A 144,179-nucleotide genomic window follows, 5' to 3' on the forward strand; every position below is an offset into this window, starting at 1 on the left:
ACCCGTACCGTGAAAGCTCACACACACATATATATATATACATGTCGTATTTAAAATAGATATACTACATATGTATATATCCACAAAGTACAGTCTTTTGTTGACGTTAAATTAATTTATATGTGCAATATAAACACCCAGATATAAACAAATTATAACACAAAAACAAAATTAAATCAATAACAATTATCACTTCTGAAATAAACCACAGAAATTATTATTTCTAGAATCAACATACATTTATGTATGGATATCATATAAGCTTTGACAATTGAAATGGTGCCGAAATGTGTAAGGAAGGAGGATCCTGATGAGACTGACCAGGATTGAACTGTATTCAGATAATTCCCAATTAGTTCATCTATTTTTCCTCTAAGCTGAACATGAAACCATGGTATATACTCATGTATCCAGCTGTGAAATATGTTAACCATAAAAGGAATTCGAGAAAAAGAAAAAATTGAAAATGTTGATGACGGTCTTTTTCCCCCGCTGACTGTGCCATTATTGCTACATAAACTTAAGAGTTATCTCTCTTTGACCACTACTTGACTAATGACGAACACTCGAGATGAACTTACGTAAGTATTGAGAAAACTGCCATACCGATAATTGTGACGTAAAAAATCGGCCTAGTCGTATTTGAAGTTCCAAATGGGTCACCAAATTCTTGGGACATTAAACCTGTCCCGGATATTGTTTTCTTTTTCTGCAGGCTTCGTATTGGTTCCAACTCGGATGTGTGGAAGGAAATCCAGACGTGTGTCGCCGTCCAGATATATCGAACGATACTCTGAGCTCTGAGGTGTGTCGCCGTCCAGATGTATGGAACGATACTCTGACGTGTATGGCCGTCCAGATATATGGAACGGTACTCAGACTTCTGTCGCTGACCAGATATATGGAACGATACTCTGACGTGTGTCCCCGGCCAGATATATGGAACGATACTCTGCGGTGTGTCGCCGTCCAGATATATGGAACGGTACTCAGACGTCTGTCGCTGACCAGATATATGGAACGATACTCCGACGTGTGTCCCCGGCCAGATATATGGAACGATACTCTGCGGTGTGTCGCCGTCCAGATATATGGAACGGTACTCAGACGTCTGTCGCTGACCAGATATTTGGAACGATACTCCGACGTGTGTCCCCGGCCAGATATATGGAACGATACTCTGCGGTGTGTCGCCGTCCAGATATATGGAACGGTACTCAGACGTCTGTCGCTGACCAGATATTTGGAACGATACTCCGACGTGTGTCCCCGGCCAGATATATGGAACGATACTCTGCGGTGTGTCGCCGTCCAGATATATGGAACGGTACTCAGACGTCTGTCGCTGACCAGATATTTGGAACGATACTCCGACGTGTGTCCCCGGCCAGATATATGGAACGATACTCTGCGGTGTGTCGCCGTCCAGATATATGGAACGGTACTCAGACGTCTGTCGCTGACCAGATATATGGAACGATACTCCGACGTGTGTCCCCGGCCAGATATATGGAACGATACTCTGACGTGTGTCGCCTTCCAGAAATATGGAACGATACTCAGACGTCTGTCGCCTTCCAGATATACGGAACGGTACTCTGACGTCTATCGCCGTCCAGACGTGTATGTAATTTACTACGAATAGGAAATCAGTCGCGGCCATGTGACTGGAACAACACTACGAGTATGGAACAGTAGTACCACTCTGGAGGCCGTTGATGTCTAGATGTGCGAAACAGTACTACGAGTCTGAAGGCTGTCGCCGACTAGATGCTTGGAACGAAATCTAACATGACTCCGGACCTTGTCGCCGGCCAGATGTATGGAACAGTAATACGTGTCTCAAGTTTGTCACCGACCAGCTGTTTGGATCGAAAGATGATATGACTATGAAATATGTCGCCGACCAGATGTACGGAGCATTACTTCGAGTCGGCTGTCGCCAACCAGATGTATGGAGCAACGATATGATTCTGAAGTCTGTAGCCGACCAGATGTATGAACCATTTCTACGAGTCTGAAGTCGGAAGTGAAAAGTCCCATACTTTCCGCTTTTTCACATGTACTGAACAGTTTCTCTTGTATTCTCCTTTCATTTGTAGACAGAATGAGTACATATCCGGAATCTTCATGTTTTTTTTCTCCAAATGAAAAATATTTGTATCTTTTTTTTATTGTCGAACGTAAAAGAAAATATTTTTGTTTACGTCCAAATCCATAGAACTATGGTTAATATCACTAAATGTCTTTGTAATGATATTGTAGGGCCTCCATTTCGACTGTTTGACGGCTCCGGCTTTGCTGCAGGCTGTAGAATGGATTGGGTGGGGTTGTCTGTAAACAAGAAATAAACGCCATAATTTCGAAAATATTAGCGTCAACAAAGGCTATATTATTTGAGCAGTTCCCACACTTCCTATACCTGAGTGCTTTACGACTAGTATGTCTCCCTTGTCTGAGTGTTGCCTCCGTTTTCTGAGTGCTGACCTACAGTATTCCCCCATTTGTAATGTTGAATTTCTGCATCACCTCCCCTAAGATTGTCTAAGTGCTGAATTACAGTATTAAGTTCTCTTTGTCTGAGTACTCAACTGCAGTGTTGCCTCCTCTCGTCTAAGTATTAAATTTTAGTATTACTACAATTTACTCTACATGTTGAACTACAAGTACAGATGTATTACCTCCCTTGACTGAATGTTGAATTACAGTATTACCTCCCTTGACTGAGCGTTGAATTACAGTATTACCTCCCTTGAATGAGCGTTGAATTACAGTATTACCTTCTTGTCTGAGTATTAAAATAACAATGTACAATGTTACTTTTCTTGTCTGAGAGTGATTAACTTTGATATTAGATAGTCTTTCCTTGTCCTAGTGTGATAACTATAATATGCCTTCTCCTTCGTTTGAGCATTCCATAACACAAAGCATATTCACACGTGTTACATGTATATCTCGGAAAGATATTCGGCTTTTTTGTGATTCGACTCTTCTGGTATCTAATTCAAATGAAAGCAAGTACTTACCTCGCTTGTCCTTTGGTATTTCAGCTGAAAAAAAAGAATAGTAGCTTCATAAACACATAAAACATATCACAGACATACGCAAATAAGATTTATCTGCACGTAGTATAAAAATGTACTTTAACAGTGGATTGTATTGGTGATGCGCGTTTGATAGCGCCAAATGAAGACGTATGCTTCTATTCTTTTCAATTGTGACTGTACAGCTTCACAGAGTCACAATCTTCCAATACTATGGTGACAACAAAAAAAAAGAACACGAAAAAACTTGCTGCCGTGATAAACATATCTCTCAATGTTCGCTCCATGTAGGGTTTTATTCAACTATGAAGATTTTTTTTCATATTATGTGATCTAAGCTTAGCAAAACATTATTTCAATAGAAAATTCTGAGAGTAATGTTTGATAAACAGAAATATATATAGATATAGATGTTTAGAAGTGTATGTTTTTCGTGAATTGACATATTAATCTGCTTGTCATTAGGAGGAGTGCGAGCATTTCAATCATGTATACGATACATATCGGAAGTAACATAGTATACACCCTTAACACATACATTTAAAAGTAGATCTTAATCGTCAAGACATAGACTGAAATGCTTGTCTATTGTTTTGGTCTCTTGGCTGATTTTTAATATGTTACATTTATCAAAACAAGCCATTGATGATTTCAACTTCCCAATAGCGAATTTTCCTTTTCTTGATAGCAACATTATGCCTGCTCAACCTATGATGCTTTCATGTCGCAGCTCATTTGACACTGAGGAGTTTTGTTCCGAAAAGCACTCTTTTTGTGCAACAGATACAGTTTGAAGTTGTGTGATTTACGTAGTGTTTACATTAGAAGGCGTTCTATTTCTTTGTGCAGTAAAAAGTTGGACGTGTTTAATGCTCGTTACTTTGTCTGGTTGTTAACATTGTTTTTACTTTGGAAACTCGACATTACTTACTTGGATCGACCAAGTTTTATATGTCGGGTATCGTCGATGAAGCAAAAATCGCCTGTACCTTTCTTGTACCTTATAGGAGCTTCAGCATAAATCTCATATCCACTAGTTTCGCCTTAATTTGAGTTTGAGTTAATATCCTAGCTTGTTGAGATGTCTTTTATTAAGATATAGATTCTATGACTATTATGTATGAGTTAGGGAAGTGGGAGGGCTTTCTTTCAGTGAATTTTATACTCAACAAAACCTAATATACATTTACGTAAACAAAGCAATAGCATGTTTATCGTCCAAAACGCCTGGCACATATGGACGTACCTTTTAAATCCCCTTTCTTGCGCCTTTTCCCTCCATTGATTGCCGCCAAAATTAATGTAAGACGATTTACTATCAGTCCGAAATTATCATTGACTTTACATGGTATAAAATACAAATACTTAGTAATAACAATTAACAAATCCCGGTGCAGAAATCAATGTGATATGTATACATTTTTATTAAGCTGTTGAGACGATAAAAAGGTAACTTCACCGATGCCAAGAAATAGTTTGTGTAAAATGTTGTATTTGAAATATTCAAAAGAAATTAATTCTTGTTTTTCATGAATTGATATAGATCAGATAACCCTGGACTCCCGTTATTCCTGTCTGTAATGGTACAATTGTACATCTTGATTAAAAGTTTAAGTAATAATAATAAAAAAACAGCTAAGGAATGCAGAAATGAAAACATAAATGTTACGTGTATATTGACAATAAGTCGGTAAATACCATCAACTTAAACATTGTTAAATTACTCATTTTATTGGTGAACGATTTTCCACAGGTGCTTCTTTCATCAAAATTACTTTCCAAATGTATATTCAGAGTCGAAATTTGAGTAGCGTCTTTATCCAGCAGTTAGTCACTTTCTGGTGATAAGCGCAGTTGTATGTATGACTGATCAGGATCACAATGCTATTGCAGTGCCTAGTAATCAGCCCGCCCCCTGGCACCTCCCCCGACTTATCGAAAGATAAATAGGGTGTATTGAAAGCAACCTTATAAATCTGAATGAAATAGAATCAGAGAAAAACCTATTCTCATTGCACAAGGATTATAACCTTTGACCCCAACGCTATAGTATTCAATAAATACATGTATCACAGTCAAAAATAATTTTTGAAAAGAAACGCGCAATGATCATAACGGAAACAGTTGTATGTAGATTATAAAATTATAGTAGAGCTAAATTAAATTTCTTACCAAGATTTACATTAAAGATGAAAGTGTATATTAGCATTCGGAAGAAATCAGTATAGATATTTAACTATGTATCATAGTATGGTACAAGAAAAAAAATCCTTAAATAGAAATCCGTTTGCAGATTTTTTTGGTTGTCATAGAGACGTAAATGTTTGTTAGGAAAGACGGGGCAGTTGGTGATGTAATGTATAGAGAATGAGAATGGCTGCAATTATTACATATACCAAAATTAAACATGGTCAGTTTTCTATAATAAACAAATTGAAAAAACTTACACAGGTCATTGAGAACAGTGACCTTTGTACTTTTAATCTGCGCGGCAGATGTCCTGCACGTGTAGGTGCCCATGTCGTCCATGCTGGCCTGGGCAATATGGAGCGTACTGGATATGGTGTTACTACCAAGAGAGACTGTCTTGTCGATGTACACACCCTTCTGGAAATTAGTGCTCACCCTGTGACCGTTGATGAACCAGTCAAGTTCGTCCAGCTGTGTATCCGCACCAGTCGCGTTACAGTGTAGCTGTATCGGGTGACCCTTGTTCACGTGCTCAGGAGAAAATATTCGAATATCTGAAGATGTACGAACAAAAAGTCATTCAATTAAAATATATATAGATATGCATACACAAACATTTATCTATTTAATCCACTCATATAATTCGATGTAAGAAAACTAAATTGAACTTGAACATTTCGATGTTCTGTTTTCGATATCACGAATCCTTTTAAAAGTCTTCATCCTTAAATAATGAAAAATCCACATCATGGTGATAAAATTACAAATGAATGAAAATGACCAAAGAATTACTTCGAGATCAAAGCCAGTGGCCTTTGCCTGTACATTTTTTTACCTTTCTTTTAGCAATGCCCTGCGATCAAGTGTACAAGAGATTCTATAGAATCTTGAGAGTACCCAGACAGCATGTTTTTGCTATGTGCAATAGTCTATGGCCGTTCTGAATTTCTTACCAAAATATGACCAAACATCAGTCAATGTGGTATCGGTAGTATACTAAGTCAATTTGATCATATCTCTGATTTCATATCGTTTGATTGCAACATTTAACGAAATTTGACATAACGAATCTTCGTTGGTTGTTTCAATTACCGATATTTTACCGGTTAAATGAAATACATTGTCTTATTCTTGACATTTTTCAAGAGTTTCATAAATGAAGTCGTGCAAATGGAATGCTTGGTTGAAGTTTTGTGTCTGAGAGTTTTTGTTTTCATCCCGAATGAATATAGGTGTGTCTATGTGTGTCAAAGACACCACTAGTTTTGTTTTGTGGACGGTACAAAGAGACAGTACATGTGTAGTTTTGATAGAAGTAAGGCGATTTATCCATACTAACGAAGACAGTTGTCGTTAACATAAGATAAAATGCTTTCAGAGCTTTACCGTTAATTATGTTACTGATGTTAGTAGGTAGTGATTTACTTAGACCCGGACACGCGCGTGACTACAGGTGTGCCACTTATGCGGACAGCGGTCGTTCATTTTCTCAAGAGCACCCTTAAATACTGTTTCTAGTTGTCTAAGGAAAACAGACACAAATTACCAGCGTGGAATGCAGAATACTCCTTGTTTTTACGCTTGTTGATGAGGTGGATATGAGGAATTATCAACAAACACAAAAATTCAGAGTGTATTTATATCCGTGTCTGTTTGTAGTCATGTGACAATCAGACACTATTCATAATTACGTACTGTGATGCGATGATAAAGTCCATATGACCACGTGGAACAGTCGACCAACAATCGGCTCTCTTACATGTATAAAATGTTTGATGATGATGACAAAAGGATTTATCAACCGGTCGACCCCGAAGATGCATGCATTGTGAAGGAGAAGAAATTGTAACACAGACTTGCAGACATTTTTAGTTCTTAGTAACTGTAGCAGGCACGTGACCATCATAGAGAGCAATGCTATTGCTGTTGGTGTACGTACAAGGTTTACTACATTTGTACATTTACTATCGTTATCAATCTTCAATATTTAGTTTGTCAAAACTTATATCACCATTTTTCATGAAAGTTCATTAATTAAAACTTTCATGAAAACATTAATGAATGGAAACAAATATTCCTGAACTGACTGTGTTTCCGTAAGTTCTTGAATCATAGCCTACATTTCAAACCTATATCTGTAACCATTATATCTATTAAACTCTTCAAAACTATTATGTATATTTCTCATCTTTGCTTAAGAAATTTACCTCGTCCACATTTCTCAGAATCTGACATTGTAGAATTTTATCATTTATACAGTGGAATCTGTTCCATTTATTGAATTTCAACATAGAATAGCAAGCGATAATTAAAACATGTCTCTCGGCTTACTGGATACAGCGTTCATAGGCGTAAGTAGTGGATCTTGGTTCGAACCTACGTCTTTCACGTGCCATATTCCACGTTTAATTTAATAAAGATCTATTATTAAATCACAGGTTTAAACTTATCTTGTTATATATTGGACGCTATGCATAATCTGTACCTATAAGCATCTTAAAAATCGATAAAATATCTATAAGTTCAATTAGTACACTTAGGCAGTGTGGTCATGGATCAGTAACTTATTCAATAAACATCGATTTTTGTTTCATTTTACTCGAAAATTCATATACAAGCAATGTTGTGGCCTTTCAAACACAAGGAAGGTAAGTTGAGGCGTAGAGACCTCCTTATTGAATTATGCGCCGTCTCGTGGCTCGTCTGGCTATTTAGCAGTTGAAGGAGAGAAAACGAAGAGAGGAATCCTGGTAGACTGGTAATAACGGGTTTATAGAGCTAAGTACAATTCCACGACAGTATTTGCGGGGAAATGAAGATTCTATAACAGGGTGTGAAATAACATTTTATAAACTTCTCGTTTGTCTCATAAGCTTTTTATCCTTGTATTCATGTGTGGCTCGGAATCGATGTCACAATCCCGTCCGAACTCCCTCATGAGGGACAGACAGACCAAGCTTATACCGACAAACATATAGGCATTATGTAATTGTCATTCCGTTAATGCAAAAACGAGGCGACTTTTGATGTCAGAAGTCGGTCCCAACAGTAGGTTATCTTGGTAACTTGAAACTCTATCTAACATTAATGTTATTCTCAGCAAAAATTGTGTCAGGTAATCTTAACAAGAATGATATACGCCAACGCAAAGGTATCAGATTCGATAGGAGAAAAAACACTCAAAGATATTCAACAATGTTGTGCACAAGGATAAGTATTTTATCAATATGCGTGCGTCATAACACTAAACGGTTGTGGACTTCAATGAGTATTACGTGTTTTGTACTCCAATGTCTCCTCTCGTACATTCGCAAATGTCCGTGGTCATTTCGGACTAAAAAGGCTCGTTCCGGACTAAAGAGAAGCACACATACAAATGTACCTCGTACGCGTATATTTTCGTTCAGATATAATTGTTTCGGACTAAAAAGATGTACATTTGATTCGTACCCTGTACTCAGAGATCTTCGTTCATATGACTTTAATCCGAACCATTGAGAAGTAACTGTTTGAACTGAGACTTATTGTTATATGTATCTAGGCATGTCCCTTTTGTATGAATGGATTCATGTTGGCAAACATATGTACGAAGCCTGTTTCAAATCACAAGCAGGATGAAACTGAATTGAAAGGAATTTAATAGACATATTGTTGCATACTGTCAACAGAACAATGCCATCTTTCGTGGAGGGCGAAGACTGCTGAAACTTAACCAGCAATCCGTCAGTTTTTCTGACAGCGATGTGCCAGGACCTTCGTGGCACTGACCCTATTTTGACCTCATGTTGACGCGGAGTTGATTGGCTACTCCTGATGAATGTTAACAATTAGCCACCGTCCCACTTGGACTCAATCAAGAAACCGACAAGACGTCCATGTACATAAACCGCTGGTATCGTTCATTGCCAAGTTCAATGTACACAATATTTGCTGTTTATACAAACTGCGTGTTGGACAACCCATTACACATTTCCCAATCAGAATAGATTCTTCATTGAAAAATAAGATAAAGATAACAAGACGTTGGTATTAACCTATTTTAATGGTAACTTATGGTAAATGGAGAGAATGGTACATAAGCAAGTACACCTACTGCACTCGTTTGACCTTAAAGCACTGACATTTTTAGTTAACAAACCAAGAATGTTTGTTCTCAGCTACCAATTACACTGATTGAGGACAAAATAATTAAATGCATAATTGAACTCAAATCCCTCACTATTGTCTGGGCTGCAAACCACTTGATGGTTCCAAAAGTATGGTTTTGTCAACTTTTTTTTCTCGTCGATATATTTGATTGAATCTGTATACATACGACAACATATTGATCCTTATCTGTAGTGCATGTAATCATTAAACAGCTTTAAAATGGCATATTAACATAAACACTGCAGCCACCACAGAAATTGCAAAAATCCGTACGGCTATGCTATTTTGGACGGAACTATGATGATCTAAACTAAAGTGATATAAGCAAAATAAAGCAGTTGGTTTGTTTCAATTGCAATATGCTACATTTCAACTTAAGTAAAATGTTGTCCAAATGAATTGTGTATGAGTAATGTTTGCCGTACAAATGCATGTGAATTTACATGAATTTAAAACTAGTTTTTTAAATAAAAAATATGATACATATACATTTATGTAAAGTCAACATCTATGCGCAACATAGCATGTTTTGGTGTACACATTATATATTCCTCCTCATTCTATCTGCATAAACAGCATAAACATGAGTAGGATTCCTTTTGTTGCTGGATGGAAAGGCGGAACTCGTTTACCAGACATTCAGACTTTCCTGACCTTTGTTAAAAATAATCTTTTATTAATCTCTTATAGTTTTATCATTGAATTCTTAACATTCAGCTTTTAAGAAATTACTTCCAAATTGATATTACCATATAAACGTGAGCAGTATATCATTAGAGAGTCCATTCGGCTCTTTGACGTCGAACCTGAAGCTTGGACATCGCAATAAATCCGTGTATAAATCAAGGGGGAAAATTTTACACCTGTCACCAGGCCTCACACCTCCGACTTCGGCTCCGTCCGCCGCCGTCAGCAGTGTGAAATTACTTACAGACCCTACAGCCATTGATTAATATTCTAACACCACGTGACAGTCGCCATCTTTTATGTATGAGAGCAAGTCATTGTTCCTTTCCGCGCGAGATGAGGAGTGAGGATCACCCCGCTTTCGCCCCAATTACTTAAATACGCTGTCAATTCCGATGTTAGCGCTCGTGACGAGAATCCGACTTCTTAAACTTCCATATATACGTTTCTCTCATGACAAGATAACATCGGCTTTTCCTTTTCTTCAATAAAGAGATTCATTCTTTTCAAAATCAAAATTGTTTTTACTTTATAAAACATAGAAATCACAAATCTACGAATCGGATATGCAATGCCATATTCCATATCCCTGCGACATTAATTGAGTTTTAAACACTTCCTGTCAATTGTGTCTATTTTCAAGAAGAGTATTTTGCCCTTATGAAGCGCAGAAGAACACTCCTTGTCTGTAATATTGATAATTTCCAAAAAGCAGTCTTCATTCATTTCCATGAAATTGCTAAAATATGAGAATAACATGCATAGTGTTTATTTGAATTTTTTCAGCTTTATACCAAAATTGATCTCGTTGTAACTGTATTCAACATAACTTTGATTTGCTAGCGCGAGCTAGGCATGTATAACTGTATTCAACATAACTTTGATTTGCTAGCGCGAGCTAGGCATGTATAACTGTATTGTCAGTAAATGGTCTTATTCTGTTTCAATATTTACATAAATTTCTCTACTGCTTACTCAGCTACATACATTAAATATTGATATAGCACCAACCTATCTTGAAGACAAAAACACCCAGTCTCAAACATGTCGATTGTGAAGAACCTAAACAATGTGACGTACTGTACCTGTCTGTTTGCGGTTGAATCAAACATCACCGACAATTCTATGATCAACCAGCTACAATGCATAAACAGGTTAACCTTATCAATAACCAAAGATCAACTAATTGGTTTGTGTCATCGCCTTCACTGTGTAACGATTCGACTGTATGTGGCATTTCACCGACAATATCAGAAAAAATAGACGGATATTGACATACTAACAAACAAAAGAGTAAATACGGTTTATGAATATAAGAAAAATACGAGGTCATCATGGCATGATCACATTGGGTAAACATTTTTCCTTGTGCAAAGTTTTTCTGTTCATCCTAAAGCAACACTTTTTAGACAACTGTCTTCTCTTTCAACATCTTTTTACATTTTCCTGCAGGCGCAAAAAGAAACCCCCACTCAGATTACATTATAATGTGCTTTCACGTAAATACAGAAAGTTTATCATTTCCGCAAAATTGCAGGAGGTGTTTACAGGGAAAGTAAATCAAGTAAACACGACGAATGTAATTCAGTTATCGGACTCACATACATATATATGCGTTCTTTAGTATTGTCAATTACTTTTTATAGTTTTTCGATTCAAATTTCGAACGGAAATGTAACTGTAAATAAGTTTGACTGCTTGAACAACGATGCCGAAATGATAAGTCGGATTATTTCGCGGTCGTAAGCGCATTTAGGTGATAAAAGGACGGAATGAATGGTATTCTTCTGCAGTGAGCGCCATTACTAATTGCTATGTTGTATCATGTTCCCGTACTTTTGATTCGAAGTGTTCTTGTTAAATATAAACTGTAACGCAAAAATGTTATTATTGTTTCCAGTAAAACTACTTCACATGATGTTATTTCATTAGTTAGAATTCATTATACTCAACTAAATTAGGTAAACAGTTTGAATTCAATTTACAGAGTACTGAACTGTGAATGAGTCCAAAATGCACGCGAGCGTGTCGTAAGTCTGTATCAAATAGTTCTAATTTAGCATGATACCTTACAGGATAACGTGGAGACTGGGAATAAAACAGGATGTCAAATGTACTTGCGCTCTTGAATTAAATTGGCTCCGTTTAAATGTATCACCAGTAATCAGGAACATTTTTATTGGTGAAGCGTACGAGATACTTCTCGTCACACTTGAAGAAAATGCAGCATTTTCTTTGTTTTAAATCCATTCCAATGCAATACTGAAATTGATACCTTTCTATGGACTAATTTGTCACATGATTAGAACGTAATTCAAGATGAGAATGGAACAGCTTACACAGTGAGGGCCTCAGCATCTTTCTGTTTAAAACCATGTAAATAATATTACCTCATGCGTTCGTTTGTGTAGATATTGTATTGGGAACAACATGAGAGCCAAGAGAAGATGGCAAACAGCTCACAACTCCACCAACCCCATATCGTAAATCTTCGGTCTTATTGTCATATATTCAGAATGTGGGTCAGTGGATATCCATAAATAAACTATTTCTTAGTTTTACCCACATCTCAAATGGCCTTTAACTAAATACAAAATCAATAATTTCAACTTACCCGGCGTACTCCTGCCTTTGTCTTTTTTATCTACAAAACAAAACAACGTCATAAAAATACACAATGTTGGTAGCAAAAAGGCTCTTTGTTCATATCATTTTATTTCATTTAAAGGTGATTTGTGTACTCAAAACATGCTCATAGCTACATACAGCTGTAAATGTAATATATATTTCACATTTCATTCTTAAATGAAGTAGAGTATAACAACAACAATACAGACAAAAATCAATGCAATGCTGTTTCTAATAGACATGTTGTCTTCATACACTTAGAACAGTACAGCAGCTGGCCTTACTGCGCTCTACCTAAATCTGATAAAAATGCCACTTTAAAATCTATGAGTTTTGATAAAATGAGAAACACGGGTAAATAAATCAGAGAGAGAGAGAAACATGACGATCACTAATGGAGAGGCACGCAAGATGGAATGGCACCTGCGCTAGTAACATCATATATAAATGGTCAAATTGATTTATAAAAAATACAGCTAATTAGCACCTTTTCAATAAAAAGATGGAACTAGATGTGGTTTGACCAAATTATTTATAGATGTATCACACAGCTGTATTGTTATTCTATGACTCGTAAGTGATGCTATGGGCCCGAATCATGAAATCTAGGAGACATGAGAACATAAGATTTGGTTCGAAAGAAATGTAAAAAACGAGGTAAACTTACACCATAACACAATAAATTTCAGTATTAAATAATTTCAAAAGAGCGTCAAGTACATGTGTATTTTCACGATTCCAATTTACTAAAATCTGGCAGGTTACGGCAAAAGGGACTAAGTTAAGTCCATAAGCAGTGACTACCACCTGCAAACCCGAAGATTGTAAAAAGGCAAACAAGCATACACATCTAGAACTTGATACAGTGTAGACAAACTATAGGTTAAACTGAACATATAGGGTAATTTGAAGGTTATTTTGATGCTTAAAATTTGCTATGTATTTTAACGGAAATCCTAAATCGATAATTTTTTCCAAGAGTACTTATTGAGGTGATTTTATTCCATCCCTGAATGTACATATAAGGAAAATAAAAACCTTCAGAAATATTAATCGTAAGAGGATTTCAAACAACCCACATATCCTGAATCCTTAACATTTTATAGGTAACTTAATTTACATTCTAATTGATAATAATGTATGAATCTTAGCCATCTAACTGGCAAGGGAACGATTGGTACGATACTACTGGCCTCCTTAACAGAAACAAATCACATTTAAAAAACACAGCTCAGCCCGTTATTATCAACGTGACTTATATATTTAACAGTTGCCACACTTCTACAAAATGCCATACATAATACCCGAAGGACAAACATCGTCTTTTGACTTCCTCAAAAATTGATAGAAGGGAATGACCCAAATCACAAATTAACATGTTTTGAAAAAAAAAGAACAAACATAGGTGATAAACAGACACATATAGCGATCAATGGATTCATTGAAAATAATGAATTGTGCCTGATTCCCGGAGAAATGTTATGGAGTGTTTTTATGACATTGGATTGCCAAAGGATGTTTATTTGAAACTGTTGTAGATTTCCATGTTTAATTCCATCCCTGAATGTACATATAAGGAAAATAAAAACCTTCAGAAATATTAATCGTAAGAGGATTTCAAACAACCCACATATCCTGAATCATTAACATTTCATAGGTAACTTAATTTACATTCTAATTGATAATAATGTATGAATCTTAGCCATCTAATTGGCAAGGGAACGATTAGTACGATACTACTGGCCTCCTTAACAGAAACAAATCACATTTAAAAAACACAGCTCAGCCCGTTATTATCAACGTGACTTATATATTTAACAGTTGCCACACTTCTACAAAATGCCATACATAATACCCGAAGGACAAACATCGTCTTTTGACTTCCTCAAATATTGATAGAAGGGAATGACCCAAATCACAAATTAACATGTTTTGAAAAAAAAGAACAAACATAGGTGATAAACAGACACATATAGCGATCAATGGATTCATTGAAAATAATGAATTGTGCCTGATTCCCGGAGAAATGTTATGGAGTGTTTTTATGACATTGGATTGCCAAAAGATGTTTATTTGAAACTGTTGTAGATTTCCATGTTTAAAATACTAAATTCAATTAAGTTTGTATAGCCAATCATCACTGTATGTCTCCATTATCATTGATATGATATCACAGACAGGAAATGAGTTGAAATTTTACACAGAAATTCTAAATAGACTACACCTATGGGAACGTTAGTTGCATTTGATCACTGAACTTGCATACTACTATTGTAGAGCATCGAGATTAATCATTCGTTTTAACACTATACACTAGAGCGGGTTTGTTGTCAACTAAAAGCGCGACAATAGAGATAACATCTGATATCCACAAAAAGAGGCGTATTTCTCTGTAGATAAACATTTTTATAATGCACAAGTGGGATCCCATTGTTCAACAAAATGTATGAGCTCATCAGATGCACAATTTAACAATAGAAATCTAGAAGAGAGCTTCTCTTTTGGAAGCTTGTTTTACTGGTTCTAGTTGTACGAATTTTTTCTTACCATACCAACATGGTAACGAGGCACCAGTTGTTTGACAGGACAAAGGGAAAATATGTAATCATTACAAGGTGTTATTAACAACATGCGAGGTATCAGGACTATTGAGTTTTATTATCTCTTGTTGCTTATGGCATAGTTAAGTTTGTAACATGAAATACCACTAATAAATCAGATAACATCATTCTGTTTTGTGGAAGAGAACTTTAACATATCATTCTGCTTATGGCAAAGTTAAGTTTGAAACATGACATACCACTAATAAATCAGATAACAGCATGTTGTTTTGTGAAAGAGAACTTTAACTGCATTTTTTTTTTCAAAATTAAAGAAAATAAAAAGCTAACAGAGCTCTTATATATTATGTGGTGCCGAACATAATGGGACAATATCACTGCATTGAATGGATCGTAAAACTATCCAATATCGAGGAACAAAAGGGACGAATTACAGACGTTCTGTAAAATCGCTTTGAACTACACTGTTCTAGAGACACATTTATTTCATTGAACACGGGCTTTGCGAGGACTTGATGTTAGGGTTACTACTACAAAGAACTGAGGCCTTGTGATGGCAGTGATTCACACCTTAAATAACAACATCCGTCCATTCTGAGAATGGCTTTAACAGATATTTCACAAACGTGTGTGATGGAACTGTTGATTCAAGGCTGGAAACAACTATCAGAACATTCCCGATAAATTTTATGACTTGATTCACACTCCGAAAATGAGAACTGACAACGTCATGTAAAAATCTATTAGTATGTTTACATTCCAGTCTTGTATAATCTTTCGCCTAGATAACAGCAGGAAATCTACATACTCTCTTTATCCAAGATAGATTCTATATCAATCATTTTAGAAAAGAAAAAGTTTAAGTAATTACATGATAATAATAAAACAACTGACATGTAACCCTTGCTCATTATTGATGACACAAGTAGCAAAACCACATGAATTCACGAGGGACAAATGCATTACACTTTTTATAATGAACTATAGTGTCTCCAGTCAGGTCTCGATCATATAACTAACATGCAGTCGGTAAAACTAATATGGAGCTGATTCGAAATAGACAACCCAGGTCAGATGTGACCGGTTAGTATATCGGGTTAACGTTGGAGTACCGGAAACAAACAGTTCCGTTTATAGAACATAAAGAAGGGTCATTAAAGAAAGACCGGAAGTTCAAATCATCATTAGAAATTGTAGCACTGTAAACAAGAAGACATCGAAGAAGTTGTCAGGATTCATGACGTCCATTAACATGCTGATGTGTAAGGCAGTTATATTCATTGATCAAAATAAAAATGGACATGCCGGGTTCGGACAAGTGCTTTGCTGTATCTACTGGTAACTTACAGGTTCACTGAAAATCGTTGCATGAAGGAAAGTCTTAGAAAATCGAACTTTGAACGGTTTTGCATCAAATTTTCAGGTGCCACAGTGCTACAGTGTAGGTCTGAATAAAGCATGCATAGAATAGTGATGTGACATGATAATTGTACGAATATTTCCTAAAAATCATAATTCGGAAAAAAACAAACAAAACAAAATTCTTTATCAGAATTTTATTAAAAAGAATTATTTGATGTGCAAAAAAACGAGGGTATGAGGTAGAGACGTAGAATACTACACTCGGAGAATGGAGCTAGTAATACAACCTGTCACTTCCTTAATTAGATATTAGTATCTCACTATATCCTCTCTGGTTTTATAAGAAATACATTTCCTATTTACGATGTTACCATGGCAACCATGTCTGTAATATGATAACGGCTAAATATGGTAAATCAGTTCCGTCTTCTATTGGCCTTGGCTGAAGATTCCCGCCATATTAATGTGTCTGTGGTGTACACAGAATGATCAATGGGAATTGAATCTATTTAACAGTTATGGTCAACTGAGCGCTTGTCATTGAAGTAAAGTGAGTTTTGATCATGGTAAGTCGAGCGTTTGTCGGTGTGCATGTGGCAGACGTTAGAGACACGCTCACATTGACATCTTTCACTTTTAACAGAACCTTTTTTTATGAGGAACTGTCATTTCATATACGATATAACGAAACAGAACAGTTTAACACCGGGGAAATTACCATATAGTAAACGTTCTTTTCTACTTAAAAAATGAAAAAAAATCACTAATAACAAAATTTGAAAAAAGTGTTTAATCGTTTTCATGTCCAACTACGTGTTTTTGGATCACGTTACCTAAACTCACAGACTGATTTTAATCAATTTGCTGTTTAATCTGTTGGTACACCCACAGCATGTTTTTCATTACCTCGAGTAAACAGGAAAACATTGCTTGGGTGAAAAATAATCACATATATGTTGAGTGATTGAGCAACGGTAAATTGAACGGAGGTAACAATGTTTGAAAATTAGAGAATCTTTATGAGTTTCCGTTTCATATGTGACCTATGAAATGAATCTAAATAATTGTATCAATCCTCTAATGAGCTAACTTCAAAATCTTTTGACAACTTTCAAAAGTCACATATAAATGAAATAGAAACGAACTCAAGGTTCTTTTTATGGCATGAACAATTGCTTCCGCAAATCTTTCAGAACAATACTAAGACCACATTATGACGTCACAATGTAATCTACGGATGTGTGGCTGCATTTCATTATTTAAATCTGACGTTACCATGAAATATTTCACCCAATAAAGTCCTGTGAAAACAACAATTCATGATTAATGCACGCTTTACATGCCTATATAGTTCTCAGAACGAGAAACATATTTTGTGTGAGAGTTAAACATGACATATCAAACAGGTTTGCTTTTGCATTTATGTTAGTTACAGATAACAGAGATTTGCATGCAAACATCATAGGCACGCTTATTTTATTGTTATCTCATGCAGATTATGATTAGATTTAAACTAAAATACATCAACAGTCAGCAGTGTAATCCGTTAAATGAAACAGCCATTTTCACGGAGTCCATCGTCATTTCTCTGTCACGAATATTTGTAATGCACGTCATCGTAATTTTGCGTAGAATGTCATTGGTGGTAGTTTAAATTCCACTTCTTTCTGGTTAATTTAAATAGTGGCTTAATAATTCTGAGGATAGAGATAAGTGTGTCAGGAAAGAGCGACTCCTTCTGACAATATGTAATTTTTATTTTCAATCGAAATCCTGAGACGTATTGGTAACTGATGACAAAGATGATGAATGAAGTTAAAGCATAAAGAAATGATAACTGTCTATGTTGCCTTCAGTCGTGCATTTCATAAACATTGTACTCTTTGAATCAAGCCAAGCTGGAAAATGCTTTGTTTAGGATACAACAAGGATAATTCATCAATATCTCGATGGTTTGCTAGTGTCGTTTTAAATCTATGTATGTAATACCTGAGTCTATCTGACTTGCTCAACGCTTTCTTTCACTCTGTGAGTCCTTTGGTTTTTTAAACAAATTATTTTACCGAGAAGTGAAACTATTCTTGTCATTTTTACACTCAGTAGTTGTAAACAAAGTCGGCATAATCGTGTGATTTGTCACTTATTACACTGTCATGAGTGAGTAATTCTGTCATGTGGAGATTTGATGTAATGTATCGACAAAACATTGATATAAATATAAAAACAGAAATATAAGATAAGAGGACAACATGGATGTTTTTATTCCTTTACAGGAGATTAGAACTTCAATTTCGTCTCATTTTAGAGTGTTAAAACGGCAAAATTCAAGATCTGAACTCCAGTATAAGCATAAAAACATTCATACGCTTCCCTTTCTCAAATAATTTTAAGTTTAAATATGATTTAAAACACAAATCAATATCTTGCTCATGAAAGAGGCTAGAAGCAGCCAGCAGGTGAGTGTACCATGGAGTGTCACTAATGTGCTTCCTAATCAGTGTGTACACTTACATGGAATAGACCCCCATGGTGCTGCAAAATAAGTTTGAACTTAAGTTATTTCTGCACCTGCTCTGAATATGACGTTATCGATACGGTAAAAAGAAAACGTAAACATGCATTATTATTAGTAAAGATAAATTAATAAACAGTTAATATCTTACTAGGGTAAGGCTGAACGACCGGTGTTGCATTACCATGAATGCTATGTTACCTACCAATGGCCTTACTCTGTGGCGGATAATGCATACCTAAAACAGTGAGGTTGACTCGTTGGCGGATGGTTTTATCTGAGGAGGAGACTTGGCACTCGTATTCGCCCTCGTCTTCAGCTGTCACGGGATGAATGTGAAGATTCCAGTGGTAAGAATCAGGTTGGTGCCCCACTGTGATGGCATCGTTACTTATGTAGAGGAAGCGACCAATCGTTAGAGGCGTCGTCGAGGGCAGCTTTCGCCATACAACCTGTTAACGTAATGTAGAATCATTACTAAATTTATCACGAATTTTGAAGTCATAGGTCCTTCCGACGATCAGTAAAGGAATATCAACAGGTTACATCGGCAGCACCTCTATTGGACAAGGTGTAACAGACATTACAATGGTGCAGCGAATAGACAAAACGCAGAAGCATTTAGATACAACATTAGCAAATGCATCTGGAATGTTTTACATGACCAGATAGGAATCGCGCAAGTAAAGCTTTGGTGAATGGCATTCACTCCTAAGTATACAGATCTATATTAAGGAAAAGTAACTTGCAGAGTTATGCAGGAAACATAACACCTATGTCACCTTTTTGTTATCGGCTGAGTCGGTAAGTCTTAAGAGGATAAAATTAAATGAAAGGGAAACCCTGCCCAGTAGATCAGTTTTATAAAGTTGCGATGAAAGCATTTGTCTTGAATGATGGTTGTCACAATTTCCGCCTTCCGACGTGTGGATAGCATGCTTGACTTTCAGAAGGAATCTGACACCACATACTATCCAAGTATTCGGAATTTAATATTTTTTTGCCGAATAAATACCATTCGGTGACATTCAAACAACAAGTCAAACGTTTGCATTGATGCAAAATTCTTCCAGAAAATATAAATATAACTCCGGAATTAATGAAAAGGGGCAAGGCATTTTTTGCTACTTTGAACACCGAATACGTATGAATAAGCAAAGATTGTTAAATAAATGCCACAACAGAAAACCAGACATTTTATTTATGACACAATTACAACATTTATTAGATGACCCTTGAAGATGGAAATTTCTAGATTTTAACATTGATCATTTGACGGCAATTATCACTTTGTGTGCGGGGGGACGATGGAGTCATGATGAGCACATGCTTGCCTTCTTTCCTTTTTGTTAACATTTACAAGTGACGACTGATATAATCATTTCAATATAATGTAATAAGCCCTGATGATAGTTTTTTGGAACTGGAGTTTTTCGTCGTTGTAACCTTTGTAACAAAGTGCATGGTGTTTCTGTTTACACGTTGGAGTAACAAAAATATATTTCATAAACATCTGTGTTAGTTTACTCCGTACGATAAGTGGTTTAATCCTTATAGCAGCGAGTTTTTACATTACGTACTTGCTTCAGCAATGTGTTATTATATCCAAGAGTTTCGTTTCTCATTAAATCCAACCCTATTCAAGTTTATGTAAAAATTATTTCTCAGCAAATATATCTTCTTAAACCCACATCTACGGTTAGGAAATACCTTTCGGTGAAAAAGTAATTACTTCTAAGTAAATTCACATTATCTTTGATATAGGGTCTAAGTAGGTTACTTCACATTGTTGTTAGACGTACCATTCGCTGGAAAGCAATCTTACTGAGGCGATAGCATGATTTAGATTTAACTTAAGTATGTATAGGGGTCAGAGCTATATCCCTATTCTAACAATAACTCCTATATATTTACACAGAGAGATAAAGAGTCGAGATTAAACCAACATTTGATTCCATACTATGAATCACAATATGTGCTCAGGATAAAAAGCTGTGAAATTTCTCACTCATAAAGAAACTAAATATGCGATAAGAACTATTTAGAATATATACTTAAGTACATGTATATATCTCCTTATCGCCGGTAAATCTAAAAGGAAGTTCACGAACGTGCATCTCGCGCCACATGTGACCAATGCCTTCTTTCCTATGTTAAAACTTCAACAAGTTTACAATTTGATCTAAAGAACCGTACACTGTGATAATTTTAGAAACGTTTTTTTCTCAGCTGGAATTTTATACCCCCACACACCGTGTTGTTCGGTATCATGTAGATTTATATATCTATCCGAACATATCTTAGAGAACAGTTGCATGTACATATGGCCAGTGTGAAAATTAGTATGAAATTATCATACAAGTAAGGTTCATTACAATTTGCAGAGAAATATCATAATACTTTCTACAGAATTAAAAAAAAAAACTTCATAACTTCTATGTCAACATTTTCGAGAATTTCAGGAATCAATCCTACGCTTTTGTTAGCAGCTAAACATGTTCACTGACAGTGAAGAAAATTTTACTGAGAGAAGTGTAAAATGTAATGTGAGAAAGAGATGGCTTAATCTCGTTCTGTTTTGAACGAACGATAGAAAATATAGAAAATATCTATTTAAAGATTAATAAAACAAAGTTACACGTGCACTACATTAATCAAATGTATTGAAGTATTAGCTTTTCTATATCTAGAACTATTAAAGTATAAAAAAATACTTTTCGCTTTAACTGCTGACGGTAGTCCTGTTTTCATTTCATACACACAAACATGATTACCATTCTACTAAATAGCTTTCGCTCATTTTTTATTCTGTACATTCTTCTCCCTCAAGACACAGTTATCGTTCCTTGATTTGAATATTACGAAATTTATTAAATTATTGATCTACAATTTTGACATTTGTGACAATGAGGGCCTTTATCATCACTGACGAGTCCTAGACGGGAGAAACAGCTCTATCCAATCCTAAATGTGTACAGTCCTTAAAAGATGCTATCTACTTGAGTATATATTGTGCTCATTAAGATTTCAGGTGGTAGTCACTGCTGGTGGATTTACTGTTTGTTATAACCTACATGCCACGTTTTACTTCACTCGAATAGTGGTACGGTTTTTTTTTTTTTTTTTTTTACTTTTGAACTTTGGTTCAAATGCTGGCCCTTAGCAACACTGAGCCGTAAAAGGACGAAACAGCTGTATGGTGCAGTATAATTAGTTGTGTGGCTCTGCTTTATCTAACTCTAACTTTGAATTAAAAAGTTCTATTCACTTATGTGTCATTTTAACAATCTTGTGATTGCAGGATTTAGACACTGCTGGTGGATGTTAAGTCCCAAAGGTTTTTTCCGCCACGTATAAGGCATAGTTCAGAACATGCATGTTCTTTAGTTTCCTTAACTCGCCTCCTTGATTTCAAACATTAGGCCCTTGGCATCACTGACAAGTCCTAGGAGGACGAAACAGCTCTGTGATGCAGTTAAATTCTTTGTTCATCTACACCATATCTATCTCTACATTTGTATTTTATTCACTAGTGTGTCTTTCGTACAATTTTCCATAAGACACCGAATCATGCCCATTGATAACCGATTTCTTCAATGAGTTTACATTGATGAACAAAAGTATTATTCTGACACAAAATTCAGTAACGATGGCATTGCATCAGTATAGGAAAATGGAATAGAGACGAGAGAACAGATGAGAAAAGAGACGTATTATGATAAATCGACGGCACCTTAAACATGCTTCACAATATGGGCATTGTAGATTAAATTCAGAGTAATGACAAGAAAGTAACAATATGTAACATGTTGTAAGACACCAGCAGTGAGGAACACAATTTGTTCGTAATGGTACTCCAAAAGTCTTTCAATTTCTTGCGACAAAAACATGTATTACAACCATCTATACAGTTATTCCATACTTCAGTACATTCAAAATATTTACATTTCAAGATAAAGTTCTCGTAGCAAGAGAACTGAGGCAATGACCTCATGAAAATTATGCACAGTTTCTTTAATTGCGATCATATGCACTAGCGTTTTTGCAGATCACGCGTATTGTTGGGTATGGTTTTCATTAAGAATTGTCTTTTCGCGTTATGCTTTATTCCTTCTGTCTTATTTTCTTTATATATCCTATAATGGCGAATGAAATTAAGTAGATAATGCCCATGATGATTGGTTTGTTGCTTATCAGTCATAATACTGTATTAACACGTGACGTGTCAAAAAATTGTTAAAAGACAGTAATTAAGTGGTTCAATGTATTGTGGCGCCCATAGCATCACCATTCGACACGCAAACCCCGCGATGTTGACAAAAAACAGCGAATGTTGATTGAGATGGAACATGTTTAATTTCATTAATTAAAATTAAAACTGTTGCAATTGGAGAATTAAAGACATTACACGCTTCCATGTTCTTATGATTACCAATTGTTAGCGACGGGAAGTTTACAAATCATGTCTTTAAGCTTAAATTCCTTAAGAATGCAAATGTCATCAGCTTCTGAAATTTCAATCAGATTGCCGTATTCACGGGACGCCGATAGACGAATTCACACCGGCACAAACGTGCTCTTAACGCTATTAAAACCGGTCATCATAAAAAGAGAAACAGCATTGAAAACTCCCGAGTGTCGTACTTCCGGCGAAGCCTTAATTGTAAGATCCTCGCTGATTGGCTTATTGGTAACCAACATGCAGGTAGTGATTGGTGCAAGAATCCTGCAATGACTTGTGGAGTCGTACAAGTTCCCGACGGTCACATAACCGGTCTTCATGTTCTGACATATGGCTCGTGAATAATTAATTACGACCGTGTTGTCAATGTCTCTAACGTATGGATTGCAATATATTGCAGTCTGTAAAATGGCATCGAAATCACGACCTGGCGTAACGATGTGTGGAATACATATACAGCGACATTGGCATACCAGTTGCTTTTTTCAAATCAATATACATTTTGTAAGCAAATATACGCTGTGGAGTGATACTCTAATCTTGCCCAAAGTGAAAATACATATAAGGTGAGAAATCTGACCTAACGTGTGTTTCTCTGTCCAGTAGGCAATGTGTCACCCGGTTTATTCTTTCAGAGTGCCTTTGCATTTTGTTGCAATATAAAATACAAAACATCATAAAACGCATTGGCATGTGTAAACCTGACACACGACTAGCACTTTGTAGATGATATACGAGCTGACTAGAGCAGTTATTAGGATATTGCCTCGGTATGATATAAGGATGTGGGAGACAGGTCGTTGTAAATTATTAATATCTTACCGTCCGTGTTCCAAGGTTTTCCACCGCACACTCCAGTATAGCTTTATCTCCCGCCATATACGTTACGTTGGTCTCTGACGTCAGGAAGTTGGGAACGGGATACCGAGAATTGTAATTATAACGTTCCCGGGCTGAAACTGAAAAAGTGGAGGAATATTTACTAACATGTAAATAAAGAGATGAAACCACAGAGAACATACGGAAATATGTTAACGAAACATTAATTTAAGAATGACTTACACAGTGATCTTTGGAAAAAGACCAGCATATGTAAGTATTGGTTAGTCCTAGTAAATAATGATGTCACTTCCTAGATCAGAATAATATTGGTAACAACGAGAGCACAAGGAATATGTGTAATGAGCGTCAAACACGTTCAACTTTAAGTCTCACGAATAAATAATATATTTCCGAATGAAATTGATATGAAACCTCTGGTGTGGGTTTTTCTTTCAGTTCTTAGCATCTTGCAAGAAATTTAAGATTTAAGAAACAAAACCTTGAATATAAAATGAACTACGATTTGTAAATATCATAGATCGGGGAAGTATGAAGCAGCAAAGATATTTCTGGAATAAAAGTTTCTTTCTTTTTGACGTTTTAAGTGAGAGTATATTTCTTTCATGCATTCATTTCGCGACACACCCCCCTCACACATTCCTCCTTCCCCCTCCAAAATGTTGCTCTTTACAGTGAGAGCATCAATTCTTCTTACATCCATTCCGCGACACACACCCCTCACACACCCCTCCTTCCCCTCCCAAATGTTGCTCTTTACAGTGAGAGCATCATTTCTTCTTACATCCATTCCGAGCGTCCCTTCCGAGATATTGCTTCTAATGCGAGAACATTTCTTCCTTCGAAACCTCTCTTTCGTGATATGGTTCTTAAATCTACAGCCAATCCTCGCACGTCCAATGTCGAACCTTCCTTGAGTTATAATAGCCCTAAGTCGACATCCTTTCCCGGACTGGTGTTGATCCCGCTGTAACCATTCTTCCACAACCTCACGAGAATCCGCCTCTATCCTGCATTCCTTCCCCTAACCCATCCCTTCCACCACCCCAATACACGCACAAGCATTACCACTCTTTCGTGTAGCGTTACCATAGTTAGATAATGTTATGTCCTCGTATCCTGGGGACATTCTAAAGTACAATACAGAGGAGTTATACATATCTTAATTTACTGCACTGAAGTTCATTTTGACACCACTTATTGCATTAAACTGCGTGAAATATCCGTTATCGTCAATCCATTTGATACACTAGTGTATATATTACAGTCTTAATTTGAGGAAAGACAGCCTCCACATACTAAAATCACCAACAGTTCAAAATCAAATTAAAACAACATATAATCCACATGTTCATTTATAATTTGATGACTTTTCTTTTCAACTAATTTTCAAAATTAATTGGTATTTATGCCGTGCATGTGTCCTTTAACAAATTCGCACCAATTTATAGCCAATAGCCTACCGTTTGCATCATTTCACTAATTGAAATATCGTTGCTCAAGTTTAATTTTAACCGGATTATATTGCAGCTCCAAGAATTAATGGCATTTTTGGGATGATAATTTATTGGGATTTCTTTGTCTTGAAAGGGTGCGGATCACAAACGAGGACAAACACATTGGCTGCTAGTCAAGGTCATATGCCGAAGAAGGACAAATTTTGATAATATTATAACATTAGAATATTACTATACATGTACACAAGTCCCCATGTTTTCTTAGATTTGCCTCAGTCTCACCAATGACTATCAGTTTTCATTGCAAACTGTTAACTAAATGCATATAGCCATTTTTTAAAATCTAACTGTATTGCACAATTGTTACATTCTTCTAGGAATCTGAGGACTGAGGGCCTAAATTGTTGAAATCTAGGAAGTTACTGAAAGAAATAAAAATTTGTCGGAATGATGACGTATCCATGTGCATTAATTTTCTAGAAAATCTGACCTCATTGGTATATACTTCTCCTGTCATTACGGAAGAGAATTTCATATGTTTTGATGGACAGATTCAGCTGATGGATTTTTTGTTCTCGACAACAAAACACAGCTAAACTATAGTCTGATGTTGGTGACTACTCGCCATGTTACGGATGCTGTGGTGACATAACAATCTTATGAATCCAGAAATACGCTTAATTAATAATCCATACAGCGGACGTCGTTGAATTTTGTGTTATTATCAAAATACATTTGTCAAACAAATGAAGACATCTCTATATTATTTGTCATTACACATTCTAGTGCAGTAAAGTAATAGCCAAAACTTTTGACGGAGAGTGAATTTATGAAATCAAATTATACCATATTGATATTTAGATGTCTTTGGCAATTAAATCATCACAAAGTTATGTACACACTCCAAAGAGACGCGTACAAGAAAAATGTCACACATCAACCAATTTTATTTTGTTCGTGTTTTCTTCTCGTTTCCTTGAATTCGAGTTTATCATCCTCTAATAGCCACGAGTAACTCCCATCATGTATATCAATACTTAGACCATTTATCGACATCTTTATTCCATTAAATGGGCTTAATATTACTTTCCTTTTAGTAATATGAAATATTTATTTACATGTACAATGTTCTACAGTGTATGTTGGGTATAAGAATAAGGCAACAGTTTTCATATATATCATGTGCAAAGGAACAGATTTCCGCGTTTTTATGAGCGAAAAAAAAATTTCAATTATTTAATGTGATATAATAGCATTATGATATATTTAGAAAAAAAAAAACTCTTTTTACGACTGTCAAGACGTTTTAGAATACTTTAATCCACCAATATTTAAAGTAAACCATAAACAGTAATTTCCTTATCACCAATATCGATGTCCTGTATTGTTCACTTGGACTTTTACCACCGTAACAACTGCCAGTGTTGATCAACACATACACAATTCGTAAAAGGGAAAAAGTGTAAAATATAGTCACACTCAAATGATTAAAACGTTATATTGTTTTAGTAATTTGATAGTTAGGTTTCTGTTAATATGAAACGCTGAGGCTCTGTTACTGATGCTTCGTAACACCATTATATTCATGACTGACAATATATAGGGGCTTCAAAACGGAATTGCAAAATTTAACAAGTTGATGCAATGCGGTTACTGACACACGCAATTAATTGAAACCCTATAGTAAATTTGTGGATAACGGTAAACACCTGTGTAGCTTTTTCACTTTTAGATGTGAACAAACTGTTAAAATCAGAACAAATTTCGCTGCAGTTTGATTGGTTGTTATACAACGGCGTCGGTTACACGACACTGTCGTAAACTTGTAAAATAAATCGAAAGTGCATGTCATATATAGCTTTCGGTACTGACGACTGAAGTTGTGTCACTTCACCACCAACATAAAATAGAATTCAATAACTCAAATAATGGTAATTTGTTGGATGAAATAAAATATTGACAGTGGAAATTTGTTATCGAGGCTGTTCGGGTCTAAATGTATTAATCACATAATTCACTCATGCGTCGAACATACGGATACAGATGATTTTTGACTTCCAAAAAAACCGTATTTCCAAACCATTTCTCATATAAAAAGTCAGTCTACCATAATGCCACAAAAAATGGACATACCGATCTTATTCTATCGGTACAGAAAACCGTTAATATGTATCCCTGTGCCTTGTTGACCTCAGTCATCTCGTCACCATATCTTTACTTGGTATGGCTAAGTCTGGCTTTCGTTAATATACAGATCTTTTGTAGCGAGGAAGAAGTAAAGCTCTATGGAGGGCGATATGTGCCAATCATTAATTCGTTTTTTCACGTCATGGTGTTTACTTCCCTGAAATGTCATTTTTTAAAATTTTGATAGAGAAATACTACAATAGAAAAAAAGGCTACAGACAAATTAAGACATTAAGTTAACGAAATCTAGATGATAACATAAAAAAAAGTAGCTGTTAACTGCGCTATCTTGATCTGCTTCACTGAATATATTCATAATATTTTGAAATAAGTAAATGGCAATCGTCCATATGGCCAGTGCAGCGTCTACCAATGTAAAGCTTCACGATTTCATTCGCACGGTGTTTCTTTCACAAAAACCAAGAGTTACAGTTATGTATTAATTACTGTAAAAATAACCTACATTCGTTCTTCCTTTTTATTTTTAGTTTGTTTTTGCCCTTTTCCTTTACCCTTATCTTCAGATTTGATAAACGGTTTGTGAAACACATAGGTAAAACAACTTGTAAACAACCTTGAGCGAGTACAGTAGAACACCGACAAAAAGTCTCCGAATAGTTATCGCGAACAGTTCATAAAGAGAACTCCTGTCCTGTTGGGACGAAACACGAACGACTTTAATGTTAAGGTCAAAAGGTGCTATAGCTTAATTTTAATTCCAAATAGTGAATTAAGAGATAAAGGAACCATTTAGTGTCTAAGGATCTTCTTAGCTCTGAAGCTATTTGTCAGATGTAGGCTTCTCACTCCTGACAGTTAGACAAGACTTACATAACACAGGAGAGTAGGCGAGGAATGTTGTAAGCATAGCATTTCGAACACTAAATGTTCTGAAGTTTATTAGAAACATGTTTCTCTTTTAATACAACAGTTATATATATATATATACCTAGGTTAAATGAAGCGAAATAAAGAAATTCTGAAAGCTCCGCATACTTCAGCAATGAAAGTCTGCAAGTGATTTAAGAATAACTAGCCAAGCAGATTTTTTTCTGTTTTTTTTTTTCTTTTTTTTTCCAAAAATTGCTGTAAGTTACAGGTAATTAGTGAAATTAAGCACCTGGTTTCCGAGATGCATATCACCGGATTAAAAGTATCCTTTTGTCTGTCGTATTAGGAGTGTGTTTAATCTTCCGGTGGAAATATTACTTCAGAAATGAGACTTTTTCTCCATGTCTTTAAATGTAGAGGCATGATAGTGTTTGATAGAAATCGAAGAAGTTCCCAAAAATGGAGATGCCAACTTTTTTTTTTCCATTTCGGACAAATAGCGAAGAACAACATAGTATTGTCATTTGCATAAGTGAAAATTAAAACGTTGGAACTACATGTATGTTTTCACACCGTGCAATTTTTAATGAAGTCAAACATAGCTACGAAACGATGTGTAGCTTCCGAACAGGAATTCATCTACACATCGGACAACAAATTCGGAATTGAAACCGTACGAGGACTCGCTAGTACAGTAGGTCATGACTAGAAGAGGTGTACTATAGAGTACATCCATCATTAAAAAAGAAATTCCTACTTCTCTTCAATGACCGATATTTCAACATTTCTTAACATCGTGCTCTGAATCTAGCAGTGAAACTGTTTCAAATGGTTTTATTTGTTCCACTCTTTCGACGTATTTGACTGAAATCTATGCTTGACTTTATGGAAACTTTTAACTAGAGCAGCAATCGGAACGTTATACAACTTGATTCAACATTTAGTAAATGATAATAACAATTAGAAAAGATTCCAAGTGGCTTTGCCAAAATTCGCAACTGTGATTATTTGGAAGATCTACTGGCATTTAACACAAATGACATCTATTTACAAAAAGTGGTATAAACGATGAATAGCCTGATACAAGTTCACACATTAGAACGAAATCCAAAGAAATTTCACGCGAGCATTCTCGCCAGTGATAGTGAGAATATTACCCCGCGTGGTGTGCACGCGACGCTTCTGTAGTGCAACATGGAGGCGGGCAACCGTCTATGATCCTATTTGATAGTTCATTTACTGATGATAAACCGTTCGTTACTTACAAGCAAATTGGGCGTTGATGTGTTTACACTTACCTTTCTCTGGCAATTATTTACACTAATAACTTGATATAAATAACAACTATCTCGTAACAGACACTCATTAGGGTTTGTTAAACAGGGTATCTCGGGGAATATACATGGTAGAAATCGTTATCGATGCTCGGAAAAGGCTAATTAGGTACTGGGAAAACACGTGTCTTGGATTTCACAAACTAACTTTAATGACTAAGACTTTACAGCGAAGATGAGCTATTTATTAGTTTTGAAGGTGAAAGGAATAAAGTCTCCGATATACGTTAGAAACCCTGAGATATTATCAGAAAAAATAATTTGCAGCAGTTAAAACGACATGAACTTGGGAAAAAATCATAATTCAAAGTTTCTTACCACTGGGTTCAAAATAAAATTCCTTCTACATTAAAGAAGCATTCCGTGATTTTGACAGCTGTGTTACATACTTATTGTAAACACTGTTCTACGAAAGTCAACAGAACAGTCTATACTGCTATATAGAGGCAACGGAACGCAAAATATCCCAACTTAAACAGTTGATTTTGCTATCGCTTCCAAAAAAAAAAGACACAAACAAACAATCAAAAACAAAAAACATTATTTTTCAGATGATGCGTTGTTCACAAAAATAGAAAATGAGCCGTTCAGTTAAAAAATGGTGTTTGAATAAATGTGTGCTCGCTTTTTGGCAGTACCTATTTTATATCATGTCATATTCACTTCTGCATCACTAAGATTTCTTTCTTTTAGACTTCTGTTTGTTGAGGGAAGATGGTTCCAAGCTTATCAAACATTCCATAAATTATGCAGATTTAGAAGAAACTAAGACAGGGGTAAGTTTGCTGATTGCTAACTAACAATCATCCATTATTTATACAGCTTAGAATACAATACACTTTCTATCGATGTTAATGTACAATTTATTGGGAAATATCAGTGCGTTGATTCTGTACATTTTCTTGCACTTTTGTATCGCATACTTAAAAGTACTGTACTTTTTTGGTCAATGACGCTTCTGTCTGCTTTGCTTCTTGCAAGTACATACCGTCCAAAATTGAACAGACTTATACATCTAATCTACAACGTAACCGCAAATTGAAATCGATTGAAACGTCATCATACTCAACACATATATGGATACACGAAGATAATGTCGATTGGCGAGGGTCTTAAATCACGTGATCGTCAATTGCTTCACCTCTCGGCCCTTTCTTGATAATTCGTTATCAACTGATTGGATGTTACATATGATCAAAAGTTAATCTTAATGATTGTTTCGACTAAAAAACTTGATAAAGTCATTTAAATTTTGGTTTCGACATAAGAAATAGCCCACATGGCTCTCTCGTTTGGAGCCACCATGCTGTTAACTCCCAGCCCTGACAATGGTGGATGGTTGAAATCCCCAAGGATGCCCTCTCTTCAATCTAAACCCTTCAAATAGAGAATTGCTTCCGCGCCTGCGCATGAAAACAGACTTTCCCTTGGGAAAGGAAAACAAATTCATCTGTACTTTTAAAAAAATATCATTGGCTAAAATGTAAGCTATTTACACGATTGCGAACTTATAAAATACACGCAACCATTTTTTTGCAAAATATGATTGCACCGGTTGAGGTTTTTAGTACGATTGTGATGTGCTTATTTTGGAAAAGACGGTTGGCGTTACACTGTTACACAGAGATGACGTATCGGAATGTATGTACTGGTGACGTATTTGTTATGTTTCGTGCTATGTATGAAACTGACAAACGTTACATACATTCCAAACCTACCTCGCATGTCTTTTCTTTGATCGTTACATTCTCCTTATCAACGGTTTATACGTAATGTAATTGTACATTATATGCAAGTAACCATAACATAGAATATACACGTCTATGCCACTAGATAGCATATGTATACATATTTTTTTCAAAACATGTATCTATACACCATCTATCGGATTACGAAATTCAAAATATATTCTATGGCTGGCGGTAATGCTCTCAGGTATATTCACATTTTTTCCACTTTGTTTATGCCAAGGATTTTCATTAGTGGTGTGCATCCTTTTCATCTGGAGTGACGAATTTGCTAATGACGTGCTTTACAACGCTTACGGGACTTTATGACAGCCATTAGTGTCGTTCCCTCTCCTCCCCTTTATATTCCCCAACACTTTCCTCGAGCTAATTAATTTGAGCACGTGAACGATAAATGAAACATATCTTTCATACATCACACAGAAATAACGACAACCTTTCCATCCTTGTCTCTATGGAGTAAATACCCGTCGCCTACACTGCATTTAATAAACATGTATGCATGTCTATGTACCTCTTAACGTGAAATTGGAACTCACTGACCCGTAAATGCATATAGAACAGGGAAAAACGGTAAGGATAATACTTGTGATAAAGTTTTATATTCCTTATCATACAAATGTGCCATCGGGTTTGGACAAATTTCAAGTATGTCAAAATGAACCGGAAGTGACAATATCAAAGATCGCTCTACAGATATTTAAAATCATTTAATAGAAAACATATCTGATGGCAGCCTCTCGGTGTCGTCCATTCTGAACTCCCATAGTTACTAAATGATGTCCCTCAAGAATTGTGATATTCCAATGCTGTTATTTTGTACACAGAAATATTACAAATTCTCATCTAGCAGGTGAGGTCAAAAGATGAAAGGGGTAGAGGTTGTTATGATCTTGCCCTCGTGAAACGCTCTTGTCAAATGACGGTTTCACGTTTGAAATTATCAGTTGAGCGGAGATAACTCTGCTAGAATTTGGATCCATAATGAACGATCAACTGGTTGATAACGGACGACAGATCGATGCATAGCTCAAAGAGAGACCGTCAAACCTCCGGGTTTGATTACAGTGATTTACGATGTAGCTGTCTTTTTACAATATACAATATGACTTCTTTTGATAAATTTAAAAACCTTATCAAAAATGATGAACACAGTCCATAAATCATTTAAGAACGTTGGTAAAATTTGACTGCATCAAACAACAGGAAACCATTGTACAAAGCCATCTGTACTTTTCATACGTAAGAATTTAAATCTATTTGACATTCAGCCGCCGTATCTATAGGATACTTATTTAGATTTTTTGTGATTCTGTTTCCTTCAATAAAAGAAGTACATTATCGCAAACACTCAAGTTCCACTCGTTTATCATGCTGTTTTGTTCAAAGCCATTGGCGCCAAACAACAGCGTGTATCTAGTAACAATACATCTTCCTCTCTGACTACAGCAGTTGCTTACATAATGGCAAGTCCATGAGCATTTTTGAAAATATTTCTTCCTCAACACATATCAGAATCCATGTTCACCTTAAATATCAGAATTCAAGTGTTTACTTAAAATCGGACAACATGCAGAATAGATTTTGATGTATTTCAGTATATATGATATTGCTGAAGGAAGCTGTGGTCGTGGACCTTTTTGTACTGATGCGGGTGTGTCTTGGTGTAAATCTCTTCGCCCAAACGAGAACCTGCCTGAAATGAAACTTGTTGCTAAAGAACAAACAAACAAATACACTACAAAGGATTGTACAAAAAAGCAAACAAGTTGATTGTATTTTTCAACACAAATTCAGAATTAGATACAATGTAACTAAACAATGAACGAAATTGCACCATACATTTGTTTTATCATGCTAGAATGCCTCTGTGATGCTGGTTTGCTTGAAACCTTGAATTTGTTGCAATTAATGTCAAAGCCCAGACGGTGTGGTAATTAAGCCTTCGATTACGTACTGCTACTTATATCTATGTATTTCTGAGATGAGTCATCTGTCCGTATTTGCCGTGTTCTGACAAATTCATGCATCACAAAAAACCGGTAAACGATCGCAACAATAAGCTATTAACCAAATTTGACCATGTAGGAAATTAGTTACGCAACGTTAGAAAGTAATGCAGAGGGAAAAATATATCAAAGCAATATTTTGTTTTCAAATACACGACTTCAAAGCTGCGTTACCAGGTTGTTGGTTACGTGTGGTGGTATGGAATTCTGTAATCGCCTCCCCGTAAACACTATCAGGACTGCACACGTAATTCATTACATTTTTACACGTTATAATTAAACAAGATGATCAATGACATGATCGATCGCTTAAGAACAAAGGAAGATAGCAATTTTAACAGAATCCGAAATCAGTAAAAGTTGGTTTAAAAAAACTGATAATTTGTTTAATACTAAGGAAGGAAATGACGGTAGAATAGACAAGCCGAAAGAAATGACGTATAGTGGTATTTCAAGCATCCATCAATGTAGAAATGACACCCGTTATCCAACACTATCCTATTGTTTTATTCTCAAGGTGCAAATTAAACAAAATACAAGAAGCACTTGGTAACACTCATATGAATTCAAAATGGCATGCTTAATCGTCTGATTTATAGACAGCCAGGAGACACAGAACAATTGCATTTACGTTCACGTCAAACTAAAAATCATCCATCAAATTCAAGTTTAACCCTCATGTTACAGACACTTCAGAACCTGTGTCAGCATTATTCTCTGTACAGCAAATATTGTGTTTCAGGATTACTTTGACAAAAACTTGTTTAAAACAGATGTGTTTGGACAAGCAATTGTATTGACTACGAAAACATAGTTAGAAAATAAAAGTATATGGGTACCGGAGTATATATGTAACATTTGGCTTTAAGTTTATAGGTGTACATATAGTGTATATAGTAACCCCCTTATCGATGAAGTTGATGATATGTTAACATCTGAAGATAGAATACACATGGTGCGTACATACCAATGACATGTAAAACTATAATCAAGAATGTCATTTTAGAAATGAACAGTCTAAACGTAGTACTCAATTTTAAAACTGTTTTGTTCGAAACCCACAGCTTACCATAGAATATAAAAGAGAAATCTTAAATGATAATAAATACTTTTGTAGAATCCAGCAAAGTATTTTGATCAGGTTCACAATGTGTGAAGCGTTTCGATATCATTGTTATTAATTGTACATTAACAGCGAATTTATTCACGTTGTCATTTATTGCTGTAATACATAAAAAAAATGTTTATCTGTTGGAAGAAAGTGATGATAACCTGATACAATTACGGCTTGTTTCTTATCATATGCCTTAACGATGAAATACGTCTGAATCAACATCTTATTGTTTACAAATAGGAGTGACTGGTCCGTTAACGATTTGGTCGGACCAGTTACTGATTGGGTCGGAACAGTTAATGATTGGGTCAGACCAGTTAATGATTGGGTCGGACCAGTTAATGATTGGGACGGACCAGTTAATGATTTAGTCGGACCATTTAATGATTGGGTCGGACCAGTTAATGATTGGGTCGGACCAGTTAATGATTGGGACAGACCAGTAAACTATTGGGTCGGACCTGTTAAGGATTGGGACAGACCAATTAATGATTGGGTCCGACTAATTAATGTTTGGGTCGGACCAGTAAACTATTTGGTCGGATCAGTAAATGATTTGTTCGGACAAGTCAATGATTGGGTCGAACCTGTTCAGGATTTGGTCGGACCAGGAAACGATTTGGTCGGATCAATAATAATTTGTTCGGACCAGGAAACGATTGGGTCGGACACAGTTAAGGATTAGATCGGACCAGGAGACAATTTGGTCGGACCAGTTAACGATCGTTTGTAGTGATTGGGTCGGACCATTAAACGCTTAGAGATCGGACCAGTTCTTACATGAACAACTGGGTTGGTTCTATACATTTATGTATTGGACCAGTGAAAGTGAGGGTTTGAAATACATAAATCTGTGCAGTGTATCAAAGATTATGACTCCAAAAACGTATTTGAAACAACAATTACGAAATAACATGTAACCATCACCCAAAAATTAATTTGAATAATTTCAATTTCATTATCAGGTTGTATGCTGTCGATTTAAGTCTAAGCTTTCCTCTTAATTCACAATTTATCAAATGATTAAACCAATATAGGGAAACGTAGAATATATAGCATCAATTTCCTGGTGATTTTGTAGGTCTATTGTAAAATACGAGGTTGGCAGAACATGATTGGACAATGAATTGATTCTCCAAGTAATGTACAATGCTCCCCGCTATTAAGGTTCGTGCACCAGTACAGAAAGCAGATGGCGTCCTCTTCTATCTTCTGTAATTTCTCAAATTGATGTTTATTTTGTCAGTGCAAACCTCATCAGTGGTGGACGAAACATAGGCGGGAGGACTGTGTTAATGTGTATCGGAACACATTGGGATTATAACCAATTACTAAAGCTACAGTTTTGCAGGATTAATCAAATTCTTTGATAACGTTTAACAGATCTTTAAAAAAGTTGAAATAAAAAAGAGAGTTCCACGTGGTCATTTATTGATCCGGTATTCTGAAGAAAAGGTATCCGTTTGTTTCTGAATCTCTCTTTCTTCTGAAAAAAATTAAAATTACATCACGCGTGGATTTACACGATAATTGTATTATTTTAATTTGGAACTTATTCCGTGGGGATTCATAAGCCTTTCGCTATTTTTACAAGTTGTCACACTTAGCAAAAGCTACTAAACACGCTCGCAATTCAGAATTTAGCTGTTCTTGTACCAGTTGTGGATTACATTGATAAAAACCCGTGTTAAAAAACTAAATTTTCCCCAACAAAATATAATAACATTAGCGTCTGTTTCGCGAGTTTTTCGCATACTCTTTTTCTTTTTTCCCTTTTTTATTTAATTGGTTTGACATATAAAATGCCATTATAGTAATTAAATAAATGTTCCCATTACGAAATTAAACAACACACCAAACACACTTGATGTCGCACACTATTTGTTGATAATTGCAATCGCTTTGATCAATAATAAAAGTCAATCGCTGTGGCTGGAATAAATCCTTATTGTCTCCATTACATCCCGACACCCAATTTGGCCCTTAAAAAGCTGAATGCACTCATTACTCAATGTCACTTATGTAAAATATGAGTCATATAACAGTATTAACGCCAGGATTCCCAAGTGATGTTATATTTCTGAATAATTCAAATATCCTAACTACTGTTTCCATTGAAAAAAAATCAGAATGACTTCTTAGAATCATAAATTATTTTGATTTCGTAGTCTATCAGAATGGTTCTAACAATCAGTATTTGGTTAGAGAAATCCCTGAATTGCCAACTAAATACTATCAAATATTGAGGTTATCAGAATATGTTTAGAATTCTGCTGAGACTCCACTTATTCTCGACAAGGTCTTTAGAGATATATAAAGTAGACAGCACCTGTAACTTAGTAAATACATATATATCAATATCTTATCCATTGCTATGTACAAGTATAGAGGGGTATCGAACGTACACAAAGTGCTCGTTGCTGACATTTATTTATAGTGTGTATCGAACGGACGGAGCTCGAGGCTGATGTGGTTATGCTTATGGACAATAAAGATGTATAGAACAGAGACGTGATAAAATAACACTTATGTCACGATAGACTGTAGCAGTTGTACTTTCACCAAAACTTGATCAGTCACGTGTCGTTATGTGGTTTGTATACATAAAACATGTGACGTCACCGTATTGATGGTCTGTGATACGATCAGGCAGACACATTGTGTTGATACTTCAGACAAGACAAACACTGGGCGATTATTTCAAAAAGGTCTCGCAGAAATGCTAAACAAACAAACGAATAAAAGACTCAAAGGCTACAGATGGCTGTGATATGTCACATTAATTTATAATTAAAACTCAACTTCCCTTTCACAATAACGCATACATACCTAAAATAGTACAATGTTCCGTCACAAGTTGTAAACATATCATGAGAAGAGACTATATGACCCGTGTGTTCCTCTAACCTTTGTTGCTGTTTGAACGTTAAAAACCCGACAAAGTAAACAAAGCATTTATATTACTCTTTTCATGGGTTTCGTCTGCAATAGACAAGGATATACTTTTTTTGCCTCTTGCATGGTGCCACGTGAGCAGCTTAATCTGAAAGGGATCCCAATGAGCCACGCGCTTCTTTAAGATAAAAGGGGAATAGAAATGTAGGTCTACTCATGTCCTACATTAGGGCAGAGAAGCTTGTAACACAGGTATGTGATTCGGATCGGTCAGTAAGTCTGTACTCTTTGTCTATGTCCGATGCCAAAGTAAGGTCTGTCCATATATATGATACCAACTGTCCCGAACACGGGGTAAAGACATAGCAAGTGAGTTCTAAACAGCTGGGGCTATAATATCGCATACTTACAACAAACACTTGCTGCAAATTGAATCACATCTTGAAAACACTTCCATTCACGAGAAGTGAAAAAAGAATTACAAATAAGATTGTTCGGTAGATTAATTATATTTAGATTTTTTGTCGGCCATTGGTTTATCCAGGAGAAATATCAAAAACAGATACCACACATCAAAGAGAAATGGTTATGCATTTCTGTTTTCTTATGTTTCGCCACAACTGTTTCTGATAAAAGTATTAGGTGTACAGTTATCATAACCACCTTGGAGAAATTGTTCCGTATTCTTTATAGCCAATGCATTAATTCTTATCCACACCGCCTGGAGAGGAATCCTGGGATGCCCAATTAGACCCGGTTTTACGCCATCATTTGAAGATAGGAGAGATTAAATCACTTTATAGAAGAAAGAAGAGGCGCGTGAATCCAACAACATTGTTTTTTTTATGGCAGTGGGATCTGTATTCACTATCTACCTATCGTACCCAGTACGACTAAGACAGATGTTGGGTCTATCGGCGAGATGTCACTACAATCAGGGAAGGTAGCACTAAAGTCATACCGAAGTCATCCATTACAAGAAAAGTGGTTCACAGATTCTGATCTTAAGCCCTAAAGTTTGGGCGGTTAGCACGTGTTTTATATTTGTGATAATAGCAAACAATAAATATCGAAGTCCGAACACGTACTCGAGAAAATTAGATCTGGTTAGCTGTCATTACATGTTTATCCCAATTAGAAACTGACAGTTAATTATCAAATTATACATGTATTCCGCTTCTGGCCAACCTCGCCTCTTCTCGTCTGTCTTGTTTCATTTAGCACCCGTACACATGTGTTGATGTCTGGAGCTACATCAGTAGTCATATTATCTCAAGGAACTGAAATATTTTCTCATCTGCAGGAGGACGAGGGGAAGGTCGCTTACGCAATTAGCTAGTTTATGTTAGTGTTTATTAGCCACTATACGAGTTAATTGATAAACGAGATATACCACCTCACACACCGAGACATGAACAGCACGTAAGTAACTGTCCGACAGACAGTGCCAGAGATATAAAGTTATCTCGCCCGTCGACAAACATATTACATATACCCCTATACCTATCTAAATTTCATTAACACGAAGCACGTGGTTTATCGTATTAACGGTAACCATACGGTGGTTTATTCATGTTCCCATCATTAGTATGATGTATTTAGCTTTTGGAATTGGCTGATGATTGTTTTTTTATGAATCTATGTGTATTACTGCAAACTTGATAATTTTCGCGGAGGTTTTATTCTCGTGGTATTGTTAATTCAGGTATTTACATGTTCACGAAAAGATAAACACTTGAAAATGAAATTGATTTTTGATAGGACTGGATCTCCCGAGCACCATTCATCCACGAAATCACATGCAAACCAAAAAGTAATTTATAAAAAAAAGAGCAACCAAAAAAATATTATATTTTACAGAATATTCTAGTGATATGACTTATGAGATTCAAAAAGATATCTAGACCTTGACTTGTTAACGTTTGAATAGAAAATATATTGAAATGTCTGTATTCATATTGAATGAATGTTTTCTCCTCAAGAGAAAAAAACAATTTATTTTCAAAACACTTTAAACACTGAACATCCTTTGATTTGATGTAGATTTGTTGGCGGTATTTGTCGGTGTGATCGTTTGGAGAAAACCACATGTACGGACATTAATACCCCAAACTCTCACTACCAAACTCTTTGACGATGTATAACGATTTAGCTAACCTATTTAACAGTAGTAACACTACATTGTCCTCCACTGTCTTTACAGTTTTCTTCTCACAATTTTATCACCACACCATGGAATTCACGATTCAGTATTAACTGGGTGGGCGTATCCTCTATTTACGTGGATGTCGTTCGATAGTCTCCTAGGCCAATTATTAGCCACGAGACAGGACTCCTTGGATCATCGGTTCCTACTTTCCTGAAATTGAGGAGACCCGGCATACTGTCTGTGTTGACCACATATATATCATATTGTCCCTTTCTATATAAGGATTCGACAGCCTCCTTTAAGGCAAGTGATGTTTTGTTCCTTATTCTGAAGGTGGTACGGAATTTTAACACATTATAATGTAACCACATTCGCAATGTCAATAGGGATTTTTATGTTAATAAAAGGTAACGAGTCATAGAAAGAAGACTAGATTTTTTGGTGATTAATATTAGTTCATACAAAAAGGAGATAACTGTTGGGAAAGCAGGTTTCTATCTTTCATGTCCTAACCTTATACAGACCAAGTATTAAGCTCGTCTCATAAACTTAACAGTGATGCCCATCTTTATTTACATGTAACAGGCACGACCTGACTCAAAGAAAGACACCTTGGTTAGCAATCCGTTAACAAAATGTTTGTCCGTCTATCTTACCAACAACTGTTTATTTGAAATCCTGATAGTAACAGTGGTTCTGAACGAGCTAGCTGTATATTTCATTTAAATTGTAACACTTGAACCATTGGTTGATTTATAGGCGGGTTAGAGAAAACTATCGGCATGTCTCGGACTTAAGTTCTACTTTGGATCGACGACACCATAGATTTTTTTTGGATTTGGTGCTGTATTTTGTAGACACCTCCCACCAAACCATTTATAACTATTATCTACCTATCGTCAATGACTGACGCGAGAACATTAGCTTAGGGTAAGATATCGTGCGCATTGTACTCCATTCATAATCCTGCATGCACGGTTTGTCATTCTGGACCGCCCTGTTGTGTTGATGGAAACAATTGGAAAGTCTTAACCTCCGGCACGTGCTGTGTATTGCAAAGTAAGGTTCATACCTTATCCGGGAATAAGTTTCTTTAATGGCTGTCTGTCCGTCATCCAATCTGGCCTATCCGGTTTGACACATGGGTTGATGTGGCAAACATTCTCGCACTGGCTGGAAACATTGGTTTATGTAATTGTCTCCTGTTTATGCTACACCGTACATTCTGTCTAAAGTAGGATACCGCAGGGAGGATTACTTCCTATCGAGTTCGGGTTCTACTCGGTCAATATTACACAGTCGACAGAGGAGATCACTTCATGTGCCTTTCACTTATTAATTTACGAATACGAAGCAAAAGTGCGCTGTTTTAACAGAAAGTAGAAAAAAAATGACTCCCACACGAAAACACTAAAGCAGTGAGACCCATTAACTTGTTATCGAGTCGATCATGTTTGATGAGATTTTTGTTAATTCTGTCAATTTTTATGAAATACGTTTCAAGAAACCTGACACGTCAGCGGGAGTTGTTTTACTGCGGTCCAGAACCATGTGGGGTATTACACCATGTTATTCAATCACATTTCCGGTTTATTAAGTTTTGTTCCATCTGCTTGTGTGTTATAATGCTCAAAATTCCAAGTTCATGTCTGCACTAACAGGCAGTTAACGTTTAGCTAGTCAATACTGTTTTTAAAGCTGCATATTCCTGATTTTTTACAGTAGCACGCCGAAGTTAAAAAGTGTAATATACAAATATTGCAGTAGACATACAGAATTTAACAGGACTTGTGTATTTTTTGCTTTTTGTGCGTCTACCAGTTTCTTTGCTGTGAACTTTCAGAAATTACTCATTACAATATGTATAAACATACATGATATATAGACAACAAGAGCTGCAAGCTATCTTTCTATTGTGACATATTCAACTCTATAACATTTGTGATTTACACACAGAAGTGGTTACATTATAGTTTCCTCATTTATCAATATTTTAAGGTTTAGCTTTGCACAAATATGCAATACAGTAAAGTTACATATGAAGACGTATTGTATTGAAATCTTTGTTGTCATTGACAACCTTTGTCTGAAAGACTTTCTATGAAGTCCTAATAAATTGATTTGGTTTTCTATACATAAACATTGATATTGTAGCATATCATTTTTTTTCTAATAAAGACAATATACATCTTTCTTTGAAAACTGGATAGCTTATGAAATATAAAAGAATGCATTGTATTTAGAAAAGAAAATTACCTTTCAATATTTTATATCTTTAGTAAAAAACACAATAAGTCACTCATTTTCAAGCGTTCAGTTCTGTTAACCATAAGCAACTAAGGGGAGAAAAGCATTATTCATAATTAGATCTAACTTTATAACTGACAGGACAGCTGTCATATAAAATACATTGATAATATATATATATATATATATATATATATATAGTTTATACCAAATTATGTATTGTGTACTATGATGTACACAATTTTTGTCTATGTAGTTTATTTTAAGAAGTTTCACAACTTTTGCCTAATTTCATTACTATTTGACAAACAAAGACAAATTACCCAACATTACAATGACGGAGTGGCGACAATTTAATTCAAATTGGCTTACATAGAGAATTCCTATCTCTTATGCTCTTCATTACCAAGTCCCAGTCGATCTATTAAACAGCAGCATCCGGGTGATGAATACATTGTTTGACTTTAATTGTTTCAAAACCCTGAAACACGATACGAGGTATTTGAAGATTGGCGCCGTACGACTTCGCGCAGCTTCGTTATTAAGTGATGGACTTTGATAATGTGCTTTTAGCTTTAACAACGGTTAAATTGACAAACATTCGGAAACGAGTATATAAATCAAATGATAAAAAAAAACCTTATGTGAAATGATATCTTGTACAACTATAATGATTACATTTAAATAAATTTGTATAAAATTAACCAAACGCTCCGGATATTTTTCATTTTAATAATGCCTTGTAATGTTAAATATGAAACTTTGCATCACATTCGGGACGATTGTTTTGTTGTTTGATTAGTGAAGAGTGTAGAATGCTTATGACCGACTACACTGTCACTGGTGGCAAAACGAACATTTCTGGTGTTTTTCATTATTACAAATTATTTTGTACCCTCTCGCTGTTTCAGATTTGGACTCTCTTTTTTTATAAATTAGACCTGCCGGTAGATAAATTTTTACAAAATTTCTATCAGAAAAGAAACATTTATCCCGAATAGTGGATAAAACACCCAACAGTGATACCAACTGTTGAAACCACGGCTGTAATACAGTCCTGGTAACTAGCAAATAGGACTAACGTGTTCCTCAACAGACGCTGTGTACTTGTCTCTGTGATATCAGAATTTAACACTTTAATGGTACCGACGATATAGGCTGCGAGCTGTGGAACCTCTCTTTAACAGCGTCTGGAATAAACCTTCGGGGCAGCGTGGATCTCGGGTTTCATTGTAACACTAAGGCCTTGGTTAGAATGACTGCTGACATTAGGCACCTAACATTGAGAAGAAATGATAACATCTGGTTTTAGAAAATACATCATGCGCATTCTTGTTTTGGAATAATCGATTTTAACAGTCTTGAAAATCTGTATTGAAAATATGCAGCCTGGTGTCATCTATCTTACGGTTCTTGAACTTAGTTTTTTAACGTGAAGATAAGTTTTTGCCAAAATGTTTTTAATGATATTGATAACTTTATAAAATCATCATCATCATCATTATCATCATCATCATCATCATCATCATCAGCAGCAGCAGCAGCAACATCAACATCTTATTCACTGTTCAAGTTTTTATTGTTGCCATATTGTGGATGTAGTCAAACTTAGGATGTGAGTTTCTACAACGATTCATGATTACATTTCTAACAACATTGAAACACATACGAACACTTATACACCTGAAGCAACATAATTTGATACAAAATAAACATAGGCATTACACATTCTCTCGTACAATATTATATCGTATAACAGATGTAACACTTCAAAATCATTTAAAAGAATTTGAGAAAAAGTTGACCACTCCTTCATCTTAGTTTGCATAAACAACAATAACACACCGGAAACGTGTTCATTGCAATAACAACACAATCAAATTGATATAAATATTTGTTGCATTTTATTTCATTCATTCTTACAACAATAATAAAGAATTATTCATCGCTTTGCCCACACGGAGTGATGACAAATGAAAAGTTAATGAGTTTTGCGTGATATTCAAATACCGGTCGGGTTAACAGGTCCCTTGTGATTAGTATCCGCCATTGATGAGTGGGAAGGCGACACAGGAAGCAACCGGCGCTCCGGCAACAACTTGACACACTGTGCGATTGACATGAATTATGTGCAATATTCAGCAGAAGAACATTTTGTTGCTCATTTCTTGTCCTAATACAAATAACTAACAGTTTAGTGTGCAAGGATTACATATATTTGAATTTAAACCTACTGTTATTTTACTTCATACGTAAGTTTACGTTTAAAAATATCTTTAATAGTAAAAAAGTAATATAAAAAAAAACAATGTTCATAATTTTACCGTGGACAATGTATGGAATAAAAAATGTACTTTTCAAAACGAGGCAATGATTTTATTCCCCCCAAATAAGGCCGTTTCTACATAAGAGTTTGTTTCTTTTCACTTTTGTCACCGATACTCCAACTGAATGTGGCAACAAAGCGTTCTAGACAAATAACATCGTATAATGAATATATATGGTAAAGTAAACAACATACAGTTCACTACATAGATGTATTTTAGTACATTGTAACATGTTCGTCATCGCATAAAATAACACGGATACATACAGCTTTGATAAATATTTGATAGTATATTGTGTTACTAAAATCACAATATCTGTACATTTTAACAATGAACACTGCCATGCGTCTATAAGCTCATTTGTTACTTAATGAAGAGGCAGTGTCACATTTTAATAAAACATTGTGATGTTATGAACCTACCGTTAGCATTATTTAACATACGGCTTTCAACAGTAAAACCTGAATACAACCTACAGCACCATAGCACAGCATAGCTTGACAATGTCTAAAAGTCATTTATTATTGATGGCTTTTTTGACATTTTGTTATTTTCTAATATCCATACATCTTTTAAGGATGACTGTTAACTGTACATGTTAGAGAGATATATGGTATACGTTGACAGCGTAAGGAAGCGATAGATTTGTGATCCACGACAAAAGAGTAGGAAAAAGTCAAGATAGATCATCTTGCACGCGATTACGTAAAAATAATGTTATATTTTGTAATTGTTTTATAGCAACTGATCTTCGCATCGCTAATTAAATATTAGTAAACATACCTGTGTATATGAAATTATTTTTTTGAATAACTATATGGAAGTCGAAGCGATACAACATCGTGTCATATACTGACTACGTAGGATTGTACAAAAACACACATATTAATTTCAATATAGTTGCAGACCCTAATATGATACTCAATAATTATCCAAATGCATCATGCGCCTGTCGGTAATGCTAAAGGTCTAAATTTTGAAACCTTGAGAGCGACTGACGAATGTTTAAATTGATCGAAGGAAGTTTCAAAATTTAGATGAGGAGTGCCCTGTTATTCAATATATTTCGTAATATATATATAAACCTGATAATTTAGAAGAACGTCAAGTACATGTGTATATTCTGAACCATGCCACTATTTGAATGAAGTAAAAGCTTAGAATGCAAACCTCGGGGGACATAAATTCCATCACCAGTGTCTTCTATTAGCAATCTCGAAGAAGGCACAAACATCATACATATGATTAACACCTTTCAATATAAATTTAGATATAGCAGAGTCAAATGATAAAGAGAACTGCATCATACAACTGTTCCGTCCTTCTAGGTCTCGTCAGTGATACCAAGGGTATAAATTTTGAAACCTAAGAGGCGAATGAGGAAAGCGGAAATTGATGGAAAGAAAGAATTGTAAGGTGTAGATAGGGAGATTCACATAATCGTCAAAATGTAGCATTTAATGTAAGTGTCATACATTGTAGTATCAACGTTTGTTGATAATCATATAAATTCATGTTTACGAGAAAATTCAAAGCAAACCAAAAAATTAACAACTCAGTTTGTTTACATTTCTTTTTAAACAGATATTTATAAGAGAGAGGGAAAAAAACCCGGGTGAAACTTATGTATAAAGAAGCTGCCTATTTCAAGTTACACATCCTAACGTTACCGTAGTTACACCATGAAACAACCATTTATCAGGTTTTAAATATTTACGTGGTTGTCAATACAAATAAATTCTAACAACAAGATAGTATCCAATTAAGAGCGTTTACATCTTGGCCATGCTGGTCAGAAACGATAACTCCATTGATACATAACACTGATGACTACCTAAAATCGCCTTTCTGGATCATAGAACATGACATTAACTTCATGCTACGTCACAAACGCTCGTGTAAATCTCACAGGATGACCTTTCCATCACGCGCGATAGATATTCATTATGGCATGGTTGATCCACCACTGGTAAGAAACGATCGGGAAACTACGTTGGACAATTGACTTGATGGTTATTACAAATGTATTTACACTGCAGGGTGTCCTGCTGGGGATATTGGAGTGGTGATAATGTCAGCATCGTGTCGACGTTTTCATGAAGTCTGATTTGGATGTCAGGGGAGGACTATATTACAAATATAGCGTAAAGACTCAATATTGCTGTTATTGTAAACGGACGAGAAGAGGCGTGTTGATTTACAGCGCTCTGGAGAATCATATTTCATATACTGTATCTCTGATTACCTCAGGAAGTCATTGTTTATGAAACGATCATTTACCACTTCATGGGCACCCAACATTTGGTTGGAAAGTTTCAGAACTCTTTGGGCTTGTATTTTGACCTTGAAACTGGCAAAGTTTTCCACACAGATATAATACTTCCAAACGAGCGATTAAAATCAACACAAGATGTTTTATCGTTTGTTACACATCAAAATTTGTTGTGAAATCATTTTTATGGTTGCCATCTTTAACTAATTCAATAGAACGTTTTTATGTACTCTTTATTTCTAAAGGCATTTAAAGCGTTTTCAAGCCGCCCTTCGGTGCATGCTGTGCCACATATAATACCGCCGAGCTGTCCTGCGACTATGCACTAATGTGTTATCCTAGTTGTAATCCAATAAAATTATTTTTTCTTGTTTTATTCGATTTTTCAAATCAGACGACGCATGCCCAGATAATTAGGTTTAATGCGTGCGGTACTTGGAAATGAGAATATTATGTGACAGCAGCAGCTCCTGCTACAGTCTTTTCTAGTAATAGTACTGCATTAAAATGAAATAAAAATCTTAAAAACGACACATGCTCTGTATGTATACTAAATGACTCGTGTTGCTTGTTACATCACACTTGCCTGGAACATGCATAAACTCGATATTAATATCAACGCTTAACGTTAGAGACATACTCTTCAAGTGCGGCATATATATATATTATATATATAACAATATTATATACTTCAAACGTATTGTATTGGAAACCAAATGCATAGAATGAACGAATACTGATATGAGGATATCCAACCAAAATGAAAAGCGTGACGGTGAGGGAAAATTGTACCATATAATATCAAGATGTTTACTTGATGATCTGTATCTTCCTATAAAGCATTGACTGGATGGATGGTCTGAATACCATTGTTTGCGAGATCATTTATAAATCTCTTAGGAATTAAAAATACAAAAGATAAGCATGTTAATACATTCCGAAATAACCACGGTAGGAGTGAGATGACAGACAATACGTTTTATGCACTTTTTAAGAACCTCTATTATCTATCTCCAACATTCAAATCTTGAGGTAAATCGTAGTAATGGTGGTATTTGGTTGATATTTGTATACTCGGTCTTTTGACGTCTTGTCCATTCCATTTGTACATCTGTGATTGAATCGTATGCTTGTAGCTTTCACGTTAACAATTGGTTGTTATAAGGCTTAGGAATGTCATGTCTAGAATCACTCTTTGCAAGAAATAAACAAAGCCATTTGGAAATAGTCTATCGACAATACTACAGAAAGTATAGTCTGGATGTTAAAGACACTGTGAGAGTTTTCAGCGTATAATGCCGCACAAGAGACTACATTTGAAAACCTGGAATTAGGTTGATGTCTTCTAACTGAACCCATTCCAAGGTATCAGAATAACTAGCAGTGACATAAGAGGAGTGTGTTCGTTGGCTAAATTTAAACGTATATCTCGATTTTTGTCTTGTTTATTGTTGAATAATCAAAGACCGTTAAAGAATTACGTATACATGTTTACGGATCATTTCTTATAAAGTAATGATAATGAAAGACTGGATGGGTCAGGGAATGTTGGATATTGATTGGATGATAATCATAGTTCTAAAGACAACGAAAAAATTCAGGGATGGAGTAAAAAGTACGGTAATTAATAAAATCACCGTCACGCATGTTACAACACAATCCGTTTTTGGCAGGATAACCTACCCATCCTTTCGAGAGAAAGTGTTTCTGGACCTTTTTGGTCAATTATGAATAATCTCAGACTTTTGCCAGTTCTATTCTATATATATACAACATGCAAACAATTCTAAAGTCGTCCATTGTATCACAAAACACATAGGTGCCAATTATCGAGCGGACACGGTCGGTAACGCGGGCGATCCTAGAGAAGAGGTCGATAGAGACATGATGAGAGTTCATGATGGGTCGACTGAGTGTAGAATACAAAACAAGACTATCCTAAATGTGGAAAAGTATGAAGTTGGAAGCGTTAACTGACCTTATACCGTCAAAAAAACGCAATCGACGTTACTTTTAAAAGATATCAGAATTCTGCCATCGACGCCGTTTCTTATGGTGTGTTTTGGTAAGGAGCATTGAAAAATGCATATAAGAGAAATCAGTGTAGAGCGAAGCAACTAAATACCCTTTCGGAAACGATAAAAACTAAGACATTGTGCTATGTGGCTTATTTCTTATAAAATGTTCACAACATATGAGGCCTACAATGGCATATAATCGTAATATCAGCTAAATATTAGATACCAATAATGTAAAAAATACTACTGAAGTAAATTAATTTTACTTTCTTTCTCCATGCCTGCAATGATAAGCGATATATTCATCAATTAAAACTAACACACATTCGCTACACTTCTTTGGTTACCCCGCTGAATGAAAATGATCATTTTTATAGGAGCGGCTTTATCGAAAGTACAATGAGATATTTTAAGTCGACGTCATTCAAAAAAGAAAGACCGTTTCTGACGCCTTCTGTTGCATGTATTGAAAAAGTCGAATGATTAACTTGCATATCTAAAAAGTCTATGGTTGTAAACAGGCCAGTTTTAGCCCTGCAGATCACTATATTATTTACAACTTGTACTAAGGTCAGTGTTTGTACTGCCGTCCCACTCTGTGATACAATATCTGTATCTATCAATGACAAATGGGTTCCGATGCTATCACTATACACAGGTTTACCTGTCGGTATCTGATAGATGTTTTATTTACTTCTTATCTCATAAATTAGTAAACGTGATAACCCATACTGAAAGCGAATTGCTATCTCTATATCTGACCGTTAGACACGCACGTTACGACCAATTTCAGGTTGCAGGTAACATTAGGGAGAACACACCTGAAAACATTGATTAGAATCCGTACTGAAATGTTATCTTCCTCTCACAGGTAGCTTGTTAATTTTTAAAAACATCAACAATGGCCGACACACCATGAAATGGCATTCCATGAAATGTTTATCATTACTATCTCGTAGGTAAAGGAAATGCCGTGACTAGCTAAATGTGTCGTTGATATCAAAGTTACTTTATGGAGAAAGAAGCCACATATGTTCAAAAAGAGCATGTTAAATATGATTGTCATATTTAATCTTTTATTACTTGCCCACGTTTTCAATTGATAAGAATATTAAGTCAGTTTGTAGGTTGTGATGTTTTGTTTGTGGACTGTTTTGTGTATTTTGTTGTGTGCTGTGTAGTTTGTAGGCTTGGAAGTGCTGGTGGTAGGCTGTGAGGTGTTGTTTGTAGACTGTTTAGTGTCTGTTGTTGTGTGCTGTGTAGTCTGTAGGCTTGGAAGTGTTGGTTGTAGGTTGTGTTGTGTTGTTTGTAGACTGTTATGTGTCTTTTGTTGTATGCTGTGTAGGTTGTAGGCTTGGAAGTGCTTGTTGTTGACAGTGTTGTGTAGGCTGTAGGCTTGGAAGTGCAGGTTGTTGACTGTGATGTGTTGTTTGTAGACTGTTATCTGTCTTTTGTTGTGTGCTGTGTAGTTTGTAGGCTTTGAAGTGCTGGTTTTTGAATGTGATGTGTTGTTTGTAGACTAAGTGTATTTTGTTGTCTGATGTGTAGTTTATGGACGTAATGTGTTCTTTGTATACATTGATGTGTTGTTAGCATATGGGGATGTGTTGTTTATCGCTGTAATGTGTTGTTTGTATAAATTTATGTGTTAGTGTAAAGGGATATGTTGTTTATGGTTGTCATGTGTTGTTTGTATAAATTAATGTGTTAGTATACATGGATGTCTTGTTTATGGCTGTCATGTGTGGTTTGTATAAATTAATGTGATAGTATACATGGATGTATTGTTTATGGCTGTCATGTGTTGTTTGTATAAATTTATGTGTTATTATACATGGATGTGTTGTTTATGGCTGTCATGTGTTGTTTGTATAAATTTATGTGTTAGTATACATGGATGAGTTGTTTATGGCTGTCATGTGTTGTTTGTATAAATTTATGTGTTAGTATACATGGATGTGTTGTTTATGGCTGTCATGTGTTGTTTGTATAAATTAATGTATTAGTATACATGGATGTGTTGTTTATGGCTGTCATGTGTTGTTTGTACAAATTAATGTGTTAGTATACATAGATGTGTTGTTTATGGCTGTCATGTGTTGTTTGTACAAATTAATGTATTAGTATACATGGATGTGTTGTTTATGGCTGTCATGTGTTGTTTGTATAAATCAATGTGTTAGTATACATGGATGTGTTGTTTATGGCTGTCATGTGTTGTTTGTATAAATTTATGTGTTAGTATACATGGATGAGTTGTTTATGGCTGTCATGTGTTGTTTGTATAAATTTATGTGTTAGTATACATGGATGTGTTGTTTATGGCTGTCATGTGTTGTTTGTATAAATTAATGTATTAGTATACATGGATGTGTTGTTTATGGCTGTCATGTGTTGTTTGTACAAATTAATGTGTTAGTATACATGGATGTGTTGTTTATGGCTGTCATGTGTTGTTTGTACAAATTAATGTGTTAGTATACATGGATGTGTTGTTTATGGCTGTCATGTGTTGTTTGTATAAATCAATGTGTTAGTATACATGGATGTGTTGTTTATGTCTGTCATGTGTTGTTTTTATAAATTAATGTGATAGTATACATGGATATATTTACATTTTGCTCTGTGGTCACCCATTATGTCTACATTAATCTGGACTGCATTCACAGTATTGCAGATGCAGTTCAGAGAGTGCGCATTAATATTTTTTCTGTGGTAGGCTAATACCTGAATGATCAAGGATTTCAGGCTAGACACATCATGTTCATGAGCTCCCATAAATCTGAAAGTTCGCTTCGGTCCTATAACCGCACAGTTTCGACAACACAGAAAAAGTCAATCAGTACATCGTTGTCTACCCTGACACTTCCAGTCACCGATCACACAGCGAGAGTTTCGCGATCCCCAGTTACCGATCACGCAGCGACAGTTTCGAGATCCCCACAAGCAGTTTCCTCACAAACCGTAGCATGTGATTAATCGGAATCCCTTTCTGCAAGCGATAATCCTCTTCCTTTAAACTCACTCAGACAAAACATGAATGTAAATGTCCAAACCAATATGGCTACACCAAGTTTCTTCGCCGGCTCATCATTTTCAGGCTGTTCGTTCACTTTTAACTCGAAGTGAAGTGACGCCGCCAGATAAATAATCATGACGTCCTAACGGACGTCGTTCTGTTTATCTGTCACCCAGATTGCATTCATATTGACAATAAATGCAATCTGACAAACATTCAATGGTTAAGTATTGTTTATGACTGTCATGTGCTGTTTTTATTAATTAATGTGTTAGTATACATGGATGTGTTGTTTTTGGCTGTCATGTGTTGTTTTTATAAATTAATGTGTCAGTATACATGGATGTGTTGTTTTTGGCTGTCATGTGTTGTTTGTATAAATTAATGTGTTAGTATACATGGATGTATTGTTTATGGCTGTCATGTGTTGTTTGTAAAAATTAATGTGTTAGTACACATGGATGTGTTGTTTTTGGCTGTCATGTGTTGTTTTTATAAATTAATGTGTCAGTATACATGGATGTGTTGTTTTTGGCTGTCATGTGTTGTTTTTATAAATTAATGTGTTAGTATACTTGGATGTATTGTTTATGGCTGTCATGTGTTGTTTGTAAAAATTAATGTGTTAGTACACATGGATGTGTTGTTTTTGACTGTCATGTGTTGTTTGTAAAAATCAATGTGTTAGTACACATGGATGTGTTGTTTTTGGCTGTCATGTGTTGTTTGTATACATTATACATTATGTTTGTTCGTTGCGATGTGTTATTTGTAGACAGTAAAGTGTTGTTTATATACAATGACGCATTACTTGTGGTTGATGATGTGTTGTTTGTATTCTGTAATGTGTTGTTTGTCTTCTTTGATGTGTTGTTTGTATTCTGTGATGTATATAGCTTGTATTAAATTGACTGGCCAGTTTGCCTATGACAAGTTGTTATCTCTGCTTTCTTAGAATGTACTTGATGGATCCTGCTTGGATTTCGTAAATCGGTTCCCCTTTGTCCATAGTTGTTTTTTTTATTCTGGGATTGATCAGTAAAAAATCTTTGATCTTTTTTTCGCTAGAAATACTGAAAGGATCTTTCTCATATATTATAAGTAGGTATTGCCCTTTGTCCCTTGTTGTTCTCCTTTCATTCTGGAACTGATCAGAGAAATTAAAAAGCCTCGAGGCGACCATTTTGGATTTGACATTTATAGATTATCATCGCTGTTTTATATACGAGGAGTTTTTAAATTTATTATAATTAAGAGCAAGAACAGAAGCATGAATAGAAAAGAAGAGAAAATATCAAACTACATGAGAACATAATAAAGACCAAACAATGGCGGGCGATAAGATCTCTCTCGATAGAATAGTGTGTACCATTTAGAAACAGCAGTGCTTTGTTGTACCTAATAACTGGGAGTGATGTAACTCACGTCTTCTTTCTCTTGTCGAGTCGGAAATCGAACATCAGCAGACACGATAAACAATCTGAGTGCATCTCACCTTTTCATACCTTGGACTATTTCTACATAGAAACATAAAATTCCCATGAATTCCGGCTTAGCTGGGTTCATGATGTCTAGGTACCATATTTGAATTCGAAAATCTGCGAAATGCTGTATGCATTGCCTCCTGAACATTTTGTACTAAATGATACAAAAATTCGTACTCATATCTTGTTTGAGAAGACGGATCGACATGATATAATGGGACTCCATAACTGCACTTTTACATGAGGTAATATTTGCGGTAGTTGTTTGCATGCCTTCGCTTAGCCAATTAACCTATTTTGCATTAATTGCGACCCTCGTCTACATCCATTCAAAGTTATCTAGATGTATGATCAGAGCACCAGTACTTATCACATGTTGAACGGATGTTTGAGATTTTAGGAATACAAAAAATGCGTCTGAGAAGCCGTGATCGTGTAAAATAGATGATTAGATGGTAACGTAGAGTGTGAGTTGTGCCTATTAATTCTAGATTGCTTTCGGGTTTTTCTTTTTTGCTTTCAGCGCTAGAGCTAATACTAAGAGCATTTGAACGTAAATCCCTTTTCAAATGAATTTCCTCACAGATATAATTAATTCCTTCATGTGTGTTCTACTATTAGTGGGAAAATGAACATGCTATAGCTTATTCATTGCAGTTTCTATTCTTAATGTACTATATTTGAGATCTAGTGCGTTCTATCAAATGAAAAAAATCTTTTGGATGAAAGAGTACAATCATATCCTCTATCACCTGCTTGTCGTCCTGTTGGACAGGTTTTCTTGTGAGCAACTGAATGGAAAGCTTTCCGTACATATTCCCAATTTAAAGCAAGAAACTTTCTTCGATAAATTGAATCCGAATAAATTCACTAAAAAGTTTGCCTGTGGAAAAGGTCAACATTGACGCTAATTCGGGAATGAGAACGTGGATTTTTTATTTACACAAGCTTAGAATTAAAGACTGTGGAAAATCAAAATATCTTAACGTCTTTAATGATACGTAATTGAAAAACCTTCCTGTGTCACTTTCATTATGCCGTTTTATCTACAGGCTTGCAAAAATATAAGAGAGATAACTTCATACGTTAAAAACGGTAAAAATGAAAAAAAAAAAAAAAAAAAATGAAATTACGTCACGTAATGAAATCGGAAATTGACACATAACGCTCTGTACGAGGGAGAATGACATATATTTATTTGTATGATGCCATGTACAATGGATAATAAGATTTGTTTTGTATGATACCCTGTATAAGGGAGAGTGACATATGTTTGTATGATACCCTGTATAACGGAGAATGACATATGTTTGTATGATACCCTGTATAACGGAGAATGACGTGTGTTTTGTATGATACCCTGTATAACGGAGAATGACGTGTGTTTTGTATGATACCCTGTATAACGGAGAATGACATATGTTTTGTATGATACCCTGTATAACGGAGAATGACGTGTGTTTTGTATGATACCCTGTATAACGGAGAGTGACATATGTTTTGTATGATACCCTGTATAACGGAGAATGACGTGTGTTTTGTATGATACCCTGTATAACGGAGAGTGACATATGTTTTGTATGATACCCTGTATAACGGAGAATGACATATGTTTTGTATGATACCCTGTATAACGGAGAGTGACATATGTTTGTATGATACCCTGTATAACGGAGAGTGACATATGTTTTGTATGATACCCTGTATAACGGAGAGTGACATATGTTTGTATGATACCCTGTATAACGGAGAGTGACATATGTTTTGTATGATACCCTGTATAACGGAGAGTGACATATGTTTTGTATGATACCCTGTATAACGGAGAATGACGTGTGTTTTGTATGATACCCTGTATAACGGAGAGTGACATATGTTTTGTATGATACCCTGTATAACGGAGAGTGACTTATGTTTGTATGATACCCTGTATAACGGAGAGTGACATATGTTTTGTATGATACCCTGTATAACGGAGAGTGACATATGTTTGTATGATACCCTGTATAACGGAGATTGACATATGTTTTGTATGATACCCTGTATAAGGGAGAGTGACATATGTTTTGTATGATACCCTGTATAACGGAGAGTGACATATGTTTTGTATGATACCCTGTATAACGGAGAGTGACATATGTTTTGTATGATACCCTGTATAACGGAGAGTGACATATGTTTTGTATGATACCCTGTATAACGGAGAATGACGTGTGTTTTGTATGATACCCTGACGTGACATATGTTTTGTATGATACCCTGTATAACGGAGAATGACGTGTGTTTTGTATGATACCCTGTATAAGGGAGAGTGACATATGTTTGTATGATACCCTGTATAAGGGAGAGTGACATATGTTTTGTATGATACCCTGTATAACGGAGAATGACGTGTGTTTTGTATGATACCCTGTATAAGGGAGAGTGACATATGTTTGTATGATACCCTGTATAACGGAGAATGACATATGTTTTGTATGATACCCTGTATAACGGAGAATGACGTGTGTTTTGTATGATACCCTGTATAACGGAGAGTGACATATGTTTGTATGATACCCTGTATAACGGAGAATGACATATGTTTGTATGATACCCTGTATAACGGAGAGTGACATATGTTTGTATGATACCCTGTATAACGGAGAATGACGTGTGTTTTGTATGATACCCTGTATAACGGAGAATGACATATGTTTTGTATGATACCCTGTATAACGGAGAATGACGTGTGTTTTGTATGATACCCTGTATAACGGAGAGTGACATATGTTTTGTATGATACCCTGTATAACGGAGAATGACGTGTGTTTTGTATAACGGAGAATGACATATGTTTTGTACCCTGATACCCTGTATAACGGAGAGTGACATATGTTTTGTATGATACCCTGTATAACGGAGAGTGACATATGTTTTGTATGATACCCTGTATAACGGAGAATGACGTGTGTTTTGTATGATACCCTTTATAACGGAGAGTGATACAAAGCGTTCAATGCGTTGTTAACTCCATATAAGTGCGGATAAATGAACCCCAGAGGAAGACATACCTGAATCACGATCTGGGATACTAGACACATAATACCAAGACAATTTAAAGCACATCATTCACATGTCAATTGACACAAAGACAACATGTTTTCCCAGGTCTCAGACCGTTATTTATCTTGCCATTTCTGGATTCGGTTTGATTTGACTGAACACGTCACTGGACATTTGATAAAGTGTACTAATTTCTAATTTAAATACACTGTTACGCCAAAATACAACCTCGCTGCTGATATTCTTGATTCACAAATTCTTTTGTCTATGAATTCAAAAAGCACACACACACACACACACACACACACACACACACACACACACACGCGCGCGCGCGCGCACGCACACACACAATTAGGGGACACATGAAAATGTTTTATTTTATAGCTATCAAGATGCTGTTCATGTGTTGCAGCTCTCAACTAGTATAATTTATGATTTATTACGGTGGACAGACATGTTGACCTACTTAAACTAGTTCTGGGTCAGTCTGGCTGTCTGATTAGAACAGCGACTGCTCTTGATAGTTAAGCAGGTGGTCTCTGATAACGACTTTAATTGAATGATCTACATGAACTGCAACTCATCCATCTTAAATAAACAATGGTATACAAATAGCATTGGGTTTTTTACAAGATAATTAAAAGAAACGTTAAAAATAATAAGAAAAATAAATTACGGCAAACACTCATTTTACGATGGCGAATTTAGAGGGTTTTTTTTTCATTGCAGGGTTGATTTTTAACGGATTAGTTGCGAGCATCCCTAAATTCTTTGAATACACATTCCTGACTGGGCGTATTACCTCAGCAGCTCTTTATTTATTGCGCACACTCATTGCTATGTAAGAAAACTTGACTCATAGAAAATGGCTGTTAATTATCAAATACAAACTTTAAACTAGTATTCTCAGTTATATTACTGCTATTGTTTGACGTGTATAGTATATAAAACAGAAATGAATTAGGAAAATTTAATTTAAAAAAATGGAAAATATCCAACGAGGATATGATTACAGACAAATTAAGGTACAAAGTCAAGGCTTACCATTAGATATTTCAAAAGCCTTTTACGTCATAGATTTTGACATGCCAACTTATAGACAGAGCATGTTATTTTAATGTGTCATAAACACATTGTTTAATGTGTCTAAAAACTCGTTATACCTTATCTCCCGGTTCCGTCACCCAGATTTGATTAATTATGTAGTAATTTAGTCTCCTGAGCATGTCACATGACACCTTAATGTAGTGTACAATTCATATGCATGTATGCACAAGCTGTATTGATGTGTAAACACAGCCTACTGGAGCTTTATCAGGCGTCCGACATTGACCGGAAGATTGGACATTCGAGGAGACAGCTTGTTGAGAAGTCCTATCGAACCGAAGTTAACGTACCACAGGAACAAACAACATCCGACAGGAATGCATCGCCAGCATATCAGACAATAAAATGTTCATCTAAAAGTTGCACGATTTGCTCATCAAGTAATTATCTTATAGCTTCACATTGTATTTAAAACAAACTGACATGATTTCCTATCAAACATCTGCTGATTGAGAATTATCTCTCCTGTGTTCACCGTTAGTGCATATTTTGATATATTTGGTTCACTTTAGCGTTTTAAATGTTTTGTGGTTGGTGTTATTGCTAATTACGATATGACAAATGAAGTTTTATAGGAACATAAATCATTCACAAAAAGTTATCAAACTAGGTCAAATCACTAATGAAGGGAAATTGTTCGATTGCTGATTCACTAGCTAATAAAGATTTCACGCAATGCTTTTGGTACATTAAATTTCTCTCAGAGTTCTGATTTATATAAATGTATCTGACGGTAAAAATATGCTTACTGAAGCGTTTAATATGTCATCTTTTTTATTTTGTGATTAACAAATTGTGTTTCAAGAACGGATTTTCAAAGACGAAGATAAATAACTCTGAGAGCTCTGTGAAAACGAAAGTGCTTGCATCCACTAGTGAGGCTTATAATTTTAGAATGTATTAACATAGGACGCCAGTTCACAACCGTTTTGTAAATAAGGATATGGAATGTCATACAGAAGATTGATAGATAAATGATTTATTTTTACAGACAAACATGTACCGCAAACAGAGATCACAGCATGTTCATACATATACATGCCTATTCGTTGAAGGCGCTGTTACCACTGGAGTTATCTAATATTGAATTTTTCTGCATGACATATCAGACTGGACGTGGAAGAGACTCCATGCAGCAGCAGACCTTAAAATGGTTAACAGTGTAAGAAACGTATTCACTCTAACAATACTGTTACCAACGAGTCAAAAAGTCCTCATAATCAATACTTTGTCAACGTTATCACAACTAAATTAATGGCAAATATTTTCTTAGTGAATTAAACGACGTCAATGCCAAGGAAACTTGCATCGGATGCCTTCTCTTATTGAAAGTTTAAACATAATAATTATTCAAACCGCATGTAAAAACCAGTTTTCCAACCAATCCACTTCATACAACGGTTTAAAGGCATGCATCAACACTTTCATTCAACCAATTACAACGGTAAATTCTGAACAACTTCCATATTCTGTCTGACCGTAATATGCACTAGAAACTATATTGTAATATGCAGTTGTGTACATATAATACAACTTCATATTAGCATATGGAACTTCAGCCTTTGATTAGCAGTTCAATGTTCAACAACGACGTTTCAATGCCAGAATCAACGACAGATATCTTCCCTCTAAACCAAAACACAGGGATTTTTAAATAAAACCATAGAAACAAGCTAATATCGACCCTTTGAACTAGATATGAGAAAATTGCCCTTTATACTGATGTATATGGTTGAAGAGACTAGGTGTCTGAATTAATCAGAAAAAATGTGTTTGAATGACACGGTTGCATGAGTACCTCCATAAAACTGATAAAAAAGAGACGACGCAGAAAAAGTCATCACTTGTTTATAACGGATTTCATGAAAGAAGTCTGGAAGTTTTCAGTTTTACAAGCCTTGGCGAACATTCATATGTACTTCCGGGCAAGCATGTTCTATCCACAAAGGAGTATTTGTTTGTTATTGTCAATATCACGACAATAAGAAATCTATATTGGTATTGGTATACACTCTAGGCAGTCCCTCACAGACCAGATTACGTAAAGATGCGAGGGAGGAAGTTACAGGAGACTTATAAATGACACACATGTTCACCATCATTATCCAATAAGGACCACTGCACTGTCGACAGGATTAGATTAAACGTGGCAGTTGGTTTACCAGAGGAGGATTATGTTTTACCCTATATGAAACAAAAACAGAGCTCTGCGCTAGGGTTTTAGGTAGTCCTGATAATGCTTTCTTCAATAACGTGAAAAAAAATCAATTGAAAAAATTCTTCCTTCGGTGGAAATGCAATTAAGTTATTCCTCATGAGCATTCAGTTAAAAATATATGGTGAAGAACAATTGACATGATGGTAAGCAATATTAGCAGAGATAGGTCGCCGACCCTATTGTGTTCTAACGTGAAAATGTCGACACTTACATGACCTCAAAATACGTTCCATATATTCAGTTTGATCATGCAATCTTAAGAATGGTATAGAAATAATTCGCTTGATATTACGCACGGGTGTTCCAGAAATTACTCGTGGGTGTTCCAGAATGTAGCTTTTTAAGAAATTTGTTAGTTTCAGAATCGTTTAGGTGTTGACAATAAATAAAATATAAATCAAAATTTGGTTTGTAAAACACACAGAGGTCACATTGATGGCACAGTTAAAGACAAACGGCTCAATTGATGTACGAATGCTGTCGCTAGTTTTCCATCTCTCAATGTCCTGTCGGCAGTTATATATCTAACCCATCGCGATGTCAAATCCCCGTTGGCCTAAATCTTAAGTGAAAAGTTCGTGATAAAAATCTTAGACGTCAAAATGGTTTGTGTTAGATAGAGTCTTGGATTCTTTTAAGGCTAACATAATGCATTTTTTGTTTTACTTTTTATACTTACAAAATCAGCATGATCTCTTGAGAATGAACCGCAGTAATGTTATTGAGTATATTGACGACCACAAAATCGAAACCTGTTCTAATACTGCATTAGTCTGCAAAGAATTTGTTTTGTAATATCTGTTGATATGTAGATTTTCTTACTTTTTTTCATTCATTTGAAACGTCTAGTTGTGTGTGAATGGTTTGAAAATAGCAGATGTCCAAAATCGATATGAAACTACAGAATTCAGATAGTGTTAAAACGTGACTCGGATGAAATTGAAGTTTTTTTCTCCTTATTCTAAAACCAGACAATTTAAACAATACCCAGAGAAAATGGCGGAGATTCTATCTCGAGGTTTGATTGTAGCTTGGTATGTCTTTATTTACAAGCTAGATATACTGATTTACTGAATTCTAAATCCTTCCAGTCTATTAGTGAGAGCCGGCTCTAGACACTGTATTACAAGGCGCCATTCACTAGTAAATCTCTAATCACTATAAACAAAAGTCTCTATCATAGATATATTACGTCAGACGTACACTGCAACACATTAAATAGGACTGTTGTGTAACTTCATTGCCCTTTTATGGACAAAAATAACAGTTTAAATTTTGACGTCAATTAGAGTAAATTCTGTGACAGTGTTGCTTTAGGTTTAAAAATAGAAATGGTAGACGCAGAGAAACTAACAGGAGTTTCAATAGAGAAAATTATACGAGATTCCATAGAGAAACTTGCACCAGTTTACATAGAGAAAACTTGCTTCAGTATACTTAAAGAAATTACACGAGTTTCCATAGAGAAATTTACATCAGCTTCGATTTCTTATGAGGTTTGAGAAGAGACAAGGATATTTTTTCATTCTATCGAACTTCTTTCGAAATCGAAATCAAGACGAATGCAATATTCTGTTTATTTCATAACATGGATACTTTTCCAACAATCCATTGGAACAAAATTTTATCAAATTGGTAGTAAATTTAAAGCGATATTAGCACTTCACATCTCCATTTTGTTTCGGTATATTTGGGTGTTTGTTAAACATTAAATCCTAATGAATAACACACACCACCACCAGCAGCAGCAGCAGCACACACACACACCCACACACACACACACACACACACACACACACACACACACACACACACACACACACACACACACACACACACACACACACACACACACACACACACACAGTCACACACACACACACACACACACACACACACACACACACACACACACACACACACACACACACACACACACACACACACACACACACACACACACACACACACACACACACACACACACATATATATATATACTGAAGTAAAATACATGTACCAAAAATTATTAAAAGAACCCGATGTGAAGTCAAAGAATAAAGATGAAATTGCTTGTATCAAAAATGACTGATCATCTCACTAAATCATAACATAGACACCACTTTGTGATAATACGCTTGATCATATTCCCTATATGACCTGTCAAGTACCAGCATCGAGCACTGCGTCAGGTACGGGTTTGTGAACATATCCAAGGAAATGTTTATCATCGGAATATCACTATTTATCACATGATTTCACGGATACTACTTTCAGTTTTTTTTTTCAATGTTATTCGAGCCATTCTGATTTTCTTCAGTCTCCCGCTAGAGTTCATCGATTTAAATCCTTAGCATTTCCGACGAGTAACGCTACCCTGTATATTATACGAAAGACACACGTGAATAGCATCTTTCAAATACAAAAAAATTAAATTACACACAGTAAAGCCAGGTAATGAATTATACTGCACGATAATGCTGTGCCGTCCCTCTAGGATTTGTCAGTGTTGCTAGGGGTCTAAATTTTGAGACCAAGGACGCGACTGTGATGAATCAAGATTAACTGTAAAAATGTCAAAATCGAGATAGTTACATTTGAATAGACTACATGATATATTGTAAATACATCATTGTAAAATACTGTACCGTTGTATGATTTACTAGAAACGTAAATGACATGTTATGTTTGGTTTGCCCTGGCTAAAACTGCATTACAATATTTGGTATATATATATATGTACTATTTTTATGCGAATTTCCATGACAAACATTCTGCATTTTGTCTGTCCTGGTCTTTCCTGAAACTGCATCACAATTGGAAGTATATACTATTTTGTACAATTTGCTTGGAAACATATTCTTATGCTTGGGTTGTTATGACCTTTACTGATTCTGTATCATAACTAGTAGTATTTAATATTTTGTGAGATTTTCCAATAAACACATTTTACATTTTATTTGTCCTAACTTCTGTTGAGGTGAGGACACATTCTGTACTCCATACGTACATGTGCTCATGTTTAGGGGAAAGTTGGCGGTTATCGCCCAGAAACCATCAAAATATTCCACAAGCAGTTTCAGATATCGAGGAAATCAAAACTATCTAAAACACATAGCTTGGTAATATTTCTCTTAGACTTTTTTATGTATAGCATTGTGGGGAATTGTGCTACATATACGCATACTTATTGTCAAGTTTCTAGACCAAACTGAGTTAAGCAGGGGATTTTTGTATTGTGATGTGAAATAAATATTTCTGATAACATCTTATCCATTATAGATTTTAGAATTAAACACGTTCGGGAAAACTAAACTTACAAAAATGATATATTTACATTTAATGTAAGGTGTTGCGAGATCAAGATTAAATGTTTACCTTTCTTTACTATACTGATATATATCTATCACAAGCAATGTATGCCAAGAATCAATTAAAGGGCAACCTCATTATCTTTTGTCACTCGTTTTGCTTTCTCTGCCGTCCATCGTAAACAATTAAAATTTTCACTTTCATCTCCGAGACTCTTACAATGATTTTAATAAAATACACAAAAGTTGTTAGTTATACACGTGTACATGTATCGTCATCGCCCCATGGGACCTAGAGGTGAGAGGAAAAAGGGGTCAAATTGCCTTGATTTTCAAAAATTCTCCAGACCCCAATAAGCTTGAAGCCAATACCCTTCAAAGATGGAAAGGGCTCAGGTACTATCAAAATGTTCAATTCTAGACTTCCGGACCCAACGTTTACCCCTAAGTAGGATGAAGTTAGATATTGTTTATATAGGAAATGATGTTTTGGGGATATACTGTATATTTGTATATTTCAATGTTGGAGGGTTTAAGGTTGGAGCTATAAAAATGATATTTTTGAGAAAAAAAAAACAAAAAAACAAAAAAACAAAAAACAAAACAAAAAAACAAAAAAAAAATCTGTTGAATATAATTCCAGCTTGGTTAGAAATATGAACATGGAATGATGCTTTAAAGTTATATATTTTGATTTTTGGCCTCTTCAGCCTCTCACGAGACTTTCGTATTTGAACTGGAGTGTTTTCCAAGTATGCTCCCTCCATAATACTGTGATAATCGTAATTCAAGTTCGAGGGAATACAAATGATTTTTCATATTGATTAAATCAGGTAAAATCGATTGATGTTTTACAAAATTATATGTATATAAAGTGTATAAAACAAAAAAGATGTATATTAGACGTCTTTAGGTTGCAGTCCTTTATTTGGCAAATTGATATATTCCGTGCAGGCTTAAGTCCCATCAAACGTATGCATACGATTTAATTGATTTAATTGACACTTGAGACTCTGATCCCCTTTAAATATTCCAATTAATATGTTTATCACTGTTCTTCCGGTTCTTTTTCTTTTGGCCTAACATTATCAAACAATTCGGTTATATATATATGAATATTACTTATATATTGCCTTCCACACAATTTTAGAAACGTTTGATCTGTTCTCTCACAAACTTAATACAATAACGATGATCAGATACATAACTGAGAAATATAGTCAAAGCCATCCTCGACGTATCCTCGGGACACCTCTCGGCACTTCCCTACCTCGGAATCAGGGGAATCTCGGGATCCACTGGACTAACGATACATAATGAATGGAGAGATCGCGTGTCTGGTGGTTGGTCATTAATACGAACAACTATTCAAACTGGGGCTCTGATGAAGGAAGATGGACATTTTCTTTTTTTTTTCTTCATTAATTTGACATAGGTCTTTTAAAACTGCAAGGGCCAATTAATGTTAATAAAATTTGAAATTAGGCAGTGTGTTATTTCCCTTTAACTATTGAAGATGGTTTTACCGATATGATAACCAAATTTACAAATTAACTTTGGTGTCGGTCAAGAGCCTCAATTGTACTTGTAATCGGCCGTCCTTGAGAGATAGCCAAAAGCAAACTAATCATGAAGTTGCATTGTACAAAGTATACTCTTGTTAAAATCTAATCAAACTAAAACAAACGGTTTACTTTCCCCGTAGGATTCTGGCAATGTTTTATACCGATCAGGTCCTATATATCGTGTAATCAATTAGGACGTTAGTGTCGAACTAGGTAACCCTTGGGCTTACCCTCCAAGCAACAGAAGCTAGAGGAGAACAGACCGCATAGGATAGCAATATTGTTGTCTGTTTGAGTAGTGTTCTGAAAAAAAGGTTGAGGATACATATCAAGGACAAATCGGTATTGAATGCTGCATCTGTCGATTTGCTTCTAAGAATGTCATCACTTTAAATGGAATAGTGTCGCCACTATCCACATAAAACACTCCACAACGTGTTGGAGCGTGGACAAATTATCTCTAGTTTCTTGTTCTTTATAGTCAAGTAAAGACGCAGACATTTTTATTACAGCGATCTCTTCTTAATTTGTACTCGATGTGGACTGAAGATACTGTGTATAAAATTTTTACACATCTATAATGTTGAGCAACATCGGAACCATGGTAATTGAGCAAAAAGGTATCACGTAATTCAAAAATTCATGTAAAAACTCACGTTACCTGACGAACATCAGATTTCGGTGTGGAGAGTACGATTAAGGAAGAATATATTTCTATGGTACTGCAATTATCAAACTTTCAATTCGAAGAAAAGTATTGAAAGCAAGTGTTTTCTTGTTATCAACCCGATAGCTAAAGAAATGAGTAGAACTGAATCAACACCATGTCCTACTACAATTTACCAAATAAAATGTGTATGTCGGGACTATGGCCCTACATTATTAAGCAAAGTAATTTGATTAGTTTCAGGAAAGAAAAAAAAAAAAACCCTGACCAATCATAGCCTTTTAAAGATTACAAAGGAGCAACGCCCGGCTTCAAAACCATTACAATATACCGTTATGAGATCTCGGGATTCGTTTGATGTACATCAAAGGATCGAACTAGTTTTGTCCACAACGCGTTGCACATGGAATCTTCGATTTTGCCATAGGATGTTTCGGTTGGGGGCATCACCCTATAGCACTGCATTATTCATATCCTAGAGTAATGCCAAGTTATTATAACATGTAAGCAAGCAATCAAAGATTAAAATGAATGTTTGATCATTGGAAAAAATTCAACGGAAAACAATTTCTTCTCCGGATTAATGATAAGTTTTTGTCGTATATTGAATATGACTCATTGTCATGCACGTGATAGGTGAGACATTAATATAGCTTCTACCGTACTGCTGATAATCTCAGCACTAGCAGCTCTTCGGGTTTCCAATAAGGTCTCGTCTATATACATTCACATTGTCTATCTCACAATCTTTTGCGTGTAATTATATATTTGAAAGGGAAGAAGTAGAGGTTGTGAATGACTGCGTTTCTTTTGGACGGAGAGGATATATACCCTGACCAGAGCGCACGTGCCTCGTCAGAGACAGGTAAGGAGACGACTGGTGATAAACAGGCCAAAACAACTTCTTTGTCGGTGTTTCTGATAAGTCCTAGTCCGCAACCTTAGTACCTTGCATGTACACAGAACCTTTGAACATTCCGTCTTTCTGTAAACTGTGCGAAAACTGGGCAAGACACCGGCAATATGAAAATCGACTTTGTTTTGAAAAAAATCTTTTATCTTTATCATGGTACAAATCCAGCTTTTGCCAACAAAAATAAACTCAGTTTTGTACAATTGGCTTTATTGCGTACGATTTAGAAGGGTAACGTGTGATTTTCTAACAATAAAGACACGAGAAAAAATATTCCAGTCGTGTAGTGTTGATGTAAACATCGAAAGTGTAAGAATTCAACATGCTGAGGCGGGAATATATTGCGTGCAACACCCTTGATTCCGTGAGTTGTGTTTAAACACTGACAGAGTGTTACATCGATTTGAAGCCCGCCATTAATATATTTAAAGATGATGTTTGTTACCACGTGCACAAATAACACGGAAATATGATGTTAGCGATTCTTATTCTGAAATAGAACTAGACATGACTTGTTTCCGATTTCCGTTGTATGCGTAAATATTTAATAGAGAAAATTACTTTGTGACACTGCAAAATATCTAAATGAAATAAGAAAGATGTTTAAAATTACAAGTTGATCTGGCATATCAGCAGTCGAGGACGTTTGTTATGTAACTATTTATTTATCTGCACACGAATCAAATTTGTAGACAGGAAAATTATATCAGAATTCAAAATTGATAGAGTTCTGAGTTTTCAGATTGACGCTATACCGTGTTTATTGCGGACTTCTCTGTGGTTCTTTGATACACTTTTGACATACCGTAAACATTGAATAATACATGAGTAAAATATTATCTCCCTTCATCCATAAACACTGAAATATAGTCATGTGATCGTATGCGTCACACGTACATTTCTTTGTAAGGCATACCCCATACTGCTTTCGATGAATTTGCTCCCAATAAATGGCCACAAGACATGATTGTCGGATCTGCATAGGTCATCATCTCGACCAAATGGTTTGTCTACAAAAACGCTATTGAGGTCAAAGTGAATCTCCTGTGTCACATATCATATCAATTGAAGCATGTTGGCATAATCCAGATACATAGTTTTATTCTTAAAACTCATGATTAATCTTAATAAAAGCTACTTTGCTTCTATATACAATTTCAACAAGACAAGTTAACCTTAACCAGAACAACACAGACGCCATTTTTGATTTTATTTCATTGTGTCATCTCAGGAAATCTGGAAATTTTTTGCATGCTTAAGACTTATTAAGAATAGAAGAGACAAGAAAGACGCCTATATTGAAGACAAGTATATGCACATGTGGCAGGAATTGAGCTGGACATGACATGTAAGTAAACGATACATGCAAGACATCCATGTCTGAAGTATTTGTTTATGCTATATACATGTCTACGTTTGGTATTACCTGACCTTTTCGCAATAGATATATTACTTTATGCATTTTAATGTAATTTAACAAAGAAACGCGGTTCTAGAATGTCAAACTTTTAGGATTGTGCAAAGTTATCACATAGTAAACTTACTCGCGGCTGAGATATTTATGTGTTAAAATGTGTAACTTTAAAAAATTTAGGATTAGGAATTTCAAATAGAATACTGTGGTAATGACAACATTACATTAAAGGTCAAACTAAGGTCATCCAATTGTCAGATATGGCGGATATCCTTGACCTTCTTTGATAAATATACAATGTATACCCTGTGTAAGTGTAACGACTGTTTTCAAGGCGCGCCAGTTGAACGTAACGCCTGACGAGGAATAGAATGTTTCAGCCCTAGACGGCACCAACAACAGCTACTATTGTTTGAAGGAAGACATTCTTAGATGATAATTTTAAAACAGTGTATGTATAAAATCGAGCGGGAAATTTCACATTTTGACAGTTATGACAGTTATAGTGCGTATGTCATTCACTTTTATCTATCGCCAGTCCATTCCGTCTCTATACCGCAAGTCCCTCGAGATCAACCATTCAACTGTGTTCTGCTCACGGCTAGCGTAAAGCGGACACACACGCCCGGCTACCGACTCTAAAACTAATTTCTGAGGCATTCACTGGTCACGTGACTTTGGAATACGGGATGGGTATTGGAATTAATGATAATGAATAATTGTGATCCCGTGTACTTCAGACTTTCAAGTTTTACATCAAACATGATTAAATCCACTGTTTTTCATGATACCCATCTGTACATCGCTAAGATAAAAATAAAACGCCTGGTTACATACAGGAGCGGTCAAAATTTAACAAACATTCGATTTATGTTTTTGATGATTGCATATATTATGCTTCCATGGCTGATATTTACTTGTTTATTGTTCTCCTTATTAAGTGAAATTTGGGTAATGAAGATTTAGTATGGCGTACTTTCAGAATATAATCACTTTGTTTACTTTCATATATGATATTATTGGATTCATTTATAAATTGCAATATGAAAGGAAAATCCATTTTTTAATAACGGATTGTGTCCAGTACAAAATTATGCATTACGTTTTTCCCCTTTTTTGTTGTTTGTTTTTATTTTTTTATTTTCTAATTTCATATTTTTCAGTAAGCTGATCCTCAACCGATAAAGCATATATTTTTCCAGATTAGAGAAGTCGCAAGGAGAAACGAAACTACGCAATTTTGAACAAATCAAGGCACAAAGTGTAAATACGCCAATTAAACAACATATCTATCTACAATTTTCATATTCCGACGTTCAAGGTGATCTACCTGTAATCTTCGGTGTCAGAGAAAAAATATTTGTATATGTACCTATATCAACGATTGCATTGCAATGCCACTATGCACATGTAAACTAACAAGAAAGGGTGGTTTGAGGTATGATAAATGACATCCAGCGCGTGCAACAACGTCACTACTGTTGGTATGGAAACGGCTGTTCCAATGGAAGGATTACACTTTCGGTAATAAATTGGCTATTCTAGTTTCAATCAAGACATCATTGCATAAAATATTATCATGCGTAGGAAATGTAAATGTAAGCAAAGAAGTGTTATTTATATCGACTGTAAATGTCATCATAGACCAGTTTAATGCTGTTTATTTTGACGTGTGCTTCCAAATATTGTTTATGATTATCATATCAGGTAAAATTTTAAATAATATAAAAAAAAAACTATGGTTAAGCACATGTGTATGTACAAAATGTACAACTTTGCATATAACATATACCTATTTATTTAGGATATGATTCAATATCTTAAAATGAAAGAAGTCAGTGTTGGAAGACAAGTCATTAAGATTAGTATTCCGGAAATTGACAATATTTATTTTAATTAGAACACAACAGAAATTTTCTTATATGGACATAATAGTAAATAAAATACTTTGTATTAGAGTCCAGAGATCAATCAGCGAGGCATCCAAATCGCTATTTACATTATTCTCATGCAAATGTCAGCGCTAAATACTGATATACTCGGTATGTGATCTACGTCAAAGCATATTTGTTCTTTAGCATTGCCTTATAACCTTTCACTAAGGAGCAAAAACAACTTAAAAGATCTTACAAAAAGCAAAACTGTTCTTGTCTTGTTAAGGTGTAAATGATTTGTATCATTTTCTGTCTACACCGATTTAAAATGACGTTGGGGAAAAGGATGGGAATATGTGTAATGGTAGGTTATAATTAATCAAATGTATGTACGATATAGCACATACATAAAGAACGGCCAGGGAGCGAGATGACAAATTAAGACTAATTTGAGCTTGTGTATTACAGGAATAACAGCTGAGACGTGAAATAAATCAGGAGAACAAGCCTTTGGCCGTGTGATTGAAGGCTGATGAGAGACCAAAAACCACATGATTGGACTGACCTTTCGCGTCTTCAGCTGTGTGTTTAGTTTCAGATCGAGGTAGATCACAAAATCTGCCTTCAAACGATAAGAACCCGTAAATACAGATCTTATTGCAGTATTGCAGGTGAATCCCATCAACACTGACAGTTTAGCATCCTGAAGAAATTTTCTTTCTGATCTGTTTTTAGAAATCGTTTTAATAAGATTTTGTCTTATATATAAGTGTATACCTTTGAGCTCGATATGAACATTGTCCAATCTAGAGGGTATTCCCTAAGTATTTGGTGTTGACTGAGAGCAATCTAGAGGATATTCCGATAATATCCGAGCATAGCGGTAGGTGTACCGACATGATGATGAGAATTTACATGTTTTTTTTTTCTTCCTTGTCATTTCAGAATTCTGATTTAACATGAAGCGCAGATAACGATAGATAGTGGAATGCTGTACTGGCCGATTCGTTAACGTGATAGAGTCAGATTATGACTAGATGCGGCCCATGTGCCAAGATTCACCGAGTACATATACTCATTTTGGGAGATCTTGCATCATAAATCTGAATAGTTGCAGCTTGAAATATCGTCTATATGTACCATTACGATGTGTTGGTAATTATAAAACAATATACATATATAATGTATATCACCATGCCATCCACTGTATGCCATGTAGCGAGTTTAGCTCTCATATTCACACCACCTATGAAAATATTTCTCAAACTGCTCCATTCGATCTAGGTATTTCATGAGTCATAAGATTCCTGCTAAAAAGGGGGCACTTTCAGACTCACGGTTACCCGTCATGTGACCTTGACCTTAGTTTTACATCAAGTGTAGGATCGATCCATTCCTCCTAATTCCACGGAACATCATCACACGGAAATGTTTTATGGTGAAGATGCATGTACGTCTGTAGCGAGTCTAACTAGTAGTTAAGCGCGGAAATGTGTGATACGGAATCATGTTGCCCTACTTGTGTATCGTAACGTGATACGGGAACATTATTCTGTGAGTCTAGTCAAAGTAGAGGACCGCAACACATTACAAAGAAACTCATACATCTGAGCATGTTTTAATTAACTTGCTTAATACAGGAGAAAAAAAGACAATTGTGAAAACTGTTGATGAATCAACACTGCTGTTGTAAAGGCAATTTTGCGTTTGTCTTACAGCTGGGGTGTCATAAATAACTACTTTACCCAGACCATCAAGGATTGCACCAATTCTTCATCATAAGCTTAGATTTCTAAGTATTTAATCTTCTGGGGTCTTTCATTGCAATACATTAAAATTATCTACAGCATTGTTCTTGCATTGGTTTAACAATAGATAATCATAACAACATACTAAATTATTATTCTTCTAACTATCGTTTACATTACATGTAATTTTAGAAATCGATTCTTTGTGGTAAAGTATAAGTTACAAAATGTCTTTTGAGTGCCAGAACAAAGAATATATACCCTAAACCAAAGAAAATTACTCAACAAGTCTGTATCCTTAAACATTGGGAATATTTATACATCTTCTATTGCAATAATGGAAAAATGATGAGAAGGAAGATGGAAGATAAACACGTCGGTATATACGTGGTAATTTATACATTGTGCGTTTTCTGTAAGCTTTATATAAGGATCCTTAACTGACACAATTCATCACGTTATTCCATCGATAATACACGTTATTAGATAGAGATGTAGATTAAGAATTTATTTGTATGAATTATAGTGTTCTCAAGTTTCCTATATGATATGCTTTGATCTATAATACAAAAAGACCAGTAAATTTTACGTTTGCCTTCTTTGAAGGATCTATGAATATATACAGCTATTCTACAGATGTGTAACAAATCATTCACAATGGACTGATCATTTCTTTTCCAACAGCACCTATATCAACAATATAACGTTATAGCATTGTCTCCGGCTTTACGATGAATAATATTCATTTATTTTACATGGACTCGTTTGTTTCCGGCATCCGGGATATACATCGCCTTTAAAGTAATCTCTCTGCACTCCATACACTAGTTTACCAATAGTTCGTAATTGGGAGAGGTTGGAGCCGAGAGCTTGGTATAAACCCTACTGTCGTTGCAACGTTCTAAAACTGTTCACGAACAGCTAAAAAGATCGTTCTTACACAATTTCAAGGACTGATATCGTTCAAAGACAACAATAATGGCAATGATGATAGTTCTTCGTTGACCGACATTTCTCAATACGTTTCCTTCACAGCGGCTATTCTGCTCGTAATATTCGTCCCGACAGGAAGCACTCCAGAGATAGTTTAAATCGATATATTAAATTGAAAACTGCAGACATTGAAGTTTCGTGCAAATAGAATAAAAATAACCCGTTTAAACAGACGATTTCGCAAAACAAATATGTAATCAGGTTCTTAGCATATCAGTTGACGAGATTAAGACAGAGATTTCTTGTGTAAGATGATGACTACACGTGCGTTGTTACACACGCATAAGCAAATAACCTTTATTCCCATTTACACACACACGTTAGAAGTACCTATTAATGACAGGTATTCCTAAGGTATTATACTTTATGAAGTATATTTGCATTACACGTCACTGTCACATGATACTACTTATTAAATATATGAATGTTATGTAAATGTCAGCGGGTAGTATTATCACGGCTATGGTAAGAGTTGCCAAGGAAAAATTGTGCTTTTACACATTATTGGCATTCTCAGCAAATTTATCTGTGTAATGGGTGAACGATTTTCTAAAATGTTTGCAAAATAATCTTAAAGGTTACTTAAAATATTAACGTAATTTAGATGTAATCACGTTTTTTGCTCCTGAACATGAAAGCAACAAGGATATGTCCACTTGTGAACATTATCATAATCCAAGCTCAACTTCAATAAAACTAGTGTAAAAATGAACAAAAGAAAGCTTTTACTCCTAAAAAGGTACCAGGGGGAAATGTTACCTACCAAACAGGCGAGTTGTCTAATTATGTTTTAGATATCATATGTCTTATATTATCACATTCTTTCGTATAAATTTGTGAATTCGGTACATGCTGAAAACACTCATTTCGATACAAACGTTAATAGTTCCACTTACATGTAAACACGAGTATTGAGTTTAGCATAATAATGTTTTCAATTTCCGTCTCATAATAATTTTTAAAGATGAATTGATAAAAAACAAAATGAAATGAAATGAATTGGAAGTGTTATGCATCAAACGATTGAACATTCAACATCTGGAATTGTTATAATTATCGTATGCAGATTTTTCCCCGGAAAATAACCAATTCGTAACGAATGCATTATACTTTGATAGCTTTATTCGAATCTTATGGTTTAAATGTATTTCTGTAACGACTTGTAGGCGACGTTCTAACTCTGTTTCAGAACAATTCTGTCCGGAGCATATTTTCATTTTAAAATTACGTATTTTATAAAAGTCTCGGAGCTTGTTCGATTGCACAAACTCAACTGTAATTAGGCGACGCTATAGAAACAAGCGCATGTATAGGATTATACAGACAACATTCTGTGTTTTATTTTGGATTCATTAATTTGATTCCAATTCAATATCATAAAAAAACATTTGAATGAATATTAGAAGTAATGAACCTTCAAGAAGAATCCGTCAGCAATCGCAAAATTTTGTGAAGAAAAAAGAGGAAACGAGAACTCTTTATTTGACGTTTGCCTGAGGTGGCTTCTGTTTTGTGTAACCGTGAAGAATTTTGATTGCTCTTGTCAGCTTGTGACCCTCGATGGCGACCGCCGATTCCGAGCCTATTGTCACCAGTTCACCTTCCAGGCAATGACCTTGGGAATCACGCCAGGTGTCATTTTATTATTCTAGCAGAAATGTTCTCCTTATGGTAAATATGATCAGTTTTTTCTGCTGTTGAATAAGGTGTCGTTGAAAATTCCAACCGATACGATGTGTTGTTATTCCAAGTTGCTTTACATTGATATAAGTCCCGAAAGGAACGGCCGAATGTGTTAACGCTATATGGGTTCATTAAGCAATGAACTTTGGAATGAGAGGCAGAGAGACTGATGAACACGTATCGAGTACAATATATAAAATATGTGACGTTGTCAACCATAACTCTTATTTATCAACACAACCCCTCCCCCCACCCCCCACCCCCCACCTTACATAAAAAATAGAAATAAAAAACAACCTTTTTATCCGCCGCCGCTTCCAGGGGTAATCACAGACATGCTATAGTCATTTAATTAAAATACAAAATTAAATGTATAATGTATCTCACTATGTTGTAATTGGTTTGTGTTAATTGATACTATTTACATTGTACAAACACAACCACATCGAACGTTCGTCTATAAAGTGTGAAATATATGTAAAGCTGTTTCTATGTTTTGAACCTTTTTAACACATAGAAAACCTGTCTTCAGTATGATTTCACAGGGCTTTATGTTGAGTATTGCACTCCTGGCTTACTAGACTTACGACCTGTCATATAGGGTACAATAATTTCCTCTAGCTGTGTAGAACGGCTATATTTATGACATGGCTTGCTATGAAGATACCTATAACATTTGTAGAATAAGCACACTAAAGAAAGAAAGAAACCAAATCGGAAAAGCGTCACTATACACTGAACCAACGACAATTAACCAGTGTGTTTAATATGAAAAACGTTTAAGTCTTTATTCCTGCTACCTGTCCTGATTTTTCGGCTTCTTAAGATCGATTACGCGTACTTACTTCTATGCATGATACCTTTTTCTGTCAGCTTGACAGCTCAGGTCCTGTGGATACGAATAAGCGTGTGGACTGCCAAAGATGTAAGATCAATGATCATTGGGCCAACACCAGATTAGTTAAATGTTAGATTATAATCTCTGGAATGTTTGAAAGTTCATTTGCCAAGTTATTCAATACTTAGGACTTACTCACCCCACAATCGGTATACAGTAAGACTAACTAACCCCTGAATAAAGGGTTAACGTTACAGATGAATTGTGATTTAATGATAGTGAATTAAAAGATTTATAGTAAGCAAACGTTTTATACTTTGTTTGTAAGCGGTCATATCCTTACGGAACCACTATGTCCCGCCAAAATGTCACCTTACGGTAATCGTCTGGAAGACAATGCTCGCCAGATTGAAGCATTGCCTTATATTTCACAGCTGCCAAAATGTTAATAAAGCATTGTGGATTTTCCCTTCAAGATCCGAGGTTAAACACGCAAGGAATATAAACACACTAATCCATTAACTCAGTGACTTGATATATAAAACGTTTGACGTATAGTATGAAAAAATTGACATAAAATGACACCATCAGTAAATCTCCCTACCTTGTATGAGTATCAATTTGAAAACACCTTTTTTTTAGCATTCACACACACGATGTACATATCACTAAAGACATAAATTTTGTCTCAATTTGCAGGTGGAAAAAAAGTGTTGTCATAATGGCTGACACTTAGAGATATTCTTTCCATAAAACGTGATGGCGTCTATTTCATCATTCTCTGATCAGCGTATGTTTGATAAAATTAGATTCACAGATAAATGTACAGCCTTGGCAAAGTGGTACGAGGCAGGTTATTTGATTGTCAACAAGGGTTCAGCAGCACAACGGCAATGGGCGTACAATGGTATTGATGACATATAATAATGTGTTGGCGACTTGAGTTATATGTATCCCCTAAGAAATATCAGAAATTGACAAGACATGGGAGATGAATATCTCGTACAAAGAGAGAGAAAAAGATATTAACACAGGTGCACGTATAGGTTGCCATGACAACAACTCAACGGTTAACGCGTATATCAATCTAACACATACAAAACTGTATATGAATGATATATCTTTACGTAAACGATATCATACAGTCCGTGTTCTCGTTCTTTAAAACCATACTGATGGGGAAATGAATTTCCGTTTATCACAACAAGTTTGAAAAATTGTATGTGCCGTTTCGAATACTGTAACCAGTAGCTGTATGTAGAGGGCTTTCTTGACTCCCTACTTCAGTATGAAATACGCTCTTTATTCGCCGTTTTGCAATTGTTCCAACCAATAATTTGATTTCGCACTGCGGTATATGTGATTGCGGATTTAGTTATCTCAATGCGCAGTAATGCACTTTATCCGAATCGAGATGAAAGTGTCTCGTAAGCTCCTGCAATTATATGAAATGGGGTTCAAAGCAGAGTGTAGCTAGCCTACTCTGTCCGCAACCTCTTATTTCGATCTTGGTGCAGCTGGAAAGACATCTCGATTTGATTAGCATGATGTAAAACAAGTACATCTTTCTTTGTCATTGACACAAAACCTTCATCCATACGTTTTAACTGGTTATAAAAAAATGTATTTATACCTGTACTTAAAACACAAAGAATGTGTTTCTGTGAGATTATACAGAATATAGAGAAAAGTATATACAGTATTACATTATTGAACCATAGAAACGTATATTAGCCTCAACTAATGTGGTTTATCTTGTGGAAATAAATAGTTATTATATATGAAAGTATATTGCATTGAATAAAAACTTTATACAAAATGGTCGTAATGTTCTCCAACACACAGCATCACGTTACCATGTAGACTGTAAACATTCAGACTTAATCGTTAGCGATATTAAGCTATACACAACTAGATGGTAACGTTAGCGACGACCCGTGAAACTTTCCTATTCTAGCTTCAACTCTCTATTGTTGTTTATTATCATATGAATTTTACCCAGCATACATTATAACGACAATGACTACTGGGTTGGCATATTTACTGTACGAGTATTCTACTTAAATACTATCTATATCACCAATTCATTCTTTTTATATCCTTAGGGCGTAAAAACACAGCGCTCCCCTTAATTACCTTATTGTCATGAGGGTAGTTGAGAAACAGTTTATTAATTTAGCCGTGAGATTTAATTCTTTAGAAAGACAGTTAATAGTTTCCAATTATTTGCTTACTTTTACGCCGAAAACCGTTCAATAACATTTCCCTAGAAGTAGTTTAAGATTTAATGAAGCATGCTAGTTTACGTCGATACAATTCCACTTCTATTATACGAAAAAAAACAATCCATCCATGATATGATATTATGATTACAATTTTTATGTAAAAAGATCTCTTAGAACATTAAAAAAAAAGAACCTGACAACATATCGTGTATTTTAATATACAATAAATGATCAGGAATTTTCGATTTTCGACTGATTTTTAATTCTGAATAGTTTATCTTAATTGAAAACGTGAAGAAATTTCCCTCTGAATGCTTTCAGAATAAATGGACAAACATGGACACCATGCCTTCATTATATGTCACAATTTCCATTGGGATCACACACATACATTTACTAAAACATGAATATAATATTACGACTGAAGAGTTAAAGGTAAGACCTACATGTATTCTGTTTTTGAATACTGAATCCTGAAATACGTATAGTTTTAGTAGATTAATATAATGGCATATAAACAAAGGCAAAATAATAGTAAAGAGATGAAAGAGCTTCACAAGTATACAACACAAATTAAATCATATTTCATATTACATCAGAAAAGAAAACAGAAAAGTAGAGTTTCTACTGTCCCAAAACACATGATATCTTTAGAAGAAAAAATATACGTATGTTTGCGCGTCGTTTGGGAATCCAAAAGTTTTAGAAATGAATAAAGCATTGAGAAATGGTTTACAAAGACGATTGGTTGGGATAAGTTATAATCATTAGTCCTCACAATTCATCTACACTAACAAATGTTTATTTTATATCAACCATTATAGAGGTTATACAAGTAGTTGCGGTGCATGATAATTCTTTCACTCTCGGTGATACCAATGTTTCAAGTAGTTACGAAAACAAATACCAAAAACAAAAGGGGCTTATCCCGAACTCTTACACCTCGCATGATTTGTTTGATATATAGTTCACAAACTCTCGTTTCCATACTAATCGTACAGTCAAACCTCGTTATCTCGAATCTGTATAAATCGAAGACCCCGTCTAATTCGAAACATTTCGGCGGTCCCTGCCTAACTTTACACAAAACTCTCTTAAAACAATTACTCGGTTATCTGCGATTGTCCCGTCGAGTTCGAGATAACGAGGTTCGACTGCATAATGTATACTTATATATGTACCCTGAATTATCTTTCTCTGATAATCATTATATCAATATGACAGTATTTTTTCTATGTTAATAACATCAAACTTTATCCTTTATTGGTACACATTAGTATTTGTTATTAATTTTATGTTTGTTAAATTACCTAAATAAGAAGTCATATTATCTATATTTCAGCAGGGTAATACATCTGTATACTTCTCAGAAATCAGTTTTCTCTGTGCTTACTCATTAACACTAATAATAGGGTTTCCACTCTTTGCCGTCAACTGGTGTTTAAGTTAAGTAAGGAGCGACAGCAGATATGTTCCAGAAAAGGAAGTATATCGTTTATAGTTTTTATTTATTATAAGGTAAGGTGATGCTTTCGTGAGCACGGTATCTAAAAAGATTAGACGGTGTGTAAGAGTGATTTATGTAGAAGGAATAGAGAGTAAGAGGGAGGATGTCTAAGACTGTTGGTATCGCATACTTGGTACACACATAACAACAACAGAGTAATGCGTGTGTACAGGACGCATCTGCATCTGTAAGTTCAAGCAAAAAATGCAAAATGGTGTCAAGACACTGATGCAGAAAAAACACCGCATTAACAGCAAAGGAGAACAAAGTAAGCTGCAATGGAATACACAAAAGTATGATACAACACAGCTTTAACACACCACAGTAGCAAATGCGACGAACCAAAGTGACATCAAAATAAAAAAAAATAGCAGCAAGTTCTCACTGCGGCTGTCGAGATACATTTGTATCCCACGTCTAATAGAGGATTCGGAATCTGAGCATATATATAGGTCACTAACCATCTTAGACAAAGAGCATGTCTGTAGGAACACAAATGAAATCTTAATCACGATGAAAGATTCCAAGTCTTATCTGCTTAGATTGGTCGCAAACACACAGGAGACCCGAAGTAGGTATTTGACAAAAAGGCTTTTTTTTTTTAAATTTGTACGTGGACGTATTGCACATATCTGAATCCATGTTCCATCAGGTAAACTGGTATGTTACTGTTGATAAAATGAAGGTTACTATCTTGAAATTGGATGATGAAGTTTGTCATAGAAATAGGAGTGTAGAGGAAATAGAGTTTCACTACCATATAGTAGTTGTGAAGACATAAAGTTGACGAAATACAATATCGTGTTGAAATGAAATGAGTTGGTTTCAAGACAGGCTATATTTGTTAACCAAAGCATTGCACAAAGAAAAAATCAAAATTCAATTGCTTTCTTTTCTCTACTTTGATTTAAATTGATTTTTTTAGATCAAGCCATTGAAAAATATATCGTTTGCGTTTGTAAAATAATGTTATTAAAGATAAATTTGCTGTTGAAAAATAGTCTTTCAATGAATGTTAATCATGAATATCACTTCAAAGATAAAACAAATTTCAATTGTTTCCCTTTTTTCTATGAATGTCTCATAATTATGGAAATATTCTAAACAGCAATCCTTTGATCGGATTAATTTGACGCAGTGTATCATTCGGAACTAACTCATACGCGCATGCGCCGTTTATCAGGCCAGGAGCAAGTGACACAGACATTTGTCAGTTTCATTAAATCTTACCACTGTAGCAATTAGTCTTGACAATGGTGCGGTAATTATGATATCTTTTCTTATCCAAGTATAGAAAACCTCACAGTAACGGTATTGAAGCGATGTTCAATTACCATCCACAAGTCTACCGTATGTTGGTTGTCATATTTTTAAAATCTTTTCAATTGTAGATGTATATTGACACTGTAAAATTTCTTATCGTGCGGATCATGTTCTCTTTACCATTACATGTAAGTTGTTGACTAGGCTTGTATAACAAAGTATCGTCAGTCCTGCTTTGGACGATTGTCGCCACTTGATTTGCAGTATCTTGTATTTTATGACTCTAAGGGATGTATGTTTGTAAGAAAACATATACCATCTGCTCACGTGTAAGGAATTAAATCAGTCAGCCGTGACCCCATCGATCACTTACGCGCAGTCTGGATGTGTATTATGTAGCGTATAGTTATTTAGACATGTGTATGACCTTCACGTGTGACACTCTCAAGGCGTCACGTAATGATATAGTCTTAAGGCAACCTACAACAGATCGGGATACTTTTTAGGCTTGTCTTTTAAACACGCCTAACACCAATACGTCATTGTTCCTGTACGGTACGATAAATCAGGGATTATTCCATCTGCTACACATAACTAATGATGCTGTTTTATGGTCTCCCATTTTCTTACAACAATATGCTATGCTTGGTTGCACAGATATATTAACGGGATGAGGACTTTTGGTCTTTACCTCCACTGAATTGGATTATCAGTTGTTAACAATAGATACATGCGCATTTACCTTACAAACAATCTATTGTAATACTGCATAAAGACAAAACAGTAAGTGAAGAACAATTAGAGCCGAATTAGGACGAATACCCATCAGGTAACTAATGAACCGCGACACAATGTCAAATGATAAAGCTTTATCAGCGTGTTTCCTGTGTTGGACAACATACAAGCCTCGAATCCCCTGATAAAACCCTAATGCAGAAATAATCACATGAAAACAAGCACCTTGATTATTGCCACCACCTTGGTCTCCGAGGATGGTTCGTAATGACCACCAGTGTGCCGATCGGTTTTCCATCACTTGCTGATTTACACCTCATTCACAGACCAGTTTACGACTTCCGGTTTTAGCTAATTCTCCCGCCACTTTTATGACGTCTGAGGCTCACGAAGGGTTTTGTACTCTGTAATTACTCATCAGATTTTTTGTGTAAATTTCCCATGTTTGTTATAATTTTTCGATGTGCAGCTTTTCATTTTGCATTAAGTTTTTTTTCGAAAATGATATACGATTCGATGTCATTTGCATACCTTCCAGATAGCAATATTGAGGGTTGAAAGTCTTCCTGAAGGAACTGGAAGAGGCGACAACCGATTGATATGAATGGATGGAAAATTATACGAGGTAATAATCTTACGTATCGAACCATCTTTACTGCAATCGTATACGTCAACGCATACACATACAATTAATTAAGAGAGAAATGTACTTAGCACATTCGAATGCCATGAGGGGCATTGAACTTGCTTTCGCTGTAATCTTGTGATCTGCAGAGACAAAAATAGTGTACCACCACCGCCGTCCGTCGACCTTCAGTAGACAGACATACGCTATAACGAATAGTGTATATTCACAAGAAAAGCAACAGACACTACACAGTTACAGTTGAGGAAAATAACATATAGTGTTATAACGGATTCTGGTATAAAAACAAATATATTTCCTATGAAACTGACATTAGACTTGTATTACATTTTTCTATCGACAATTTACAAGTCATGGAAATTACCTATATAATGTGAAATATTTTAACAGAAATGACCTTTGTATGAAACACAATGTGATTGGTTGGTGAAGCGAAAACAGTAACAACAATGACGTCATAATGCACAAACCTGTGCTTTATTGATTCAATTAATGTCAAGTTTTTCCTACTATTATTCAAACTGGTTAAGGGTGCGGTGTCCGTTTATCACGTATCCTTGATGGAAACATCGAGGCTTTGAAAAATAAACGAAATGGTGATTGAAAATTATGCCCTGTCTCACATTGAAACGATTGTGTTGAGTCACGATTTGATCAGAAAGTTTTTTCTTACCATGTGTCTTTAAGGACTCTATCATTTTTATAGCTATGTTCACCAAACAATTTTGCTAAACACGTGGAAATGATGTCTAAGTACCCATTGAGTGAAGAGCTCTCATCTCCTCCCGCGGGCAGAGGAGATAAAGCACCATTGAAATGATAAATTTCTGACAATTTTTACTGAATATGAAATATTAGTAGACATATTTTCAATAGACTTTCACCTCTCTGGCTCCTGCCGATAACTATGTTTAACAATGTTGTTTTGGACCGGTTATCTTTTCAACCGTGGTATTTCCTTGCCTTTGAACAGGGCGTAATATATGTAATGAAATCGACTCATCTACCCATTAGTTTCGGAGGATAAAGGTTGAAATACGGAATGTCAAACTTAGAAACATGCGGCTTCAGCATATCGCCAACATCGGCCAATGAAAATGTTACCTTTTGTACGGCTGGTTTTGATTTAACTTACAGCAAATTCCAGAACAACATCGATAAATAGATGAATACACAAGTAAAGTTTCTTTTTAATTATTCAAAAGATTGATACGTAGATAAATTCAATTTACAATAAGTTTTAAAACAGTTGCATGAAATGCAATTTTAATCCTCTCAACTGTAAACTTCAGTTCCCTTTTTTCACAATTTCTGTGAAGATATACGTTCAAAGACTTTAAAACGAAATTTCACCGAGATAAAGCATTAAATTATTGGCTTGGAAGTGTTTTGCACTACAGTACCTGCATAAAACGTTTTCTTGTTCTCAAACAAGAAAAAAGTTTGCATTGATATCACAAAGAATTTATGTTCGTCCACGGTATTCAAACGTACAGACCTTCCTCCTTTTTTACGTAACATGTAAGACCAGTCATCGAATTTGTAAAATGTTACAAATGTGGTTATTTCTTTTCATGTTTTGTGTTTGTCATTTCAAACATGTTTTTTCCCGCTGGTGCTGTGTTACATTTCAATTGGTACAAATCTGTTTAGGGCTAGTTGGGATTGTCTGAAGAATCTATAATATCTGTCCTGTACCTTTTTACATTGCCTGCTGAGACTTCTATCAGTAACTAGTTTGGAACCTGCAGGGATGATCGCTTCGATAAGCCATTTATCATGGGCATTGGTTTGCAGCCAATGTGTCATTTAATAAAACGGGGGAATCAAGAAAAAAGTAAACATTGGTTTTAATTCACAAATCAATCGCATTTAATATATTTTTTTAACATTTGATTGAATTACAGTGTTTCGTGACAAAGAGGAATATTAAGATAAAAAAATTGGCCTTCCCTATTTATATCTTCTTTCATTAGACACCATCATATTTTCCTAAACACAAAGTAATTCCATATATGAATTATTCCAGAAAGAACCAAGCCAATATCTTATAAAAGGCATGGCAGGGTGTTGCATCTGTAGTTCTACGAAATCCCATCGGGTGTCTTCGATGTTTTGGCGAGGGAGTGATGAATGCAAGCATCACATGTGCATCAAGATACCTTCATAACAATGATTAGTCATCATTTGAAATACTGTGATCATATCACGTTTTTGTATTATTTTTACATATGTAAAGAACTCGGATTCTCACGTGTGATGGTGAATTCTGAGGCCGAACGTATTTTTGTTTTTTATCGCAAACATGTGTACTGATTTATGCATACAATGGTTCCCGAAGGTTAAGTATGTATCCAAACTCCCTCACAGTATTCTCTCACTCAACTTCCAAAATCAATAACAAACATTACTTTAATGAAGAATATCATTACATTTATACAAGGCCATGCCCACTCTTATCAATGTGACATCAAAAATAATATTAACAACTACACATCGTCCATTATGGGACGGCATGACGAAATACATCAAATTTTGCCCGTTATCATATCAAGCATCTGATGTTCTGTCTGATTCAATACTATTGACGAGCTCGCAATGAGAGGAAAACGCTGCAATGTGTGTTTCCCAGGCATTCAGCTCGACTCATGGGGCACCACTTCACAAACGCTTTTTGTCGTAAGGGAATTGAAAGTTCACTATCGTTTTCATTTCGAAAAATGATACTGAAATAATCACGAGAATAAATGAATGAATGTTTAATATGTCAAATATTGACCTGGAGCCATTCAGATAGTATCTCTTATTGTAATTTGATTCTCTGATCCTGAAGGGCAGCAAAGCTTACTTCAGGGACTTGGTCATATTGAAAAGTCTTCGTCGTCATTCATGATATCGAATTTGGCATTCACCAGTTCTTGAAGATCAAATGTCGTCAACCGGCAAACTTTAAGGTGAATTACAAGCAATTTATGTTATCAAACGGGTAGTGAAACAAGATGTACGAAAATTCATCAATCTCCTCGACAGAATGATTCAAACTCCCTTTGTCCTGACATGTATATATAAAATCGGAAACGTTGTCATTTGCAACATGAAGCCTAGTCCCCGTTATATAAATGCACCAAAAAGCTTATTATCTCTCACTTTGCTCTAATGTGTTTAGTCGATAGATGTGAATTACTTACCAGCTTCCTGGGTTGGACGTGGCTTTCTAATCGGGTCTGTATATGAAATGAATTATGCTTATGAACGAAATATGATAAATCTTGTAATAGAAAAAAAAGAAAATGTAAATTAAAGAATTAGAAATGGGCCATCGATTTGCGTTAGTATTACAAAGATTACTGTACCGTTTTACGTTGCATTACGGAAACGATAGAACAGGCCCACAGACGGAACGGTCCTAGAGACGAAACGATCCCAGACACTATATATAACGATGGCTTTCGGATTTTGAGTTCGGATACTTTTTGTGTTTCGAACAGATTCAATTACCATTTCACGGTAAGGTCTTTATTTTGAAATTATATATGATTTTTGATAACACATCACATTGATTTGGACGTGAATAAAATCTACCGTAGCTAATAATCTGGTGACAGCACGCGTACATACCTTCATCACACGTATACATACATTCATCACACGTATACATACATTCATCACACGCGTACATACATTCATCACACGTGTACATACATTCATCACACGCGTACATGCATTCATCACACGAGTACATACATTCATCACACGCGTACGGACATTCATAACACGTGTACATACATTCATCACACGCGTAGGTTGTAAAGTGATGTTGTAGTTGACAGTAATGATTTTACCTCCAGTGACACAGGTAGGATGTTAATTTATGTCTGCAGAAATGTCACCACTGTTCTCAGTTATGTAACAATACTATCCTTAAGAGTCAGAAGTATAAAAATAAATTGTAATTGTATTTAGTTGTTTCTTTTTTAACAGGAATAGAGAATACTGCAGCAAATTGACAATATAAGTTTTCTAATGCTTGTTGAAAGGTTTCGCCTTGAGTGTACACTTGGCGGCAATGCCATGTGAACATCAAAATGATTATATGTATTGATGCTTTTTGTACAATGTTACCAGCAATGAAAAGTGTGAATCAGCTGTTTCTAATTAACATTTTAGGATGCAGAGAAAATAATGTGCTGACACTGTTGGAAATGATTGTCTTTAAAAAATTACTGTTGGAGGGCAAAATCCTCATATTTTTTAATTCAATTAATTCCAAATCATTGTTCCATTTCCTTTATCATTGTAATGCTAATTTGATATTTCAGATCAGTAATGAATTGGTTTAAAAACCGAATATTGGACAGTAGGATTTTCAGTAAATGATAGCAACATTAGTATTAAACTTGATAATCAAGTTTATATAATTTCCACTGATCTGCGTCACGTGAATGTCTAATGCTTGTACATGCATGCGGTACTTATTTGAAATCCCTGAAATTTCTGATTATTTCACAATATTGTAATTTTAACTTTTTGTTTCCGACATTGAAGAGACAATTTCATCTTCCTCTCCTGTAGATAAAATGTATATACAGACTTTTATAAAGGATATATAAAAGAGTATATGGTCTTTGTTTGATATATATAACTCTTCTTACTGTAATAAAACAGGTCTGAACCAACGTAATCATTGACATTAATGTCCAGGCTTGAAACGGACAGAGAAGAGCTGTTAAACATTTATATATCAGAGGAGATTGAAGACATTCCACCGTCAATGTTATCTTCTTACAAACGCTACAACCATTGACTATTGCAGTGTCTGCAAGAGAATATGCATTCTCACCACACATACTAATTCACTGAAAACTTGCCAAAAATCGATATGGACCGATACCCTTAACTATCAACCTACGTAACTTGGTCCATAAGATAAATATTTCATAGAAAAACTATTAAATAGGCGATATACAATAACATTGTTACGCCTACAATCATATAAGTAATCAAGTTAACATTTCTTTCCGATGAACTAACATGCAACGATAAATACATAAATATATAACAAAGGCGAGTTACAACGTTGACGCGGAAAGCGAAAGTTCAGAACGATACGTCCGTTCACATCAATGTTATTTCACAAAGTTCAGGGTCCCACACAAACAGATTTGATTTATGAAGGAAGTGTCTCCTTTGGTACTCACCAAAGCCCCCTGGCTCCAGCAAGATAAGCATTCTTGAAGGATCTTCATTATGTTCTCAACGATTATTGTATTTGAAATTGGACCATTTGGTTCGCAAATATGTCAGTTGCCATTTATGAACGAGAGAAAGATGCATTTTATTGCAAAATATCTTGGAAATTGAAAAAGGCACCAGCTCTCGAGGGACATTCGTAATTTAATAAAGCTCAGGCAAAGTCCGTTATCGACGATATATATTGGTTTCATTGCGCTATATGTGTACATGTTTGGCTGAATTCTACCTGATGCTGTGGACAGATACATGGTATTATATATCTAATGTTAGTATATGACAATTAAGAATACCCAATAGCAAGCCTTGATACGGCATGGTAAGCATTCACATATGCATCACTTATAATGGACTATATAACATGGAGGATTTGCTGAAAAATTGAATTAAGTCCCCCTGCAAAATCTAGTTGCTTCCTATAATGTGCTTTCATTGTTGGAAGACAAAAGTTAAAAGCTAGGGAATCCAGACGAGTGACGCCAGGGTTTCTAGCTTCAATCCACTCTTCCTGCGTTCTGGGAATGTTGGGGCTATATATTACACAGTTACATTGTATAAGATGGATATACTCCAGTATTAACAAACTTTATTAGAAGATTTAAGTAAAACTCAAACTAATAAGAACCCTTTAGTCGTTTGAGAAAGGTATCGTTCGTCGAGGGTGTTCTTCGCTTCCGGCAACTGAATGTTCAAGTACTGCTTTATCGATGTAGCTATCTTTGTATTGCTCACGTTAACACTACAGGTATTGCGAGGGTGAAGATGCTCTCATAACAGCCCTACACGTTAGTTAAGTAGAATTAAAGTGGCTTTAAAGATTACGTATAGCTTTGTACTATTTCCCTCAACATTTTAGTAGAAAACTTAATTTCTGTGATGAACTTATATAGCACGTAGACAAGCATTACAACACATTTGTTGATTATACGGGCATTAAGTCTTGAAATCGATCTTGCATGTACTACTAATGTCTCACTCGTTTGGTGCATACGCGGAAAAGAAACACAGCATAGATTTTAAGCGTCCGTAGAAGGCAATTACACTGAGGTAAAGCTATAAGTCAGTGACGTCATCATACCTTGTCAAATTTACTTCTGATATTTATTGTGTATTATGTTTAAATATTTATTCAAGAAAGAAAAAAAAGCAATTTAGCCCAGCTTCACTTCTATTCCAATACACATCCATTCCATTGATCACAACCCTCTGAAAAGCAGGATGAAGCAATGGGCGTGTACTTCCTTCAAGAATTCATTTCTACTAGTTCTTAAAATGCGTCGCCCAACTTCCCACTAACATGGGTTCCAGGCCTTATTAAATCGCTCCTGTATACGAGCTATGTACGTGAGCATGCAGGCGAACATTTGGCAATCGATCCCTTTCTGATTACCTACAGTATATACTGCGAGAGTATAATACCATTGCCAATGCGATATTGAACATTTCAAAATGCCATTTGAGTGTTGTCTATTGGATCGCTTCATTTCATTCATAAATTGATATCAAACAATAAGTGTTATGAATAAATGGTAATTAGTCTTTGATGACAAGAGTTAACGACAAAAGCATGAAAACACCATTCAATCACAGCTGAATATTACCTGGTAATTATGTTAATGTACTACATGTATATTACCGGGTATTGTGAGGGGGTATTGACGCAGATTATCTACCAATATAGTTTATTCTAGTTATTCAGGAAACAACATTAATTGTTTATGTGAAGATAGGTTTGACACAACTCCTTTTTGCACGGAAAAATCCTTCTCCAATTGATTAAATGATATCGTCTTCACAAATATAAGACTTTAATACTGAAATAATTGAAACCGTTTTGAATTAAAATTTCTTAAATCTCATATATTAGCTTTTTCCAACGGAAGGTAATTAAACTTTGCATTCCGTGAAATATGGCTATTTTTGACGGCCCAATACAAAACTAGAAATCTCAATGAATTGAATTAGACCTAGATATGGAACATAAGTAAGTTTCAAAAGTAGAAAACCAGATGATTTCTAAAAATTAAAAAAAAATGTGATGATTTGATACCCTGCATTGGATAACGTCACGAGAATATAAGTTGATATAAGCAGATGAAAACAATTCCTATGACGTCATTTACGGTAAAAACTTGATAGATAGTTTTATTTATTAATGAAGTCCGGTTGGATATTCGATTGTCCAAGAGGGAAAACTGGAAAGCAATGAAAATTGAGAACAAGGAAAACAAATGAAAAGCATATCGATTCACTATGATATATAAATATTTCTGATATACGTCTAGGAAATATTCTGGATATAACAGGATTCTCAATCGAAAAATGAACAATTTTACAATTATAAGCGTACATTAATCGATTCGCATATGTATAAAAAAAATACGAATCGTACCATTCAAGGTCTTTTTAAATAAACTTATTTTGGGTCCCACCAATTACTTAACTGAAATCAGACAAATGATATCCGCCCCCTCTCTCCCGTCACACAAAGCAATGATAGAATTTCTTATACTCCAACATCGAGTTCTGACCTTTAGACGTTTACATAGCATTCTGACGAGGGTAAGAATTGAGATTCTGAAAATACGTAACAAATGTCGTAATTACCAATTTCACAACAGAATGAACTTCTATGTAATATCCGGTCGGGGATTGGATTGGGGAAGTATAATTTATATGATGTATTGTATTTTGCTGTTGCCGCTACCGTGCGTCGACGTAAAACTGAGACATATTTCTATCGTATTTTGACAATACAAAGCTGATATGAATGCAGTCACTGGCATGAAATTTACCTGAAATAATACTTTAACAAACTTATCATGTTCCAAATAATCATCTGATACACTGGCTAATTATTTCTTGTAATATTTTTAACATATTGAAGTAAATTACAAATTGATTCATTACGTTGTTAATGTAGTCTGGATTGCATTATTCCGTTGCTGATTCAATACATGAATGCGAGTTAAACGCTCCGAGAGATATCGTTCTATTAATAACATATATTGTATGTGTTTTTGTTCAGATGAAAGTATATCTGAGAACATGAAGTGCAAATAAAATCATGTTGAATTTCGCCCGTGTTGCTACAAAACACGAATCCCTGAAGATAAAATCGCTATAACCATGCTGTCGCAAGCAGGCATGGGAATACATAACTCGATTGCAAGATAAAAAAAAACACATACAGATCGAGGCAGTATTTCTGTAGTGTTTTACGGAATTAGATCTACAATCCCAAGTATCGTTTCGTATTGGCTGCTCGTCTGCTCCACTGGCGCGAGCCAAATCCGTGTCCTCAAAAGATAAGGCTAGAAACAGGAGATGACGATTGAGATTACTACGCCGAGGAGTAATGAGGCTTTCCTGTTCAAACCTAATTAGTAGTTGATAAAGCGGAAGATTTTCCTTCGTGCCTGCCACTTAGTTATTGATATAACAATAACGTTAAAACACGACTTCGTTTGTCCTAGACATGGGTCACACTCCGATAGCGTCCGTACCGGGTGTCATCCCCAGTTGTTCTTGAGCACGCTATCGGTGTATTAGTGAGAATCCTCGCCTCTGTGCTTACCATTGGATTAACAATAATCTTACTACGCGATAGTTCCATGTCATCTGATGCAATTTGCTGTCAATTATTACTGAAGCAATCGACTAATTCCAACATGAGTCAATGTTTTAATCAGGAATATCAGATCATCCATCTTTGTATATTTTCTGGGAAAATACTGCACTACATCCGTTGTTGATGAAAAACTTGTGAACTTATCGTAATTCTTGCTTCGTATACTTTGCATTCCTATGTCTAACAAGATCCAACTAATATGATTTCGTTGTACATCTTGTTCCATTTATTTTGTCTGTTGGGCCAGGACAAATTGATGCTCACTGATTTAACTTCATATAGGAAATGAAATCTTTGTTGCGTTCCTTTCAGTCATTATATAAACTCTACTTACTGAGTAAATGGTACGTCTGTCGTCTATGTTTGAATTAATCGTTTGTCGACAGTACATCATTTAGCTGTCACCGTATTATTTTCCGTTTATAAAAAATAGAGAAAATATCCGTCAACAAACCACAGGATTTGTTAGGTTTCTGTTATAGCTAATGGCACAATAGGTATTTCAATAATTGAATAGACCTGACACCGATTTGGATATCAAAATATGAATATACGCATATCAAAATAAGTGTGTAGAAGTCGCTTACTTTTGCGGAACACCTGGGCCTGTATTCATGAAACCATTCTCATGCTCAAGCATAGATTTTGTGCTCAAGAAAACTTTTTTATATTTCACCTAAATAATATAAAATAATTCAAATGTCAGGCTTAATCCTAGAATAAAGCTTTGACTTGATGGCCTTTCAAAATTGTTCTTAAATCTTCGGCAAAATAAGCCTTATTTATTAATTTTTAACTTACACAAGACATAAGGCTTGAGCACAAAATTCATGCATGGGAACGGTTTCACGAATACGGGCTATGATCCTATTATGAATGTACTTTCCCTGGGTTTTTGTGTAACATCTTCCTTTGTTCATATTTGGCTCTCATTTTATCAATGTCAAATTATACCTAAGATTCTGTTATCATGTCAGTATTTTCTGTTTTGTTGTTGTACATTGCTATCGTTACCATTTTAATGCTATATCCTTAGTTTTCTAATTGACGCGATATTAAATTAACACTTTTACTGTTCTTTTGTTTTAATTAAGACATTTCTCATTGTTTGAATGTATATTGTATCACACACTTTTGCAGATAAAGTGGATCAGTTTCGATAAGTACCAATTAATTTATACAATATCTTGTTATATGTATTTGTAGCGATATAGCGAGTGGTTTTGTTTAGTTCGTATTACGTATTGTTGGAAACGACATGTATTAATATATTGATATAATTACGTCTATTCTATTTCTCTATTCCATTAATAAATTTCATTTAAAAAATTAAGAGCATTTAAACCTGATGGAGGTGGTTTAAAATAATTGTGTTTTATAAATAAAGGTTTAGGAAATAAGGGTTCCGTCAAGTTTACCATACTTCATGGGCCAAACGCCAAATATTTATCAAACATATATTGACATGATATACAGAAAGGTTTTTACTATAATACACAAGGCAATGATTGATTTAAGTATACATATGTATGGGAAACATTTTTATTTCGCTATGGTTTCTACAAAGAACAAACAGTCATCTATCATACCGTATCTCGAGTAAAGGACAAAAATACTAAAGTCATATCGATCGATGTCAGACATATTGTCGGCTTTATAATATTACTTCATATTTGGAAATGAAATCAGAAACCATTTACATACTTCCAAACAATAAAGAGTTCAAATGTCTGTAAACGAGGCTCCGTTGTAATGGCGGACATCCGAACGTCTCGTACAATTGTCATTTTAAATAGCGGTATTATTTCCATAAGTACTGTCTAATTGAAGCTATTAGTTGTTTACTGTGATAAAAATATGTAAGTTTGATGATAAACGGAAGAGCAGCTGCCTATCTATATGGAAATTTTGTTGTATTCTAGTATAAGTAATAACCACAAAATTGACCGACCAAATCTATATAACAGGGCCAAATAAGACATTAATAATGGCACTGGTTTTAAAGTAATGGGTTTTGTTTCACTTGCGGAGAGTACAGTCATAGCAGCACTCCTATGTGGTGGTAGTTAGTCGTTCGTATTAATATATCGTCTGGTTCGCTTAGCATTCGGTTACTTATTTGTATGGCCAGCTATTTAAAATTTCGGTGGAAGATATGTTTTCCGCTCTGATGTGGAGGATGTTCATTCTTATAGCTCGAAATAATGGACTACATAACTAATAAATAAGGAAACGTCGGTTTCTCCATTTTCTAAAAGATGATGACCAAGTCCAAATTGAGGTCAGCTGGTCAGTTTTCCCGAAACCCAATCTTATTCTAAATCCGACGTTTCCGTGCAGACACTCCGAATTGTTCATAACTCTTCGTGGATTTACATCTATTTAAAATGTTTATAGCAGAATTTCTCATTTTTCCTCGCGATAACAAGTGGCCCGAACGTAATGGGAATGCGTTTGCTAGATATGTTTGAATAGTAAATGGTAGGGAGAAGTATTAATGGAGGTATTTTAATACAAATAAATGGATATATAAGCAGTTAAAATAGAATCGTGTTAGGAAACCTAGGGTAATGGCGAAAATTAAACATCACCCACTGTCTCGTTTAACACCAATTGGCATATTATTGTTTTTATTCCAGCAACACTTGAAAAATACTATAGATATGATACCTCTGTTCGCCCAAGTACTTGTAACACGGCTGCCATCGATCTTCCAATCCATCACGGACGATCAGACGGAATACACACAGGTGAATAACGCTTAACGATATCACGAATATCAAAAACAAAAAGTAACGTTCACTAGAAAATAAGCCCTCATTTCTTTTTATCGTTGAAGATGAAAGTGATTCCGTGGGCAGGAAGAACCCTATTAAAGTGTTTAACTGGCGAGTCGTACGAAAAATATAGCAGATATATGGTATTTTAATTATGATAGTATTTGTTCGCACTTCCTACTCTTCGATTGATCATATTTATCACTCCTCTTTCCAGCTGAAAAGTCAACGTTTGAGTGGTTTAATCTAATACACAAATCGGTAGGCTGTAAAATATACCCGGATTTCTTATGTCAGTAGGAGGTCGCACTTGACGGGGAAGTTGTAACTTGATCATATGTCTATTGGTTTTAATGATTGGTTTACGACTTTGCTGTTATCACTTTCAGCTAGTTTTTGCCAACAATGATCTGAAAAGTGACTTTAGATTGACCGTGTGTAAATATGAATGTTTACCTATAAAATATACAACGTCTCCGATTATCGCCCCTAGATATCTTCTTTAGTGAGGCACACCTATGTGGATAGTCGACAGGTTTGTATCTCTTACGAGAGAGCGAGACTGAACTAAAGCGAAGGAGAGTTCGATAGCCTCGTTCCTGGTGGTATTTCAGTGATTTGTGTTTATTTGATTTAAAAGAGTAAATATGTCGACTATCAAAGTATTGATTATAAATATGTTGCTATAGAATGCCTACTAGGTGGTCCATCACTGTGTACTAAATTGTAATTCATTGCAAACAGGTAACTAAGAACGCTACAGGTAATGAGTAGAAATCTAGTGTTCTGAACGTTTGAAAATCCCAGCTGGACCAACAAGCACGCCTCCTGCAAGGAGTATCCAGGTTTAATTAAAGTAGTCGAAAGTTCTTCTGATGTTCTAAGCACACATAAAAAAACACGAATGTAAGACACTGCTTATTTTCTTTCATTGTAAACGAACATAGTTTTACATAAGAAAGTACAGACTTTAGGACATGCTTATTATTGAAGTCGACTTATTTTCATGTTAAATGTTTTAGGCAATATTGTCTAACAACACAGGGATATTTAAATTATTTCAGACATAGTTAAAACATACACTCTCTGCTTACATTCCGATACTACAATAAAAAATCAAGCTACATTTTGTAGAACACGAAAACTAAAAGTCGCCAGGTGGCGTTCACATTTACAATAATAAGCCGATTGGCCTTGATATGTCTTGAAAACAAACATCACCCAATTCTTCAGAAATCACACAATCAGCTTTACAGCAGAGGAATGATATAAAATGTAGTTTATCTGGAAAATATCGGTTTCTTGACTCGCATTAAGTCAATACACGTCCCTTAAATACACCCATCAAGTCATGCAGGACTATTGCACTGAAGCTAACAACACGCACACGTCTGAACAGCAGTGTAAATCAATGGAATATAGACAGCATTTCAGCCCAATTCACGATACAAGATATCGGGGTAAAGAATGAGAGTATATCTGGCGCTCACTTGAACCTTATCGAAGAATTCGACAAGTATTGGTACTGACAAACAGTCGCAGTTGATACACAGAAGACAATTAATGCGCATGATAAACTTTGTTAGTAAACATATTCACGGTCGTAAACATACAATTATAACAGCTTCAGTTTGTTTAATTATTTACATATACATGTATATTTTTTTCTATTATACTGACATTTGTATGTGTATTAGATTAAAAACTGTGAGTATACCCTCATCTTGTCTTGTCATTCAACTTCATTTGCTGTTGTCTGCAGACATGTAGTTGTTTGGGGAAATGCTTGCAGCACTGTAATAGGATATTAATTTGGCTCCCAACACTTCTTATTCCAGGCAATTGTGTTTTTGGCGATATCCATGAGCTATTTATGACATATTTACCATCATCTGCAATGCACATTGTACTTTGAAATATCTATTTACAAAATACGAAATTTATTTGCGTTTTCATTTTCATCCATTGTATGTTTGATTGGTTACGTCGAAATGTTCAAATGTCAAGGTCCGATTTTGGTGGTAAATAAATTAAATCAGGCGTAAGGGTCTCCTCTTACATATTGAACTTTAGCAATAACAGCACGTACAATCAGTATCTATACCCCAGGAAACAAATAAATGAACAGACATGCTACACAGTGTAAAACACTGAGTTATACTACCTTCAGGATCTAGTACGGGGGAGTGACAACTATTCCAACGATGTCATACATGTATAAACTGGGGTCCAAGGAGTAAAATGTTCGATATTTAAATGATCTGATAATTGAAAAGTAAACTAAACTGTCTGATGATCTCCGAAAGTCAAAAAGTTTGACTGCGAAGGAGGAAAATCTATATTTCTATCAAAGAAATTTGGGATAATGAAAAGCTCAGACCATTACAGGTCTGGGCCATCAGTCCTAGGAGATACCTGGCATTTAGACAATTGATGTTTCGGAATTGGATAATCACTTGCTGAGCACATGAGTTCGGTAAGTGTAGTAGTCTTGTGGAACTAGTTTTGACTTAAAGGACAGGTGATTCAGCCATATCCCCACCGGCGTGGACATGAATGACATTTAATTCATCATGGAGGTTTGGAGTAGATTGGAGACATCTGCTCTTGTATCGTCCATCACAGACCTAAGGCTGCCTCCCACTGCCAACATATTCCAATAAGGAGCTTCTCAGACGCAGACGTTTGACGTAATCAGATTTGCTGGGTCAATCAGTAATGACTCGTCTTAACCAACCACAGACGACATATATATAATACCATAACTAGGTAAGAAGATTGGAATATCTCTACACACAGGTCATTACACACAACAAATAAATCTATGTGTGTTCAATCACCACGTAAGAGAGGCGGAACCTAATTAGGAACAATCGGAAACAGCTTCATACAAATATATACTCTTGTATCATAGCAACAAACAATCCTTAGTGACAAGAAAAAAGCTTATTGATAGAGTTTAGATAATTGGTTTAACACAATGATTTTCCTATTGGTTACGTAACTACCAATAATTTGATACGCCATAAACAGTGTCTCTAATCAAGGAATCAACGGAAGGAACTACCAAGCATCGCAAACACATACCTTATTATCGTTTTCCAAATTTCTGAATAACACAATTAGTATAATTAATGCTAAAGAATTAAACACAATTGAAGTTTCAATTAATCAACAAACTGTTTGAACAACATAAACTATAGCATTGAAAATGAAGAATGTAATTTAAGGATATTAAGAAGGTTTTAGGAGTTAAATTGTACTGTTTTGAGCTATAAGCCAGTTCTAGACATGATAAAACTGGTTTAAATGTCTCGTCTTCTAATCAAGTTAATTCCAAATATGAGAATTTAAAAAAATGAAAATTAAGGAGAAACTGACAAACATAAAAATTAGGTATAATTAGAAGTAGAATTAAGGAGATCTTAACTTGCCTCAATATCCTGGAATGACGTTAACTGTACATCAAACAATTAAGGCACGTGAGGAATGAAGTCGACTATGTGATATCTTACCAGATAATCATCTTCTTTCGACAAGCAAATCACGTGATATCACCTTTATTTCCACATTGAAATTAATCGTCATGGTTAGGATGGAGAACAATTACTGAGCACGAAAAGTGCATGCATATCGGCACATATGAAAATGATCATTCCTGTGCGCGTGCAAAAGAACGTAAACATTTCGTACGTCTTCCATCTTATTTTACACCTATATTTTGTAATTATGTTTCTCTTTACGAATTTACCGGAATGGAGTGTCAATAATATAATGAAATCAATCGATCGGCGATATGTGTAAATACTGATTGTTCTCTAGTCTTTTCTACTGCGTTATTGTTTTGTATTCATTGTGCTTTTAAACATACAACTTGTTAAACTGCATTGAAGGGATTGGTTAATCAAGAGTCAGTCAGTTCCCTTATCAGGCCAGATTCAGTAAGAGAGTATATTTAGTACGTTATTGTTAAAAACAGAAGCCATACACAGAACGGATACCAATCAAACTACACGACCGCAGTATAAAAGCAATTCCACCTAATTGCAGTGAAACGCCATTCGAGGATTCCTTAAATGTATGTCCGTAACTGGGTTGATTTTTCGGTGAAATTAGCTTAGCGACAGAAAATTGCCACCAGTATTTGGAATCTCATTTCGTAATGTGTCTCCATTGCAGATGCTGGGATAGCTATGTGTCTTTGTCCGAGACTTGGAGCAGGGGAAATGAATATGTTCTACAAGTATACTAAAATACGATATCTTTTATTCCTACAGGAGGTTTGCGCAAAGAAGTTGTCTCACAATACTAAGGAATCTTAGGAAAACCTAATTTTCTCTGAAACCATTCCCCTAATGAAGTGAAATCTATGGTCGGAAGACATTATATACAATGAATGAGTTACACAAGGAGCGAAAACATCAGATCCTTCATTGACATCAACACTAAAGGATTATAATCAGTTTCCTTGACAGCTATCTTCCCATTCAAGACGAACTTGATGTCTCCATAACTCAATCGAGATCAGACGACGTCAGTTGTCATGCTTGATCATGTCTAGTAACATCAATCTACCAATTTATTTATTTGGTCTTAAAAAATTCGTCTTGGTGACGCCTACAGTCAGGTTTCATCACATGATCATGTTAAATGTAAGTTTTCACGTAGCTTCATCAGTTTGAAATTTTGTAAATTATACAAGTAAAGTCACGTGATCATGAAAATAATGCATCAGGTCGTGAATGTGTTTGAAAATACTTTGTAAGCCAGTTATATAGAAAAACAATGCAACGTCGGTACTTATTTGTCTAAATTTCACTGAGAATATTTTCTTATGACAATTCCAGTGTAAATATTTTAAAGAAGAGATTTGGAACCTAGTTATTTAGGTACTGCATGTTACTGCCGAATAACCGTGTAGCGCGTCTTGTGTTGATTCCATAGAAGGAAAATAGAGAGCAGTAAAATGTGCTCCTCTGACAAATTATTAGTGGCGATGTTCCATCTAGAAAGTAGACACGCCCCTGTATACTTGTAATAAGGTCAAGTCATAGGTGTTACTGAAGTACAGAGAAAATTTCATATGTGCTACAACGTGAACAACAGATATAGTATATTTCGGTAAAATCACCCGACATATTAATCTGGGTTCATCCAAGTGAGGAATATCATGTTCCCAAATGAGCAAAAGGTACACAACAACAACGGAACCAAAGGGCAAACTAACGAGCATCAAACACGGTAAACAACAACGGAACCAAAAGGCAAACTAACGAGCATCAAACACGGTAAACAACAACGGAACCAAAAGGCAAACTAACGAGCATCAAACACGGTAAACAACAACGGAACCAAAAGGCAAGCTAACGAGCATCAAACACGGTAAACAACAACGGAACCAATAGGCAAGCTAACGAGCATCAAACACGGTAAACAACAACGGAACCAATAGGCAAACTAACGAGCATCAAACACGGTAAACAACAACGGAAATACCAGGCAAACTAACGAGCATCAAACACGGTAAACAACAACGGAACCAAAAGGCAAACTAACGAGCATCAAACACGGTAAACAACAACGGAACCAAAGGGCAAACTAACGAGCATCAAACACGGTAAACAACAACGGAACCAAAGGGCAAACTAACGAGCTTCAAACACGGTAAACAACAACGGAACCAATAGGCAAACTAATGAGCTTCAAACACGGTAAACAACAACGGAAATACCAGGCAAACTAACGAGCTTCAAACACGGTAAACAACAACGGAAATACCAGGCAAACTAACGAGCATCAAACACGGTAAACAACAACGGAAATATCAGGCAAACTAACGAGCTTCAAACACGAAAACAACAACGGAAATACCAGGCAAACTAACGAGCTTCAAACACGGTAAACAACAACGGAAATACCAGGCAAACTAACGAGCATCAAACACGGTAAACAACAACGGAAATATCAGGCAAACTAACGAGCTTCAAACACGGTAAACAACAACGGAAATATCAGGCAAACTAACGAGCTTCAAACACGGTAAACAACAACGGAAATACCAGGCAAACTAACGAGCATCAAACACGGTAAACAACAACGGAACCAAAAGGCAAACTAACGAGCATCAAACACGGTAAACAACAACGGAACCAAAAGGCAAGCTAACGAGCTTCAAACACGGTAAACAACAACGGAACCAATAGGCAAACTAATGAGCTTCAAACACGGTAAACAACAACGGAAATACCAGGCAAACTAACGAGCTTCAAACACGGTAAACAACAACGGAAATACCAGACAAACTAACGAGCATCAAACACGAAAACAACAACGGAAATACCAGGCAAACTAACGAGCTTCAAACACGGTAAACAACAACGGAAATATCAGGCAAACTAACGAGCTTCAAACACGCCGTATCGAACAAAGAAATATGTTTTTTTACTTTATGATGACCGTTAAACTTCCCCCAAGATCTTCATTACCCTGCACCTCATGTGCATTATTGAATTAGTAGCTGCATACCAAATATCTATAGCCATAACACACTCCGCCTCAAATATCTAGGACATAGGACATTTCCATTCATTGGTAAACATTACTATTAAAGATTAGTAGATATCTGATAGCATTTAATGTGTTTTACATCTAAATCTTAACAAGTAGCACGCTCCAGACATCTCTTTTTCAAATATTACATGCCTTGCCGTTTATTTTCAAACACATGTATACACGACACACCATATAAAACAATCAATTGTACATGTATTATTAAGTTAGAAATGGAATGAACCATAAGCTATAAAGTTATTCCTTCAACCTCAAAACTACTCACTCCCCGTGCTTTCAAAATACCGTGACTAATGTACAAGAATTGAAAAGTGATTTTTTTTTTATTTTATAATTGGCATCGTCTAAAATTGTCTGTTTACGCAAGCATTCACCTGATAAGGAACATTCCCATTAATAAAAGTCGTATCTTGGTCATGTTTACTTTACCTCTGATACGGAATCTGTATACCCTTTAGATATCAAACAGGATCATGCATATACACCATTTATATCTGAAGTCGAACTTATCAACGTCATTTCGAATGCTTCACCATACAACTGGTATGGAGGTCCAATAAGGGTGTGTAACCCTTAACATGAATTATTCAAACATTAAACAAATAGGTATTCTATATCACGATATTAATGCATAAACGAATCATATGCAGCATCTGATACATTCCGATAAGTAGGTCAATGTTGTACTATCTTGTATAAGTATATATACATATAGGTCAGTTCGTATATATGTAGCCACAACGACTTCGGATTAAATATCTGTTTTTACAATGTGTAGCTTTTGCCGTTCAGAAGCCTCTTGACCTTTGCAATTATATATAAAATGACAAATGACATAACTTTATTTCATGAGAACCACTAGTATAAGTCCACCATTACCGGGGTCAGAAGTTATGTAACGTCAATATGATATATGATATACTCTTTGGGAGACAAACAAACTAACATTAACACAAAATCTCTGACCTTTGCTGCATCCATATATCAAAATTATCCTCATTTTTACGTATCGGTGGCGATCCTTAATCTGGAATGTTTAGTATGACATATCGTACTATTATAACCTATCATTTTGTGGTTTTATCTAAAAGGGTACAATGGAGAGAAGTATAATTAAAACCCCACAATAACATATTGAGCTACTAGAACACGCATTCTCTCGCTCAGGAATTCCTGACAATTCTCTCTAAATAAAAGTTTGCCAAACATTTTCTTTCGTATAGTAGTCTTGCCCGTAGCGTGTTGCAGTGTATTCATTCGGAACACTAAGATGTTCTTTATTAATGTAATAATCACGAACTACCACTTTGCAACCTTTCAACCTCAGTGAAAGCACCATCTCGAGGAATTGGTAGGAAGGATATCACCTCACCAAGCACTCTCTGATATTTACTGACCTTTGATATCAATCCTTAAATTGAATTTTACAGTTGAAATGTTGCGTTTTTTCACCTTCGCATTTTCTCCTCTGATAATTTCATCCATTATAATTTTTAAGGGAATCAGGATTTCCATGTGCCTTGGTGATAATCTGGACAGCATTTCAAAGAGTAAAAAGATTACATAGTACAGTACGATGTTCTAAAATGAAGTATATTGATCGCTTGTTCACCTATATTCTTTGACGTAGTCGCGAGATTTGATAGATGTATGGAAGTTTATTGTTAGATTGTCGCGGTAGACTGTTCATTGTATGCGTTAACGCTATAGTGGTTTGTGTGGTGTTTCATGTCACTCTTTGCGACATTCTTTATTCGTTATCATAGCAACTCCGTCGTAAAATCACTGTAAACATTATACATCATAAGCGCTAGTGTACCGGAAATCGACCCTGTGTCCGACACTTAAACAACGCATGCGTGTTGGTCAGCTCAAGCTATGGCCTGTCGTGTTTAGTGTTCTTGCTAAAACCATTTCTGATCATTTCAAAACAAATGTGATAACACTGATCCCTATGAATGATCGATCTTAGTTTTTGACGTGTAATATTGCGATTTTATCTCAGTTGGTAACGATTCTAGCTGCAACGCATTTCAAACCCTTCTCTCTGTCGTCACGAAGATAAATGTGTCTGAAGTTTGTCAATTCTTAAAATGTGTTGAAACGCATTGAAACTGAAACAGATCGAGTGTGAGATTGGCATAGAACATCTGCTTAAATATTTATTTCAGATCTGACTTCATAATTTTTCTCTTGAAGAACATAATCATGTCAGTAGATCCTATAACTGAATATCCCAGACGCTTTTGCACCATAGCATAATGGTCTAGTCAACCATGCGACTTCCGTGAGCGAATCCTTTTTCGTCTAGAGCTGAATGCCGATTTACACTCTAGAGTCAGCTAACCAGCAAAATGACATCTCTTCGTGCGAAAGTAATACTTTTATTTACTGAATAGTGATATCACCACTAAGTAGTGAATTATCTCTCTGCGCCAGCTTAAGGAATTGCTGTTTTGCGCACGTACTTTAAACTGTTTGTCATGAAGATGTCGACAAACGAGCTGTCTCATTATCAAGATAGGAAAGAGACAAAAATTAGCTCGAAGTCAATATTCTTCCGCGATGTTATGAAGTTTGATGGTATGCTTCGTTGGAAGGTCGTGCTTCCTTTAACCGAAAGTCTACACATTAGATCAGAGCATGACCAAATCTGGAGGGACGTCAACAGCTTCAAATGCCGCGAGAAAATATCAAATGTTCCCATAACGTTACCCTCTCTATATAAAAGATATTGAAGTTTATTTTTTGTTGCCTGCCTTCAAAAGGAAACAGCATTATATGATGTCACTGTGAATAATTCAGTAAAGAGAATATCACAAAAAATTTATAATATTCTGATGTAACTAAAACTAACGTTTGTCACGTCTCAATAATATATAGCCTTAATCAGCTTATATATCTTTACACAAGCGTCTTCTACAGCGACTCATGGTAGTGAATAATGTATTTGTACGTTGTAGCAGGCAAAAGTCTCATTCATTACATAACGTAAAACAGTCTGTTCGTCATATTTAGCGTTCAATCTAAAATCTCTGAGCTCGTTATTTCTTGCCAACGAGTTGTAGATAAACGAGACATTGAACTTTGCACATTTGTTATAAACCGTAGAGTGATAATAAGCATTCAAAGCTCAACGCTCAAATGAAATGAAATTTTCAAGCTTTGTTTCTTTTGTTAAACATAGGGTACTTTGTGTATGGACTGAGTTAAGTACATTTGAATTCCGACATTGAACTGACAAAAGTGTTTAAATTACACATTTGCTTAAAAGTTTAAAAACTGAGGTGTTAAATCATCACAAAATGAAACACCACAGCTCGATGCTCAACACTCTGTTAAAATAATTCATTTTATTTTAGAGTATCAGTAATTCTAGAACAGTTTCCTGAACAGATGTTGGACTTGTGTTAAGGAAGCATTTCAATCAACCTAGTGTCTGAAGTGATTTTACTGTCGCTTAATGCGATTCCTAAATGACCTTGGAATTAAAGTATTTAGGACACTGTAAAATCATTAGAAGGGAATTAAAAAACTGAAAAACTATAATTAAGATAAATACTGATTTCATGAAGAGCCAATCTTGGAATGGTATTATATTGAAAAATAACCAGTAGTCACTAAAATATTAAATCGGGAGAGAAAGTCTACAGGAGAATTCTAAATAGATACAATGTAGAAAAATTGAAAATTGGTTTCAGAGAAAATGTCACTAAAGCTCCTTTTTGTTCATGTATTGTGGTAAAATATTGCTTCTCTCTACGTACATGTATAAAATTAAAGTTTAAAGTTAGATAAAGTAGAGTCAAACAATTAATCAAACTACATTATACAGCTGTTCTGTCCTTCCAGGACTCGTCAGTGATGCTACATTATACAGCTGTTCTGTCCTTCCAGGACTCGTCAGTGATGCTACATTATACAGCTGTTCTGTCCTTCCAGGACTCGTCAGTGATGCTACATTATACAGCTGTTCTGTCCTTCCAGGACTCGTCAGTGATGCTACATTATACAGCTGTTCTGTCCTTCCAGGACTCGTCAGTGATGCTACATTATACAGCTGTTCTGTCCTTCCAGGACTCGTCAGTGAAGCTACATTATACAGCTGTTCTGTCCTTCCAGGACTCGTCAGTGATGCTACATTATACAGCTGTTCTGTCCTTCCAGGACTCGTCAGTGATGCTACATTATACAGCTGTTCTGTCCTTCCAGGACTCGTCAGTGATGCTACATCATACAGCTGTTCTGTCCTTCCAGGACTCGTCAGTGAAGCTACATCATACAGCTGTTCTGTCCTTCCAGGACTCGTCAGTGAAGCTACATCATACAGCTGTTCTGTCCTTCCAGGACTCGTCAGTGAAGCTACATCATACAGCTGTTTCGTTCTTCTAGGACTCGTCAGTGGTGATACATCATACAGCTGTTTCATCCTTCCAGGACTCGTCAGTGAAGCTAAGGGCCTAAATTTTTAAGCCTAGGAAAATCTAATGCGATTGAAAGAAAAGTTAAAATCAAGATAGGAAGGTGCACTAGCCACTCAGTACAATAGATAGAAACATCTGTCTTTTTCAAATCTGTGTTTTGATTTTGAAAACACTATGGTGTGTTTATATGTGATCTAACTCACCGACTGTCAAAATGATGGGATTCATTTTTTAGTTAGAATTCCGGAATACAACCCATGTTAGTGATGAAAAGAAAATTCATTTCTAATAGTATGCATTTGAAACAGAAATATTTTTTGAATACAAAGTTACTTTCAAGCTATTTTGCAAAAAAAACCCCAAAGAAATACCGACGCGTCAACATAAATTTTCTTCAAACTGCAAGCGATGAAAGTAAGGGTGTAATATGAACAGAAGAAAGATTTACATCGAGGCCATGCACTCCGAAAGGGTAAGAGTGTTTTCTCTCTCTCTCTCTCTCTCTCTCTCTCTCTCTCTCTCTCTCTCTCTCTCTCTCTCTCTCTCTCTCTCTCTCTCTCTCTCTCTCTCTCTCTCTCTTTTGCATCATTGATGACACCAAACCATGTGAATCTTGCCAAACCTTGAAAGTAATGTCACGTTCGAAATCAGAATAACATACGAGATAACGAGTTTCAAACATAGCCAGCTTCATATCGCACAAGGAAATAGGATATTTCTTAATGAGATCACCATGACGACCATACAACTTCCACGTCTTCATCAGCCTGCATTTCTCGAAACTCTTTATTGTATGCTTATCTTTACGTTGTTGACATCTTAAACGAAAATCATGATAATAAAAAATGTATGAAGGAGTGACTAAATATCGAATCGAGCGCCTGATTTAAACGTGATATGTTTGGGATGCTGGGGTGTTGTTTTTCAGAAACGGAAATTCACATTAGCGAAACTGAATAATCACGCTTATCATGGCAATGTTTTGTCAGTTTATATTTTGTCTGCTTGGTTTTTAATTGTAACAACTTTTGATACAGTATGTATGATTAAATTAGTAGCCGCTGTTGTCATGTCGTTATTTTTCCCTTTGAAAACGACGCATTGTTCAAATCTGCTGCATGCTAACTCTAGTCAATGACCAGTATATAACATTAATTCATGAGAGTTGATACTATTAGGTCATAATATGTAAGGAAAGGTAGGAGCACAGAGGATAGTAGAGGGCTTTTTCGCCTTATGAACCTATACTTAAATCCCTGTATCTCCAGACATTGTCTGTCTAAAAACACTTTCTCTAATTGCATATGTATGTGCTCTCACAGATTTAGTCGAAATAAACTCCAGAAAATTAATCGAAACAGTACGAGGGGAGTTTTAATTTTCATTTTATCTTCCACAAAGGCATTCAGTAGGACATTTGGCGATGCTTGTTAGCGGGAAATAGAGTGTGCAGCTTGTTTCAGCCGGTTTTTATTGTAAATCTATAGCAACCATCTGTTTCGTTTAATTAAGTTGGATGTGTAAAGAGCTTGATATGTTTAAACAAGAGAAATCAGTGTTTATAATTTTCTCATTATTCTTAAAATCCTTGTACAATATGGTGCAAATGTTGTAAATGCTACTGTGTAAACTGTGTATCATTTTATGTTGTGTTTTATTGTGTAAACTGTGTATAATTTTATATTGTGTGTTATTGTGTGTACTGTGTATCATTTCATATTTCGTGTTATTGTGTGTACTGTGAGTCAATTTATACATTGTTTGTTATTGTGCATACTGTGTATCATTTATATTGTGTGTTAATGTGTGTACACTGACATCCATTTCTCTGTAGTAATGACGATATATAAATGATACAGTAACACTGACATTCATTTCTCTGTAGTAATGACGATATATAAATGATACACTGACATTCATTTCTCTGTAGTAATGACGATATATAAATGATACACTGACATTCATTTCTCTGTAGTAATGACGATATATAAATGATACACTGACATTCATTTCTCTGTAGTAATGACGATATATAAATGATACACTGACATTCATTTCTCTGTAGTAATGACGATATATAAATGATACACTGACATTCATTTCTCTTTAGTAATGACGATATATAAATGATACACTGACATTCATTTCTCTGTAGTAATGACGATATATAAATGATACACTGACATTCATTTCTCTTTAGTAATGACGATATATAAATGATACAGTAACACTGACATTCATTTCTCTGTAGTAATGACGATACATAAATGATACAGTAACACTGACATTCATTTCTCTGTTATAGTTACGACTTCGTCATTTTCCTTCCTATGATTCCTACATTCAAACTTGGATAATATCCAACAAATTTTCGTAACAATCCCTTCCTGGACTCCCAAAATGCCACTGGTGCATGTTTTTACAAGACTTCTTTTTTTAGGTTTCGTATTCTGACTATACTGATATGTAGATCACTGTACGTACCATAATGCTTTCGCTCACGAAGGCAAGCAATATTACTAGCCGTACTGAGTAAAATGCTTTGTTACAGTTACCATAGTCTACCAAAGCTTTTCCACGATTACTTTCGGATGATTTTGCCGTGTTAAGACTTTAATTTTGTATTTTTCTACGGAAAGCTATTCCACACGCAATATTGTACTAAGGGATGCCTTCAGTGATATGGACACATGTGCAGCAAGTTTCAATTGATTAAAATACTGTGTACCAGTTATTCTATTCAAGACAACAGGATCTGCATATGTACCCCATCTTCCCCCTTCTCACTCCCTAAAAATGAAGTTGGATAAAATTGCCTTTCAGGGCAAACGTTTGCAGGATGTCGACTTTTGTTATTTACACGTTCTGATGTTCCGTCAAGGCAACAATCACACAGAATTGAAAACTGAGTCTGCATTACATTAACCCGTGGGCTGATTTTTTTTAAAGATTCGAGATCCTGTTAATTCAATATGTCCGAATGAGCATCGATGAAACTGTTTGAAGAGCTGGTACTGACAGTCCTCTGACAATCTCAAGAAATCCCCAGGCGGAATCTGAACAAAGTACGGAGAGAACTCACGAAATTGTCAAATACAGATACAATGATGTGTTTCTCTTGAAGACGGCGAAACCCCACGACGCAGTTTGGGATCGACCAGAGGATGACCAGTGTTACTGTACTTGATCAGTAAGTGACCCATGCATCGATATCAAATAGCCACCTTCATTCACACTGGACCAATATGGATCCAATCATACTGTTTGCCTAATTGTTTCTGGCATGGACATGACGTGTCAGAATCTAACTGACATTTTAACGGTGAAATTACAATCCTAAAATCAATACTGGCATAATTTTATATCAAGACATTGGCCTTTGACAGAAAAAATGTTCAATAAAAGACCATATAGTACAATTATCACATGCGTTAAATGATACCTGGATGTTCCTATTTGAACAGTTTTGTCCCTATGGGACCTGTATAAACCATGCATGTGATCAAGTCTGGAGCCTCATTAAAACCATTAACATGTCCCCAGACAACATTCTTCTTAATATGTTCTCCTCAGTATGTCAACGTCGTCCTAAATAGCTCCGATCCTTCGGTATCGGTGTACAGCATAAACAACATTGGGACATGTCATGCAAGAACAAGAGACCGTAGTCTATATATTAGTGGGATTCAAAGTGCAGTGTTCAGAGCGAATCAAAATGGCGTTTATTTAAATGATAATCAAGCTTAGCCACAGAACTACAGTTAATCATTATTCCTCCTAACAGTGCTTGGACAACAGATATAACCATACGGCATAAGCTACCATCGGTCGTAAAATATCTTGTATCATTACGATTACATTGAAAGTAGTGACAACATTTTGCACCACAGATTACACTCAGTGATCCAGGTTTGCAGAAGGAGACCAGAAACTGTTGTGATGAATCTAAACGCCATTGACTCTAATGATCCACCAGAAATTGACGTGACAATAACAGACATCAAATGTTACACCCAGTGACACAATTTTGGTTAATTGTATAAGGCTAGAACTGGATGTGACAAACCCAGATACCACAGATTACATCCAGTGACCCAGGGTGGTTTGACTGGTCGTGTTACCTTAACGTAAAATGGATTTTGAAAACTGTCTTTATATTGAAATGACCGACATGTAACACCTGCCCAGACGCTGCAGTAGTTACTTTTGGATACATAGTTGTTTTTATTTACCAATAGCTGAACTACTTGGAGTAGTGCTATCTAACCTGTTACACACTGTTCGTTACATGGACAAACCTTTAAAGAACAGGACGTACATTAGCGTGACGTGCTAAGTTCCATTAAGGATTGAATTCTATAGCGTCTGATGTAGATGGAGCTAGCTTTCCAGTCTTGGTAATACCGATGCTATATTTTACTATCACAGTGGTAATATAAAGGTCTGATTAATTTTCTGATTCCAATGGCTACTCGAAAAATTATCATCATTTATTTTTTATTTATTTATTTATCACCATGGAGATTTACCAATTGTTCATATGCCTACAATTTCAGTGCATCCCGTTTATGTTCTATCAATGTCCCTGCAATATAAGATGATTTTGTGACGGTGGCATCCGGCTTGCAATGTAATTGGATTTCATAAAATATTCTAATGTTTTTTCTCCTGAATTCAAAATTTACTTAATCTCAATATATGCCCGGCTATACAATTTTATAAAATGCATTTTAGCAAGCTGAAGTTGATACGAAATTCCTTTTTTATGATAACTTCAACTAAAGCCTATATTTTACCGTTGCAAAAATCAATGGGAAACTACTTGTTGCAGAGATCATTTAGTGGAAACACAATCTGCTGCTACACTACCATATATGGACACTGGTCTGATAAATGCATACTGCTAACCTGTGTTTAACAGGTGAACTGTTTCTTACTTCAAATGTCTTACATGACAAAACAGTGAATACAATGTAACACGCACATATATCTTACATATTTCTCTATAGCTAGAACAACCGCAAAGTCCGTGCCTGAATCCTGCAGGATCTGTTTTAGTGAATACTTGTTCAGTGGCAATAGATAGATTAAAACGATAAAACAAATAAAAAATCTTATGAGTAGCTGTAGTAGTAGTGGACACAAATACTACAATCCATGTTCGGGTGTCTCATTAGCAAGCATTCACCTACTTGTAACAAGGGTTAACCAAAAGTATCAAATATAATAAGATCAGGAAACTATGGTCAGACTGGGGTTCGAACCCGGAACTCTCCAAACTCCGGGCGGGCGCTATACCAATTAAGTTGCATGGTCACCGACAATCGGCCGGTCTACTTACATTCTTTCCGGCATTTTCCAAATCATCTTTATTGTCTTAACTGTTGTTGAGTATACTGTGCATCGTAAGGGGTATTACCCAGTACAAGAGGCTGTAAAGACATATAGACGGGAAGTTTGTATGTCACCGGCCCCATTTGGTTCATAGTCGACGTGACTGGCATACCTCCACACAGGTAGGGCGAGAGTTGGATGATATTTAATACACAACTAGCATTCCAATAGCATTCTACTATCCGAGAAGTCTGAATTATCCCGTCGGTAATAGACAGTCACGGGAATAACATGCTAGGAAGGTACATGAGTGCGTGGCAGGTGTGCGCACGTTTCAATTACATATATACATGATTTTAGGAATTAAATGTCAGGAACTGGTATTAAGGGACGTTCTAGGTAGGGAACACAGCATATCCATGTTGTAATTATAACACAAAAACAACAATACACAAACGAGCAACAGATGTTCAAGAACGAGGCCAAGTTTGAAAAATTACGATCTGATGAAGAAGTTTTGATCTAAATATACCCTATGGCATATCAGTTAGCATTAAAACGTATTGAAAGAATGTCCGTCAAGAATTGCGTTGTAATTGAAATTAATTCTTATAATATGATATTCCATCTTATATCTATTAAAGCAAAACAATACCAATGCGAAGGCTGTCCATGTATGCAGAACTCTTCAATATTAAACCTATGTTGATTTATCTACAACCTTGCGAGGAAATAACATGTGTTATATGTGATTGGTGCAAATTTGCATCACCAACCACGTTTAAATGTCACATAAGACGTGTATTTGGGGTAAAATTGTAACAGCAACAGACACTGAAATAACACGTAATCCATGTGATTGTTACAAACCTATCCATGGTACATGGAACTAGTACGTAAGCCTTGTGATTGGTATGTAACACCAACAGTACAATTATAATGATTTTCGTGAGAAGTTGTTAACTGATGGACAAATCCGTAACACATTGTTTCAAAAGATGTAGGTTGATGAAAATTCTGGGGAAGTTTCACGGCCGTCATTTTGACCTCATTAAGAAATGTTCTTTTTCATTTCTTTGTGCGTTATGACGTGTTTGATGCTCAATAATTTGCCTGTTGGTTCCGTTGTTGTATACCTTGTTCTCACTTGAGAACGTGTCATTACTAACTGGGATTGACTTGGATTAGCGGGTGTCGTCGATGAAGCAGAAGACGCCCACTCTTCCGGAACACCTTGAACTTTTTCAGGAGTCTTTGTTTAAGTATTTTTCTTGGTTTATATTTTGTCCTAGTTTTCTTTGAGTTTGGATAACAATTATGTTGACATGTTGGTATTTCCTTGGCTATTGAAATAACACGTATGCTGAGTGATTGTTGCAAATTTGTAACAGCAACTGTACATTGGAATAACGCTCATGCCGTTTGCTTGGTGCAAATTTGTAACAAAAAATGTACATTGAAATAACACTCATGCCGAGTAATTGGTACAAATTTGTTACACAAAATGTTCATTGAAATTAACTCTTAAGCGAAGGAAGTTACAAATATGCAGTAGTCAATGACAGACGATAATGTTTGTATGTGATTGTATTAGGTGCAGTGTTATGGAGCCAGAACAAAATCCTCACAGCAGTACGTGTCTAAGTCTATAGAATTGGTAAGTTATAATAATGTCTTGTTTTACATATCGTGTGTATCGATTTTGTTAGCGTGGGACGATACATTCCACTTAATGTAATTGCATTAACAGTTTTTGAGCATACAAATAAATATTTTACTAAGTCGTTAAGTTACTATACTCTAGACCGATATTTGATGAATGAATTAAATTCACTTAATTTGTTTATGTTTTTTTCAATAAATGTTCCGACTTCAATATAGTCATCAATCATATCAGTTGTTGCATAATTATAGCGGAAGCAAACACTCCGGATCACACGAGTCCGGTATATTCCCCGAACTCGGAGTAGATGTGGCCGCTAAACAACTCGAAACCGTAATCAGACGGTGTCGGTAAACTACTCAAAAAACCCACAACTCTGATGTGACGGTATCTGTAAACAACCCACAACTCTGATGTGACGGTATCTGTAAACAACCCACAACCCTGATGTGATGATATCTGTAAACAACCCACAACTCTGATGTTAGGGTATCTGTAAACAACCCACAACTATGATATGACGGTATCTGTAAAAACCCACAACTCTGATGTGACGGTATCTGTAAACAACCCACAACTCTGATGTGACGGTATCTGTAAACAACCCACAACCCTGATGTGATGATATCTGTAAACAACCCACAACTCTGATGTTAGGGTATCTGTAAACAACCCACAACTATGATATGACGGTATCTGTAAAAACCCACAACTCTGATGTGACGGTATCTGTAAACAACCCACAACTCTGATGTGACGGTATCTGTAAACAACCCACAACCCTGATGTGATGATATCTGTAAACAACCCACAACTCTGATGTTAGGGTATCTGTAAACAACCCACAACTATGATATGACGGTATCTGTAAAAACCCACAACTCTGATGTGACGGTATCTGTAAACAACCCACAACTCTGATGTGACGGTATCTGTAAACAACCCACAACTCTGATGTGACGGTATCTGTAAACAACCCACAACTATGATGTGACGGTATCTGTAAACAACCCACAACTCTGATGTGACGGTATCTGTAAACAACCCACAACTATGATGTGACGGTATCTGTAAACAACCCACAACTCTGATGTGACGGTATCTGTAAACAACCCACAACTCTGATGTGACGGTATCTGTAAATAACCCACAACTATGATGTGACGCTGTCGGTAAATAACCCACAACTCTGATGTGATGATATCTGTAAACAACTAACAACTCTGATGTGACGGTATCTGTAAACAACCCACAACTCTGATGTGACGGTATCGGTAAATAACCCACAACTATGATGTGACGCTGTCGGTAAATAACCCACAACTATGATGTGACGCTGTCGGTAAATAACCCACAACTATGATGTGACGCTGTCGGTAAATAACCCACAACTCTGATGTGATGATATCTGTAAACAACCCACAAAACTGATGTGATGATATATGTAAATAAACCACAACTCTGATGTGATGATATCTGTAAACAACCCACAAAATTGATGTGACGCTGTCGGTAAATAACCCACAACTCTGATGTGATGATATCTGTAAACAACCCACAACTCTGATGTGACGGTATCTGTAAATAACCCACAACTATGATGTGACGCTGTCGGTAAATAACCCACAACTCTGATGTGATGATATCTGTAAACAACCCACAGCTATGATGTGACGCTGTCGGTAAATAACCCACAACTATGATGTGACGGTATCTGTAAACAACCCACAACTCTGATGTTAGGGTATCTGTAAACAACCCACAACTCTGATGTGACGGTATCTGTAAACAACCCACAACTATGATGTGACGGTATCTGTAAACAACCCACAAAACTGATGTGACGGTATCTGTAAACAACCCACAACTCTGATGTGATGATATCCGTAAATAACCCACAACTATGATGTGACGCTGTCGGTAAATAACCCACAACTATGATGTGACGCTGTCGGTAAATTACCCACAACTATGATGTGACGCTGTCGGTAAATAACCCACAACTCTGATGTGATGATATCTGTAAACAACCCACAAAACTGATGTGATGATATCTGTAAATAAACCACAACTCTGATGTGATGATATCTGTAAACAACCCACAAAATTGATGTGACGCTGTCGGTAAATAACCCACAACTATGATGTGATGATATCTGTAAATAACCCACAACTCTGATTCCAAGGCGAAGGTAATTTATCCGCAACTCTGATCTGATGTCGAAGTTCATTTTACACATCCTCCATAAAAAGATGAGCGATCCTGGCTTATCTGGACGTGAAAAGAAATGTCGTGAACATAAACGTAAAATTTATCTATTTAAAGAAATGTTTTGACGACCATCTGACAGTGGCTACAGACGGAAATGTTTTATGTTCAGCAGAACAAAAGGCTGCGGAGTCGGACGCAAATAATTGACCATATGAAGTATTATTAACCATTATGAATGCTACGGAAATGGAAATCATTCGTCAAAATCGGTCTTCAAATTTATCGTATGTTCTAGTATACTCTGTAGATCTGGTATCTTCAGAAAATCAATAAGACATATTGATTGCTATCTATGTATGCATATGTGAAAAACATTATCTGTTTGACTGAAGATTCGCTGGCCTCTCTCATTCCGTGTTCCACGACGACACTGACCCGCGGTAGCTCGCTGTATCGCCTCGCCTAGACACGTGTAATGTTGACTATGATATTAAGACAACCTAAACCCGCTAATACCTTTGAATATATCGTGTTGTTGTATGTTTATAATCCAATCGAGTCATTATTTGTCTATAAATCTAGTAGATAAAGTACTGACCATGTACTTATACCGACTTTCGATGTTTCACATCCTCAAAGAGATACTCAAACCCAGGTTTTATTGTTCAGTCACATTATTGCACAGCACATGTCATAGATATTGTTATACAGTACCAGCATATACATTTATCAATCACCAGCAGCATTTTGTGTTATTTTTTCCTTGATATATTTACTAGACTTAAGTCATGTTATCTTTTGTTTACTGGGTCGGATTACTTGTATTCTCGTAATAGGTAATGTGATTGGAAGAAGGTGTTAATGGAAACCTACCCAAAAGCATTTGTATAGTGTAATCACACTGACGTTCTCTAACCAGAACACGGCATATCATACTAGCAAAGCACTATTAGTTCCAATACCACAGACTTAGACTACCCTCGGACAGTTAAAAGAGTTAAAACTGAACATCAAGCAAAAAAAAAAAAAAATAATTACTATCCATTTCACAGGCTTCCACAAGCCTAAAACACAGAAAGAGATCTAAAACTTAACTTCAAGCAAAGCCTGTCTTACCAATCTTTTTTTTTTATATATGTAAATTTCGATTACCCTCGTACAGAGGACAAATTTGAAACCTTTCTCGATTTAGTGGACGCTCGATTTCAAATCCAAGGCACCGCCGACTGTGGTGTAGAGAAGTAAACATGTTCCGTAGATATATAAAAAAATCTCTTTCGATTAAAGGAGTGAGGATAGTAGATTACAAGAATTATTTGATAAGTTTTTTTTTATGTCTATCCTTTATAACAGTTCATCGGTTCTACTCTTTCCGTCTCGAACATTTTATGACAAGTATGCACTGTGTGTTCACACCATAAATTAATCCTTTAGTCTTTTTTTCTCTCTTTCATCAGTGAACTATTTCAAAATTGTAATCTCATATCTATTTTCCCTGTTTCCGAACAAATATCTTCATAAAAACATGCCAGTATGATGTAGGTTTTGTGATGCCGTTTGTATGCCTTTAACTTTGGGTGATTACGTTCGGCGATATCCTAATTCTTCATTGGAATCAGGTTCCATTTTATTCTTAATGTTACTCTTTATCGTAATGTACTACGTGCCTTGTGTAACACGCGCGTGCAAATTGCCAAAATGCATGAATCAATTGGTATTAGATATTTTAAAACAGCTTATGTGGAATAAAAATCACTAGCTAAACCGTAAGAGCAAATTAAAGTATATCTTCATGTCGAAATAAATTTGAAAATAAAATTCTGAACGCTGAATATAAAACAGCGAATCATGGGTTATGGAACACGCCATGAATTGGGACTCAATTTGCTGCAATTCCTGCACAGCCAGAATCTTTACATTTAGTCAAAATGGAATTCACGCCTTTTGTTTGAGACTGCGTAAAGTCTTATAAGACAACAGCATGTGTTGCTAGGCTTTGTTGTTGATCGTGTCTACTGATATAGAAACTACATCTTTTTATTTTGTCGTTGTTTATATATATAATTCAATATGTATTCAATATATATGTGTATATATATATATATATATCAATCTATTCAAAACCCTAGTAATATATGTTTACACGATCATATTTTTCTGTCGTTTGGGTATCATCATCGTAAAATGATGTCATCATTGCCACCCACTTTCAATTAGGACAACAGAAAAATTGAAACAGAAGAGAAAATCTTTCGAAGTTTAGCACTATAATTATATTACAATACACTGATAAAAGGATATTGAAATGGTGATAGTAAATCTTTATCTGTGGAGCAGATGGTTTTAGACAGATGCTTCGACACTTCAGTAAGGTTTTGGTACAAAGCTTGTATGTTATCGGGACAGACAGTTGTAACTCATGGCTCGCCGCTATCTATGACATTTCAGAAGTTTGCTCCATTTAAATGTCAGCTTGGGCTTTGAGGTTTATTCATATTTAGTCATTATTCATTTAAATATTTGCAGTATTTTGTATTCGCAGCAATTTGTGCTGAGTGCAAGGATAGGCACTTTCAAAAATATCTGAACAATCAGCAGTGGTTTCAAGATGGCAGTACTAAGACATCTATAATACCGGAGATTTCAGTTCGAATCCAAAATTATTTACACGATTTAACCGTGTCTATCAAATTACCTCTTTTTTCAACATGAAAATTTTAGGCAGACCAAAGTCTGTGTAATGTATGTACAACATACGAGCTGCAGATGTGGCAGAACAATAATACACTGGGGTAAAATAGACTTCTTCAACTTTGAAGTATAGATATGAATATTTATCTAGTCCAATGTATCAACCCTCTTTCAGTGAAAAAAGGAGCGTTTATGGAAATATGAACGCATTATGTTCTGTATATATATGTATAAGCTTACAACTACAATGTACTAGTTTTCTTTTCACCAGTATACAAATGTGAAATGTTTAAAGCAGTATTTCTGTATCATAGGAAGCTGCAATATCATTTATATTTTGCTTATAGCTACATCTATTTATGGAAATGTACATTCTAAGTTGTAATATTAAACGTTTTCCCCGTCATATTATGATTGTGTTGCAACTAAATACGTTTCAACTCAGCCAGCGGGATTTTGGTGTAGCAATTGAATTACTACATGGTGTTTCAGTGTAGACAGTGATACGTATGATACTGTCAGAAAACGCAGGTAAAACCTTCAGTACAATAGACAATTATGGTACAGTTCTATAGTATCATGTGTATTCTTAGCACATTCAGAAGTGTTGAGAATAATGTTACGCCCGCGTCTGCCTACTATTGCAAATAACATCAATCGTCGGATGCAACAGACATATACAGAAAAAGTCGCTCCCACACAGAGAACTGAAAAAAAAGAGAGAGCTTGTAGTTTCCCCAGTCTACATCTATACAGGATAAGAACTCCATCAAGTGTTTTTATAGCATATTTTTATCTGGTTTATTTCCCGCATTCTTCTGTTTGAAAAGTCATTTGTAAAAAATATATTTCAAGATTTCATTAGGGCCCTGAAAATATCAACGATTTGTCAGGGCCACATTAAACGTCAGTGTTTAGGCGTCCTACCAGCCAAACAATAGCTCCACATGTACAAATCGTTCTTCCTTTCACGGTCGACGCGAAATCGGCTGAGATATGATGTATGATTTCCAAGCAGAAAACAAACTTTAAAATCTGGTAATGGCTTCAGTAGATTCTGTGAAACACATAAACCCTATATTTGTATCATTTCTGTAACAGATTTGTGTAGAATCGTTTTTTGTAGCTTTCCGTGACATATGCTGTTTTCCAATGAAGTTTCCATAATGCTAGATAGAAGTGATTCCCAGGCTGTCATAATATAGTATTCAAGATTTCGTATTCAAGCCAAGAAACAATGATATTCCCTTACACAACAAAGAAATAAATATCGTTAATGTTAGTAATACACATTATAAAACACATGTCTTGTTAGGCAACATTTAACATTTAATTCACAGATACAGGAATAGACAACATACCCTGTATATATATATAGAGGATTTTACTTTCATACACCAGTATGAGATATATGAAACGCGTGTAAGAAATTTTCATTTTACCAATGTTAAAATAAATAAAATCATGAGTTTTTATCAAATGGTTCTATTTCTCACATAACTTGGATACTTATGCAAGCATCCGTGGAAAAAACATTTAATCAGATTTATTAAAAAAAAAACGTATCGACCACATTCTCATTACATGTCCCTTTCTTGAGTAAGTTAATTTGTATATGGGACTATGGACTATATGACGTCACAAGTGAATCAATGTTAATTATCCATGTTATCACAGCTCTGCAGTATATTATATGGTCATAACACAGTTTATCTAATGGCCGTTATTACACTGAAAACATGGTAGGTAGTTATGTGATAAATGAAATTTGTGAATATTTGCCTCCGTAAACAGTGTTCAGCAGTATTTAATAAGCACAGATTATATGTCATTTTGTTAATTGCCAATGCATAAGGAATTATGCTCTCGGATCTTTCAATAAAACGCATCTTTCCGCCTTCCAGCCGCCATTCGTAAGTTGTCAGTGATGCACAAGGCAGATCAAGCATTATTACAAAGTTTTTATTGCGTCGTTTTTCAGAAGAAATTATTTTTTTTTATATTTCATCAAATGATACTTTTGGCATCGGCTTCCAGTGAAACAAAAAGAATAACGAATGGCAATATTTCATGCTACATTCTAATAAATCCGTCTGGCAGTCACATGCCTATACTTTGGAAATAAGTCATGCTTCATGTGTTTATACAGGTAAAATAGCGATATTTCCGAGTATACATTGTACAGTTGAGTGACACCCCAATTCCTTACTTAATTACAGAATCGAATATTTATCAATCGATGCAAATTTGAAAACTCGTCAGTGTTTTCCCTCTCTCACTCTCATCTCAAATATATACACTTACATGTACATATATATATTATATTACACACGCCATTTCACTTTGTCTGGTGAATATAAATCTTCGCCATTTTTTTTCTCTCGTTAAGCATAGAATCTATCGATTTAGTTCAATATAATAAATATCTACTCTTGGTTACTGCTCTCCGAACAACGCAATCGTCAAATATATATATAATATCAATATTAATTTTGAAATCAAATTCAATCGTTGTTGAAATAAATGTTTATGTTAAATATTTATCTTATAAATGTTTGTTTACGCATTCCGTATTGTTTGCAGGTTGGTTCATCTAAAGAATTTTTTAATTGGTTTCTGCACTTAACACCTAGTAATCATACCGAGGAAATGATATTTAAATGAGGAACAGATTAGAAAATCGTGTCGCTAATACGGTGAACAAATACCATACTGTGACAGCCATTGTGCTCCCTTATGGTTACAGTCATGTAATATCTTGTAGAGGTATCAAATTTTAAGTACACAAAGACCAATATTCGATAAACCAACCTTTATTTATACATATCGAAAAGTTTTTGAGTATTATCATTAAGACGTATGCCTGCACCCCTCACACGATGATGAAATAATAGTGCCGACAAAACTGTTAAAGGGCTAAAAAGTTAGTTTGAAAATTCTGCAGGGAAATTATCTTAAACCAGACTGATATGATATACACAGGCAGTGTATGAGTATCTCTGTTTCGTGTCAATTTCAATTCAGGTATATTGATTTTAATCATGTCTTTCTGAGAAGCTTATGAATTTATAAAGCAGAATACATCAAAATTAATTACAAAATAATCACTATTAAAGATATAATTTGTACTCTCTCTCTCTCTCTCTCTGTCTCTCTGTCTCTTCCCCCCCCCTCTCTCTCTCTCTCTCTCTCTCTCTCTCTCTCTCTCTCTCTCTCTCTCTCTCTCTCTCTCTCTCTCTCTCTCTCTCTCTCTCTCTCAAACATATTTTCATTCATTTATGAAGTAACCTGTTTTTCGTTACATATCAACTAAATTTCACATTCACGAAAGCGCTTAAAAAATGCGTTAAAATAAATCTGCGAAATAGGTAATTGACCATTAATAAAGAAATAAAACGTATTTTTTTAACGCCTTTGTCATTGTAAATCTGCAGCTTACACCCACTCAATAACTATTTGAAGTCATTTAATATTCTAAGGATTATCCGTAAATTCACATTCCCAAGTGCATTTTGCGGTACTTTACGGGTCGAATTGTTTTATCTTGATCAAAAGAACATATTTACATTCCATCATTTTAAACCATGCAAACAATTTACAATACTTTTATTTCCAAAATCATTTTAGTGCCATGGTAATTTCAAACTTTAAGTTCGCCTTTACGTATTCAATTCTGTTTGAACAGGAATTTAAAACTCCAATTTGCAATTGTCATACACGGAATGGATTTGAAATAAATACGTTTTTCATTATCTTGAAATGAATATCGAATTTCATGAAAATATGCGAATTCCCATTAAAGTGGTAATGAAATAGAAACTCAAAGGTATGAAAATAGCACAGGAAATATTTAAAGCATAAATATATTACTTCTAAAGCGTTTAATTTTCCATATTGATGAAATCATCGTTGGATGTTTTACACGAAGGGCAGTTTAATTGTATTAAAGAATTAAAGTCAATTTGACGATTGTCCTGACAGTAGTATTACACGGGATGGAATTCCGCGCCCTTGACTTGGTGAGTACAATAGCCTTCACTACTTATTTTTTACATACCTGATAGATATGTAAATATACAGCCATAATATCAATATCAATCGTTGTTGTTTTTATGGGTATTTTGATGTACGTACAAGTGACATACAATGTCAAAAGTCTGAAAAAAATCAAGATTTCAATTAAAACATTACAAAGATACTTACCAAGCATAAACGTGGCACTGAGGACGAGATTAACTTTACACGCCAGTAGAATCCATTGTCGCCTAGGCCCACTATAGCCAGGCGTCCCTGTCATTTTCGTCAAGTCAACTCGACCAAACACTCTACCCCATCATACACGTCCACGAGAAGAAGAAATTTTGAAATTATTCCATTCTATGTCAAACTTCATCAACTCTTTATATCTGATAATCCAGGAGGTACACGAGACACGCCAACAAAACACCTGTTGTAAAGTCTAACTCCCCGTCACTGCGACCGATCACAGATTAACGGCGTTAATCCTAATCTTAATTCTTGAGATTTAAAAGCGACATGTAACTTAAACTTGTCTAAAGTGTTAAACCGTTTTCTTATCCTGCGACGAAATGTGAAGTGTGTATAAGTGTGATTTATACTATGTGTTGGGGCGTACATTCCATTTAAAAGTATTGCAGGCTAAGAGCTCTCTCTGTTTCATACCATTAAATACACTAGACACCAGCACTGAGCGATCGAAACCCACACTCTCCGCCTCTCGCTAGCCGACAATGCTCGCTGGATACCAGTATCTCACAGTAGCAGCATGGGCATACTATGTAGTGCCTGAGTCGAGTTCAGCACTATAAAACCCATATCATCAACCAGTATTTCAACAATACACTAAGTATTCTGACGCTACTGGACTCAGACTACAGACAATGCCTTGTATAACTCGACAACACGTCACAACCAACATGATTTTAAACAATGGGAAATCCAGAATCTGTATAGTATGGAAATGTGGAAATGGTTTGTGAACTGCATAATCTTTTAATAATTGTTTTTACATATTTATACATGAATGATATAGAAAAAAGTTATTAGATTCGGTTGTATTAAATTACACACTATACTGTATATAATACATTTACAAACAATTTTTTCGAAAAGGAAAAACGTAATTCTTAAAGTTACCAAGTAACTGAGGGGATACCAACCATAGCTATACTTAACAACCAAACTTACTTTACACCATATTCTTCCAACCATAATTGTATCAACCATGTAAGCCATCCTTACTTTTATCGACCAAATATTGTATTGTGTATTCAACCTTACAACTCATATGTGTAACGATAGAATATACACTAATGCAATATACGTGTTATAACTTATACAAAATATTCCAGTATTACATGTATATAAAATTAACCTACCTTGTACAAACAGTACACGACCGACTTGGCGGACAGTATAATAGTAGGAAAATATTGTGGTTATTCGGATATTGCACAATTAAGATAATGAACAACATTATTTTACATGAGGTAACTGGCAAAGAAGATGCATGGTAATTGCACAACATACATTATGTTTAAATGTTGAACGTAATGATAAACATGATTGTAAATATTTGCCTAGATAACACAGATCTACTAATAGTCAATGTACAAGTGTATCAGACGACAAACAGTTCTTCTCGTCTTCTGGTTTCAATGAAGGCAAATTCTCTTGGCATATTTCGATATGTACCTTCTTCTAAACGCAGTTGATAAGAAGATAATTGAAACTTATATATATGAGTCGGGTATAAATATTTAGGATAGACTTTGTTAAATAGTGCTGTAGTGTCAATGAGTCAAACAAAACTTAGTTTAATCAATTTAATAACATTTTCTCAAACAAAGTCACATAACTCACGTAACATAATAATATCTATCGAAATGGCGTTGTTTGAAACAAAATGCTGTGACATAAGTTAACACCCCAAACACCAGGGGACAGCAAGGTTTTAGACTTGTATCGCAACTTACCATCTCTGTCATTATATACACAATCATATTTCTATACGCTTACTTCAGTACACAATTATTAGTCTTAATTAAGTGCAACAAATATTTAATCATTCGGCACTTCCGAGTTATATACAGAAGCAAATGATTCATTTGTCAGTATAACATTAAGGAAGGTGTACTCATTTTAACGTTCAAGATGCCTTTTAATAGTCAGTTTAACATATAACAGCAATTACTAAAATCAACCACGTGTATCGTCCATGATTATATCAACCATGTGTACCGTCCATGATTATATCAACCACGTGTACCGTCCATGATCATATCAAACACGTGTACCGTCCATGATTATATCAACCATGTGTACCGTCCATGATAATACCAACCACGTGTACCGTCCATGATTATATCAACCATGTGTACCAACTATAATTATATCAACCATGTGTACCGTCCATGATTATATCAACCACGTGTACCGTCCATCATAATATCAAACACGTGTACCGTCCATGATTATATCAACCATGTGTACCGTCCATGATAATACCAACCACGTGTACCGTCCATGATTATATCAACCATTTGTACCAACTATAATTATATCAACCATGTGTACCGTCCATGATTATACCAACCACGTGTACCGTCCATGATTATATCAAACACGTGTACCGTCCATGATTATATCAACCATGTGTACCGTCCATGATAATACCAACCACGTGTACCGTCCATGATTATATCAACCATGTGTACCAACTATAATTATATCAACCATGTGTACCGTCCATGATTATATCAACCACGTGTACCGTCCATCATAATATCAAACACGTGTACCGTCCATGACTATATCAACCACGTGTACTGTCCATGATTAAATCAACCACGTGTACCGTTCATGATTATATCAACCACGTGTACCGACTATAATTATATTAACCACGTGTACCGACCACAATTATATCAACCGCGTGTACCGACCACAGTTATATCAACCACGTGTACTGTCCATGATTAAATCAACCACGTGTACCGTCCATGATTTTATCAACCGCGTGTACCGACTATAATTATATCAATCATGTGTACCGTCCATAATTTTATCAACCGCGTGTACCGACCACAGTTATATCAACCACGTGTACCGTCCATGATTATATCAACCACATGTACCGACTTTAATCATATTAACCATGTGTTCCGACCATAATTATATTAACCACGTGTACCGTCCATGATTATATCAACCACGCAAACCGTCCATGATGATATTAACCACGTGTACCGACCACAATTATATCAACCGCGTGTACCGACCACAGTTATATCAACCACGTGTACTGTCCATGATTAAATCAACCACGTGTACCGTCCATGATTTTATCAACCGCGTGTGCCGACTCTAATTATATCAATCATGTGTACCGTCCATAATTTTATCAACCGCGTGTACCGACCACAGTTATATCAACCACGTGTACCGTCCATGATTATATCAACCACATGTACCGACTTTAATCATATTAACCATGTGTACCGACCATAATTATATTAACCACGTGTACCGTCCATGATTATATCAACCACGTGTACCGTCCATGATTATATCAACCGCGTGTACCGACCATAATTATATTAACCACGTGTACCGTCCATGATTATATCAACCACGCAAACCGTCCATGATGATATTAACCACGTGTACCGTCCATGATTATACCAACCACCTGTACCGTTCATGATTATATCAACCACGTGTACTGTCCATGATTATATCAACCACGTGTACCGACTATAATTATATCAGCAACGGGTACCGAAAATAATCATATTAACCATGTGTACCGAACACAATTATATCAACCACGTATACCGTCCATGATTATATCAATCATGTGTACAGTCCATAATTTTATCAACCGCGTGTACCGACTATAATTATATCAATCATGTGTACCGTCCATAATTTTATCAACCGCGTGTACCGACCACAATTATATCAATCACGTGTATTGTCCATCATTATATCAACCACGTGTATCGTCCATAATTATATCAACCACATGTACCGACTACAAATAAATAAACCATGTGTACCGACAATATTTATATCAATCATGTGTACCGTCCATGATAATATCAACCACGTGTACCGTCCATGATTATATAAACCATGTGTACCGTCCATGACAATATCAATCGCGTGTACCGTCCGTGATTAAATCAACCAAGTGTACCGACTATAATTATATCAACCATGTGTACCGTCCATGATTATATCAACCGCGGGTACCGTCCATGATTATATCAACCATGTGTACCGTCCATAATTTTATCAACCGCTTGTACCGTTCATGATTATATCAACCACGTGTACCGTCCATGATTATATCAACCATGTGTACCGTCCATAATTTTATCAACCGCTTGTACCGTTCTTAATTATATCAACCACGTGTACCGTCCATGATTATATCAACCACGTGTACCGTCCATGATTATATTAACCACGTGTACCGTCCATGATTATATCAATCACGTGTACCGCCCATAATTATGTCTACCACGAGTACCGACCATATACTGTTTCATGTTTACATATCAGAAGTATACGTTTATCTGGAATCATGCTAGTACGTTGCATTGTTGTATCTGATTGGTAAATTCACAAATGTTTCATAAGCGAGTACGTGTGTTTGTAATAAACAAATGCATATAAGGTTTCTTAATAAGAACGTTTTTGAACTATTTCAGTATGTATTATGTTGACTAACTGAGTAGGTATAATAATAATTAAACAGGTGTTTTCTTTATACTGATTTTGCTGTGCGAGGATGTATGATTTTTACTATACTAGTATCAAACGATTTGGACTAAAGTGTGTATGAAGATACAGACATTCAGAAATTGTGTATAAAACATGGTCCACGTAAAATCGCTCTCCGTCAGCATATAGGACACGCCCCTACCATAACCCTGTCCTGTCGTTACTCATCAGACCTGTATCGGCTCATCGAACACACATTTCGGACATTGCCTCTCTGATCACAGCAATTATGCCATTACAATAATTACGATTGATCAGACCTGAGTTTATCGCTTGTGCACCAGACGCGCTTTCGGCATGGCGAGACGGAGGTTGTAAAATTGATAATGTAATAATGGATATTTTTTCCAATAAATATCTTGCCAATTATAGAATGTTTGGATTCTTTGTAACGTGGTTCTTTTATACTTATCAGTCTGTTTTGTGTTCCGGTGCACTGTTGGCTACATTATATTCTACCCAATCCCATTACAATCAGATGTTAATAAAATACCTACGCCTATAAGTGGTAGTATAGTCAGTTTGTATTAAACGGAAGGTCACAAAAGAATATATATTTAGGTTACTGTAAAAGTTATTTTTCTGGAGGTATAATTTTCGCGATGTTACCAGTTGTTTAAAAGAGAAAAGGCGTATCAGTTTTCATGTAAATCATTGACTGGACTATTGCTTTCTCAATCAATATCTCAATACATTCAATATATAATTGTTGTGTGAATTCATTCCATTCTCGAATATAGCGAAAATAAGGATTACCTGAAAATGAGAGATGGTACAGTACAACTGTTTATAATTTCAGCTTTGTTTTTTTTTTTCATCTAATATGTAAAATATCGATTGCGGATTGTGATAGATTCTTGTGATTGTGATTGGACAATATCGGGTCTTTAAAGAATAACGAAGTGTTAGTATATGTATATAGTTGCATTGTCTGATAAATATTTTTTGTAAATGGTGTCCATTTTCCATAAAACTTTGAGGTAGTTATAACTTCCATCATTCACAATTGGTGGTAGTGACTTCAGCCTTTAAATGGGCACGTGGATCATGCTTAGTTCATAAACGTTTGTTTGTAAATGTCTAAAGATGGAAACAGTTTATGTCTACGACTGTTTCTTGAAATAGTTGAGAGTTACATATAATAATTTAATTACCATTTAAAGGTAGGAGAGAGATAAAGATTCAGTCTTTGAAGTAAAGTTTTGGATAAAGACGACATTTTACTACATACACCCGTATCTGAGATTGGCCATTTTCATACGGCGAAATCAGAAATTGTTAGGTGATAAAATTAATATTGATATTCTCTAATTCTGTATGTGGAGATGACAAGCTTTAAGGTCCTAAAACATGTTCATCAGAAGGTATTCCTATACAAACAAAGTGTCCCTTTACAGCTTTCTGTGTAGTCTATTGGCATATCCTGTTATTATAAGTCAAAGTGTCTGAGAATCAACAGACGACACAGGATGTGATGGAGACTATATCACTGTCGCTGCATCACGTCTATTATAGAGAGCAGATCTAGCCGTCATAAATATTGCATCACAAATAATCGACATGCACCGTTCACATACCAACAATAATAACAACCTTCACTATAGGCTCGTTTTTGGACATTTTCTACTCCACCTTTGTGGCCGATGGACTTAATCCTCATGCCGGTAGGTGGCGTTTAATTCGTCATTGCCCATTACCTTCGTTGGATCACGTTAATGGAGACATGCCGTGAGCTTGGACATATAATAATGCACAGCATCTCCGTAATTTAATTTTCTCTTGATTGAGAGGAAACTTACTCCTCCAAATGGGACACTCTGAGAAACGCTGTCCGTTCCTAGACCAATATCCTAATCTTATAACTCGTCCCTATTGTTTTCCTATATGTGTACCACCCCACTCCTCTCCACCAATTTTCGTCTGAATACCTCCCTGACACAATAACCCTTCCCTTCCTCCTCCTGGTAGAGCAAACCTGGCTCTGAGCTGAGGTTTCCCTACGAGTACATTATTATAACTCCGAATTTTATTCGAGTTCCTCTTGTCATTTACAATTATACTTGACTGACAACGATTTTTTTTTCAGCTGAAAAAAAGTAATATGACTAGTGCTTTGTCATTCCTTCGATATATATCACACTTCTACGGATGTTGTTTAGAATAAGTAAAAAATACATTTATAGATATATAAGAACACATGGTTTACTTATTAAAGCTGCCCTTCCATTCTATCTTGTAGTAGGACATTGATTTAGATGTAAGTCTCGAAATGTGTGTTATTTTAAAACCAACATAAAATATGCAAAAAAGATTCTATGATTTTTTTCCTTTAAATTTCGTGGTCAGTTAAAGTCAGGAACGCCCACTGGTCCTGTTGAGACATTGAAGCGCATCTGTGTGTATATGTTTTTTCTTGAATTGAGATAGACTTTGGTAGATATTGATTGTCCAATTACCTGCTGTCTGAACACGTTCTCCTCATTCTAATCTTTTTGTAGTGACTAGAGAGTAAAGTAGAGATTGTCCATCACCGACTCTCTAGCCAAGTTATGTTGACAAGAGACTTGAGAAGGTAGGTATAGCATAATAACCTGCTTTCTTATTTCTTTTCAGTGACTTGAGAGTTTAGTAGGTAGAGATTGTCCATCACCTGGTCTGGAAGGTTTTATTACATCATATTTACCACTCTATGGTATTTCCACTATATAACCTTAACAACTGTAGTCGCGCAATATCACTTCATAACTGCCAACTGGCGTATGAATTTCACAGTAATGGAAACGAATTGAGGTTGCCTCCCCTTGTAATAGAAATGGTGGCCCTGTCATCCTGTCAAACCGTCGAGTCACTGTCCTCCTCTGAGACGATAAAGCCGAAATATCACTCCGTAACACTCACCTCAAACAGCCAAGTGAATGTCAACACAAAAAAATGTAATGTCGACACCAGGTTTCTTCACAAGTTCTTCTTTTGAACACTGTGTTTTTAACTTCCACAGCTCGTAAACACGTGGCAGTCTTAAACCTGGGCTGCCTCCGTTGTAACGTTACACAATAGCGGAGTGCACTCATCCGCGATTTTGACAAAATCAAAAGATTGCAATATTACCTTTTGTAGATGACAATTGAAATATTGAAATATGTATTATCCGTTTGTTCACGTGTATTAACCTTTGTTAGTACATTGAATAGTTTTGATGTGCTAGCGTTCTTCATTAAATTTGCCTATGTCCAGATGGCATTCATAAGCCCATGAATGCCAATTGAAAGCAGTTCAATGCTTAAATGCTGTCTTCGTTTCTTCAATTCATTTCACTGTTTATTAATGTAAAACACTTTGTCATTCCACCAACGATTTACCATTACAGCACTTTTTTTGTATATTTGTCTTGGTGCTTAGTTTAAACGTATTCCTATAATGTTTTTGGTGTGGTATACAAATCGTTCCTACTGAGAAAGACCTGCTTACCTAGAAGTATAAAACAGCTGTATGATGAAGTTTAATGTATTGTTTGACTTTACTGAAATACTACATAATGTACTTATCAGTTATCACACCTATAATTGTTTTGTTCTACTATGGCTACAGGTTGTTTCCGTATCTACCTTTGCTGTTTTCCTGAATATGTATGCGACGTTTGTTGTAATTTGAATGTTAAGCATATTAATAAAGTTCAGTGCCTTTTCAGAATTTAAAGAACTCTGTTGAGCATCATACAAAATTATCCATAAGTTTATTCAGCATTTCTAAAGAATGTCTGTTTTTTTCTCTTGCACGCGTTTAGAATACAACATGTCTAGTGAGTGTAAATAAAATGTCTGGTAAACATTTTACAAGTGTTTACTGTAGGTGTCTAGTGAACATTTCTAATATACATGTAGTTTTATATCTAATGGATGTTATGTAAAAGCGCGTGTCTAGTGAGCAATGATAAGGTTGTCAAATGTAAGTACGTCAGTGAGATTACGTGAGAGTTATTTAAGTAAACGCTGTGTCCCACGAGAACATTTTTAAAGATTGTTAAATGTCTGGCGAGTGTTGTATAAGGGTGTCAGTTTTTAGGCGGTTTTATCTACAATGTCAATAATAATTGCAGTCAAAAGATATTTAATGCCCATATGTGTATTTGTTTTTCTTTTGTCAAATGCAATAAAAAAAAAAAAACCCAGCATGATCAAGCGAATGTCAAAATATCTGTTGTGATAAAATGGTTCAAATCATGTCATTTTTAGTCACGTTCACTGATGCTGTTGGTATTTTACTCTCTTGGAGCAAATGTAAGTATTGAAGATTTCGCCAATTGAGCGCTATTATGTTATACGTCATACATTAAAATCACACACGCAAAATTTGGCCTTTCTCTTCAGGATACAAAATCTTCCTATAACGTCATGTTACAAACCAGGTACATGTACAATATTCATTGTTGTGATTCCATCATGCAAAATTCAGCACGTTATGCATGTATGGTTTAAAATTTGCATCTTTATCATGTGTCACTACAATTTGCTTTAAAGAAGCAGTGATTCGGAAGCACATGCTCATATATTGATTCTGTTCTTCCAGCCATTAATAAAGGTACACAATCACCAGTGGGCGGCGTGAATCAATCTACTCAGGATGTCCACTTGCTATAGCCGATGTATGAAGTAATAAAATGGATAATTTCTAATACATTGAGTATTTAATAGTGTTTTCAGTAATAACAAATATATTTCACAAATGTGTTTAATATTTTAGTATCTTTCGCAAAATATTAGACACACGAATGAAATATATTTGTTATTACTGAGGCGCTATTAAATATTCTTTTTATTACATTTTCACAAGCCAAATAGCCAAATTATTGGCTTACTTAGAACTTATATAAAACAAGAAAGCTGACTAGGCTTTTCGCAGACGCTACTCACTCATTATAACGAAATTAATCCTGCTTGTTTTTTCAATCTTTGAAAATAATAAACCAAAATACATTTTAATGTCAATCTATTCTTATATTCATATCGAAAAAATTGCTATCTGTAAAATTTTTAGAGAGAGTTTAACCTGTGGCAAGTTTCTATGCGGCTGAAAATATGGCGGCAACCTACAGCTGTCGCTGTTGATGACACAAATCCCCCTGAAATGACTAACGTGTTAGCTCTCTACATTCAAAACGTTCAGTTGGGAATTGGGTTTGATCCCTGATAAGGTAATTTGCTTTGCATTGTTTGCTGACTTTTATGGAAATGAAAGTTTACCAAGGAATTGAAGGTCGCATTACTAGTAAACAACTCTTTCTGGTTTTTATTTTGTGTTTTTGTACCGGTCATCATGGTTTGTCAATTTCATAAAGATATTTTGTGTTCTCTCTTTTCATTGGTGTAAATCTTCAAAAGTGTTGTTTTTCCCCAATGCAAAAAGATACTTTTGTCAAAGGGATATTTCTCTATATTTCACTGGCAAAAATGTAGTAAATTCATTTTGGGTTTTTCATGGCATTGATATTCAAAATGTGTCGTTGCTTTATTACGAAGCAATCAAGAACCTTTTATATCATTGTTAGATACTGAAAATGACACATATTGCCGTCTTAAGCTGCAGTCAATATCGATAGAATTTAATATGTTTAGAGCATTGATGTCGTTATTTTTAACGAGAAAATTTGTTTGTAAGATTTTCAACACTGATGTATTTATATACCTGCATCAACGAAAGGATTTGATTTTCAGACTGGTTGGTATGGCGCAAGAACAAAAATGATCCCATATTCGATATAGAATACTAAGCCAAGCTGTTATGGATATGCATTCTTTCTTTTTCACTTGTTGGTCATATAATGGACATAACTCAAGCATTTGCGGTTATTTCGTGGCTGAATAACACATTTTTAGGGAAAAATGAAATAAATAAAAATAAATAAAAATAAATAAAGGAAAAAATCTAAACATGTATGACATCTAACTTTAATCTAAATGTCGTAACTTTATGATTTCCTATCAGACACCTATATAGTAACGTCAGCAAATCTATACCACAATAGCGCCTTATGTTTTGCTTGCAATATACCAACAACGAAAACAAAAAGCGAGGAGAAGAAAATAATCGTTTCGGTTTTTTCGTTATCATCAGCTTGCTAGGGAAAGAAAAAGCAACATATTGACATTGGTAACATTTAGATACGAAGGTTTAATTTCTACTTTAAGTAGCTTCGGTTGTCCCGATAGAACGACTTTTTATTTCGTTCGTCTGAAACATTAATCATACTGTCAGGCGCAAATCAAAGGTAGTTTGCTACAGATGACCTTAGTACTAGGTGCTTTGCCTGTTGATTTGCAGAATGCTATCAAGATCGAATACTCCTTGTTCGTGAACAATCCTTTCCAAAAGAACGTGATATATGTTAACTAAGAATGTTTCACTGTATTGAGGTAGCTTTTGAGGACACGTGATGTATCGACCAATGATCGACTTCCGAAATTGTTTCTTGTCACTGGACTACCTGGCTTTGTGCTTGATACAAAGTGTCCTGAAGACCGAGTTTGCTCCAATGACGTACCATCCACTTCTCAGCTTTCATTCTTGTTGACGGAAACATATGTTCTTCGTTCTGTTTAAGTAACATGCGGCACTTAGGTATTTAGGACATACAGATATTGCGTCATTGCAGATTTATTTTCCGAATCTTAAAAATAATGAAAACAAAGTGTGTCGAAATATTTTCATATTAGAGTTGACTCTGGTTCCACACAAGACATCTGTCCCTCAAAAGGAGCATTAAGACTCTCAGGCTAAAGGTGTCGCGTGCTCTGGCACATGCATCAATATAATCTTTGACATGTCCTTGTATCAGATTCCTGTGTGTCCTTTTGCTGCCACCACCACAGTCAATAATCTATCGTACCTGAGGATATAGATCAAAGTCGTTATCAACATGATAAAACTTTACAGGTATTTGATTAAATAAATAGCCTGAGTGCCTCTAATATTTTTGCGCACATCCTACATTGATGAGAGTAAGATGGGCGCGTTCGATGACACAATAAGATCTATGACAGCCAATTACGCTTAGATCCCGTGGGTAATCATTCTGATCCTGCAAATGAGACACGAGACGCGATCTTATTCTCTCACCAAGATTGACTTAATCATATTTGGCTAATCATTCATAATTCTTGCATCATCATCCTGCAATCAATATCCTTTTGTTAATATGGAATCTCCGGGATTAAAATATTCTATTAAGTTCCCATATAAAGCACAGTGCCAAAATGTTCAATTCTATCTTATCGTGAATCATCATTTACATGGTTTACCAGAATTACCAGGTTATACTGGGTCTATCATTGTCGCAATCATTGTAATCCATGTCATTGTTTCCGATATTGTAATGTCGTAAAACATTGTATTACTTATAAATGGACAACTCTCTAATCTTTAATTACATATTTTCTTCGTTGTAATATAATGTTTTCGTCCTTTCGACGATTAAATGACCTTTGTCCTGCTTATTTTTGTTATATCGAATTGTGTTTGAATCATTTGCGGCCATATTCTTCGTGTAATGTCCCGAGGACCTTGCTGCTGACACCTTTAAGAGAGAGCACAAAGAAAAGAATGCACTTGGCGGTCAACCATCCACGACTTTTACACGTTCCTGAGAGGTAGGGAAACTCTCTAGAAGCTAATTCTTTAATGTGCACGAAATTGGGAAATGGGAAGGAACCTGAACCTGAATGTTTCCAGACAGATATATCCATACAAACCCACGCCTGGCCACATTACGTAAAGATAGTGAAACCGTGGAACTAATTGTACTTTGGGAGTAGATATATGAGGAAAGATTAAAACGGAAGAAGGCGCCTTATTAGAGACTGGCTGAAGGTATAAGAAAAGCAGGATTGCACGTATTTTTCCACTAGGTGTCAATGACTTACAGCACAATCCTCCACGAGAGTGTACTCAGCACAATCTTACATGAGAGTGTACTCAGCACTATCCTTTTTAAGAGTGTATTCAGCACTATCCTTTATTAGATTATACTCAGCACGATTCTTCATTAGATTGTACTCAGCACTATCCTCCATGAGATTATACTCAGCACGATCCTCCATGAGAGTGTACTCAGCACGATCCTCCATGAAAGTGTACTCAGCACGATCCTCCATGAGAGTGAACTCAGCACGATCCTCGATGAGAGTGTACTCAGCACAATCCTTCATGAGAGTGTACTCAGCACGATCCACCATGAAAGTGTACCCAGCACAATCCTACATGAGAGTGTACCCAGCACAATCCTACATGAAAGTGTACTCAGCACTTGTAATCAGCACTATCCTACATGAGAGTGTACTCAGCACTATCCACCATGAGAGTGTACTCAAGACAATACTACATGAGAGTGTACTCAGCACTATCGTTTTTGAGAGTGTACTCAGCACTATCCTTCATTAGATTGTACTCAGCACTATCCTTCATTAGATTATACTCAGCACGATCCTTCATTAGATTGTACTCAGCACTATCCACCATGAGAGTGTACTCCGCACGATCCTTCATTAGATTGTACTCAGCACGATCCTCCATTAGATTATACTCAGCACGATCCTTAATTAGATTGTACTCAGCACGATCCTCCATGAGAGTGTACTCAGCACTATCCTCCATGAGAGTGTACTCAGCACTATCCTCCATGAGACTGTACTGAACACAACCCTTCACTAGATTGTACTCAGCACTATCCTACATGAGAGTGTACTCTGCACTATCGGTTTTGAGAGTGTACTCAGCACGATCCTTCATTAGATTATACTCAGCACTATCCACCATGAGAGTGTACTCAGCACGATCCTTCATTAGATTGTACTCAGCACGATCCTTCATTAGATTATACTCAGCACGATCCTTCATTAGATTATACTCAGCACGATCCTTCATTAGATTATACTCAGCACGATCCTTAATTAGATTATACTCAGCACGATCCTTCATTAGATTATACTCAGCACGATCCTTCATTAGATTGTACTCAGCACGATCCTTCATTAGATTGTACTCAGCACGATCCTTCATTAGATTATACTCAGCACGATCCTTCATTAGATTATACTCAGCACGATCCTTCATTAGATTGTACTCTGCACTATCCACCATGAGAGTGTACTCTGCACTATCTTCTTTGAGAGTGTACTCAGCACTATCTTCTTTGAGAGTGTACTCAGCACTATCTGCCATGACAGTGTAATCAGCACAATCCTTCATGAGAGTGTACTCAACACCATCCTCCATGATAGTGTACTCAGCACAATTTTTCATGAGAGTGCACTCATTACAATCCTTCATTTGATTGTACTCAGCATAATCCTCCATGAGAGTGTACTCAGCACAATCCTTCATGAGAGTGTACTCAACACCATCCTCCATGATAGTGTACTCAGCACAATTCTTCATGAGAGTGCACTCATTACAATCCTTCATTTGATTGTACTCAGCACAATCCTCCATGAGAGTGTACTCAGCACAATCCTTCATGAGAGTGTACTCAGCACGATCCACCATGAGTGTGTACTCAGCACAATCCTACATGAAAGTGTACTCAGCACTTGTACTCATCACTATCGTTTTTGAGAGTGTACTCAGCACGATCCTTCATTAGATTGTACTCAGCACTATCCTTCATTAGATTATACTCAGCACGATACTTCATTAGATTGTACTCAGCACGATTCTCCATGAGAGTGTACTCAGCACGATCCTTCATTTGATTGTACTCAGCACAATCCTCCATGAGAGTGTACTCAGCACAATCCTTTATGAGAGTGCACTCATTACAATCCTTCATTTGATTGTACTCAGCACAATCCTCCATGAGAGTGTACTCAGCACAATCCTTCATTAGATTGTACTCAGCACAATCCTCCATGAGAGTGTACTCAGCACAATCCTCCATGAGAGTGTACTCAGCACAATCCTTCATGAGAGTGTACTCAGCACGATCCACCATGAGAGTGTACTCAGCACTATCATTTTTGAGAGTGTACTCAGCACTATCCTTCATTAGATTATACTCAGCACGATCCTACATTAGATTGTACTCAGCACTATCCACCATGAGAGTGTACTCAGGACAATACTACATGAGAGTGTACTCAGCACTATCGTTTTTGAGAGTGTACTCAGCACTATCCTTCATTAGATTGTACTCAGCACTATCCTTCATTAGATTATACTCAGCACGATCCTTCATTAGATTGTACTCAGCACTATCCACCATGAGAGTATACTCAGCACGATCCTTCATTAGATTGTACTCAGCACGATCCTTCATTAGATTATACTCAGAACGATCCTTCATTAGATTATACTCAGCACGATCCTTCATTAGATTGTACTCAGCACTATCCACCATGAGAGTGTACTCAGCACTTGTACTCAGCACGATCCTTCATTAGATTATACTCAGCACGATCCTTCATTAGATTGTACTCTGCACTATACTAAATGAGAGTGTACTCTGCACTATCTTCTTTGAGAGTGTACTCAGCACTTGTACTCAGCACGATCCTTCATTAGATTGTACTCAGCACGATCCTTCATTAGATTGTACTCAGCACTATCCTTCATTAGATTATACTCAGCACGATCCTTCATTAGATTGTACTCAGCACTATCCACCATGAGAGTATACTCAGCACGATCCTTCATTAAATTGTACTCAGCACGATCCTTCATTAGATTATACTCAGAACGATCCTTCATTAGATTATACTCAGCACGATCCTTCATCAGATTGTACTCAGCACTATCCACCCTGAGAGTGTACTCAGCACTTGTACTCAGCACGATCCTTCATTAGATTGTACTCAGCACGATCCTTCATTAGATTGTACTCTGCACTATACTAAATGAGAGTGTACTCTGCACTATCTTCTTTGAGAGTGTACTCAGCACTATTTTCTTTGAGAGTGTACTCAGCACTATATGCCATGACAGTGTAATCAGCACAATCCTTCATGAGAGTGTACTCAGCACAATTCTTCATGAGAGTGCACTCATTACAATCCTTCATTTGATTGTACTCAGCACAATCCTCCATGAGAGTGTACTCAGCAATATTCTTCATGAGAGTGTACTTAGCACAATCTGCCATGAGAGAGTACTCAGCACGATCTTCTATGAGATTGTGCTCAGCACAACCCTTCACTAGATTGTACTCAGCACTATCCTCCATGAGATTGTACTCAGCACAACCCTTCACTAGAGAGTACTCAGCACGATCCGCCATGAGAGTGTACTCAGCACGATGCTCCATGAGAGTGTACTCAGCATGATCCTCCATGAGAGTGTACTCAGCAAGATCCCCCATGAGAGTGTACTCAGCACGATCCACCATGAGAGTGTACTCAGCACTTGTACTCAGCACTATCCTACATGAGAGTGTACTCAGCACTATCCTTTTTGAGAGTGTACTCAGCACTATCCTTCATTAGATTATACTCAGCACGATCCTACATTAGATTGTACTCAGCACTATTCACCATGAGAGTGTACTCAGGACAATACTACATGAGAGTGTACTCAGCACTATCGTTTTTGAGAGTGTACTCAGCACTATCCTCATTAGATTGTATTCAGCACGATCCTCCATGAGAGTGTACTCAGCACTATACTAAATGAGAGTGTACTCTGCACTATACTAAATGAGAGTGTACTCTGCACTATCTTCTTTGAGAGTGTACTCAGCACTATCCTTCATGAGAGTGTACTCAACACCATCCTCCATGATAGTGTACTCAGCACGATGCTCCATGACAGTGTACTCAGCACGATCCTCCATGAGAGTGTACTCAGCAAGATACTCCATGAGAGTGTACTCAGCACGATCCTCTATGACAGTGTACTCAGCACTAGAGGTGAAGAACAGAGATAGGAAATCAGCTGTGGTACAATCATCTAAGACTATAGAGAAATCGTCCAGCTAACTAAGGCGGAGACGACAGGGCATATGTTTAAAGCTGTCTACAGACGGGTAGTAATTTAGTTAATCACTGTTGACTCGCCACCTCGACGATGCTCTTTGTTAGGAGTCAGAAGGACGATAATCCGGATCAGTATTCACGTGTCACATGAACAAAGATTGTACAAAATACATACAAATGAATAGCACCTTTTAATACAAATTCAGAGTTAGATACAGTAGAGCAAAACAATGAATTGAACTGCATCATACAGCTGTTTCGTCCTTCTAGGACTCGTCAGTGATGCTAAGGGCATGAAATTCTGTAGCCTAGGGAGGCGACTTAGGACAATCCAAACCTATCAGAATTCAGACGGTTACCCCAATAATGAAATAGATTTCGTAATTTTCAAACATTAGATAATTAAATAACATCGTCACGTACACGTGTATATATTCTGAACCGTGCAACTGTTCAAATGAATTAAAACGTGGCGTGCAGATTACGGCAAAACTCGGGGACTTAAAGTCAATCAGCAGTGTCTACCACCTGCTATCTCAAATATTGCACAAACGACACGCAAGCACAAACTTTTTTTCGGATATGTGTGTAATTTTCCTCCTTTTTTAGATAGTCGTATCAATTTCCGTTTCATATGTTTATACTTATGTATCGTATTCATTATTTTATCCAAATAATGAATTTCATTCAAACACATATCGTTTCCTACAACTATTATGATGTTTTTTTCTGAAATAGTTTTATAATCTTTGTTGGATTTGAACCAAAATGGTTGCCTTAATCATATCTATCATTTGGGTGCAAAGTCATTTGGAGGTCAAACGTGAACTCGAATGACACTTGGTTATCGGATTAGAAATTCAATATCATCAAGCGGTTGGATGTGTGATTGAGCAAAATTCGTTGGTCGGACATAAGCTTTAATGTTGTTTGAGAAACATATGGTAATATGGTATGGTATGGTACAGCAAAGGTAGTTCAGAGAACTACAGAGACCTATGTTGTTTATCAGCTATGAAAAAATGAGTTCTGGCATAGCCATCAAATCATACCAACCGATTGAGCATACTGATTATACTCATATGATTCTTTTTACTCTTAACACATTCGTCATACTGCAATTCAATATATGTAAAACATTGCTTGGATGACGTCACTTTCACGACTGTTGTTGCAATACCCATCCAAAAATCTTGATACACGGTAGACATCAACGTCATTGATAAGATAATGACAGCACGTTTATACTTTTCTAATCGGACATGAACATCTGTATATGATTAAACAAACAAATCTTTATAAAAGATAATTTCTCTGCGTTCTTATTTCTTCCTGTTGACGTTTAATGTTCAGAATAGATTAATCCAATATATTTTTTGCAATAATTTCATTTGGTAGACGTCATTTTGAAGTAATAACTTGGCAGTATAGACGATCATTTAATTAGAAAGTGTGGTAAGAACTGTTAAAGATAATAATTCTGAAAATGTGAAAAATGACAAAAATCACACTACGACGACGAATAACGTACGCAAACACCATATTACTGTAGTGTAATTAACGTTAAGAATTACACCATAAGTGTTAATAATATACTTTAATCTATACCTCCATATGAAACATAATATGGTAATTTTTCATATACATTTTTATAAATGATCTATCTACACTGCGACATATCACCACGTGTATGATTTTCGTTTGTTTGCCTGCTGAATTCGTTGTCGCATGCCTTGTTCTCATTTTAGAACGTCACATAACTTTGTTGAATTGATCACAATATACATGGCGGTGTCGTCGATGAAGCAGAATACGCTCACTGTTTCAGAACATCTGGTCTAATTCTACTTGTACTTTTTTATGTGTCTTCGTTTAAACCTATATTTGTTCGTATCTTCCCTAGTCTTATTGAATTTGAGCTTGAAATATAATTATCTTTACATGCTGGTATTTTCTTGTTGTTTTTGGTCCTGACGCTATGGAAACCACTTCATATGTTATCTTGTTATGTTGACAATTTTAAAAAATAGATATTGCGATTAGGAATTCTTTTGCAGTGAAGACGATTTTAGATTTGTTATTAGAGCATCTCCGTCAACAATCTAACATGGATTCAAATATCAAACTACTAGTTGTTGCCGTTCAACAATCTAAATGCTATCGTATGTTCGTGTGTTTCCAATTTTGGCAGGGAGAGTATCTAAAAACGAGATCTAAACCGAGAGGCTCTTATTAATGAAGTATGAAGCAAAACAAAGAAGTAACAATTATTCGATCAATTTATCTTGAAGTTACACTTGCATTGTGGGAATATTTGTAAACGTTGAAAGATTCGTTTTTCATTAATGTGTCATTTGCCTCCGAATCTCGCGGTATATGGGTGAAGAATGGATATAACTCCCCAGCTATTGCGATAACTCTTATTGTGAAACGAGAAATTACATGAGTGTGACATTGGTTTATATATACATTGCTGGCGTTGTCGGTGAAATATGATTTTTCACAATACCTGGTATTAATCTTTTATTTTGAAACAAAGATCGCCAAGTAATGTTTTTTTTTTTTTATCTTTTAATCTCCTTTTTACATTCAGCTTAGATCCATAGAACAATCAACACTACTGTATTTCAAGTACTCGTTGGATATGTCATCGTTATCGTCGATGTCATTATTTCCGGTTTATTTGCGAGCAGAATAATGCAGAGGTATCGTTTTCAGCTCATAATCTGAAAATGGAAATTATTTAAAGCACATTCACCATTTTCTTGACCTCTACCTTAACAACACTGCATTTCATATGAGATTGATCATGCTACCTGAGAAACAAGACTTTTAAATACACCAACTGCAGGGCATCATATTATTTACAGCATTTTTACATTTATCATCCAGATTCCTCACTGTCATCAATCTAAAAAAAACAGTTTGAGTTGATAAATCAGAATAGCTACAGAAAAGCACTTGTTACTGCATCGAATCAAGCTTTACAAAGAGTGAAGATTTTTCATTCTTCTGTTCTTTGTTAAGCATAACAAGAAGCAGATATTGAAGACAACATATAATCACAATAATCCAAACATATGATTAGAAAAATATTAATGATTGCATTTGTCAGTTTTCTGTCTTCATTAATTACAGGTTTTGCATCTCATTTATACAATTAGAAAAGATACTGTGATTAATGACATTTTAAAATATTAAACATTTTGATAATGTTGGACACTTCTTGTTCTTTTTAATACAATTAACTTTCTTTCGTATGATGTAATAGACGGGCGTGTGTGAAGTAAACCATAAGAAACGACGAACATTAAAACTGAATCTCTTTCTTAAGGTATGTAAGTGGCGTACGTCTGGGACTTCTTCTGTACAAAATCAATATTTGTTAATTCAGACCTAGTTTAAGTTGTGTTTAATGATAGAATAGTTGGTGTTACTTGGGTAAGGATTTAACTATGGATAGCACCTTCATTAGTATCGGTGTTAAAGCTAGCACGTCTGCTTCACAGCACGTGCACGTTCAACAGTCGTAAGGTTTTAAGACCGATTGTTCTTAACCTACATTGTAAAAAACGGAGGTGGGCGTCCTAGACATATCTTTAATCAAAAAGGTAGGTTGATGAAATGTAACAATTAAATAAAGTTATGTGCAAGGCAAAAAAGGGATTGTGTCACACTGATAATTTACATGCTTATAGAAAATAAAATGATACACATCTTCAGTAAGGAAATAGTGCGTTTTTCACATTGTACGATGCATCATGTTTTTAAAAAATCTACAGCTTTAGAAATAGCTGTCGAAAGTAAATCGATAAGAAACGGTTTTAACTGTAGTGATTGAATGTCAAATCATTTCAATGATTTCAGAAATTACATAATACGGAAATAATCTTGAAATTTGAAATTGAAACAGCAAAAAAACAGAGGCGTTTTATGATCCTGCGTAACCTGGTATTGTATATTTGTCATTTTTATATTTGTTGTTTAATTACCAAAACGGCAATTATACTGTAAAAATTTATATTACAATTTCTATTTCATTAACAATGAAAACTATGGAAAATAAAAGCATTAGCAGGAATACCTCTTTTAAACATGTACAAATGCATAACATTCCAAGAATTCCAGGACGGCTTCAGGAGAGGACAATATTGCGTCACCTACCTAATGGCAGTAATTGAAGACAGGAATAAGACTTTAGTTGATATCACTGTTACCATATACTTGGACTTTTGGAAAGCTTCTAACAAGGTTTCATAATTTAGATATAACATTCATACTCGGCGTGTATGACATGAGTGAAAAAAACATGGATCGTGTACTTTCTCAATGACCTTAACAAGTTACCTTCAATAAAGAGTAAAGTTAAATTGAGAAGTAACTAATCTCCGAGGGATTTGTGCTCGTGTCGTCCATTTTATTAACAGCTTCCAAAACATGAAATTGAAGCAGAAGACGGTTACTCTTCCGGACAGCTTGTCATATTTTCCATGTACCTTTTTCATGAATCTCCGTGTAAATCTTTCTTTTGTTCATATTTTGTCCTAGTTTTACTGACTTTGAGTTGACATTATGATTTTTTGACATGTTGGTATTTTTTGGTTGCTGTAGGAAAGTGTAACCTGAAGACTGGTCGCCATTAAGAACTTGTAGTCTATACCTTCAAGCAAGATTGCCATAAATCAGAAAGTACTGCCGTTCAAAATGAAAATGATTGTCGACAACAAACTAGGATTCAACGTTCATATTGCAAAAAGAATATTTCGAGTGAAACGAAACCTAGTCTGAAGGTTTAGAACTTTTACTTTGATAGACTTAAAGGTATTCCTGTACCTGTATCTGTACAACGGTAAAAAAAGGAAAAAGTGACATAGAACAAGTATAGAGAAGAGCCACGAATTTATGGCCAGTCCCATAGATACTAAAATGTCTTGTTCTTACCTCCCTAAAGTACATAATAGAGCGAGCTGACATTATCGAATTGTTTAAGAATGTATGAAGGTCTGAAGGCCAGATTTCTACAATTAAATTTTTGTTTTAAGTTGATTATTTTTTTAAAATTAGGTGGTAGAAAGCAAAAAGAAAGAAAAAAGAAAGGAAAACATCTTGGTTCACGTCTTCCAATAGACGCGTCAGAGTATTCGTAAAAAAATAATCATTTTTGCTCAACAGAAATAAACAAGCATTCTTTGTTATTTACAAGACGATCTTTCTCCGGCACATCTCTTTTTGTTGATGATACAATAAATTATTCTTGCGTCGTATTAAAATGTTATTTTTACTTAAATTTAATGATGCCAACCTCATAGCAACCAAAAAATTGTCAGTGTTGTAAAAACTGCTTCTATTGCCCTATATTCAACAATATTCTGTAAATTAATTTTTCAAAGGCTGATTGCTTCTTTAGATCAATATTTGGTGGTTATTTTCGTAATTAAAAAAGAGTCGCTCTTGGTTTTTTTTCAATATTCGGAACACTATTCACCATCCAATATCCTATTTTTTTATGATCAAAAACAAACTTGTTATTTTTTCCTGTATTTCAAATCTGATTTGTTGTGATCATTCAAGCAGAATTATCCTATTTACTGGACAATGGTGTAATTGCTGATGGAATAGAGATGTCAGCTATGCCGACAAAAAATGTAGCCCGCAAACAAAGCAAATGCACAAAACATCATATTTGGCATTCAGTTTCGGCTGCAGTAAACCTATAGATAACAAAATGTATAAAAGCGATGTTTTTTTTTTAAACTTTTAATTCTATATTGAATTATGCCTTACTTCTGAATAGACATGATAAATCAATGGCTCTACAGTTCTTCTACATCAGTTGCCTCTCTCGATGTTTTCCTACAACGACACCAACATGGACAGCTTTTCACCAAGCTGTATGATAAACATGATTATTTCATTTTACCATTGCATCCCCAACAATTGGCATTAACACGTAGCAGATGATTCGGTATTCAAGGGCCTGTTCCCATTTTGACGATTTTCATTCAAGAAGACGCCAAGTGATGGACAAACTTGTAACACAGGGTTTCAAATGATGCATGTTGATGAAAAATATGTGGCAGTTTAACGGTCTTCATAGTGATCTCATTGAGAAATATTCTATTTCCTTGTGCAATACGAATCTGAACGTGTTTGATGCTCGTTAGTTTGCCTGACGTGACATTACTTAATTAAATTGACCAAGATTTACATGGCGTGTGTCATGAATTAAGCAGAAGACGCTTACTCTTTCGGAACACCTGCTCTTATTATCGTTGTACTTTTCCAGGATTCACCGTATAAATCTTTGTTTTGTTGAATGTTGAATTAAAGTTTGGATTATGATTATGTTGATATGTTAGTATTCTATAATTGTTTTTCATACATCCTTAGAATCCAAGAACGCTTTGATATCGCAAAGCACGAATACATGTTCCAAACAATCATTTACCATGAAACCAGGTGTCACAGAACTTGAAAGCTGTTCAACAGTGATAAACCGTTTCTGTTTACAAGAACAGATTTACATTCCAAGCCATGTAATATATTCACCATCAGTAAATAGTTTTAGACACAATCTGAAAAAAGGTATTGGCATTACCACCATTTCAAATTTATCCCATGTTGCTTTTATTAGAATAGACAAAATATTAGGCAAGCAGAATTGTACCAGTAATGAATCTATATTTAAATAGCAACATGCACCACGTGAATTAAAGAAGCATGCAACAGTATAACAATTATGTGGAGAATTTGATTCGCACTAATCAAATATGCCAATTAAATCAATTCCGGATTAATGTGATGCAACGGTGTGTCGACGAACAAGGATGTCAATTGCGATACAGTTGTAGCATCGTTGAACAAACCAACTGTTCACAAATGTATGTAACATGACCCATGAACTGTGAAAGCGAAATTGATACTGTTAAAGTTTAAAGTTTAAATGTAGACATCGGCGACATGATGTCATGTTTGTGAGCATTGATATAAATAATCTATATACATATATATTATTATCAAAGTCATAAAAAGATTGTTGTGTAATTACACAACAACTTTGATAATAACACAATAAATTTATCGTCTAGAAGAATGACCCATCAAATAAATCTATTTACCAGTTCCAAATCGCCATCAACCGTCTAGGATTGAGCCAATGGCGAGAGCCCCTTCGTGAGAGGTCTGGCCAGACAGAAGAAAAACATGGCCTGCATGTTAATGAAGACAATGTCATAAGCACTGATCGTTACTGGATCTTAGTAAGTGCCTTGTTGACAGGTACTTGGCTAGGACGTTCGTATTAGCGGTTAACGAAAAGTTAAACACTTTGTTGAATCTCATTCCGTCCTACAAAACCACCAAGTCAAACATTTTTTTCGATTTCTTTACTTTAATTATTATTTATTTATTTATTGCGAAGGGAGGAATTTCAAAGAGAGAAAAATCGTGTTTGCCGGATATTAATTGAAAGATATATACATGAGCCATTCTGGTAAGTCAAAGCAAGTACTTTAAGGTAAAGGGAAAACGAACGGGAATCTTATTTCTGAGTAAGGAACAAATTATATTTTATAGTCA

General features: G+C 35.6%; 1 protein-coding gene across 1 annotated transcript; it reads right to left on the reverse strand.

Moving 5' to 3' along the window:
• Positions 1-2,203: 2,203 nt before the first annotated feature.
• On the reverse strand, positions 2,204-120,258 carry LOC132544524 (hemicentin-2-like). The gene is made up of 8 exons (XM_060208134.1): positions 120,037-120,258; positions 24,418-24,554; positions 19,372-19,585; positions 19,133-19,153; positions 12,685-12,714; positions 5,492-5,788; positions 3,027-3,050; positions 2,204-2,334 (listed from the first exon to the last, which is right to left on the reverse strand). Exons 1-8 carry the CDS (start codon positions 120,128-120,130, stop codon positions 2,204-2,206), a joined length of 948 nt encoding a protein of 315 aa, XP_060064117.1. The 5' UTR covers positions 120,131-120,258.
• Between the last annotated feature and the right edge of the window lie 23,921 nt (positions 120,259-144,179).

The sequence above is a fragment of the Ylistrum balloti genome, unplaced genomic scaffold, assembly GCF_031769215.1.
Source record: "Ylistrum balloti isolate Yb309-2 unplaced genomic scaffold, AGI_CSIRO_Ybal_v1 Utg369800, whole genome shotgun sequence".
In the NCBI taxonomy this organism is placed as follows: domain Eukaryota; kingdom Metazoa; phylum Mollusca; class Bivalvia; order Pectinida; family Pectinidae; genus Ylistrum; species Ylistrum balloti.

Bases quoted from the DNA above. Each gene is read 5' to 3' on its own strand.
- LOC132544524 (XM_060208134.1), bottom strand. From the start codon at position 120,130: ATGACAGGGACGCCTGGCTATAGTGGGCCTAGGCGACAATGGATTCTA. The intron at 12,715-19,132 runs GTAAGTGTACAC...TTTGTTTTGTAG, and splicing joins ACCATGGGGGTCTATTCCAT to ATAAAAAAGACAAAGGCAGG. The intron at 5,789-12,684 runs GTAAGTTGAAAT...GTACATCTTCAG, and splicing joins CAAAGGCAGGAGTACGCCGG to ATATTCGAATATTTTCTCCT.